At 39.1% G+C, this 144,179-nt stretch overlaps 7 protein-coding genes and 1 long non-coding RNA gene across 12 annotated transcripts; 4 read left to right on the top strand and 4 right to left on the bottom strand.

The window, feature by feature from the left end:
* Positions 1-26,009: 26,009 nt before the first annotated feature.
* Positions 26,010-28,249, bottom strand: LOC131474445 (uncharacterized). The gene is made up of 3 exons (XR_009242288.1): positions 27,914-28,249; positions 27,725-27,807; positions 26,010-26,984 (listed from the first exon to the last, which is right to left on the bottom strand). It is a non-coding gene; the product is annotated as an uncharacterized LOC131474445 (long non-coding RNA).
* Positions 28,250-39,401: 11,152 nt separating this feature from the next.
* Positions 39,402-59,759, top strand: mrps5 (mitochondrial ribosomal protein S5). Its single transcript, XM_058651916.1, has 12 exons — positions 39,402-39,463; positions 40,293-40,445; positions 42,258-42,383; positions 43,507-43,620; positions 44,771-44,890; positions 46,583-46,617; positions 54,390-54,480; positions 54,984-55,030; positions 56,636-56,693; positions 57,346-57,408; positions 57,491-57,627; positions 59,271-59,759. The coding sequence occupies exons 1-12, from the start codon at positions 39,415-39,417 to the stop codon at positions 59,493-59,495; spliced, it is 1,218 nt and encodes a 405-aa protein (XP_058507899.1). The 5' UTR covers positions 39,402-39,414; the 3' UTR covers positions 59,496-59,759.
* Positions 59,760-61,725: 1,966 nt separating this feature from the next.
* Positions 61,726-68,790, bottom strand: LOC131474168 (myelin and lymphocyte protein-like). The gene is made up of 4 exons (XM_058651917.1): positions 68,594-68,790; positions 63,206-63,373; positions 62,988-63,113; positions 61,726-61,906 (listed from the first exon to the last, which is right to left on the bottom strand). The coding sequence occupies exons 1-4, from the start codon at positions 68,678-68,680 to the stop codon at positions 61,832-61,834; spliced, it is 456 nt and encodes a 151-aa protein (XP_058507900.1). The 5' UTR covers positions 68,681-68,790; the 3' UTR covers positions 61,726-61,831.
* A 630-nt stretch (positions 68,791-69,420) lies between these two features.
* LOC131473543 (myelin and lymphocyte protein-like) lies at positions 69,421-77,829 on the bottom strand. Its single transcript, XM_058650810.1, has 4 exons — positions 77,687-77,829; positions 71,456-71,620; positions 71,079-71,225; positions 69,421-70,609 (listed from the first exon to the last, which is right to left on the bottom strand). The coding sequence occupies exons 1-4, from the start codon at positions 77,771-77,773 to the stop codon at positions 70,535-70,537; spliced, it is 474 nt and encodes a 157-aa protein (XP_058506793.1). The 5' UTR covers positions 77,774-77,829; the 3' UTR covers positions 69,421-70,534.
* A 9,171-nt stretch (positions 77,830-87,000) lies between these two features.
* On the bottom strand, positions 87,001-94,624 carry nphp1 (nephronophthisis 1). 2 transcript variants are annotated; one of them, XM_058650795.1, is made up of 20 exons: positions 94,343-94,624; positions 93,657-93,718; positions 93,467-93,527; positions 92,596-92,729; positions 92,204-92,408; positions 91,441-91,542; positions 90,987-91,141; positions 90,793-90,841; positions 90,620-90,707; positions 90,224-90,318; positions 90,014-90,142; positions 89,772-89,846; positions 89,161-89,271; positions 88,956-89,038; positions 88,755-88,831; positions 88,128-88,221; positions 87,918-88,030; positions 87,770-87,843; positions 87,542-87,586; positions 87,001-87,377 (listed from the first exon to the last, which is right to left on the bottom strand). In XM_058650795.1, the coding sequence occupies exons 1-20, from the start codon at positions 94,406-94,408 to the stop codon at positions 87,099-87,101; spliced, it is 2,097 nt and encodes a 698-aa protein (XP_058506778.1). In that variant the 5' UTR covers positions 94,409-94,624; the 3' UTR covers positions 87,001-87,098. The 2 variants fall into 2 exon arrangements, with proteins under 2 accessions (XP_058506778.1, XP_058506779.1); XM_058650796.1 differs by lacking the exons at positions 93,467-93,527; positions 93,657-93,718; positions 94,343-94,624 and adding an exon at positions 93,049-93,197.
* Positions 94,625-95,006: 382 nt separating this feature from the next.
* Positions 95,007-98,450, top strand: zgc:65997 (uncharacterized protein LOC794398 homolog). The gene is made up of 4 exons (XM_058651833.1): positions 95,007-95,369; positions 95,673-95,850; positions 95,998-96,092; positions 96,612-98,450. The coding sequence occupies exons 1-4, from the start codon at positions 95,043-95,045 to the stop codon at positions 96,801-96,803; spliced, it is 792 nt and encodes a 263-aa protein (XP_058507816.1). The 5' UTR covers positions 95,007-95,042; the 3' UTR covers positions 96,804-98,450.
* Positions 98,451-99,250: 800 nt separating this feature from the next.
* Positions 99,251-122,299, top strand: LOC131473900 (pantothenate kinase 1-like). Of its 2 annotated transcripts, none has more exons than XM_058651510.1 (8): positions 99,251-100,239; positions 109,932-110,078; positions 110,219-110,424; positions 111,118-111,371; positions 113,470-113,646; positions 114,377-114,500; positions 116,586-116,711; positions 116,833-122,299. In XM_058651510.1, exons 1-8 carry the CDS (start codon positions 99,936-99,938, stop codon positions 116,890-116,892), a joined length of 1,398 nt encoding a protein of 465 aa, XP_058507493.1. In that variant the 5' UTR covers positions 99,251-99,935; the 3' UTR covers positions 116,893-122,299. The 2 variants fall into 2 exon arrangements, with proteins under 2 accessions (XP_058507493.1, XP_058507494.1); XM_058651511.1 differs by lacking the exon at positions 99,251-100,239 and adding an exon at positions 100,753-100,931.
* A 1,998-nt stretch (positions 122,300-124,297) lies between these two features.
* Positions 124,298-135,330, top strand: LOC131474434 (monocarboxylate transporter 12-B-like). 3 transcript variants are annotated; one of them, XM_058652287.1, is made up of 10 exons: positions 124,298-124,447; positions 127,512-127,694; positions 129,792-129,895; positions 130,023-130,166; positions 131,074-131,169; positions 131,364-131,517; positions 132,711-132,895; positions 133,455-133,680; positions 133,754-134,013; positions 134,162-135,330. In XM_058652287.1, the coding sequence occupies exons 2-10, from the start codon at positions 127,558-127,560 to the stop codon at positions 134,347-134,349; spliced, it is 1,494 nt and encodes a 497-aa protein (XP_058508270.1). In that variant the 5' UTR covers positions 124,298-124,447; positions 127,512-127,557; the 3' UTR covers positions 134,350-135,330. The 3 variants fall into 3 exon arrangements, with proteins under 3 accessions (XP_058508270.1, XP_058508269.1, XP_058508271.1); XM_058652286.1 differs by having other exon boundaries at positions 127,343-127,694; XM_058652288.1 differs by lacking the exon at positions 131,074-131,169 and having other exon boundaries at positions 127,343-127,694.
* The last annotated feature ends 8,849 nt before the right edge of the window (positions 135,331-144,179 follow it).

Here is a 144,179-nt window from a genome sequence, read left to right as displayed (position 1 = left end):
GGGTGAAAGAGGCTGGTGAAGTAAAAGCCAAACCAATGACAGTTAGCCAACACAAGGCATCAAGAGGGCAGCAAAGAGAAGAAAATCAATATCTAATTTTGCAGGCAAACATCCGCACATGAACCTCGAAAGGTGATTTGTGTGTCTGCTTCTTTCTGCATTCTTAGGAAAACAATGTTTTGCCTCCTTAATCCATTAAAACTGTTTGATGGATAAATTATTCCTTACCTTGTTGCCTCTGTGACTGCTCTGCCTCAGCCTCCACTGTTAGTTGATTAGAAAAGATTAGTTGATTGATCTGTCAGTGGTAGGTTGCAATCAGAAAATATCAGTCAACAGGAATAAAAAAGAATAACAAGTATTCTTCCACTGCCAGTCTGAATGAATAAGAAATGAATTTATTATTGGATGGATGGATGGATTTGTGTCTAATGGATACAGTGAATTAAATAAATAAGTCTTTATGACATTAATACCATACATGAGCAACACTAATGCAACCAGATATTCTATTTCAAATTGTATAGCCCATTGACCTGATGAATAAAATGTAATGCTAAAACGAGTAGTGCCTTTTGAGCTCAGTTTTGTTCTCCATAATTATCCCCAGAATTATGCTCTTTGGCTGTTTAGCTAAGCTCTCGATTTCCATTTGTTGCACCTGCTAATTAATTGTACCTGATATCAGGAGACTGAGTTGGTCCAGATGAAATAACTGTGGAGGAATGGAGACGTCTAGGAGAGAAAGCAGCGGACTTTCTGATCAGATGGTTTAATACAATCTTGGAGACCGAGAAAATGCCTGAGGAATGGGGAATCAAGTGTGGCTGTACTGATTTTCAAGAACAAGGGGTGTGTGCAGGGCTGTAGTAATTACAGAGGCATACATTTGATCAGCCACACCATGAAGAAAGAGGAAAATAATTGTTGAAGCTTGTTTAAGGAAAGAAGAGTGCTACAGAAGCTAGTTTTGCTTTGAGGGTGCTGATGGAAAAGTATCGAGAAGGGAAGGAGTTGCATTGTGTCTTTGTGGATCCAGAGAAAGCTTACCATTGGGTGCCAAGAGTGGAACTGTGGTATTAAGGAAGTCAGGAGTGGCAGAGAAGTATGTTAGGGTGGTGCAGGACGTGTATGAGGACAGTGGTGAGGTGGATAGTTGGCGTGACGGTTGGGTTAAAGGTGAAAATGGAATTGCATCCTGTTTACTGCAATAGTGGTGGACAGGTTGACAGATGAGGTCGGACGGGAGTCTCCATGGACTTCATTGTTTGCAGATGATATTCTGCTTTTATAATCTGCAGTGAAAGTAGGGTAGAAGAAAAGTAGGTGGAAGAGAGCCTGGAGAATAGGAATGAAGGTCAGTAGGTGCAAGACGGAATACCTGTGTGTGAATGACAGGTGGTACACTGAAGATGAATGGAGTAGAGGTAGTGAAAGAGTGAGTTTAAATACATGGGCGTCAACCATCCAAAGCAATGGATGTTGCACAAGAGAGGTGAAGAAGGGAGTGCAGGCAGGGTGGAGTGGGTGGACACGAGTGTCAGGGGGTAATGTGTGACAAAAGGATAGCGAAAAAGGTGAAAGGGAAGGTCTACAAGACGGTAATGAGACTCGCTGTAGACGTATGGCTTGGAGACAGTGGCACTGAATAAACAACTGCAATTGGCAGAGCTGAAGATTTGCTGAGATTTTATTTGGGAGTGACCAGGATGAACGGGATTAGGTTTGGTCACGTGCAGAGGTGGAATTGTGATTATAATGGACAAAGAATGTTGAAGATGGAGCTGCCGTGCAGGAGGAAAAGAAGAAGACCACAAAGGAGGTCCATGGATGTTTTGAAGATGGACATGAGGACAGTTGGCATAACAAAAGAGGACACAAGGGATAGGACAAGATGGAGGCAGATGATCCACTAAAGGGAGAAGCCTCAAGAAGAAGATTTGTAAACTGAGAATTAAAATGTAGTGTTAATTTTACTATTCTGCTTGTTTGGTATTTCTGCTTGTTTGGTATTTTTGAACAGTATAATGCATCCTTCATCTAAAAATGGGCTCTGTCAAGACCTTACAGAGGGTCTTGCATGTGTGTGTATACAGCAGCAGTGCTGGAACGACAAGACATTTTTAAGCCTTCTTTGTGTTTTCAGTCAGACTCTGACCTGTTAGTTGCCATCTTGCTTTACTAGCACAATGTCCATCTGTCGCATGTAAAATCAATCTAACGTCTGCATTACAGGGATGTCACGAGGTAACAAAAGATCGAAACTCTACTATACTGAGAAACACAGAGAAAGTCATGTGACAATAAATGTAACAGGCATTTGTTTATAACAGTTTTAAGCCATACTAAATTATTGTACATGCTTATTTGTTTGGGAGGCCATGCTCCAAACATTCAATGACATCACTTTGGAAACAAGAGAGCCAAATAAATGCAATTCAATATCCTCCTGAAGTCTCTTTGCAGACTCAGTTGAGTGAAAGATTAGATTCTCTTTGTGGCAATAGCTTTAAGCCTCTGTGATGGCCCTGTGCACCGTTAAAATAAACTGGTAATATTCACTCTGTTTCACCACACTCAATAAAGATTATGGTCCTACACACACACACACACACACACACACAAACACACATTATCACAGGTTTCGTTATTGTCTTTCCAATGTCCATTTATAGAATTTTTTTTTATTGCTAATTTTGGCACTACACTGTATTCTACATGAAGCTTGCACATTTGGTTTGAAATGGTTTTGTCACTGTTTATTGCATGAATATTCTGTGTCTGCAGCAGTCCAAGTCCTCCTTACTGGTTTAGCCAAAAATATGTGACTGAGGGTGGACATTTGCACAGTCCAAGAGTCGATCAGAGCACAATCTGTGAAATTAGTCAAATCCAGTGAGATGACATTTGGGTTTAAGTAATGTTTTCACTGTTTTAATGTATGTCCGCATCTTTGTATGTGTTGTCGTTGCTTTTACTCATCTTTGATCTATATTTGTCTTAAGTTTTTCCCTCAACATCACCGTAAAAGCAGATCAACGTTGAATCTATGTGCGATCAGTGCCACATCAAAGAGAAGACAAACTCGGAGCACTAAATCTCCTCATTAATCCCTGTGATACAAGTAATACCGTATGTGAAGTGAAGGAGTTACCTTGTGTGTAGTGGTGTTGATGTTTTTGGCACTTGGAGTCAAAAGGCACATCTTTAGAAATAACAGATATATCTAGATGGAAACACCTGATGTTTTTATCCAGTCCTACAGTCTTTCACCAGGGTGTTCATCAAGAATTGAATCCACAACCTTAAAAACTTCAAGGTACCCCTCCAGCACCCTGTGCCCCAAAAGCTTTTCGTCAGACTTTTCTGATCTGTAAATCCTCTGAAATGCTGGACTTCAAATTTTAGTTTCTTAAATCCTAATAAATATTGAATCCACTGCTTCAAAACTTACAGACACTGCTTTAACCTCAGGCTGTAGCCTGCTGTGAGGAATCCCACAGCCATGAACTCTATGTCTGAGCCAGACGAACCCCAGTCAGACCCAATTGAGACATAAGGTATTAGTTACATTTGATTTGGTTTTTTTTGAGTACAATCGAACTCTTTATGCCTCAGATACAGCAAATTGGTTTCAACTACCTCAGAAGTGGTAGAACAGAATCTGATAACTGCAGCCTCTGAGGAAGCATCAACAGATTTAAAAGACCATGTCGTTTTCTTACAGACAACACAGGTTTAAAACTAATATTAAAGATCCATCTATTTCGAGTTGAATCACAGTGTCATCCAAATCCAGTTCCTCCCGAGGGCCCCCGAGGCATTCAAGCCAAATGAGATATATCTAATAGTCCCTACAGTCTACCTCAGGTCTATCCCAGTGCCTATAAACAATTGGTGGATGAGAAACTGATGACCAAGCAGCAATCCTGTGCTGTTTTTGGCAACATGGTCACCAATTAAGGAAGTTTGCAACTATGAAAACCCCAGATAATGACCATTTTTGGCATGTTGCATATATACAATTGAAATTACATACAGATTCTAATTTTGTCATCCTCACTTTAGGTATGTTTGAAAGGCAAATTTGTACTTTGTACAATGGTGACCCTAAGCATTTAAAAAGGTTACTTCAATCCCATTTCAAAACATCATACAGCCAAAGTTTCCAAAACATGGGAGGAGCAATCAATTAACATAATTAACTATTAACATTAAATAACATAAGCTTGTGTAATGTTTTAATTACAGTTGTCTTACTTTTAGATTTATTTCTCTGTCATAAATAAATGAATAAATATGTTTTTTTATTGTGAAGTATACACTGTTTGATAGCAAAACAAGCACTTTTACTTTGAAATTCTGTGTAATATCATTATAAATATCTTTATTGTGACATTATGATGGAATATTGTGTCATAATTTAAGATCATATTGCCCACCCACAACTTAACAGCTGTTATTTTTTTTCCTCTAGACCGGCCCCCTCTTAAGCAGACTAGACACTCACTGGCCCCAAGGTCATTTGAGTTCGACACCCCTGGATTAAAGTATTTGGATTTTGAACTGGACTTTTTTCTCTTTGTATTTGATTTCCCTGTCTCTTAGTGTACATTCCAGGTTGAGGCACTTTTTTTAGAGGGGTTGCACAGCTTTTAGGTTATGTAACGCTTGGCATTTCCAACCCATAGCTGTAGCTTGTTGTGTTTGAATAACTAATAATAAGATACATTACTTACATATAGGTTGGTCAACTGAACATCTTGGTTTATGTTAGAAAAATAAGTAATTTAAAATGCACTTCTGGGACATGATCTGATGTGACCTGCATGACATATTTCCAGCACTACCCGTGGGTGACCAGCTACCTCTTTTAGGGCCAGTTTGTCAAGGTTATTCACTTTCAAGACATCACACAGACAGACATCACAGTCACCCAACACTTTTTCTCAAGTCCATATTTTAACTGGAGTTGACATGTGAACCATCAAACTGTAATTATTTACTCAAACTGTGTGCATTTGTGTGTTTCGCCTTAATCTTAGTGTCAGTCACAAACAAGCAGTCAACAGGCAGGCACTCAATGCTATTCTCCTCCAACTTGAACATATTATACTTGATGTCATTAGACATATTTGGCTATGCAGGTATTAGCCACAGCTCTTTGTGGCTGAGCTGCCAAGACTTTGAATAAATGGCTGTGATAATGCTGAAAGGAAAAAAAAAATAAGGATAATCCAAAATCCCTGCACCCACAAACAACCAGGTATAGGTGATAGATGGATCTGTTTATTCTTCACGAGAAAAGCATCAGGGGTGGGAAAGAAGTAAAAGCAAAAAAGACGGTGAAGATGGTGAGATTATAAAACAGAAGGGGCAAGAACAGGAAGAGGTCCATAAACAAAGATGGAAGAAATGTAGTGAGATTACAATGGTAAGATGGGGAGAGGGGAAGAAATATGAAGTAAAAAAATGTGAATCAAGAGGTGATGGAGTGAAAATGAGGAGCATGGGGAATCCACAAAGTGGCAGAGGCAGAGAGAGATTGAGATAAAAATAAAACGGTCCCTGTGGGTAAGAAGAGAAAAATGAAGATGGATTGAGGTGAAAAAGTTGTGAGGGACACCCAGACGGAGGAAGACAAAATGAGAAGCGAGACGGAGAGAGTGCCAGCCTGTCATGGTGACGGATGCTTCAGTTTCATTTCAAGGAAAACTTAAAAAATGATTTTCAAAGGCAGAGTCATCATTCAGCGTGTGCATGAATGTGTGTGTGTGTGTGTGTTTGGTCATTAAAAAGCACCCGCCTGCTGCGCAGCGACTTCATTCCTCAATCACTGTCCACACACTATTGTGTGGTCACCAAGTTTTCACTGCACTCACAGACTCATCGTCGTCATTGGAGTTCAATTGACTTGCGACGACTAAAATGAGAGGAGCAGCGGTGAAATGGGAAAAAAAATAAATCCCCTTATAAATATGAGGCCTGTATTTCTGTCAGTACTAAATCATTCAATGGTAAATTATGAAAATCCTAAGAAAATAAAAGATACCAGAAGATGTTAGTGGTATTCACAACATGTGTCAGTGAATATAACTAAATATTAGTTAATAAATACTTAATACATATTATTCTAATTCTTTTTCCTTGGTTTCTCACTTTACAGCAAATCATCTGCGTGAAATTATATATGAAATAAATTCCAATGGTTTCTGAAAGCTGAGAAAGCTAACATGTGGTAATTACAGTAATGGGAGAGTTGGAAAAACGCATTTACATAGTTTCCATTTTTTTGCCTGTTTTTGGACATTGAGACAAAAACTCAAACTTTTAAATATGTGTTATATTGTTCAAATTTCAAATTGAACACACAAAATTGGGTATTTGTGTGCAACTACAGGGTTTTTTCTCAATAAAACATTACTATGGTGTATACAACAATACACCATTTTAGCATTCAGTACATTGACATTAACTGAAGACATTTTCTGGCCCTTTTATGGTTAAAATAAGTGGTTGCTTAGGTGTTAAAGGGTTAACATTAAATAAACACTACACTCTCACGAGAACGGGTGAACGCCACACAGTGAATAACGATTATCCTGGGCCAGAATAATGAATTGTCGGTATACAAATAAAAGTGCCGGTATTCAAAATAATAGTGCAGCATACTGGTTAGTTCCGGCCCTCTTCAAACACTGGACATGAGTAATAATAGTAATAATACAGACAAGCTATCAGATGAAAGACAAACAAAAATGTTTACTCTGTAATTATAGCCTGTAACTCGAATCTTTGCTCCTTCAGTTTAAACACATCATTAAAACTGGCACATTGATCACACCTGGGAATCTGCACTGTGCTGCATGCAGACTGTTTATTTTTTTTCTAAATATTTTATTTACACTTATTTGACCTTGGATCTTATAAAATAAACCTCTTTTTTTCCCTTTCTGACATAATGTTTCAGGGATTTACCCATGGGCAACAAATTCAAACTTAGTCACAAAATTAGTCAGTATTTACTGTTTCAGCTGATATTAGATATGAGTACTCACAAAAATGATTGGGATTATTCTGTACATTGAAATTCTATTTCATATAGCTTGGTACAAATGTGAATACTCAGATGTGGAACTTTAATAATATCCTTCACTGTCATTACTGTCATTATCAGTGTCCTGCTTTTTAATGTCCGCATCTCATATAATGACATTTATTTGATTTATAAACGTTATTTGTTGTATTTTCTGCTGAAGTGAAGTGAAGTGCTTTCTAAAAATCAATTCATGTTTCTCTAAGAGTAGCATTAATAGAATCTATTAAAAATAAGATCATTCATTACCTCCTTAAATCTGAATTAATGTAACACTGAATAAAGCATGGCTTTATCTTTTTGAAGGAAAATTAAACATAAAAGACCTATTGTGCACGGAGATGACAGAGTTTGTTAGTTTTAGTACATATGTTTGATTATTTTACATCATTAAATACTATTCTACAACTGTATTGTTTTTGCATGTTTGTTGCTTGTCTTCATTTCTGTTGTTTTTTCTTTATTAATTACTATGAAAAATGTTTTCTCACTCATCTGTCATTGACCTGGTTTCTCTTTGTTTTGCAGATGGAAATAATGAGACCTCGGAGCAATTATGCTGCTCTATCACCTTGTTCACTACAGCATGATAATGACAAGATGTTCCATAATATACCCTTATCAGATGAGTTGATATATATGTGTGTGTGTGGGTGTAGAAGTAGATGGATACATACAGTATTTTCAACAGTAGTGTAGTGAATGATAGATGATGTATTAAACATTGAGGTCACAAGAGGTTCGAGTGATGAAACTCACTTTCATTTAGAGGTTTCATGGTGAGCGATAAAAACCAGCAGCTGACATGTATCTCATTCCATTTATAACAGAACTGTATCTGTAAACTGTCAGCTGATCACTGAGATTTATTAACCATTACTTTAAAAAAAAAGATTCACTCAAAGCCTCTGCAAAGAGCAGACAGTTACATTTACACAAGTATAAGCAACAATTGTATATTAAAGCATGTGACAGATTCCAATCCTAATTACATTACACAGACACATGCGGTAATCATAGCCTCCTATTTGAGTTTTCACTGACATGATAATTTTTGAGCCAATAGCAATTTATGTAAATAGAGTAAAAGTAATGTCCCATTGAGAATAGGTCAATAGTTTGGATTATTGGTGTCAATATTAAAGCCTCTGTTGGTCGCTTCCTGTGTCCTGCCTTGGTTGTTTGTGTTTTACTTATAGGTTACCCCATCTGTATTATATCTGGTATAACATCCTATGTTTGCCCTGTTTTCTCCTTCAACACCTGCTCTTCATTTATCTTGTTAAACTATCTCTTTTCTTCCTGTCATTTCTCCTCCTCGTCCTCCTCGCCCAAGCATCTCCTCCCATCTCTGCACCTGCAGCTCATTCCCTTGGGTAGATTAGTTTGTACTGAAGTTCACTTCTTTGTAGGAACATTTTTGTTCTATTGTGTGTTCCTGCTTATCCTGGACCCCGGGGGCCTGTTGCAGGAAAACATTATAAGGGATTAAGCCGGGATTTAACAGCAGTCCTGGTTGAACTTAGTCTTGAGTCGGTTGCACAAAAGCAGTGGTACATAAGTTACTTCACTTTTAATGGATACAGATGGAGAAAAAGATGTTTTACCTGACATATTATCTGGTATACTGTATATGCTATATTTCAACTGTGGAGTTCTATGGGACAAATTCATGGTCTTTTAATAACAAATTAGGTTCTCCACACAGTAAAAGAACCACGTAAAAGAGTTAATATGAAAAGGCTGAAACAATGACACAAGGGTACAAGACAAAAAGGCACAAACAAAGGATGAGACAGACACTAAATAGACTAAGGAAGGGGGAGCTGATAAGATGCAGGTGTGATACATTAGGACACATTAGGGCAGGTGTAAGTAATCAAAGAGGCAGCAAACACAGGAGGTCAGGAAGTGAAGACACCTGGAATAAGAAAAGTTGGCCCCAAATCTGCAGCCCAACAAACTGAGCCAAGATAAACTCAGTCCTAATCTTCAGATCTTATCACCATGGCAATTGTGGGACACAGGTGTGAATCTTTGGAGTCAGAGAGCATATCAGCCCATCTTAATCTTTAAAACACTGATAAATACACAACATTTTTTACTAGAAGCTGTTTTATGAAGTAAGTTGATATCCACCAAGCCATTTTATGTTTTTGCTTAAACACACACACACACACACACACACACACACACACACACACACATATATCATATTACAATGCCCTTCACATGCTGATTGTGATCTTGTGTTTATGGTTGTTTTTGATTAATTAGAGTAGTGTTTGATCATAAACTGGCTTGGCTTTAACAAGGAGACGTGGGGCCAGTTTTTTTTTTTTTTTTTTTTTTTTAAAGGCCTCATCTTCCCCATTTCATGGATTAAATGCAATAAAATGGAGAACGGATCTGTGGAACAGTTGCGTTTGTGGTTCACTACTAATTTATCACTGCATTTTTCCCAATGAATTCAATATTTTGCCAATAGAACTCTATCTTCTATCGTGTTATATACAGTATGTGTAGTTAAATTGTTGTATGTTTAATCTCCTGTGAGGACAAAACTGTTCAGACAGGTGCACAATTGGAGAAAAAATATATAATGTGTTGTTGATGCATTATCCGTATTCAACAGGAGAGAGGGATTATTTATTGTTGACATACAAAAGTCAAAACTCATTTAAACAGACTGAGTCTGCTTTGAATAGCTGTATATGAGACATACTATGACTGTTCAGGCACTTGGCTGAAAAACTATGTGAACACAAAACTATATAAATGACGTTGCCAGTGGAAAAGTCAGGGGATCACAAAACTCAAAAGATCATTTTGTGGGAAGCACTGATATTTTCATCCAGTGTATGAAATTCTGATGGCAGCAGGTTAAATGGATATCCCTCTCTTCAGATGTTTTCCAGTTTTTCTTGAAGGATCCTGAGGTGTTCCCAGGCCAGATGAGATATTCAATCCACCTTTTGTGAGTTTTGGGCTCACTCTGGGTGTCAGTGTGTAAAATATTGGACCTGAATACAGGCTGGTTAGGTAACAGAATAGTTTTTTTCATAAAATAAACATAACACTAAAGGTAAAAGGAAAACAAATCCTTCAGCAGGAGGATGGTTTGAATTACAAAGGAAATAAGAAATGTATGAAAACTGGAAACTGGAACCAGAACGTAAGAGAACAGGTGATATATACACAGTACACATATATATATATGTATTTCTATATATATATATATATATATATATATATATATATATATATATATATATATATGTATATATACACTGCCAGGCCAAAAAAAAAGTTGCCATCTAAAAAAAGGGTCACATCGTTGGACCGCCTTTAGCTTTGATTACGGCACTCATTCACTGTGGCATTGTTTCCATAAGCTACTGCAATGTGACAAGATTTATTTCCGTCCAGTGTTGCATTGATTTTTCACCAAGATCTTGTATTGATGATGGGAGAGTCGGGCCACTGAGCAAAGCCTTCTCCAGCACATCCCAAAGATTGTCAATGGGGTTAAGGTCTGGACTCTGTGGTGGCCTATCCATGTGTGAAAATGATGTCTCATGCTCCCTGAACCACTCTTTCACAATTTGAGCCTGATGAATCCAGGCAATGACATCTTGGAATATGCCAATGTCATCAGGGAAGAAAAAAATGCATTGATGGAATAATCTGGTCATTCATTATATTCAGGTAGTCAGCTGACCTCATTGTTTGGGCACATAATTTTGCTGAACCTAGACCTGACCGACTGCAGCAACCCCTTACCTATTTGTTAAAATCCAGGTGGCGACTTTTTGTTTGGCAAGGCAGTGTGTATATATATATATATATACATATATACAATTTTACCTTGTAATTCCTGATCTCTAACAGCCATGTGACATAACCTTCATAATTTGATCAACCTGTTTTCCATTATTTCTCTTTCTATACCAAACATCTTACGGCGTGTTTCCACCTGCTCTACTCCTGGTACTGTGTAGGTACTAGTAGGTACTATGCATGACATCGCCAGACTGCAGTTAAAAATACTGTAGATCAGTTGAAAAAACAATCTTATAAACGTGGGTTAATCTCCAACAACTACCAGGGAAATGTCTAAAATCTCAATATTAATCAGAAGAGTCTGGTGTATTTAGCGACAGCACTGCTGATCGCGACCGGCATCACAAACCCTGCCGCTGTACTTCAGTCCAGTGACTGGGTCAGACGGAGTCTGTGCTCGGGTCATGGAGGAAGTACTGAACAAATCTTTTTAATTAACTGATTCTAGTGATTTGATTCAGTTACACTGAAAACAACTGCTTTACAAGTCACTAGTCACTCGTTTGTGTGTGTGCGAAAACGAAGTCAGTGAGGATTTTTGTAGTGGATTTTCAACCTAAACCTTGCCATGTCGTGCCGATGCGAGTCGACCATAATGGAAAAGTGCCATTACAGTTCATTACATGACACCTTTATCTGATGTTGACTTTTTGATACAAGACATTACATGTCACAAAAAATCTCTAATCTTAATCTTCAGAAAGATTAAGATTAGACTTTTAATCTTTAATTATTCCTACCACTGACTGTGACAGAGTTTTGAATTTTAAAATATTCTCTATACCCTTAGTCATTATTCCAGATCCCCTGCCAAGACTATTCTGTTTTATTAACAATTGTGCCTCTGATTTCCCAAGACTAATCTCTAAAATGTATTATCATTTCATTTTAGTAAGTTTGTCAGCCATCTCATTTCTTTTTGTTCCAAAATGCTTTGGTATCTAACAGAAATGAACACCCATTATAAACTATCATAAACTCAGGTTAACCTACATTAAAATATCTCGGTTAGGGTTAGGGTCCTGTTTTTACAATTTAAATTGCAGTTACACAACAAAGACACTGGGAACCACAGTGATTAAAAACACTAGGCGGGATAATTGAACACAGGTTGAGCTCATTAGACACAGGTAGATCACATCAGGGTGGGGCAGAAAACCAAACACAGGAAGTAAAACTAACCCTGGATTTCCACTGGACGCGGAACGGCCGCGGAACGGCCGCGGCGCGGTTCTGCTTCGTCCTCTCCCAAACGTCAATCCCCACCGGGCGCGTTACGGCAGCGGCGCGGAGCCTTGGGAGCCAGCGGTATTCACGGAAGATCGCGCGATAATCTCGAACGGACGCGAGATCCCGCGATAGACTGTGTGTATAAAGGAAACAACAACAACACAGCTTCTTTCATTTCTCCACTTCCATAATCAGTCTCTCGTCGTCCATTGTCTCCGAGACCCTCGGATCAAATGACTGTTGACCTGGGAGCACCGGTTATGACGTAACGTTGAGGTGAAGTTGTGACCTGCGTATTGTGTTTTATTTTGAAAGGGGGGCGGAAGTGTTTTACTTTGATACTGTGTCGGACTTCCTGTCTTGTGCGATCTGCTTCGTTGAAATTTACGAGGTTCAGCAGCGGCAACGGAAAAAATAGAACTGATTCCTATCGATAGCGCTGCGGCGCGGCGAGCCGCTTCTGGGCCGCTGCTGATCCGCGCCGCAGCGCGGCCGGTGGGAATGCTCACATTGATTAGAATGGAAGCGATTTGCAACGGCTGCCGTTCCGCGGCCGTTCCGCGGCCGTTCCGCGTCCAGTGGAAATCCAGGGTAAGTGTAAGAAGACACAAGCAAGGACACAACACAAAACAGAAAGTTAAGTCAACAAAACACAAAATAAGACAATATGTGCAAAACAGTAAGTCAAAGCTAATGGAGAAACCAAGGTGTCAAGTTCCAGCGGTCACAACACTAACACTCTGGAGGATCTTCTCTCTTTAATGGAAGGTGCACAGAAGGCGTCCGGACAAGAGGCCAAAACCCCTCAGCTGAGCCCATGTCTGGACTCATCACCCCATTAGTCAGACTGATCCTTAACACCCAAAGAAAATTAATTCTGGCTACTTGTATTCAAAATCTCAGTGTTTAACCCATCATATCCATAGGTCTGGGAAGGAACTGTAGTTTAATGGGTTAAATTAAAGTTAACAATTCAACATTTTACCACAATGGTCCACTACATCAGTGTTTCCCAACCCTGGTTGTTGCCCTGCTCCAACACACCTGATTGAAATAGTCAGCCCGTCACCAAGCTCTGCAGAAGCCTGATAACAAGCTGTTCATCTGAATCAGGTGTGTTGGAGCAGGGCAACATTTAAAACATGCAGCACAGTGTTCCCTAAGGACCAGGGTTGGGAAACACTGCACCACATCACTTGCATTACTGAAAATGGCGATCTACCTGTCCATATTTTCCTCATCTTTTCCTTACTTATACTTATACTTATACAACTTACAACCAGAACATTTCTTAAATCTGATGATGATGGTAGCAAAGTTACACAATCAGTGTTATTTGTTCAGTTTTAAACCAACTGACACAAGTACTATGACTAAAAAGAGTACACTCATCTTATGTTGTGTGTTTCTACCAATTAATACTATAATGTACAGTACATACTTTTTGAAATTACTATACAATTTGTCCCCACCAGTCGTCACAGCAGCTGGGTAATGGATGAGATTCCATGTAGTCGGTGTGAGCTCACATACACTTACATAGGTTAATTAGAACAAGAGTGAACAGAGGCACACTTAATTAAACAAAATGACAGCACTTTTTAATGTTTTTTTTAATCTGAAATGAGTAATTGCCTTTCAAAATGTCCTTGTACCAAATAAGAAGATGACATTGAAAAGGTGGAATATTGTCATATTGGTCATTCTGAGACCAGAATTAGGCAGACAGTTTCTGTCGCGCCAGAAATCCCTTATCACAATGAACGTTGAACAGTGGAGACATTATGATATTACTAGCCTGGCATAACAGATGTTTTTAAGCTAATTCAAACATATTATACATTTTTTGCAGGTTTTTAGAACCCTTAAAGCAGGACGTTTCAAATAAGATAATTGTCCACCACAGTGATCCAGAAACAACCTGTTTTATTCTACAGCGAGGGAGAGACATCAAGGCCAAGGCATGGGACGCTAATAGAAACCATAAAAACACATTGACTTTTTCCTATAGGGGAAGGGTGTTATATATGGAGACCAGTGTGGTTTGTATTCTTATGGAGAGAAATGGTTCACTGGATTGATGGCGGACATCTCATTCAAAGCCATGAAAAGATCAGACTTTAATAATACAATACTCAGAAACCTGATGCTTTGTCTCTACTCTAATAGTTCAGTATAAAAGCTACATATACTGTGCAGTGCTGCCCACAATCGCTCTACTTATCATTGAGGTGACAGGCACATAATAACATGGCTCTATGGCTAATGGCTCCCACACACTCGGCTTAAAATGTATTCCTCTCCGACTGTATAACTCCTGCCCTCCTCCTTCTCAAACACAATGGGATAACATGTCCAACAAAGGCGTAGCAACAATGCAAATGAACTTGTTCTTAGCCTTCAGCTAAATCTCAGATTTGGCGCATCCTTTTATTTTGTTTCTAATCTGGAGCTTTCTATAGCATGCGTAGCCTGTATATTCATCTTTTTAGACAAAGATGTTCGTAGTTAACACCACAACATTTCAATATGCAGTCTTCATGAATAGCAAATAACCCATTCACAAAAATGCAGGATACATAATATGATGTGACATCCTCTTTTAGCTTAGTGCATATGCATGGGAAATGCATTCAAAGCACAAAGAGTGTATTTGCAATTTAGGTTATTTTCACAAAAGTGTAAGAAAATAAAAATTTTATATAAAACCATATGTAACCATTTTCCCTGTTTAGTAAGAAAAAATGTTCTTACAAAGTAATTAAGTTGCATAAATCCTTAAATGTATGCAATCCACTGATAAAAGTGCAGGCATTACAATTACAGTATGAGGACATCCTTAGTAGATAAAGGAGAGATGAAAGCTTCTTTTTTTTAAAGTTTTTAAAATATGTTAAGGCTGAAAACATGAAGAACAAAATTGGTATTTGTTACATTCATGAGCATTCATGTGGAAACAACACTATAGGCAGCTGTTACTGAAAAAATGTGGAGAGAGAAATATAAATGGGGGCAGAGTCCATGTCACAGTATGTGTCCACGAGTGAAGAAGTGGTCATGGTAAAAAAAAAAAGAAAAAAAAGCTTTAAAGTAGCTGCACTTAACCCTGAACAGCTGAGTGGAGGACAATGGACTGGGATTAACAGGGAAACTAGCAATCAGGGTGATTATCAAATCCATTAATTGTTATTTTGTTGTACAGAAGGAGGATGTCTGGATATATCAGTATCATCATCATCTTCTCCTTTTCATTCTCAGTCCCTCCCTCTCCTGCCAAGCATCTCCACATAGCCCATATGTGCTTTTCTTTCTCATTTGTTTTCACTTCATTAATCTCTCCTCATCTGATAAGGGCTCCCCCCTCTCTCGATCTGTGTGTGTGTGTGTGTGAAGGAAATCTTGCCAGCATCATGCTGCTGAACTGTGGCAGAGCTGTAAAATAGCTCAAAGGTCTTCCATTTGAAATGGTGAAAAAAATGAAATGACACAAATGTGCGTCAATGCATGAGCCAATGTGTTTTATCACCTCAATGTTAATTTGAGCTGTTTTATGACACCAGTGGAGCCACAGCAGATGCATGGCACAACAGGCGCCGTCCTTGTTTACTGTCTTGTCATTTGAAATAGCTTCGACCAAAGAAATGACTAATGCTGATGGTTTCATTATCTGTGTGTGTGTGTGTGTGTGGGTGTGTGTGTGTGTACGTATATCTTTGTAAGGACCGTAAAATGTACAAACTATAGGAAGTGAGGACTCTTTTGCTGCTTTTCAACTACACAGTTACAGTGACACAAGAAACAAACCAAACAATGCCGAACTGTAGATCAGTTGATAAGACTCACAAATCCAGACGATGCTTTAATCGCGATGCGTTTATCTCCAACATTTAGCAAGGAAATGACTAAAATCTCAACATCTGCATCACAACGTTCCGCTGTGTTTCAGTCCAGTGACTGAGTCTGTGCAGGATGTACTAAACTAATCTTTTTAATTAACGGAGTCTAATAATGTAGTGGTTAGCACTCTTGCCTTTGCCTTGAGTTTGCATGTTCTTCCTCGTGTGTGCGTGGGTTTTGTCCGGCTTCTCCAGTTTCCTCCCACAGTCCAAAAACATGCAATATGGGGATAAGGTAAATTGGATACTCTAAATTGACCACAGGTGTGAGAGTGAGAGGGAATGGTTGTTTGTCTCTATGTGGTCCTACGATGGACTGGCGAACTGTACAGGGTGTACTCTGCCTATTGGCACGGCACCCCCCGTGACCCTCATGTGGAGGATAAAGTGGTAGAAAATGAAATAATGCATGGAGTCTAATGACTCAGTAGACTGAGTCACTTGTCGTATATGTGACTCACTGTCAGGGTTCGTACAACAGAGCATGGATCCAATAGGCACGAGATTCAGTCTCGACTGGGGTGGAGTGGCTCAGTGGTTAAGACCGGTACCCTGTTTGCAAATGATGTCATGGACATCATGGTCGCAAGTTCAACTCCACCCCTGGCTGATTGTACTCAATTCCCTTGTAAGTCGCTTTGGATAAAAGCGTCTGCTCTATGACATGTAATGTAATGTAATGAGTCAGATACGTAAAATCAAAAATGAGGCTTTATTGCTCTCTCAAAAACATGAACAAAAAAGAATACCTAAGGCAAGAGCAAAAACTTGAATGGTTTTAGGGTTGGGCATTTAAGGGGTTGTACTGCATTAGGAGTGTCCTCACTAAGATAGCTGTACAAGAATGTGTGTGTATTTGTATAGACATCCATGGATGGCTGTCTCGGACAGACTTACTTTCCAACCGGCTCTTGAGTATAATAGATAAAAAGATGTTTTTTCGAGTTTTCTACTGGAGCTGCTGCATTAGTCTGAATCTCCTTTCACCATCACCATGTTATGGCTGGATTTCTATGAGAGCTTTTTTATAAATGTGTCAAGTTGACACAAGCTTTACACTCTTTCCACAAAGCCGAGATTCAATACCTGACAGAGAGATGTTTTTTTTTTTGTTTTTTTTTTGCAACTGGGTTATGTAATGCAGTCTTAATTAAAAAGTTAAAGCCGGAAGACAGTGAATCTATTATTGAGGCGATGCCACAGGTTTGGGGCATTGGGTAATTATGATGAAAATGAAGATAATGGAGGAGGATTCAGCTGAGGAACAAATATTGTTTTAATTGGCAGTGGGATGACTATTCTTGAGGTAAAGTTGCTTAGAGTGAATAGTCTTTTTTTGCCTGGTGTTATTATAATATAACGCTTATGACTGGATTGAAGTAGGGGATACTTTATTTAGTTTTTAGGCCTTGAAGCACATGATGTGTTTGTACCACCAACCTCATCGTCAAGGGAGAAAGAAATAGTAAGAGAAATTATTTACTTGTATTATATTATATTTTGACTGCTGGAAGGGCATTAAATCCATCTCCAATCTATGTGTGGATGGCAAGTATGGATTATTTACACCACTCTCTCAATTACTTGACTTAAATTCTCATTTTTTCAGATACCTTCAGCTTAGACACTTTGTCCAGGAAAGTATGACCTTCTTTCCAGACCTTCCAGTAAACAATACAATCGATCACATTCTCTTATTCTATAAATCCCTCCTCACTCTCTGCAAGATGTTAGGAGACTATGGGAAAATGGCCTTGGAGAGGTAATGACAGATGATCAATGGGAAACATTGCTTAAGTTGATACACTCGTCTTCCCCTGTGTTCGACACAGTTTGATACAACTCAAGGTTGTCTTGAGAGCACATTTGACTCAGGTAAGACCAGCGAAGATTTTTCCTGATGTGGTCCCTTCATGTCCTCGCTGTAAAGGCCAGCCAGCAGATTATATATGCTCTGGTCCTGCCCTAAACGTGGCACTATTTGGGCCAACATCTTTAATGCCTACAGTCAAATATTTCAAAAGAATATCGCTCCCAATGCCATATGTTCATTATTTGGTTTCACCCCGGAAACTCAAAGGTAATGTAGTTATAGCTTTCACTTTTTCAAGATGGATTAGAGACACTATGTCGTTTTTGAAACTTGAGAAAATCAGATACACCCTTAAAGGCTCCCTTCAAAACTTTAAAAAGACTTAGACCCAATTTCTGGACTATTATAAGAGCTTACAAATGCCACTGGATGATGGTATTTGCCATTTTACTTTTTTCATTTTACTCAACACTCTGTGATGAGGCTTAATCTAATGACTGCGATGTCTGAGCCAGCGGATCATTTCATCAGGACAAGCCGAGGTAACGCTGCTCTGCCCCACGCACTGTACGCAGCGAGCGTCCGCTGAGGCGGGGCTGATCACCTCCGATACCTTCGCTGCCAAACTATAAATACGTCATATCTTAATACACAAACCACATTTTTGAATTCTAAATTACTAATTTCATGCCTCAAATGATCTTAAAACTGCGTTCGGGGACATCATGTGCGCATACAATACTTTCTGGTGCGCACCAGAAACGTTTAGTTTTTTGTTTTTTTCGATGTCCCTTTAGGGGCTCCGTAGAAATCAATAATAATCGTTGGTTAAAAAAAAAAAATCAGTCACTCATATCATCCAAGTAATATTGAGCTGAATATAAATGATATCAATTAATGCTTACACGTTGTTTTACTTGTTCTTTTACTTAAAGCTGGGCTCTGCACATTCTGAAAAGCTACCAATATAGCAGGAACCTTGTTCTGCTTTAGTTGCAATTGATATATCCTACAATTTATGGACTCAACCTCCCCAAGTATTTCCTTGAGCTGATAATATACTAGCAGCTGAGACACATCATCAACAACCAGATACACTGGAACCAATGTTGGTCAGATCCTTTCGGGTTCCTTCCACAAGGGGCACGACACAAAATTCAAACAACACCGAAGTACTGAATTTGCAGTCAGAACTGTAGCTTCATTGGAGGAAGATGTTTGTGGTTACTTCTGAGGTCATGGCAGAAAAAGCAATAATGGCTTCTATCATAGTTCATATTCGAGGCCCTTAAATCAGCAATGTAATAATAATGGTTCTACTGCATCTGTACTGCCCCCACTACTGCATCTTGCTAAAGTGCCATGTTCATTTTTGAAGACATGCATAACTGACACATCAAATAGATGCAGAATATCAAAGGCAAACCCTGTGTATGTGTAGTTAACGTTTACTACTGTAATCCAGAAAGAATATAAATCACTGACAACTCATTCCAGTTCTTCTGGAGCTTGTAATCCAATTATAGAGAGTTTGAATTTGAATTTCTCTTTCTGATCCCCTGCTGGACTTCTTGATCATTTGAACGAAACATTAAGGTCGAATCATTCAATCTTCAATTCTTGTTTTAATCATAGTCGATGAACCATAGGATTGTATCACATGATCTTCATCAGATGGACTTGAATACGATGTCTGAGGACTGTGACACAGCTGAACAGCTGCTAAATTGACCTTGAGGTGCAATTTTATGACAGCAGTTCATTTGATCTAATGGATTTCCTGTCATATGTGATTTGGAGAGAATGCCACACAGCGAAGACCTAAGTGTCTCCTCAGCAGTGGTCCCATTGTCCTGACCGAAATTGTGTCAATTAAAAGGTTAGCGTTGTTAAAACCTGCTGTGATGGGAGTCATCTGCACAAAACAACTGTCCTTGTGCCTGTAATGTTGTTGATACAACTGACTTTCACTTCCCCCATTACATGACACACCCCATCACGCTCTTTGAGCACAACCTGGAGTCTGTTTTAATGACAGTCTGTGAAGCATTAGCACTGAGGGCGTGAGTGTCAAAGTCCCACTCAGCTGCCTCCTTTTTGACATTTCACATGGATACACAGCATGACTGTAACTCTTAGCATTTATGGAGCAAATACCAGAAAGTGATATAGACTGAAAGAGAAAGCACGAGGAAGAACGCTGGGTTAATGCTTAAGCTGTACTCATTTTACAGAAATACTTACAGAAGTACATTTAAGTAATTAAGTAAAGTTTATTTATATAGCACCTTTCACAGATTAAAAAAATAAATGCTTTACAATGAAAAAAATACAATAAATAATGAAAGAGACAGACTAATATGGATGGAGAATGTCTAAACACATAGACACATTGATTCAAAGCCATAAAAACCCTTGTCTAACTAAAAGCCTGCTTGAATAAAAGAGCATTTTGCTGCTTTTTAAAAGAATCAACAGATTTTCTATTTAAGCAACTTCAAAAAAATTAAGAGGCAGCGCGCTCCAGAGTTCCGTAGTCTGAAAGACTCGATCCCCTCTGGTCCTAAAGCTTGAGTAGGGAACAACTAACAACCTCTGACCTGAAGACCTCAGCGTGCCGGCGGGTGTGTGAGGTAGAATGAGGTCAGAGAAGTAAGAGGGAACTTGTCCATAAAAAGCTTTAAAAGTAAGGACCGGGATTTTAAAAATGTACTCTCAAATGAGTGGGTAACAACTGAAGTGATGCTGAAACCGGTGTGATGTGGTCTCTCTTGTGTGTGTTGGTTAAAAGCCGTGCAGCAGCACTCTGAACTGCCTGGAGACGGTCACGCTCTCCCATATTATAACAAGTAAAAGGCCCGTTAGAGTAGTCTAAACGAGAGGAAATAAAAGCATGGATGATAATTTCAAGTTCAGCCTTTTAAAAATGCTTGACATCAATACCGTGCACACAATGGAAGCCGGTTTACGGTTGGGTTAACAATCCCAAAAAAATTGTTTTGAGAAATTCTATTTTAATGACTCATACCAATTCTTAGCATAGCTATGGACGTTGTCACGTGTGTAAACAACTTATTTAGTGAGTGAACAGTTTATGAAGTAGAAAATGAATCACAGTTAAAAGAGACCTCTTTTTTCCTCAGTCTGGGTCACATGTTTATAATTGTGGGTAAAAAAATCTATTGCTTGATCTACAACTATTGTCCTAAATTAAATGGCCCAAAATCTATGATGGATTCATTTGAAGGTCCACAGAATTTGAATCCTAATCGCTGTCGTTCAGTAATTTCTTTTGACTGGAATTGTACAGAAAATCATGCTTCTCTTCATAAAGGACACAAGGAGATAATCTGAGCAAGTAATAGTGTCATGTGACATCCACTGCCCAATGTGAATAAAGATTCACTTCCAGCCAAATCTAATTTTCTTCACTTTGCTCAACACCTCAACAACATGTGTAATTGACACTTTGCCCTGTCCTCCTTCTGTGAAAGTGCTGGTGTTCTGATGACATTTTATTGTCCCTGACCTCGAGTGGGTGAAACCAGAGCTTCCAGCCAGGCCAACAGACAGAGAGAGAGAGAGAAAAACAGGATTATTTTATGGTTGTTGGGGTTCAGTGATCTTAACTGCAGTGTACATGATGTGGCTCAAAGCTAAATATTTCTATGTCAAAGGGAATTAAAGTTACAGGAGTTCAATGCAACTTCAGTGTTTGTTGCGATGCCCTCAGCGCTGCACAGTTCCACTTTTATCAGCCTGCTGACTTTTCTCAGCTGAGTTCCCACTGCAGGCCACAGCTTATTGCACTGTTTACTATATGTGGGCAAAACATGACATTTTGAGAAATGGTTTCAGGTGCCGTTGAGCAATGCCCTGAACTCTCACCTGTTTTACTGCCAATGCTCAGCAGGCAAAATAAATGTGTAAATAATCAGAACAAGGAAAGATATACATCAATCTTACACTAAACAAATAAACAGCACAGTGCTTAAGCATTTATTAAACCCTAAATTACTAGCATTAGTAAAAATATTTTGTATGTTTTTGTAATGGTTAATACACCAGTAGCTCTTCAACCAAAATTACATTTTTAATGCTAAAATATTATAATTGAGAATTATTATTGTTATCCACAAATTTTCAAATGTACGGAAGCCGAGAACAGCCATGGATTTTACTTATTTGTATGCACTGTTATCTCGTGATAAGGACTTGCCATGTCATGATGGCCATGATAATGCCATGTTAATGGTCAGCAGAGAATGGTTAAACTGGTTTAAAATTACAGAGGCCCAAAAATTCACTCAGGATAGCCAAGACATGCAAAAGAGCACCTCTGGTCACACAACACACTGAATCTTGAAGCAGATAAGCTACAGCAGCAGAAGATGGTGCCACTTCTGCCACTTTATGCCCGGTGGTGAGGGTATAATAATACATTATATATCAAGGCTTTTTTTTGCTATAGTTTTACCACATAGCAAACTAAAGTGAATCTGCACTACTTTCAAAATTTCTGTGTTAGAAAAAGTGTATTTCTTCTCCTCCATGAGGCCCCACAGCTCACATTAGCCCTGCTTGGCCCTGAATAACCCTGTATGGTATTTTCATAATGGACGATCTTTTCCATTACAGTACATTACTTTTTTGACTCTATTATTCACTTTTTAACATCACACGTCACAATTTCCGTGCTCCCTTCATCGCCTTTCTTCTCCCAAAGCAGAAGCACAGTTATCTTGGGAATTATTGTACAACCTCTACATTTGGTTGAAAGGCTTTCATACTGGATAATTAAATTCCCCACACTATCCAATGACCCTGACACAGCAGTGTACAGTAAGGTCAAGGCTTTACACTTCCCCCGGCAAACCTTGATGTTGCTGCCAAGAAAAGGCTTTCAAAACCCTCCATCAGTAGACTTCATTAATTAGTGCATTTACAGTAAGAAAACTAACAGACTAGAAAAAAGGGAGAACCAAATATGTCGCAGTTATTGTCTGCAGAAGATTAGTGTTATCAAGTGTCAGGGAATCTTTGCATCTGTGTGGACTTATTGCCAACTCGTTTTTGGGGAAGAGAGAAGAATGTTCTTTATATGGCAGATTTTCTGCCCCTTGGATGGTTTTTACAGTATAGGCTGGGATAACTATCAGAGCTGAGTGTTGTGGAATTGCTTAAGGGTTAAGAGCAGTCAAGCTGCACAGGAGAGAAAAATGGAGGGAGGGTGTGGGAGTTTATGTAATGTGACATCGCAATTTGAACTTCCCTGTAAAGTCTGTGGCCCCAGTGGCGATGCCAGCACAGTGTGTGTGTGTGTGTGTGTGTGTGTGTGTGTTATCCCTGCTGACATGACAGGCCATTGAGGATCACTCTTCTGCTGCTGAGCAGGAAGATGGGATTGTCATACGAGACGTTAGTTCTGATCCTATCATTCAGGATGTTGACAGCTAAAGTAAAGTTGGTAGAGGGGAGTGACAGATTTGATGGCTGGTCTCTATGGTCCTACTGCAGTGATATTACCTGAAGAAATTGTTGTTATAATGTAGAATGAAGAAGTTTTCAGTTTTTACTAATCCGCGTTGTCCGAGAGTCTCTAACTATGACGGCAACTCTGACGCTTACTATTACAGTGGTATACAGTATCTTAACGGATATTCTTCACAAAACCAGATTCTATATTTATATTTTTCTCATATTTTTGTGTTTGTGTGAGCAGCTTTGGCTCAGAAGCAGGTCCTCTTCCCGCCAGAAGGTCACGATTTGATCCCAAGCTCCCCAGCAAGACATCAAACACCAAATTGCTTGGAGCAGCTGTGCTGGAATTGTGCGAATGGGTGTAAATGACGTGTGTAAATAGTGCCGCATAGAAGTGCTGTGTGAATGTATGCTAAATGGTCTGTGTATGGCATATTTCTAGCCGATGACAACACAAATTGCTTCACATACAATTTTGCCGTCAGCTCCACGCATCTTTATGTGGTGCTTTTTCTATCACATGTTTGTCATTTCCATTCACACACACTGCTAAATCAGCCATCAGGAGCAACTTAAGGTGCCCAGGGACACATCGGCATGTAGGAACCAGTAACTTAATGTCTCTGTTGGGAGGCAACTTGCTCTCCCCCAAGACACATCCACCACTGTGGAATGACACATCTAGTGTGCTGTAATGTAAAGTGGTTTGAATGGTTGTAGAAAAGCCGCATAAATAAATAAATTCACAGCATTTACCATTTGTTGGCATGTGCTAGTATTTACTAATTAACCCTTAAATGATACAGCAGATGCTGATGGTCATTTAAGTTAGCAGTTAATTAGTCACAAACCAAAGTATTGGACGGAAGCAAATAGTTTGTCGGGTGATTGCCAACCCGATTGCAATGTATCCTAAAGGGAACATTTCACCCAAGATAATTAACCAGTCATTAGACCTCATCACAAATGCAAATATAAGTTGTCTTGATATTTATCAAAAAACTGCAAATGTCAGTCTAATAATGCTGCTTGAGAAAATGTCAAGGAAATAAAAAAAAAAACAGGAGGTTTTCATCATCTGGGAACCATGAATGCCTCTACAGGATTTCAAAGTAATCCATCACATAGTTGCGATATTAGAGTTTGGATGAAAGTGGTGGACTGGCCAACAGCCACGTCATTAGTGTGGCTTAAAATAACTTCCACCATCAAGGGGGAAAAGTAAAATGTAAACTAAACATAAATTATTCCAACTTGAGCCTCTTACTTGCCTCTGAATGATCCAATCTTCCTTCCATCAGGAGAAAAATAGGGAGTAATTGAATCCATACTTGGAGATTACACTACACCAAGATTGCAATACATTTTCAACATCTAAGTGTTGGAGTAAAGATTGTAAACACTTTTTTACAAATGTGTCTGATGAAGATAATAATGAAATGAAACTGATCGGTGAATCTATGCTTGCAGTCCGCAGTGAAGATTGTTTGATTCTCATCAATGCAATCTCACACCAGGGTTATGTATCAGGTGATAAAGATGAAATGAAGATAAATAAAACTTCAGTACAAATGGGCTGTCCTGATTCAAGGGAAGGATAATGTTTTATCTGCAAAGATTTTACTGAGGACACAGGGTACAAAGCTCCAGATCTGTTGACTTGGAGAGTGTTTCAACTGAAGGGAAATGATGATGGCTGTAAAATATTCTCCCCTATAGCCCAGTAGCCATTAAATGTTGGATTTAAGCCATGCATCACAAACAGGACGTTTGAGGAGACTGCTGGTCAAAGCTGCACCAGTCGTTCTGGATTCAGGGAGAAATATAATGGGTCCTCACTTTGTTCAGTATTGATCCCGTTTGACCATGACAAGATTAAAAATATTATTTGGATGCCATGCTTCTGTGTTTGAGTGAGGGGGGTCATTTATGTCAGTGTCCACTTGTGTGCAATGTAAGCAATAACTGCTGGTGATGGGTTTTTCTGCAGCTGCCTCATGTTTTCACTGCAGACTGGGATGTTCAGTGGTTATTATCTGTGAACCTATCACAGAATAGAGCAGTGGTCACCAACACAGTACCCTTCTAAAAACAAAAAAAAGCAACCCTTATAACCCTTTGGAAATATCTGGTTTTCTGCAGGAATTAAATAAACGGTGATCTGATCTTCATCTCACAGGTCACAGGTACTGATACACAATGAGCTTAAGCCAATAACACAAAAAAAATCTACTCTTTCATGTCTTAATTGTATGTTCACAGTGGTAGTGGTAAAAGTAAGTGAACCTTTGGATGTAATAACTGATTGACCTTCATTCTGGCAGCAATGACCTCAACTAGAAGCTTCCTGTAACTGCAGATCAGACCTGCGCATCATGTGGGGAATTTTAGCCCATTCTTCCCTGCAGAACTGCCTTAACACTTCCATATTCTTTGGTATCTCTTCAAGTCATTCCACAGCATCTCAAACTCTCTCCAAAAAGGCAGATTTTGTTCTTCTGAAACCATTGTCCTGTGTATTTGCTGCGATGCTCGCGCTCCTTATTCTGCTGCATGACTCAGCCTCTTCTGAGCTTCAGTTGATGGACAGACACCCTCACAATGTCCTGGAGAATTTGTTGATAAACTTGGGAATTCATTTTCCTCTCAATGATGGCAAGACATTTTCAATTCAGAGACACAATCTACAATGGGAGACCACGTGTCCGTGACTATGTGCGGATTTTTTTATGGAGATTCTGGAGACCAAAGCCATGCAAACAGCAACGGACCACAAACCCACCCTTTGTAAACGGAATCAAATAACCAAGATAGACACAACAACTCACGGATCACTTAAACAGGAAACATCAAATTCACGCACAAAGAGGAAACGGAAAATACAATAGCATTTCTGGACTTAAAAATATACTATACAGAGGAAGGCAATGTTCCCAAATTTCACGAACATTCCATTGCACAGAAACGTTCAGTTATCAGAACACTATATGACCGCAGAAACAGCATAAACATAAACAACGGAAAATAACAAACAGAAAAGGATAAACACAAGCAAAACAAACCGGGGTTTCGTCACACTGCCATACGTTAAAAGGTATCACAGAACGCATCCAACAAGCCATGAAAAAAATACCACATCAACCCAAATCTCTGACAGCGACTAGTACACCACACGGACAAGGTACAACCAGACAATAAATGCAATATCATCTATGAAATCCCTTGGTGTTCTTGCAATAATGTTGACATCGGTGAAACAGAAAGATGTTTCAACACTCGCAAAAAAGAATTTCAGAAAGAATGCAAAAAAAGAAAGAGAAAAGAGGCATATAAGAAAAAGAAAAAAGCATACCAGGAAAACTTAAAATCCCATAATGAATTGGGAAGAGGCCAGAGTGACTCGCGCAGTAGAAAACTGATACCAACGATGGATCATGGAGGCAGTGGAAATAGGGAAACGTGCATATGAAAATTAACCGGGATGAAGGAGCGTACATACTGTTACACACCTGGAGCGTCGTCCTGGGGGAGTGACCTGACAGCAGGAGGCGTGGTTGACACGTAAAATGTGACAGGAAGATCACAGCTGATAAGGCACGTCACCATCAGACATCAGGTGACAGATCTGAGGAAGGCGGAAGAGACATGCCGAAACTGGTTGACAAGGTAAAGGAAAGCTTCCTGTTGTCTTAAAAAAACAAAGCAAAAAACTAAAGACACTGTGTTTGTTCATTATTGTGACTTAAATGAAAATACAACCATGTTTTATATGGGATTTAGGCAGAATTATTTTTATTTTGACTTTATGTGAATGAAATCCAATAAAGATGCTGCTTAGAATATACACCTGCCTTGTTAATGACAGTTAATTATTGTGATCACTGGACATGTTTGAAGTTTAGTCTCATGCATTAGCATGAAGGCTTGTGTTTCCCGGCAGAGCGTGAGACATGCACACCTCTCTCTCTCTCAGACTTTGCAAAAAGGTCTGAAATATAATCATCACAATCAGTGTTGTGCTAGTTACTGAAACATAGTAACTGGTTACAGTCACTAGTTACTTTGTAAAAAAAATATCTAAGTTACTTAAAACAAAAACTAATGCGTTAGTGGGAAAGTAACGTTTTTCCAATGCTCCCATTAAATAAAGGTATATTTGAGTTCTCCTCTAGCCGTCATTTCAGTTCTGTACTGATGCTGAATAATACAAAGAGGCACTGTAAACAATGACGGTTGCCCTAGCAACACGTATGTTTTGCTTGCATGCAGGTTCCATTTTATTATTAGTATTATTATTATTAGTAGTAGTATTATTATTAGTATTATTATTATTGTTATTATTATTATTATTATTATTATTATTACCTGTGCACAGCACCATGCTGATGATCTGTCTGAAAGCAGGGTCCTCCACTGTGGAGATGGGTAGCATGTTTTCCACTACATATCTGAGGGGGAAAAACACGTGATTTTATCTGTACAATTTTACCATTGGACTCTTGGAATAATAGCCTGACATTGCTAAAAGAGATCAAAATAAACAATTAAACATACCGTGCTATTGTCAAGTTGTTCCTGGCTATGGGTCCCTATTTCGAACTCCAACTGCTGCTGCTTGGGTGGAGTGGGCGTGTGTGCTTGCCGCCGTGACGCTCGGTCTCGGATGCTGCTGCGTTAGCCACCTTAGCTGCTAACTGTCGCTTCTCCAGGTGCTTCAGCAGATTGCTGTTGCTGTTGTTCGCCGTAGAAAGTATTTTTGAACCGGAACACAGTCTACAAGTTACCGAAATGATGTTTTTCCCTCTGCTCTCCAGTTGAAAATACCTGTGAATACCTCCACGAGGAGAAACTTATCTTCCCCTTCTCGCTCGCCGTCACTCCGTGCCCTGACCTGTCCAGTCCTCTTCATGGCGCGTGTTTGACTACGTGTGGGACGCTAGAGGGCGACAAGTGCTTTGTTTTTCAATTCAATTAAACTTTATTCATCGCTAAAATGTTATGGAAACTGTATGCCGTTGTTAAACCTCACCAAAAGGAACGGAGTAACGCAGCGTTTGGTAGCGGAAACGGAGTTACTGAATTAAAAAAAACAACGCGTTAGATTATTAGTATTTTTATTAGTTATTATTTATTAGTTATTAGTTAGATTATTAGTTCCTGAAGAAGTTATAATGTTTTGTTTTTTTACAGTGACTGTACATTTTCTCATATCACACAAACACAAAAATACTCTAAATTATGAACGTTTGACAAGAAGTTGAGTAATGCATCTGTAATGTGTATTTGTTGGTCTGATCACTTGCTGATAAAGGTCAAAAAAGGCAATTTGTTGTTACATCATGGACTGTAACAGATGCAGAAATTAGGAACTGGTCTTTTCTCTGTGTTGTGGAACGAGGTAGTGTCTTGATTTTTCGCTTTTCAAAATGTGATTAACTGTCGAGTTGAATATAATAAAATAAGCAACCAGACAAGGATGTAACTATAGACAAAGACCTTTTCGTATGAGCCAGCATCTTATTGTGTCATTGCAGAGTGAGTAATGGCGAATTATCCTGATCATGACTGGCTCATCATCACTGTGGGGGAAAATGCAGTGCTGTCATTTTGATAGTTGGCCTCACTCCCTGTACCACTTGGAAAGATGACACTGGATGTCTGACATTAAGATAAGTCAGCAGATAGAGACAAATAGTGGATAATGAACACATGCCCTGAAGAAGGATAGTGGTGTGAGGTTCAGATGAGGTTACATTTACTTTAGACTTTTGCCACATTCCCTCGAGTCAGGGTGGGGAATATTTTAAGACCAAACATTTGCGTTCCCTCACAACACTTTGGCATTTCCTCGCAGTAACTTTTGCGTTACCTCACAATAGTTGTCCCCTCCTAATAGATAAAACAAATAAATGGTTGCAATAAATGGAGCACATGGGCTGCCTGAGGCACAGGGAGAGCCAGGGAGGGAATATAAAAGTTATTCAGTTTATTTGTTGCTCCACCGTTTAGTGGAGCCGTGGAGCTCCGGCTTAAGTATGAGTGCTGGCCTGGGGCAGTAGGGGACCTTCTAGGGGAGTTCTCGCCAGGCGAGTGCCATGCACGGGGCAGGCAAGGGCCACCTTAGGCACAGAGAGAGCTGGGGAGCGTTGGGTAAAACAATAGCAATGGAACGGAAAAATTATTGTGAGGGTACACAAAAATATCGCGAGGGAATGCAAAAATATTGCAGGAGAACGCAGAACGCAAAAATATTTCCCACCACAACCCTACTCGGGCTTTGTACAAACATACATTGGCTCTGGCATCACTTGGATAAGCTTATGCAATGAGGGTGAGTTGTGCCACTGCATTAAGTCTTCTCCAGCACATCTAACATACTCTGTGGGGTTGAGGTCTTTTTCAATAATGAATCCTGGCATTGTCATCTTGGAATATGTCCCCAAAAAACCCTGGTCATTCGGAAAAGTTTAGATGACCTACTTTTTTTGGGCACATATCTTTGCCGAACCTTGACCTGACCAACTCATGCAACCCCAATTAAAACACAGGCTTGTATGGTAAGCAGTAGGCACAATATTATAATATGTGACTTTTGTGACCATGCAGTGTATGTAGTGGGGAGCTAATGAGTAGATGAGTGGCAGGTGAGAAGGTGAGGGAGTTAATTGCATGCAGGGCAGCAACTGAAATGACAGGAGAGTTAGTGAAAAGACATGAGAACAAAACCAGTGGTAAACAAAAATGAGCTGTTACAACTTTAGACTGTAACTGTATCATCTAAGTTGCAGATTTCGTTGTCCACAAAATAACGACAATAAAGGCTATTCTGATTCTGATTCTGAGATGACTGGATGGCCAGCGTTGGATATATTAAAATGTCAGGCTATGCAATCTCTTTAAAATGTTTATGCAGGATGCTGCAGACTCCACTGATAAGATGATGATAATGGTGCCAGGCCAACTAAATAAATTGGTATTTCAAATCCATTAACGGCCTGGTTCTGTGTGCACAGTCACTGTGTACATGACATAAGGAAGCTGCCGTATGAATGTGACGGAGGAAATGTGTCGTCCTGTAGTTTAACTTTAACAGTCACATTTTTAAACCTCAGGTGTTTGAGAAGGAACCACATTGTTGACTGAAGACTGTATAAAGAGGAGAGGAAGCAGAGGGTGTCATTTCCATGTTGACATTGTGGAGACAACAAACTGGTACATTAAGTGCTTGTGCTGCTGTCAATAAAGCAAACATGTCTAGACAAGTAGATGGAAAAATACAAGTCTCCCTTACCCAAGGACAGTGGCTCTCTTTGCACCTGGCATTAAAATGTGTTTTTATGTGACCGGAGTGCAGTCGGATAGCGCCTGACCTTTTGTAAGCACAGGTGTAAATACACCAGATGACCGATTATTGTTCGATCTGCCAAACCACTTCAGGAGGTGGTTGGAGACTCATTGTGACCACATTGAACAGAAGTGTAAATGCGATGCTTCTCCGCTCCGCCCACAACTATTGACATGGCGAGGTCCCAAGTGAGCTGGCGTGATCTCGCCAGACTGGCGGCTACTGATTGGTCAGAGTGCCGTCAGAGGAAGAGACGTCCGACACTAGAATCAAGCCGAGCAATGCCGAACTGTAGGGAAATGTCTAAAATCTCAATATTTAGCAGAGGTATTTCAGTTCAGGGACTGTGTCAGACAGAGTCTGTGCTTCGGTCATGGAGGAAGTACTGAGCAAATAGTTTCAATTAACTGATTCTAATGATTCAGATACACTGAATACTATTGCTTTACAAGTCACTAGTCAAATGCGTGCGTAAGATGAAGTCACAGGAGTTTCACGCACCTGTGCAGTGATGACTCCGCCCATTCCGTACTATTTTTGTTGGGGAAAACCAATCTAAACCGTGCCGTGCCGTGGTGAAGTGAGGCAAGGCGAGCTGGGACCATAGTGGAAAAGGGCCATACAGTATGTGAGTGGAAAACATTGGCGGCTCCACAGTGCCACGGATTGTCAGAGGAGTCCATACAATAACATGACTCCACGTGCTGCTAACATTGTTTATGCTGTTGTTATTGATATGGCAGGGAAAATCTTTGCAGAAGAAGAGGGGGATGACCGTGTTAGTAAATACGTGTGTTGAAGCGCTAGCCAATTGTATCTGATCACAGAAAATGCATTGTAATCCTTTACTGTCATTACTGTCATCTTGCTCTGTTAAAGTTGAGTCCGACCACATTCATCACTTGGACCAGAAGTGACGCCAAAGTGTTGATATAATCAAATCAGCACTGCCTAAATAATGAATAAGCCTGGTATAATGACTTCAATAATGGTCTAATTCTCCATTTCCTCACACTGTGCTAATATGAAAAATATCCTGCGAGTGATGTCATGTGAAGCCATTCTTCACTCTGCTAAGGTCATGCAATACCTGCACAACTAATTAGAAGCCAATCTCATCCGTCAAGCATGTCTTATAGCATCGAATAACAAATGAGGGATTTATGACTTATACTGCAGTCAGCCACCAGGGGGCATTCAAGATGCTTTGGTTTCAGAGCTGCCACGTCCCCCATCATTTATACAGTAGTAATTAGTCTATTTCTAATCGACCACACAACAAACTGGAGGCTGGTTCCTCATCAGACACCAACTTTAAACTACGATGAAGCAAACTCTGTGTCTGTCTTGGATTTGAAAACAATTGTTCTAGAATACAGATTAATCCATGGTGTTGTCACTTCTTTAATTTCCCTTCTGTTTCCCCACTAATCAGTCTTTTTTTTAAATGCTGTTATTCTGGTGATGTCTATTCTCTGAAGGCGTTCTTCCTCTCTCTTCCCCATGTCTCATCTCATGTGTTTTATGTTTTTTTTCTTACACACACACACACACACACACACACACACACACACACACACACACACACACATTCATTTCTTGGAGACTTACTCTAACCTTAACCACAATTACTACTGGCCTAATCCTAATCCTAACCCTAACCCTAACCCTAACCTCAACCTAACCATGAAACATATCTTCACCTTAAAATGTAGTAATTTACGTTATGGGGACTTGTTTTTTGTCCCCACAAGGAGGACAAGTCCCCATAATGTGACTGTGTAAACAGGTTTTGGTCCCCACAACATTAGTAATACCTGGTACACACATACACACACACACACACACACACACACTTGCTCCTTCTGGTTTTCTGCTTCTCTGCATTCTGCCACTTCTCTGAGTCGGTTCTTTATAGATCCATTTAATCGATACTCAATCACTCTCTGAGGTTGAATACAATTACTGCCAGTTATCATCAGCTCAGGCTTTACAGGTGACAATTTACTTCTGTGTATATTTAATGCTTTTTCTCTCTCTTCTCCATCAACTACACTCTAAAATTGCTCACCCCCATTGTCTCCTGTTTTCTTTTGCCCTCTTGTCCCTTGTCGCAAATCAAAAAGGGTGACCAAATAAGACACATGTAGGCCAATGGGCATTACCTGGCTTTATCTTTTTTTTCTCTCTTTCATTGTTGAACCTTTTCAGTCTCCTCTGCAGTGCACCCTTTTTTTCTACCTTCCTCTCTGCGTCCTCCATCAGGCTAAATGTACAATACCCTGCCTCCCGACTGCCTCTTAAATATTGTATGAGACAGCCAGTCAAACCTGTCATTACCACAGTGCAATATTATATTTGCTTAAAGAGAAAAAGTCTTCCTTTCAGTCATCTCATATTGTCATTGGAATGGTATTGAGATGAAATATAACATTTACTCGTGAGCTAATGGTCTCCCTCTCTTTTTTTTTTTTTATTAGTTAATGACTGCCTTTGTATTGCAAATTGCTCTTTGGTATCTGACATGAGAACAGCTTGGCTGCACTGAATGGAAACATTGATGACACACAGATTAACGAAGCAAAGATTTATAGCTGCTGGAGATATTTACCTGTGATCCAAATGTGGGCAGATTGACAAGGAAAGTGCTCTGGTTTGAAAACTCATCATATGCTATGTTATATGAGAGACATCTTTACTTTGTATAAGCCAATTTAAATAATGTAATAGGTAATTCAAGAAAGTCATGGGCAGAGATCTGCAAGAGTATGTAATCAGACATTGCTGGTTGACTCACTCATTGTCTACCGCTTTATCCTCCACCTGAGCTGGAGCTGGAACCAATCCTAGCGGGTGAAAAGCGGGATACACCCAGGACAGGTCACCAGTCCATTGCAAGGTCATTGTCAAGAGATGAACAACCATTCACCCTCACATTCAATTTAGAGCAGTGTTTCCCAACCGTGGTCCTCAGGGAACACTGCCCTGCCCACTTAGATGTTGCCCAGCCCTGTTAACAGCTCATTAACGAGCTATTGGCATCATATTTGTAACTTGTTCCCGCCCACTCTTTGCAAACTTTAAAATTGAAATTGTACATTTTCTTTTTGATGATGATGAAAAAGGCAGTATATTTTGGCTCTGGCCCCTTTAACCCTGCGTTAGGTTTTAAATGTGACTTCTCACTGTGAAGTGGCCCACAGTCAAAGCAAGCTTTAATACACGTAGAGGTGTAAAATCCTCCTACAGAAGGCAGTGTGCTGTCATTCTCTTTAATTGTAGTTATTAGTGTTAGGTTCCCAGTCTGTCTTCAAAGCCGTCCTTTGAGGCAGCACATCACTAGATGAAGTGTATGTCTCATTATCCTCTTCCTCTGTAACCTGTTTACACCATTGATTGCATCATAGTTCAGGTCAGTCCTCAGAAAGAAGCTATGTCAGGACAGTTTTTAACATGTAGAACATGCTGAAGGTGGGGACCAAGTCAAGTGGGACACCACCACTATTCTGTTCGTTAATCTTTTTCTTTTTATTCATTTATCTCACCTCACGTTTCTTGTTATATTCAAATATCCTCTTTTCTATCCTTAATTTTCCTCCCCTCTCCTTCTTATTTTTTTTATTTTATTCTTATGTTACTCAAACTATTCTCTCTACCTGTCTTTTCACGGAAAATGCTCAAGTCCCCCCTTTGCTCTGCGACTTCCACAGCGATGAATATTACATGACATCTCACATGGTAAATTTCTTATCTGGCGGCTGCATAAATCACAATCTGTGTGAGAAGTGTTGAACCGTTTCTTTATCTTATAACATAAAGACACAGTGTGAGAATGAGGGCATTTGTAAATTTTTTGTATAAATACAATCAAAAGTGTCCTGTAAAGCAGTGACAACGGCAAGTGACAATAAAAGTCTATCTCTTCAGAGCCAATGTTCTCTCGCTGTTGCTGAAAATTGACCTCTGTGAGAAGTCACAGAAATTGTCACCACTTTACACAAATGAAATGCAATTCCTATTACAAGCTCAATGGTGTCAGGGTGACTCACTGGTTTTATAATAAAATACAATTTCTTATCCAAACGGGTTTTCATAACAGATTTTTTGTTCGCTAACTTTGTCTGCGTGTATAATAGCATGCACAACTTGAGCTTTTCCATTGCCAACATTATTCTACTGCAGTATTAAAACTGATCCTTGCGTGTACATGTACATTTTTGAGGTGTTTTAAGAAAATGGAACCATCAAGCATAATTCTTTATGAATTCACTACAGGTATCCCTTTATTCAAAACATATTTCTTTCCTACTGACTAAATCACCTTTGAGATCTAAAAGTATAACTGTACAAATGACACAGCTGCAGTAATTCACATGTCAAAGCTCTGAAATGTAATTTGATATCAAAGTGTAAGTGGGCGAAGATTAAATCTGTGCTCAACTTTCTCGATTACCACCCCTGAAGTTCTCAGCTTTGTGAGAAATATGCAATTTAATGTTTGATGACTGATGATATTCAGTGACTTTAGTGTGGATCAATTACCAAGACTAAGGCGACTTTAAACTCAGCTTTATCGCTGATATTCAGCAAAGAAACTTTTAAAATGTCAGAGATTGATGTGTTTATCACAGCGACAGCACCTGTGGTTCAGGAGAGTGTGTCTGGAATCATGAGGAATATATAATTCAGTTTTGTGAGTGGGACTACACAGCTTCACCTTAAAGATTCATTTGGTTTTATTTTCTGTACAAGAAAACAGCTCAGTCACTTGCAATCTGAGGTCACCAGATTCATCAACCACTGTGGGGGCACTGTTGCTCAGCAAAGGTGTCACAGTGTTGCTGTAATTCATCACCACTGCTCCAGTGGAGCCGCTCACTTGCAGAAAAGATGAGATGGTTGTTCTGAGCAACTTCCAAATGTCTTTGTTTTTTTTTTAATTGCAGACACAGTAATCGCAGTTAACTAAGAATAAATCTCATCATCAAGTCACTACTGTTTCCACTTGATTTGAGATCTGCTTACATTTCCATATGAGTCACATCTTTTTCATATGAATTATTCTGCACAGTTACTCATCTGTGCAGTTGAATGCTACTGGGAAAAATCTCGGCTGTTGCCCTAAACTATCTGCAGAAACAATGAGATTTTGAAACAAATCCGGGACGTAATTGCTGACGGCTGTTGTTCCCTGCAGTTAAAGTCAGGTGCGGTGGTGTCACCTCATGTGGCTTCCTGTCCCGTCCTGTCTGTGTGAGGAGGGAAGGAGAAGAGGATGTGTCAGAGAACGGACAGCATGGGACTCACAGTATCGATCCACGTCAGCTTAAGTTGACCTTAAGTCGAATGCATGGGGAGAATCCTTCATCCCCCTCTAACTGTCTGAGTCTCTCTTTGTAGTTTCGGCTGGTTTGTGCTTTTGCCCATGCTGCTATGTCTCTACCTACTTTCAGTTAAATTTGAAGAGTTTTGAAAATGATAAAAGCACTGCAGGTTTAGTTTTGACAATGTATTAAGGATGAAATTGGAGACGTTAATTAAAAATAATTTAAATACATTTTTATCTTTAAATATAAAAGAGGAGGGTTTTTTTTATTTAAGAAACCTATAATAAATGGCTGCATCTGTATAAAAGCTATGTGCCTTTCTAATCTGTTGATGATTAAATCCTCTTGCTGCAAAGGCAAGAGTGCTAACCACTACGCCAACCGTGTGGCCCCAGCAGTTTATCTGGATTTATATCTGAAAATGTCGTGGGCTCTACTTTGTGATTCGAACCTGTTTGCAGCCGCCTCGCATGCACAATATTGTTGATGCCTCCAAAATCAATCATTATCTGTGTGCAGTGTTTGAATGTCACAGGGTGACACAAGATCCAAATACCACAATACTGAGAAACAGCTCATAGACTTCAGCATCATCACTGTGTGAACTAATTTGACAATAATTTAAATGTAAATGTGACATATCTTAATATCCCTTTGTTGACAGTTTACAGAGACACTGAAGAAAATAAATAAATAAATGTAATACTTTGTTATTTAATATTTGACAATTTAGGGACTGCACTGTTGACTCAGAAAGGGATTCTATAGTTGTATCTAGTGTATTTGCTGAGCCTGATGGGACACAGTTCTTTGTTTGCAATTAAATTTAAGAGGTAATCTTGGTGCTGGTAATCTTAAAGTAATGACTTGACTCACTTCCTTTTAGACCATATATGGTCTGTTTGAAATCAGTCCTGTGGTCCAATGATGACATTAACATACTGTAGATAAATCACATCAAAGTGAAAGTACTGTGTAAGAAGGAAAAATGATATTAGATTTGTAAACACAACATTATATCATTGTAATATCGGGTAAACACATTCAGAAGACATGGAATCACATTATGTACTGGTTTCTGGCTCCACTCCTCTTTAAGTGTTGTTTCGGTCTCTGACTGTGCATACTGCATACTCACCTGTCCTATACCCACCAACCCGCTTTTGTTTTACTGATAGTGGAAATGAGCTGCGGGATCACTGCAGAATATGAAACAAAATTAAAATGAAGAAATTAATGTCTTTGTCCTCTTTTCATTGCTATCATTCTACCTATTGTTTCCATTCTCCCACACTCACCATTACTGTCTGCTGAAGAACAGCTGCTAAAGGTTGTGCAGGCTCAAGGCTCAAAACAAAGCTGTGCTTTTACAGTTTTTGCTCCAGCTGCCTCCTCCTCAGGGTCAGCTGAGTCAATACTTCCCTTTAAAAAAATCCTTAGTGGAACAGTCTGCCATATTTGCAATGTGTTGCTTTGTGCTGCTTTTTGTGATTTGTGATTAAATTAGCTTTGCTGTCTCTGTGCGCTCCTCTTTCTTTTTTTGTTTCTCACACAATAATTACTATTAAAACACACACAGTGGAACTCCTGCCTCATTGGCCAAAGACTAAGAGAGCAGAGACTGAGTGATGGTTTCATTTTGGATTTTGCTTTTTTGGGGGACAGTGCTATTGATGGTGAAACGCATTTAAAATATGATATTTATTGTTGCTAAATGCTGCATTTACAACAAAATAAATGCTTTGAGTCTACCCACTCTTTTCATGTAAGTTTGTTGGTGATATAGTTTTAAGGTGTTATTACAGTAAGCCCAATGTAGCCCTGCAGCACAAGTCGAGAGTTGCCATGTAAACAAGAGAACAGAAAAGACAAAACAAATAAACAATCCAAATAGCTGCCACACAAACATGGTAAAATGGATCTGTTCCTGCTGCGTCTCGTCCAAGTGTTGAAGCTCCTGTCAGTGTTTGAGCCCAGAGCTATCAACCAAATATCAGCCACTAAAAAGAAACCTTAGTGTTACTGTGACACCAGTTTATGCTTTAAGTTGTCACTTATAACATTAAGCATGTACAACATTTACATCTGCACACTTTATTCTGTATATATTTATTTAATTCTATTATATTTGTTAACTCTTTCATTCTCTTGTCGTTGTCTAATTTTGGGTGAATTCACTGTAAGGCTTTTGCTCATTATTCAGTTTGCTGGGCTCCCACTGGCACACTGCATATCACTCTAAAATGAAAAAATGCATCCAGGATTCTGGATGTGGAATAACATTGCCAACTGTAAATATCTAGTGCATGTAATATGTTTATAACAGCCAATCCCCCCCGGACAAATACAGTAGTTGACCCTTCTGGCTTGAAACAGCCCATGCACTGAGATAGTTCACAATCTAAACGCCATCAATTCTTTGAACATATTTCCAAGACAAACCTCACTTGCTTCGACTTGAACTACACTAGACTCCAGCAGCACTGTGTTTATCCTCAATACATAAATAAATAAATAAATAAATATATAAATAAATAACTTGTTACTCCTCTGCTTGCTGCAGTACTGAGCCAGGAAAAGTGACTCACTCCTTTACATAAACCTCTGAATAAAGTTGTTATTACTGCACATTTTTAAAAGTAAAGTTATGATAGAAAAGGGCATTCGTTCTTTCCCCAGCAACTCCTGCATCTCACAACTGGACACGCTGTCCTTCCTCAAGCAACTCCTTATTTAAACCTCTGCACTGTACTAGGATAAGGAAATCATCTTGAGTAGGGTGAAACTGAGACACAGTGGGTAACTACCAGTCATGTTCAAAAGCTAGAGGTGCTGATTGGTGGCCAGTACATGCTGAGATACACCTGTGTGTGTGTATGTGTGTGTGTGTGTGTGTGTGTGTGTCTTAAATTTCAGAGTTTTGAGGTTTATTGCTCCCCATTTTTTTCATGTAGGCATAGATTATTTTTATACATTTGTTAATTTCAATCCAGTTCAATAAAAAGGAATAAAAAATATATTCCCTGCAAAAATGTGAGATAACTAGTTCAGTCATTCTGAATTTGAAAGTAAATGTAAATTACATTGTGAGTGACAGGGTATTATTTGATATTTGAAGATCATCAATAATTTATATCCAATATTCCACTCCATAACATTCACAGGATTCAAAAGGTTGACATTGAGAAGTAAAATAACAACTTTTGTTTTTACAAAATAAATCATTTTATTATATTCTTTAATCATTTTTCTATAAAATGTATGCGTGGATATGCAATTTCATTTTACGCGGGACTAAAAAAAAATATATCAGTATTTCCCCATTTTTCATCAGGCGCCGTTTCAACGCCTTGTAGTCATCAGAAGGACCCCTCACATCCAACATGGCGGCGACCGTACGGATGTGTAGTGCCCTCCGCATCACATTCGGAGGTGAATTCTTCTTGTTTTTCACGTCTTGCAGCTTAATATAAACATTAACAGACTATATATCGCTTTGTTTTAACATTATCCATGTTTTCTGTGTGTGACTGGTCGTGGACAGTCGGTTAGTTGAGCCGTGCCAGCCTGTCATTGCTGCACGGTTGCCTGCTGCCTGGAAGATGACTTGAAATGTGATTAGTCACAAACGATGTTTTTGACAAAGTTAATAAGATTAAACTCTCATGTCGTCATATTTTTTTAGAGTTTTTACAGCTAAATTGATGATACTCAACGACATTTTATCTCTTGTACAGGTCTTATGAACCTCACGTGTCAACATTGCACTTAAATGTTTATCTCAATATATTTTATAATATGTTACCGTTTAATATTATATTTTACAGCCAGGTGACTTAAGCGGTGGTTTTTAATTCTTTGCTCTTGGTTGTAATAATTGAAATTGTGTATGCAAATGACCAACCAAATTCTATTAAAAATGTATTGAATTTCAATGTCACTCTGCTAATCTGCTAATTTAAGACGAATTATATGATGGTTTATGACTGTACTTTAGTCGGTATACCTTGTTAAATACAATAATATTTTATTTTAGTGTAAAATCAACCTTTATCAATTTAAATATCAAATTAAAGTTTTACTTTACTTATTATTGTTTTCAGAGTTTAGATATCTGTCCTTCCACCAACACATTATATTTTATGCAACATTTATGGAAATTACACATGTATTAATTGTTGTCATTGTATCATTAATGCTGTGCAGCTCCTGCAGTTTTGATACAACTTTCTGTCCTCTGGTGTCTGTCCCTGTCTTTCAGGTGTAGCACCTCTCCGTACCATCGTACCAGCAGCTCAGGTATCCCAGTTTGTGAGTCGAGCCTCAGGTGCCTCTCTCCAAGGGAACCCTGCACTTCCACAGTCCCCTGCCACAGCATGGCAGCAAACTCGCCATGGTAGCTTCTTCAATAAGTGTAAGTCCATGAGAACAGCAGCAGTAATTCATATGGGTATAATGTACAGGTGTCTGAATACTTGTGGCCATGTAATGTACAGAACCAGTCAGATCAATCAGACATTCAATCACACTTTATTTATATACGCTTTATTTATATACCTCCTTTCATACAAACCAATGCAAATCAAATGCCGCTTCTCCACTACATGGTCCCAGCACACCTTGGCTTGGCACAGATCAACTCTACAGGGTTTGGTTGATTTTCCATTACAATATAGTACCTCCTTAATGTGGGTTGGGTCATCACTTTACAGCTGCTTGAAACTGCTGTGACGTTTTATACGGGACACACAAACTGGTGACTAGTGACTTGTAAGGCAGTTGTTTTCTGTGTACTGAATCATTAGAATTGGTTAATTAAAAAGATTTGTTCAGTACTTCCTCCATGACCGGAGCACAGACTCAGTCAGACACAGTCACTAAAATGAAATACAGCGGCAGGGTCAAGTCACGCTAGGACCATATAGTGGAAAAGCGCCAAAAGTGCTTCACATCTTAAAACACAGAAAGGAACAATCCCCCACCACACCTACCCATCAGCCCACCCATCACTCAGCAACCATCCCAACAACACATTACATTCAAAGATATTAATATGAGTTTTTCCCCCATTATTTCTTTTGGCATTCTCTCAGTCACCTGAAATGGTTTTCAACAGTCTTGAAGAAGTTCCCAGGTTTGGTAAACACTTGGTTTCAGGCCAGGTGACTGTGGAGACTAGGTCATCTGACACTCTCCTTTTTGGTAAGATAGCCCTTAGATAGCCTGGAATGTTTAGGGTAATGTTCCTGTGAAAAACAAGTGATGGTCCCTGGCACTCTGTGTTGTAGCTGATTTTCCTATTAACAAATGCAGATACATTTTAAATGTAAAATGGATATGTTGCCGTCAAAATCTCTCTCCTCTGTTCCATCTCTTTCTGCCTCACTCACTGTTTGGCTCTCTCATAATTAAATGTCACAGGAATATCCTCACTGTCAAACCACATTTTAAAAACCCTTAAAAAGTATTTTAATGTTTAACTGTCACTGTCTTTGTGCTCCATACTTGCTCCATGAGGCCTCTTTAAATTTTTACTTTCACCAAGATTATAGTGGAGTTTATTTCATTGTCCAGTTTTACATTGTGCTATCAGATGGGTCTTAATCTGTGGATATAGTGCAGGCCCTAAACTGGACCTGTGGTGCTGTTCATCTACATTAGGTCCTGGTCTTTACAAACATTAAGAGTGTTTTTGTATTTTAATTACAGCCCTTAGGCAATCACATGTCAGTTGTTTTCTGGCAGACAGTTTTATTCCTGGCTTAATGGGACAGCTTAGTAATTTTTTCTAAAATGAATTTACAGTTTTGAAATTCAGCTATAAAACAGTATAAAGTTCATATAGAGAGACTGGACACATTCATTTTCAGAGAGAGAGAGATCAAGTTAAATTAAGGGTTTTGATTATTAATGAATTATAAAGATAAACATAACAAAGTTATTAGATTTTTGTGTTTTTGTTGTATAAAATTATCACTTTTTGCTGTGCACTAATGAGAACAGTAATATAGCAGTTTATGTTTTGAAATTAAAAGCTTCATAAATAATTTTCATCTGTAGTTTCTAGGCACTGGAACAGTGTTTTGAATCTTGGTTTGTTTATTTTGGTTTGTGGCCTACTGTTTCCCTACTATTATGTTTGCTTTAATTTCTTGTACAGCTAAGAGGTGATTGAGTGGTTGTATTTATGTGTTTATGTGATGTGATTTTGTGATTTTGCTCACAGTGACAGCTGATGAGCTTTGGAGAGGTGTTTTGGCAGAGACGGGTTCTGGAGGGAGAAAGGGCAGAGGGAAGAGAACCAAGCGTAAAATGAAGACAGACTTGAACCGAGGACAAGTCCTTGGAGAAGGTGAGACATTACCTGTTTGTCTCTCTCTCTCTCATTCTCTCTCTGTGTCGGACTCTTTTTCATACTTTTCAAAAATGAAAATGTCTTTGTTTTTCATAATTGTAATAATCTGCATGTTAAAATGTGTCCTTTGCTGTTCATTTGACATTCCCAGTTCATCATAGTGTTTAATGCAAACAAGCTCCTAATGGACACAACACACTGGAATATCTATTTTTTTAGTTCGGATTATTTATCACACCACTCTTCTAGAGAGGAATTCTCGTCATTCTGACTGCCTGTCTCCTGTTTTAATATCTCCAGTCTTCATTCTGCCTCAATCTCTCTGTCTCCTCTCCTCTTTGCTTTCACTTGAAATAAATGTCTCGTTCATTGTTCTGAATTCATTATTCACTTAAGGATTGTATACTGCAACTTTTGGCAGAAAATACTGTGAACGTGAGACTCATCTCTATTTGTGCAGGCAAAAAGTAATTTCACACATCTGTAGTAGATAACACATCAGATTATTTTCTTAATTGCTACTCTTGTTGTTCTATGTACCCCTGCAAGACTGAGAAGAATCTGGGAAATTGTCATGAATTTTCCTTAAAATAATTTGATGATAAATTGTTTTATCGGAAAGTAATGTCTGAGCTAATGAACATAAAAAATAATAATGTGTAACGAAGTAAAACTATCGGCCAATATGTATATACAATGTTAATTTTTATGAATTGCAGTCTACTCTGGAACACTGATCTTAATGAAACATGGCCCACAATAGTGATAATATCATATCAAAGCATCACATTAAGATTCATCACCAAACTTAACTGAACTGAAGAATACAAATTGACCCTGGAAAATTGAAAGTGAAGGATTTTGTGGAGTTACATTCTTTTCTCAGGTCAATTGACCTCTGTTCTTGCTTTCATCATTCGTGTGATGAGTGACATGCGTGAGTCAGATAGATGTGGAAATCTGTCTACACTGCCATAGTTAAATTGACATTAATATTTATTTCCAGGAAATGCTATATTCAAAAGCACCTCCTTCTACATGTACAAAATAGAACTGTTGCAATGTTCTCCTGCCCCTCTCAAAGTTGTCCGTTTTCTTTTTTTGTGTCTTTGTCCTAAAGGTCAAGGTGGTTTTCTGTGGCCTGGTCTGAACACACCTGTGGTGAAGGATGGCAATCTGCAGAGCATGGGCCGAAGAGACGAGGCTGAGCAGCAGGAGGTGCAAGCGGAGATGGGTACAGAAATGGCATGCACTGAATAACACACATACAGAATTAGCATAAGTGATGAATAGCATACGAGTATTGTGCCTCCTTTAAATGCACAGGTATGCACAGAGAGGGTCTCTCTCACCTTCTCAAAACAATAACAAAAAAACCTAGTTTGATGATGTCAGAGAGAAGCGTTCAGCTCTCTTCCGTCTCAGTCTTGTTTTCTTGTTTCTTTGTTTATCTGAGTGGTCATTTGATCCATAAAATGTCAGACAATGTGTTTTTTTTAAACCTTTGAAGTGATGATGTTTTCAAACGTCTTGTGTTATCAAACAAAAATTATTCAGTTCTGATGATTTCTTTGTGATGGAGCAAAGAAACCTGAAATATCATAAAAGCTGTTTTAATGCCTTAAGGAACTCTCAAACCAATTAATTGATTATCAAAATAGTCGATGATTAATTTAGTAATCGAGGAATTGTTTTAGCCCTACTTGCTGCTGACGAGCATGATTAGACGCCTCACTGTAGCTGCTAAATCTCAGTGTTGCCAATCAGCTGTCAACGTCCTGTTCACATTTCAAATTAAAATCATTCTAGCGTTTCTTATTCCCTGAATCTTCTTTTTTCCATCAAGGCTTTTATTGTGAAAACTTTACCTGACCAGCAGTTGGGCAGCTTCACACTATCCAGACATTTTATTAAATTCGTAGGAGGATTTAGAGCATTTAAAATGTATAATTTTCAACACAGATGACATCATTAAAAGACAACTAATGGTACAGTCTGTTACCTTGAATAAAATAACAGATTTCTGTGGATTTAAAAGTTGTTGAAATTATTCTGTCTGATGTCAGCGCAGTACTCAATAATCTATATTTACATTATTTTTGCTTTTAGATATTTTAATGCATAAATATTACATATTATATCTTGCCATAAAGTGGGGGCATCTGTAAAAACAGTGATGATACTGAAAGTCTTTTTTCAAAAGCCTGGTTACTGAGGAGCAAAAGCATCAGCAGGGCTGTCACTTATCTTCTCTCTCATCCAATTTGTTAACAATAATTACACAGTTAATTTGACAATGACCGATAGCACCGTGGATGTTTATCACGTTGTGATGTGGCCTCCCGGCTCCACTGCTAAATATGATGCTCGGTTCTTACCTGCAGTTCGTCAGAGGGATGAGTGGGATAAGAGGAAGAAGACGAAGCAGAAGAGGGAGAGAGGATGGACAGGAAACTCCATGGGAGGCACCAGCCTGGGACCCCCTGACCGTGGACCCAATGGAGGTAAACTTCACACAGACCTGCTCCTTAAAAAAACCAATGTAACCTTTTTATTTATCCAAGAAAGAATGACTGAGATAAAAAACTAAATTTCTAACACACTAAACAAAATATACTACAAACTAAACAGATACATGATGATCTTAATCAATAACCATATTTAAAATATTTAAAACACATTTTTTTTAAAAACAACTAAAGCAATGACATAAGAGTACATTAATGGATCATATATTATATGGCCATGAAAAGCAGCGACTAACATTTTTTGTTGTCACTAATATTACAATGAATGCTTTTAATATAGTTGATTTAATTTGAATGTTCAGTCCTAGTTTCTTAAACTCAAGGGTGATGTCTTAAAATATCTTGTTTAACCACATTCAGCTGTTTTTCATTGCAAATGTCAATTGTATTTAGGCTTTGTGGCCATAGGACCCTGATTTGCAGAAGCATTTGTTCTCAGGCTCAAATTAGTTCAACTGTCTGCACATACAAATGCACACACCGAGACAGACTGGTAGCCTATTATCACTGATGAAGTTGAGGATTCGACCAAAGTGTCAAGTGGGACAATGTCCTCATTTAGAAAGACATCTTTTCTCTCTCCTCTCTGGTTTTTCCATGTCACATTTTTTGTCTTCAGATCTCTCTTTCTCTCTCACACACATTTCGTTCTCTCTTTCTTTTTCTGTTCATCTTTCTTTCTGCTTTTGTTTCCGTCCTCCTGCCTTTTCCACTCCCATCTTTTCTGTAGTTAGTATAAATTATTTGTCGTGTCTCCAATGTCAATGTTGTCATTCTTGTCAGTATGTGGAACTGGGGCACTGGGAGTACTATCCCTTTATGACTTTAACATTTCAAGGTGTCAAGAAATCCAAGCTTTGTGTAACAGGAGGGTTTGCATTAGCACTGAAGTCCATAAAGGTCCATAAAGATTCATCCCCTGTCTAGTCAACTGCTCATTACAAAGTGAAGAAAGCTGCTGCTTCATTCCAGCGGCTCCACTGATGGAGCGTCCAGCCTCCTGTTCCCAGCGTACCACATATTCAGATTTTGGTCTATCTGACAGACTTTGACCTCCAAATGCTGATAGATGATAGGCTCTGTAGTGCATCCCTTGCTTCCTTCACATTCTCCTTAGTTTCCTTCTCTCTTGATTTTTCCTCTCTCTTGTCGTCCGTGCTTATGCACTGTCTCTAACACTGTGAAATACACAACAACGCTCGTCCCCAAACATCTTCAAACACTTTTTCACCACAGACACATCATCTGTCACTCACATACACACAGGGCCCACTGAATGTAACGTGCGGAGAACTGAAACTGCATTGCATGTCACTCATCGGGTTGAGTTTCTTTCAGATGGTGGGCTTATGTCCCATCTGGCTTGTGTGTATGTGCCCGTGTGTGCGTGCATGTTTCCTCCTCTGAGCCTTTGAGTCAGCTCTCCTTTGTTTGTTGTTAATTGCTTTGAGGTGAACAGGCTTGTGTCGGGGAAATAAAATCCTTCCGAGGTCATTGACGGTGAGAAGTGCCAATGCTAATACAAGGGCTTCTGGGTATTGTTACACTAGCAGGAGCCAGATTTAGTCTGTTTACAATATTGTAAGTACATGTGTGCCTGAGCCCAAATGTCTTTGTGAGTATAAGATTGTTTTACTCACTTCTGTCCATGATTTTTTTTCTCCTCAGAAACCTACGAGGATTTTGATTCACGTGTCATTGAGGTAAGTGTTCACGGACACACGTGACTCCCATTTATTCCCAAAGGTGTTTGAAGATGCCCGTTCTAGCGCTGTCAAAATTGCTCCAAAATTACGTTCAAATTTTCCCTCTAAAAACCCATATTTTCGAACCATTCGAATATATATATATATATATATGTATATAGATCTATATAATCTATATTTGCGCATTATGTCAAAAACAATACAAGGAGACATAACTATTTGTATAGGTATTTTTATTTCAGGTTTAACATTCCTAAAACATAACTACACATTACAAAACAAGTAAATGACCTAATGGCCTATACCGTAACACTTGTAAGACCGTAAACCTCCCCCTCCCCCTCTATGCGCAACGCTCCCTCACCAGGGGCTTGTCGGTGGGACCCGGGGGACGGGGTCCCTCTGCCCCCGGCGCGACTGTCGATCGGAGCGGACTGTCCTCAGTGCGCCTCAACCACGTTGCGTCGCCAGGGCGGGGAGCAGCCTGCGTAAATCAGGCGCTAGGGTCTGCGGCGATGTGGGCAACCCACTCGACCTGTCTTGAAACACGGACCAAGGAGTCTAACGTGCGCACAAGTTAGAGGGCGTGCCTGAACTATGCCTGGGCAGGGCGAAGCCAGAGGAAACTTTGGGGGTGGGGACAAAATTGTTGATCATTAATAGTGCTGGGGACATGTCCCAGGCATATCTGACGCCTATGCTTGGAGTCCAAACCATTCTCTCTATTTCTGAGTTGGGCTCTGACCTTTCTGCCATTTGGATTTCTCTCTGCTGCTACTGAGCATGTGCGACTCCTGTGACCTGTCCCTGACCCGTCATGTAGTGCGTCCACTCGCAAAGCAGCCGCCGATGTTTTGTTTTTTCCCTGCAATCGAATATTAATTTTCACAATCGGATCTCCGTTTTTATTAAATATTCAAATATATATTTGAATTTAGAATATTCATTGACAGACCTAGCCTCTACACCTGGGGACAGTCATTGTCAGCTGTGTTTTTGAGTCTGTCTCATTCTTGTAAACACAATATCAACACATCAACAATAGACCTGTCTGTCATAGTCATACTAGCCATTGTGAGCCCCGTCTTGTGGCCTGTGGAGCCTGTTAAGATCCATATAGATATAAAAGTCACAGTTACACAGACGGTAGGAGTGAGTCAGGATAATTGGTTTTCACCGCTTTCCTCTGGATAAATTAGACTATACTGAGTAATTATGCTAAAAGCCTTCAAGGGGGGAACTGTTTTCAAGAAACTCAAAATGGTGGAAAATGCAGCATGGCGTGTACACATTGATGGTGATTGAGGCAAATGTGCTGAGCAAGGATTGCTTCTGTCGAGAACTAAATTTCAGTTGCTGCAGGCCAAATGTGTCGTTTTAAAAAGGTCAGAGTTGCATGAGTGTTTATAGCATCAGCCCAGAGCTTGTTAAACCTGAAAGAAAATTAGCATGGATAATAAGATTTTACCTTTTGGAATTAGTGATGGTAAGTTCTGTTTTGAAGGACAGAGAACTCATCTGCCAAGAAGTTGAACCAGGAACTGCTGTGTATATGTATGTGCTTTGTGGTTCATTTTCATTCTTTCTGTCATGGTGTATTTGACCTTATTTCAATTACCTTAGTAATGAACTCTACCTAACATGGGAATAATGCTGTAATACACACACAGTTTTGAGCAGCTATTCTTCTTCGGACACTTCATTGACTTCCATTCATTCAGACAGCCTAGCCAGTGCCTTATTCCCAACCTTAACCATAACCAGTTAATGCCTAACACTAACCTAACCACAATTCAAATCTTAACTCTAAACTTAATTAGTTCCACAGAAATTAGCTTCTGCCTCATTAGAACTCTTCATTTGCATCATACATCTGTGTATGTAAAACTATATGTTTTACATACACATGTGTTCCACATCCATATACATCAATAGATAGTATATTTGTGTCACATTGATGGTATACCCAGCCCTAACAATGGTGTCACTGGTATTAGGCTCTCCATCAACACTGGATAATGCTTTTTTTTGTGCTGTTTCCCTCTATAAATATACCCTGTTTGTGCGCGCGTGTGTGTGTGTGTGGTTATCTGGGTGTGAATGTGTGTCTGTGTAGGCGATCTTGTGTGTTTAACTGCGTGTGTGTTTGCCTCTATAAATTCAGGCCTAATGAAATGAAAAAGGCTTACTGGAATAAAAAGGCTCGTCTCCCAAGGACAATGATGCAGACACACCATTAGTGAACACATCCAATAGAGGCAGGGGTGTGTGATGAGAGTGAGTGAGAGAGGTGGAGGATAAGTTTTTAGAGTGAGTGAGAGAGGTGGAGGATAAGTTTTTAGAGTGAGTCAGGAATCATATAAATCAGTGAACAACTGTGTATAATGTATGTGCTACTGGAGTATTTTGTGTATTTTCTCAAAAGAATCGATACCCATATTTTAGCGTCATTACTTATTTTGAGCCGTTTGCTTTATTATGGGCCGACACTATTAAAATGTTCTCTAAACTCAGGCTGTGGTAATGGGCCTTTTGCACAGCAACCATCATGGTTAAGCAGTTTAATAATGCTAATCACACTAAGAATGGCTCTGCCGTGTTCACTTCACTCAAGTCAGGAGAGTGCGACAGTTAATCAGCATGCACCTGGAAACTGAAGAAGCTAAATGGAGAAATGGCTGTTGTTGAAAGTGGCCATTACCAATAATAAACTAATTATTTAAATCATTTGGCTTGACTGACTCATCCATCAGTACCAACAAGCTACAAGCTGAAGTAATGGCAGTAGCAAATTGTCAAACTGTTGAAATATAGAAACCAGAATTCAGAGATGTAGGTCAGTATTTCAGACTCGGAGCAGAGTTTTGTTGGTGGTTGTATAAAGCAGACATGCTATTAAATAAACACTTTTATATGAACAATCAAATCAAATAAACCTTACAGAGAAAAGAAAAACCCACCAGTTCATAAAATGAGTAAGCACGTAGTGTCAGTGGAGAGAACAATGAATTCCCTTTATCGCACAAAGAAATCTCTGGCACAACCAGACTCAGAGCTGTGTAGCCACCTGCTGGTTTGGGTGAATGGGTTTAATGGCTGTGTGTTGAAGTAAATCACAAATAAATGTCCTCCTTCGGCCTAGTCTCGTCACTTTCATCAGGGTCATCTCTGCAATCTGGGAGCTGATAAGCTCTGACCCTGCTTGCACACTGCCTGCCCAGCAGTGACCAACTTGTTAATATCGTGGAGAGTCGAGTCACTTATTAATCTGATCAGGATTTTGTTGCCGTAAAAATAGAGCTAATTAGAAAGTGAATATTGAACTTGCATTGTCACAAGAGATAATGACAGTGAAGATAATGGGTTTGGGTAGAATTGCGTATATGCATTCTTGAAGTACAGAACAATTAAACACATACACATTGATGTTAAATGTAATCCAGTGTAGTGTAGTGCCTAACTTCCATCGAGTAAAATCCCATGTCTATGGAACGGTCGCTGAACGATGTGCAGTCACTTGGACCTTAAAGATAAACACGCGAGTGAGGGATGGCGGAGAGTTGAGGTAACGGCCGGGGAAAAGAAAAAGAAGTTAGGGCGACAGAGGGAAAAGTGATGTTCACGGCCTCTCACTCAGTACAGCTGTCCCTCCCTGAGCCCAACAACCTTGAAAAGTTTGCTAAGCGTAGACGGTCTCTGGGCCGGATGACAGCAACTTTGCAAGAACTTAAAATTGGATTAAAGGTTGAGGTTGAGGTGGAGCTTTCTACCACCTAATAGCAGGTGACATTCTCATATAGAGGATTAAAGCTTAGATCTCTCGTTTAGAAAAAATGCAACCCATAACAGTCCGTTGATAATTGTCACTCAACAAAACTTAACGAGTCGTGTGACACTTTTTTACTTTTGCTACAGTGAAAGCTAATTTTCTTTGTTTTGATAATGGATCGAGTTGATGAAGCTGAGTTAATTGAGAAGACAATTTGTCAGCGTGTCGGCTGTAACAATTAGGGGGGTAACAGGGTGGGACAACGATATGTTTTAGTCCAGCAGGTGAAGATGAAACATACATGGAAATGGTCACTACAAAACACATAGTAACAAAATAGGACCGCAACACAAGACATTTCTACAGGTAGACGTGAGAGGAAAGTCTCCGGTATAAATCAAGCTCAACTCCAAATGACGTCACCAGTGCAAAATGGCCACATCAACTACAAATCCAAGTGATAATGTGAAGTCAGAGAAGTGTTTAGTGTTGGCAGCGGTCTGTGACTTGGAAACTCCTCTGCGCTGCAGTGTATAGACATACACAGATAGGACGACCAGCAGCAACAGATCGGACTCAAATAAAAGATAAAATGCAAGTGAAATGGAGCTAGAAGGTTCCTCCCAAAATCAAGGCCCATCTGCTCTGCTGCTAATGCTGTGCCAAAACTAAGGAAACGCAAAGCCAGAAGACTGGCATCATTAACACGCACCTCTAATGGAAACTTTGCAACATGATGATCCCTGCAGAGGCAAAGTGTAAAAACTACACACACTCACCCATGATTGACTTCATTTACAACCACATCCTCCTCCTGTATACTCCCATATTTATGTATGTATATATGTATATATATATACATATATATATGTATATATGTGTATATATAGATATGTATATATATATGTATATATAGATATGTTGAGTTTCGATGTTTGTTGTTACTCTGACCCTAATCCTAGTGCAGTGGCCCCTGCAGATAAATTTTAAACTCTTTATTGAAGTGTGTGTTGCATAAGAGAGACGCTCAAGGCGGATCTTGACTTTGAAGTTCCCTGAGCTGAAACTCTCAACACTGCTCTGCCGCTCTCTGGCGTGGGATGAAAGCATCGAGGTGAGACTGCTGGTGGTCCTCGAAGCCACCTCTTTAAAAACAGGGTGATAGCTGTGAACAGAGCTGGGACATGGCTGGCACTCGTGCATCCATTTCCTGAGGAGTTGTCCTTTTTGTTGACAGAATGAGACGTTTTTGGTGTTTTGACTACTTGTTTTGGGGTTTTTGCGGAAAGTCTGTGGCCCAAGTTTCATGCATTTTCCTTAACAGTTTGTTGAAAGAGTTACTCAATGATAGTCGATTAACTGTTAACAATAAACTATAAAATCTTGTTGGTTTCAATTTTAAACATTGTATATAATCAGCTAAATTCTTACTGACAATACATTTGCTTACACTTACTCATTATGATTCCTAGTTCTGGTTTAATCAGAAAGAGTATAGTTCCTTTGCTCCATATAGCGTTAACCATACCTGTTGTTATTATTAAAGAGTGGATATATAAGGAAGAGATATAGCTGGAAACTGGATGTGGATCTAGTCCAGGGATACTTCTCATCTTTTTGATTATTTATTCTTCTAATTGTGTCACCAGAATGTGAAAAGCCTTGCTCTATTTTCAGTTTCTCTCATGTTCACACTTAAGTCATTTCTGTTTCTCTCTCACACTTTCGCTTTGCTTTTCTCAGCTTTTTTCCCCCCAGCTTTTCTTTTGTTTGTCCTAGTTACTTGTCTTTCTTTGCCACGCACATAAATAATGTAACATCTCCAAACTAATTAAAACCATATTTACTTTTAAAAATAATTTTGAGGATGTTTGATGGTGAATGAATTGTTACATTTTCATCTCGTCACCTTATTAAGTCACAGCAAACCTTTCTTTTGCAAAGTTACTTTTGGGAGGAGTTTCTTCACCTTATCAAGGCACCACATACAGTCCCTTGGGCTCGTATTCTGTCCAGTACAACACAGTGTCCATTCTTCATCATATATTTACTCTCTTTCTCTCTCACACACACACACACACACACACACACACACACACACACACACAGACACAGTTTTTTCTGTGTCTTCTCTATCCACCAGCATCACCATGCTTCTCATATTTAATGCAAAAAGAAACAAATAACACTCTTTATCTTCCCTGTCTTCTCCTCCTCTACCTCTCCCAGCTACGCTTATTTTCATTCACCCTTCAATCCTCTTCCCCACCATCCCTTAATTCACCTTCTCTCTTCTTTACATAACTCTCTACATCTCTCATCTCTGACCCGCCCTCTTCTTCTTCTTGACATCTGCTTCTGTATCTCTGCACCTTCATGTTTTTTTTCTCTCCTTTCTTTGGGGTTTTTACCTCCTCGCACCCTCCCTTTCTTCTGCTCTCCTCTCTGTAGTGTATCAATGCTGCCCCCTAGTGTTTTGAAAATGATATTGCTCGTAGATCACTTCAGACGAGATGCCAAATGTGTGATATATGACCGTTTTACTCTCGGATCAATGGGAGTTGATCTCCACTCTGAGATACACACCAAGATAGGCCTTAACAACTCAATGTAGTGTTTACAAACACATTATCAGCTGTGTTCACAAACCCAGCATTTTCAGCATGCTGTGGACTTCTGCTCCCAAGTGACCAAAACGGTGTAATAATACAGAATAATGACCCTTTTCTACTATGGTCCTTGGACTCGCCGCGGCACGGCATGCTTTAGGTTGGTTTTCCACTACAAAAATAGTACCTACTCAACGTGGGTGTTGCATGAAACTGCCGTTACTTTGTTTTCAGTGTAACTGAATCATTAGAATCAGTTAATTAAAAAGGTTTGTTCAGGGTTTGTGACGCCGCTTGCGATCAGCAGTGCTGTCGCTAAATACACCAGACTTCTTTGTTAAATATTGAGATTTTAGACATTCCCCTGATAATTGTTGAGATGAACCTACGTTTCTAGGATTGTTGAGTCTTTTTAAGTGATCTACAGTTTGGCATTGTTCAGCTTGATTCTTATGTCGGACGTCTCTTCCTGTGATGGCACTCCGACCAATCAGTGGCCGGCAGTCTGGCGACGTCACGCATTGTATCGCCTCAGCTTGCATGAAACCTTGCCAGAGCAGGTACTTTTTTAGTACCTGATAAAAGTATCAGGTACTATGCTAGTGGAAACGCAACTTTGACGTGCCGAGGCGAGGCGAGCCGGTAGAAACACACCATTAGTCAGTTTACGTGCTTTAAACTATTGTAACATTTAAAAAAAAACAACACACTTAATGTGTTGGTCAAATAATCCAATATTAATACATATAACCTCATTCATTTTTTTTTCTGTCAAATGGCACCACTGTTTAGAAAGTAAACAGTAAAATAAACATAACAATACATTTAGTTTTACATTGTAAACTACTTCTGAATTAAAAAAGAAAATCCATTACATTAGTTTTGAAAGTTTCTTCTATTAGAGACATCTTATGGTGAGACTTTAGATTGTAACCAATGAAAGTGGACACCACTCCCATTTCCAAGTACGTCAGGGAAGTATGGTGGCCTTCACATACAAGAGTGCAATAAATGAAAGAATTTTCCTGTGTGAGGCAGATTCATTCATTCACACAAAATGCACACTCTAGCTGGGGTGTCATTACAGCAGTGTTTACCCCAGGGCAGTGTTCCCTGCGGACCAGGGTTGGGAAACACTGCATTACATTTATAAATTAAAAAAAAAAGGTGTCACAGCCATTATCCACTTATGCACATATGTGTGTATGTTACATTTCTGTCTATAAACCCTCTTAAAAGTTGCAGATTAAAACCTGAAGTTTCAGCTGTACATGTCTTGGTTGAATTCACCTGTCTTTATTTAAAACAACAACAACCTCACAACAGTATCTTAAATATTCATATTGATGTTTGGGCTGTGTTCAAGTGTTGTTTAATGTGATGTTTTGTAGGTGAAGGCTGTGTTTAACATGACGGCCAAAGAGGGAAGAAAGAGGTCGATTAGCTGTCTGGTTGCAGTGGGAAATGGCAAAGGAGCTGCAGGTTTGAATCCCCTTGAAAATGTATCATAAATCACAACTTACACGCTATGACCCATCTTCAAAAATCACATATGACAAAAATCAAGTTATTTATACATTTTTAAGATTAAAAAAGTTTGCATATGTAAAACTAGTCTAGAAAATGTATTTTAATCTATTGTTTTTCAACACTGAACAAAAGTCACAAAACTATGTTTTTTACTTTTGTAAAAAGCTGAAAACTCACTTTATTTTCTGTTGATTCAGGGGAGTGAAGTGGTTTTGACACATTGACATTTTTCAGGAGTGAGCAGCAAAATAAAAGAATCTGCTCAGGAAATCTTTACATATTCCTGAGGTGCACCTGCCTCAGTGTGTCTCATTACAGAATCTGTCAATGCTTCTTTATTTAAAATGTGGTCAGTGACACCAATGTATCATTAAAATCTATTGATTGTTTTATTTCTAACAACAACTGTGCTCTGCTGACTTGCTGTTTTAAACTTCTTTTCTCCTTCTCACCAGGCTATGCTTTGGGTAAAGCAGGAGATCGAAATGCAGCTATGAGGAAGGTAAGACTTTTTTCTTGTTACTCCGAGCGAACATTTACTCCAAACTCTCACTATTATAGTATTAAGGATCATTTATGTATTTATTAACTTCCCAAATGTTAACCTGAGTTTGATTCTGTCCAGGGAAATCACATAATAAAGCTGATAAATGATTCCATGGTAACTTTTTTAGCATAATGTAAATGTAGCGACCTGAGTCCTCTGGATTTTGGAGAAATCTGGACAGTTACCGGAGATTTTAGCCAAACACGGGACAGTTCAGAGAAAAGAGGAGCAGTCCTGTTGGCTGTTCTAAATAGCAGATGCATAGACATGTCTCTTATGTGGCAAAGTTTTTACTCAAACAACTGTCTACACTGCAATGCAACCTAAAGGAAACGCAGTCTAAAAGAGAGTGAGACAAAAATGCAATAAAGCACATGTCAATATGGGCGGAGCATTTCAGAGATGGAGAGGTTGCCTCTGGTCTTCTGTGGTATATGAAAGGTCTGTGTCAGTCTGAGAAATAGAGATCCTGTCACCCAAAACGTCAGCACTTGTACTTTCCACTTCTGAGTGTCCACAGGGGTCAGTGGGATGTCCATTTTGTCATCCGTCCACTTCCGTGGTGGTCCATGTGGACGCATGTGACATATATCACATGCTTCACTATGCACAGACTGTAAAAATGTAAATAAAAATCAGCAAAAACATTTTAGCCGAGTCATGTTTGAGCTGTGGACTGTATCTCATCAGTATCGGGATTGGACACAAAAAAGTGGTATCACCCCATGCCTAATGTGGACGAACACAAGCAGTCTTCAAGGTTGGTAACCATGAACACTTGCTTGATGGGAAATTAAAAGAAAGTATGACCAAGTCCTTAGACCATGGATCATCAACTAGTTCTCTCAGTGCGCCGCTTACAGCCAGTGAGGGACATGCATGCAGAATGACTTTGTTGGTTTTATTCATTCATTCATTTATGGAAAATACCCTTTTAAATAAATGTTAAACTTGTGAATACTGCCATCGGATAGTGAAGTAACAAAGTAACAAACAAGGTTGATTTTTCTTTGTTTATATTCAAAAACGAGGACAAACTTGCCTCATTTGCACTCCTTTAACATGTATTGTCTTATTTTCACATATCCGTGCTTCACAATTGTTTTTATTTCAATGTCTCAAAAACAAGCTTCAAACCAACAAACATCTGAGTAAAAAAAATGGAGAAAATGCCTTAAATTTTGTAAGAAAATTACAATATCAAGACCAAAATGTACTTTTTGATTACATTTTATTTGAATGTCCGGCCCTCAAAGTGTCTGTCAAAAAAAGTCTTAGACTTTATTAAATAGTTTTCTTGGGATTCTGCTTACTACACATTTAACTTAGGGCCCCTGACTCTCTTTCATTGTAACTAAAATCAGTGGTTTGATCACAGAGCAGCAGACTCCCAAAGCTCCTTTTCTGTAGTAATAGCAATGTGTGTCAATTAATCAAATGTTTTTTAATTTGTCAACAGCTACAGAAACCACTTACTCTAATAACAGTGTTAACTCTCAGTCCTCTCTTATCTTTCTCTCTCTCTCTGTCTGTCTGTGTGCATCTTTCATGTCACTGCAGGCCAAGAACAGAGCAATCCACTACTTATACTATATAGATCGATACCAGGACCACACCAGTAAGTATATTGTGTGAGTCTTCTTCTTTAATGATCATTCCCACTTTCTTGTCTTATAGAGGAACAGCAGATATTTATTGAAGATAATCAGTAACTTGTTGTAAAATAATCGGTGAGAAAAAGAAAATGCAGCATTATACAGTACACGGTTCGAGTTGAGCCTGAATCTCCTGCAGCCTTGGCAATTGTTCCTCTCCCTCTGTGTGTTGGAGTTTTTCTGAATTTGTGTATAACATTTAGTTTTGCATTTTAAACTTCCTCACCCAGCAGGAGGTTTGCTCCAAGCACTAAATTCCCCACCTCCATCTCCTTATGTAACTTCTTTTGTTGCAGCAGAATGGCACATTTAAATATTCAGTGTTTTTCAGTGGAGACTGGCTGTTGAGAGGGAGCGGGGACAGCACTCAGCGAGATGTGACAGCAGAACAAAATTATAACCTGAAGGATTTTAGTAGCACCTTGCTCCCACTCACAGACCGTGTGCATCTGAATGAATAATTAGCCCCAGCGGCTGCAGTGAGCAGGATATGCTGCTGTGTGCGTGTGTGTGTGTGTGTGTGTAGAGGGACACCTGGTGGTCAGGTTTTGTTCCTTCTTTTTTTCCTCCTCCACATTCATTGAGTGTAATCGAAGTTGTTTTTCTTTCCAACAGTTTATCATGACATTGAGTCCAAGTACATGAAGACAACGCTGCGCATGAAGAAGCAAAGCGAAGGTGCGTCGTCATCTTTGTCCACCCTTAATGTCCAGCCATGATGATTACATCAGTGTGTGTGTGTGTGTCTGCCTCTCTGCAGGTTATGGTCTGCGCTGCCACAGAGCCGTCATCACTCTGTGCAAGCTGATCGGCATCAAGGACATGTACTGCAAAGTAGAGGGATCGATCAATTACCTCAGCATCACCAGGGCTCTCTTCAGTGGATTGGCCAAACAGGTGAGACAGGGATGCACTAAAAACAAGGAGGCCGTGAATCTCCACTCACATCAACAACACGGTGTAATGCCAGGTTTACAGGAGTACAGCGTCTTATTCTTGTATTTATGGGAAATCCATGCAATGTTGTCAGTTGGGGTTGTAGTAACCATTTAAAATGCAAAAGGTCACTGTTGTACATATTTTATATATCTATATACGTCACATTTAAGATGGAGTGACTCATTAATCTGTGACAATGCTGACTATTTTTAGTGGTTCAGCTTTTCTAGCCTTTACGGCATCAGGGGTCCAGGATATATATAGAGCTGATAAGTGTCAAGTGAATACCACTCAGCCACTTGTATCAGGGATTGAGACTGAGACGGTCACTGCAGGGAGAGACGAAGGAAGGAAGGAAGGGAGGAAGAAAGGAAGAATAAACTGAGAATCGGAGAAATTATTTCACATTGTGTGATCTGAAAATTTACACCGGTTTTTGTTGGGTTTTTTTTAAAAAAGAAAGAAAACTAGAAGAAAAGGGTCACCGTCATGTAATGAATTTGATTTACAAACTTATTTTCCCTTTTTTATTTCATAAAATTGAGCACTGTAGTTGAAGATTCAATTTGCATGCATCTAAAGAGCTTCCTCTTTAAATGTCAATGTGAGCCATTACATGAGAAAAAATACACTTTAATAACAGTGTATATTTGTAATTTTTCAATTCAATGTTGTTAGAATATTATTTCTATTAATGGTGCTTGATATGTTTACAAGCAGCCACAAAGCCAAACTGGAGACTGCCTAATACTAACAAACTGAAAGAGGGTGTATCGCCTCCTCGTAGGGCTGAACGAATTTGAATAACTATCGAATTGTGATTATTGTGACTCAAATTGCTATTGTGATACGATTCACAGTATAAGAGAGAACGGTACATTTAACATGATTATTCTCAAAATATGATATATGTGTGATATTTTTGCAGATCTTGTGGGAAACAAAGATGTTTTCTTCACTGTAGAATATGACGTGTACAGGCCAGGACAATATTTAATCTGAGGTCGTTTTCACACCTAATAGTCCGACAATAGTGCAACATTCAGTGAAAGAAACCGAACCTTTTTGAATAGCGTATTCCCCTCCTCGCCTGAGGAGGTGCTGCATAAAGAGATCTGTTGGTTAATGCAGGAATTTGCTCCAGCAAATCCTATCGTTTTATGCAAACATACGACACACATACTGGGCAACAATGGGCTCAGCCATTTCTCCCAGCTATCGTTTTTCATGAGCATGTTTTGGTTGTGTTTACCCACAATGCCCTGCATTGGTTCACATGAAGCGAACCGAGACCTACATTTTTAGGCGTCCAGAGTTTGAACCGGACTTTCCGAGCAAACAAACCGGGGTTGAATTATGAAGGGCTGCTGTAAATGCACCTTAAAATTCAAGAAATACTGCACCTCCATATTGCAATTTTGATAAAATTCCGATGAATTGTTCAGCTCTACCTCCTCGTGTAGCAGAGGCAGACATATTTGTGTAGTCGAGCTACAACCGCATCATGGAAACTCACTGAGCGACCTGGCTCTTCTTCCTCTTCTTCTCATTACTTTTCCTTTCCTTTTCCGACCTCGACCACTTCCTCTGCCGTCTTATAGGTAACACACCAGACTCTGGCTGACAAGAAGAAGCTCCACGTCGTTGAGTATCAGTCACAGCGAGGCCCCCTCCCCATACTCGTAGCGAGTCCTAAAGATGGGGCACGACCCGACCCGGAGCCAGAGGACGAGATTCCCGACACTCCGCTGCACTGGGATGACGTTCGAGCCGCGCAGGGAACCAAACGCTCCGTCTGGGCGGGAGTCAAACGCACCGTCTGGTAGGACAGGAGTGTGCTGCTGATGACTGATCAGACAACACTGGACAGAGAAAGGCCAGAGGAGTCTGATAGAAGGTCTATTTTGGCATCATGGACTCAAGTTGCATCTTTTTCTTACTCATTAAAAAAAACATAATTTATCCGGCACACCTCACAAAGGTAATATTAAGACTCGTTCAAGTATGAAAGTCCTAGATATCAGTGTTTCCTTTATAAACGTGGTAATTGTTCGAGTTCAATATGAATAAAATATAAACCTTTAAAAACATTTTACCTTTCTGTTACCATAGCGTTGGATAATCGTGTTATATCTTAGAAGTCTGACAGGAGACGGGCCTCGTGTTACTGTCACAACAGAGGGGACAAGTTAACACGGCTAAATTATTTAACAAGCACAGTGTCTGCTTGAAAAGTGGCACGAGAGTCAGAAGAACACAATTCATCTTCTGGGAAACACAAATGTCTGTGATTAAATACGTTTTATTTGTATATCCCAAATTCACAAATCCCTGTAAATCACCTGAAGGTTGATGGTGAAGAATTTGTAAAAACTGTCTTTATCATTATCTGTCATTATATGTAGCAACATCCTGTGTAAGAAAGGACTCGAGAAAGAAATCTAACGTACATATTCACACGTTCTGAACTGAAAACTGAAAGATGGCCAAAAGATTTATACACGCATCATATTCAGCCTATTGAGGCAAATACATGATACTTGATTTCTTGAGTTTCCCTTTGGAATATCAGAGACAAATGCTTGCTTTGAATCATTTCAAAGTGGTTTGAGCCTCACTCAGTCATTTTCTTATTTTCTGGAGGTCGTACATCGTGGCATAACATAAGCGCAGTAATAGTCAGAGGCAGCGTTCACTGTAAAAGTCTCTGTATCATTAAAAATGAATCTGAAAGTGTTATTTTAAAGGTCCACTATTGATTGTTTTATTGGAAAAAGGTGAACATACTAGCCACACGTATGTTTGTATAAGCGTATCATCACTTCATAGCTTTACAATATGTTCTTAATGTGCAAGGGCCTTGCTTTACAGTGGCCGCCATCTTGTGCAGCCAGAACGGACATGCATTTTGAAAAGGACGCAAATGATGGCGAATGGCTCCGCCTCCAAGGATGTCCATAACTCTAAAGGCCCTGGTAAGTCAACGTGCATCATAGGTGCAGTATTAAGCAGAAAAAAACATTTATACAACAGAAGAAGTCAAGGATAGTCATCCGTGCCTCGAGCTGGCGACCCTCAGCTGATGAGCTACTCGAACCAGGCGTGTCCGAGGGAGATGAAGTCCAGACCAAATTGTACGACTAATCACTCAAATACAATCCCAAAACCTCATTGAGGATGTAGTGGCAAAAAAAGAGCACAATTGTGCCATTGTCATTTATTTTGTGTCGATTAATAAAACCGATTTCACTTACCTTTGAGTTAAACCTCCTCACTATTATTTTTTTAATAAGGTTCTGCTCCTGATAAAAGCTCAGCTCATATTTCCGTGACTCTCGTCCTCTCTATCGACTAAAATATTGAATTAATGAGGTAAATATTTGCAGTTCTATGAGTCTGTGAGGGTCATGTTTAGCTTCTATTAAAAACTACAAATCAAAAGAAGCAAATCAGTAAATTACTCGACGTGAAGGAAAAATATGGAGAAAATAAATCAGGGACACAGCAAGTTTTACATATACTTTGTTTTAATATTGAAAAAAAAACCTGTGTTTTAAACTTAACACCCTGATTGACTGTAGTTTGTTCTACAGGGGAAAATCATTTGTTCAAATCTAGATCAGTCACAGTTGAAAGTATTTTTATTTTTACTAAATCTGAATAGTCATCGCAGACAAACAAAGCTCTGTTAGTAAAGTTGAGGTTGAAATGTGGTGTAAACAGGGGCTCTAGTGGAATCTATAAGTTGTGTAATAAAGGTAAACAAAATTCAGTCCAATATTTTATATATGAATAATTTTGCCTGTAACCGTCATAATAATAGCATTCACACCAAATTGTTTGGATCTCTAGAAGTCAAATTAGTATCTGGTAAAAAGAAAGTAAAGAGTAATACACTGAGCTGTTGGCTCACACAAATAACTTTAAATCATACATTTTGTTTAATTTCTTTTTAAAAGAAACCACATTTAGTTTTCACTTTTTCCCCATCATGCTTGTTCGCCTGCTCTGTCCTCACCAAATATCCTTAAAGGTCCCAAAAAGGGGCTTAAATCCTTCATTGTGAACTGAAGCAGGAGGATGTTACACTCACACACTCACTCACACACACACAGAAGAGGTGCAGCACTTCTTGGACTGTGCTGGTTTGTTCCTCGGCTCTTCAGAAGTGTTTCCATCGGATGGCGGAGAAGATGGCGTGGAGGAAGTAGAGGAGCGTGGCCAAGAAGGCGAACACCTGGCGCACACACACACACACACACACACACACACAAATTCATTTCTGTTATAATAATCTGGTACATTAATTACTGGTATAGTTCGTATTTAGCCAGAAAGATCTTCACCGCCTCCAGGTTGTACAGAATCCTGCTTCTAGACTTTTAACCCACACCAGTAAAAGAGCACACATCACATCAGTTTTAGCAGAATTGTATTGACTCCCAGTTAATCCCAGGATTCGTTTTAAAATATTTAAACTCTCTAAAAGTGAGAAATAGTTCTCACTTTTAGAGAGTTAAATGGTCAAGCCCCGGTCACATTTCTGATCTGCTGCGAGTGTATAATCCTGCACATTCTCTCAGCCTTTCAAGCTGTGAGTTGCTCATTGTATCTTATGTCTGTGCTTGTAGCTGTGAGTGCTGTGTATTATGTACCTATTTCTGATATATATTTTTTTACTGTTTTTACTTTGTGAATTATTTCTGTGAAAAAGGCTATATAAATAAACTTCACTTAATTAATCTTTGATATTTTCAAAAGATATCATTGGTCACGCCCACAGTCATGTTAAAAGCTGTGGTATGTAACCTGTGTTTTGTCATCATATCGGTGGTTAGGCGTTGTGTTGCCAGGCAACGTCCCCCAATGCTACAATACAGGAAGTGATTCATTTAATGTCGAGTCACAAAGAGGCAACATCGCGCGATTAAAGAAAGATGGCCGCAAGAGTCTGACTGAAAAAACCTGCAAAGTTTAAGAATGAAATTCTGGTCATTCAGCTGTTTTGATTGGATAAATGCGTCTTGTCCCCGCCCGCCCCTGCGCTGCTGCTGTATACCGACAAACACTCCCTCAGTCCGATGTGATTAAGCCAGTTTTCGCATGAAAAACGCAGCATACAATTAATGTTTTATTAATACTGTTGTGTTATATTCACTGCAACATGAGCATTCATATCTTGTCTAAGTCTTGGCATGACGTGATGACATATGCAATATCTTTTTTTTTTTTCAGGACATGTTGCCAGACATCAAAACTGTTAATCAGTAATTACTTATTATAATAAACAGTCATTGACAGAAACAAAAAACTCTCACCACTGCAGAAATGTAGGTCCGATAGATTTTAACTAAGCCAGTGCTTTTAATTACTATGGTGATGTAAGCCAGGATCACTCCAGCACTGAGGTAGAAGAACGCTGCCAGGCCGTGGTAAGCAAAGTCCTGCACACAGAAAACACACCAGACAGAAATGTCACAACATGGACACGTACCAGCACTCTTTTTAAATGAATAAATAAATCTATTGCTCTTACAGCTGCAGCCCAGCGAGAGCTGTTCCTGTGACACCCAGCCATGAAGATGATCAACCAGAGGAAGGTCATGACGAAGCAGAAGACTGAAACGAACATCACCCAGCCCAGAGGGTTCTGCGGTTCCACGTGTATCGATGCCACCAGGATCCACACCAGACCACCAAACACCTGCAGAGAGCGAGGACAAGGTGTGAGATGTTTTATTTTAGGTTAAACTTCTAATTGTGCTTCTACTGACATATTTTGCCGTTATAATCAAAATACTAATTCATCTAAGAGATGAATTGTTTCAAACATTTATGATTTGCCAACTGCATCATTTCAAATTGTGACATAGATTTTAAAGTGATTCACTAAAGTTCACACAGTGACTTTGAACCAAGTTTATAATAATTGAGGATTTTTCATTATAAAAAATGTGCTTTTAAAGAAGGTTTGATAGTTTTTATTGTTTTATGTTTTTGTTTGTTTGTAATACGGATATTTGCCAGGTACTAGATTCAAGTATTGTGTCATAAAAACTCAACAAACGATGCCATTTTAACCCTTAGTGCTCACACAGCACAGATCCGTGCCGTAGGTGCACCCTTGGTTAAATGGCCGTGATAATAATACACAACTCGTTATATTATAAAAAATAAATACACTTCATGTGAACCCAAACATGAATTCTCATTCTCGTATCGGTGGAAAACAAACGCATTGTTGTACAAAACCAAACCACCAGCAGTAAAACTTTTGTACCCAGTTTGCTTGTACAAGGCGAGAACGGTGAGAACACGCCCTCCATTGAAGAAATCCTAATAAACTGTAGGTTAAACAGGTGGAGCTGAATGTTTTGTTTTATAAGAGTCATATAGAAACTGAACATGAGATAATCATCTGCGGCTTTGTGACTGAACAGTGTTATCGTGGGATTGTGACATACGGTGTACGGCCAGTTCAATCTTTAATCTTTAATCTGAAAAGCTCTAAAATGTGCATTTCTATGTTGAAAAGGAGAAGAATTTAAAAGAAACTTGTAAATGACACCATGATTTTTTTCTTTTTAAGTTGCTGATTGTACGTTGTACATTCCAAACCACACCCGTCTGCTTTAACTGTCATTAACCCACGTTTTTTGTATTTGACAATAACAGATGTGGAAAGATGCAGCAAGAACTAGTCAAAATGATCAATGATGTGATTTTTGGATGAAAACATGATTCAAACTGGTGACAAAAAAAAAAAGAAAAAAAGTCCCTGTGCAGGTTAGGCTTCCTTCATAGACCATTATTTAGACTCGGACAGAGCAGGGGCGTGACAGGTCACCTGTGATGTTGATTAAACACTGCATGGATGCAGGCAGTGTTATGTAGCTACACACGCATTAAACAAACACTATTTGTTCAAAAGTTTAAAAGCTTCAGTTTGACTGTGGCCAGAAAAACTGTGTATTAAAAACTGAAAATGAACGTAAATGAGTCATGTTGACTCCTGCGCATGAACTTTCCCGCTTTAATTTGTGTTTCCTGTCGTAAACGCTGAGCTCAGGTCGGGTGGTGTTTCGTTTGCCAGGTTATCAATGCAGAGTCGGAACTCTGTGGAGTGTTTACCCGAGTCACAGCAAACTGAGCAAATGAAGTGACCTGATTCAACACTGATCTGTGCAAAGTTGAAAAACAATAGATTCCTCATAGAATTTGTGCTGTTTCAGTTCCTGGCTTTCGTGTTCGGGTCCTAATATTTGCTTATTATGTTACGCAAATGCCTTGAGGGCTGCGATATAACATAAAAGATAAATAATGCTGTCATCGCTGTTTGATTGTGCTGGAATATGTGATATAGTAAGTCCTTCGATAATGATTATGGGAAATGGAATCTGGTCTCTTCAAAAGTGAATCCGTTGGCTTAGCTGATGTAAAGGTAATCTCCAAGTGACAAAATCTGCAAATCATTTTTTTCTTCATTTGAAATTGTTAATGCACTATTTTAACATGCAGTAAACTGTAAATAACTCCCAGATATTAGAAAAATGGGCAAAACAGTGATTTTTCTGTCCCTTTTATGGTTAAAATAAGCCAAATCAAAAGTATGTGTAGCGATAAAGGGTTAACTCGAATCGACACTTGTTTTTGACGTTTTCATTACAGTGAAATGATTGTGTCACACAAAAAAGAAACCACAGTAAAATTCCACAGTCAGAATCACTTTTACTGTATTTACTGCTGCACCCTCAGATCAGAAGAATGTCCCGTAAAACTTGCTGCTGCAGAGGATTAATCACCCACTATCTCACCAGGGATCATTATTGTCATTTAATAATCTACTTTATATACTTTATGAAATCCCGAGCAGATTACGGTCATGATTTATATGAAACGCATCACGTGTGTCAACCTGACTTAAAACGAAACTTCAGTGAGTCACTCAGAGAGTCAGTGAGGGCGTATGTGAGTTAGCTGATAGAGATAAAGAGATGTGACTGTTACATTTGGACCATAAACCGTTAGAGGGCAAACGAAAGGATAAATAAGTGAACTTCAATGACACAGTTTAATAATGTGAATAAAAATGAAACTGAACTAACTTTTGTTTTCTTTTTTAAACATGATTGTAAATGCCTCTGATGGCTCAAAATAAAATCTATTCTCTCAGAGACTTGATTGACGATATATCTACAGCATATGTGTGTGCACATAATCACACACACGTCTGTATATTCAACTGTTTTCAAGTAAAATGTGTTATTTTCAGCATTTTCCCCAAAGATTCAGGGTTAAGTATCAGATGCAATCACTTCTTTTATGAGATCAGATTCCAGGCTTATTTCCCCCTCTTTGAGCCAGTTGGAGCTTGGGCTGACATCCATTTTCCGATTTGGTGTTAATTTTGCTGATCTATATTTTTATGCTGTAGATTAAGATTAGTTAGTTTAGTTGCTGTTAATTGCTATTCGAATATGATGATAAACCCAGCTCTGTCCTCTCTCCTTCCTCCTGCCAGAGCACTCATTTAATATTGTACATTCTACACTGACTGCCTGTGTCCTTAATTGACTTGGTTACATGAAGAAATTGTTCATAAATGACTGTTGTTCTCTGTCCAGTGGCATCAAACGAACCTGTTCCATTCCTCCTTAATTCATTTCCTGGGGTGAAACTTGCAAACTCATCCCGGTCACAATGGGTGCATTGAGTGCAGCTGGACACTGAAGTGTCACTGTAGTGTGTGGTAAACCAGTTTTATCCCATAGACATTAATAAATCCTCTCCTAAATGAGTCAGTTTGTCTAAATAAAGCTTTTATAGTGTGTTGAAGATACATTTGTGCTCACACAAATATCTGAAACATCCAAAATGATCTCCTTTACGTTTCATCTGAACCATTTTACACTTTTCAGTGAAAAAGAACCATTTCTCTAAAATATACTTGTTTCCTTTTAGCCTATTTAGTCTATTTAGCTCTGAAAGCATTCAGTGCACAGATGAGGCAGATTACAGATCCCCATATTATTCATAACCCGTCCTGCAGTGTAAATAAAAAGTAATCAACCACAAGTGATCGGCCTGAGTAGCTGTGTGTTGCCAGCGATAACGGGGCCACTTTCTTTTGTCATCATTCCCAAAAGAAGAGACTTGGCCGCATTCTTCCGTAGATTAGCAGCACACATACAATATGAGTGAAATGTGAGCTGTGAAAAGATGCACGGGCTCCTCCCATATAAGAAATGTGTTTTCTGTCAACTCCCATTTCACCATCATTTTGTAAATCACTTTCAAACCCAGTCCTTAACTAGACATTCTGGATTTAGAGGTTTGCAAAAAATAAAACTGGTATTTTCTGTATTTAATCTGATACCTAGTTTAAACTGTAGCAGGGCATATATGTATATATATATATATACATATGGGCATATATGTATATATATATATATATATATATATATATATATATATACATATATGCCCTGCTACAGTTTAAACTAGGTATCACCTATATCACCCTATGTCAGATGAGATTGGCACAGCACCCTTCGTGACCCTCATGTGGAGGATAAAGTGGTAGAAAATGGATGGATGGACGTACATATACATATGTTCTTTTATATCAACAATGAAATAAATCATCTGTTCTTACAAACTGATGCATTTATGATGAAAGTGAGTGAGTGTTAAGAGTGAGTGTTAAGACTATTATAGTTAACAGATCAACTTAAATGTGTAATATGTATATATATATATATATATATATACATATTACACATTTAAGTTGATATATATATATATATATATATATATATATATATATATATACATATTACACATTTAAGTTGATCTGTTAACTATAATAGTCTTAACACTCACTCTTAACACTCACTCACTTTCATCATAAATGCATCAGTTTGTAAGAACAGATGATTTATTTCATTGTTGATATAAAAGAACATATGTATATGTACGTCCATCCATCCATTTTCTACCACTTTATCCTCCACATGAGGGTCACGAAGGGTGCTGTGCCAATCTCATCTGACATAGGGTGATATAGGCGGGGTCACACCGTGGACAGTTTTCCAGTCCATGACAGGGACACACATAGAGACAAACAACCATCCACTCTCACCTATGGTCAATTTAGAGTGCCCAATTTACCTAATCCCCATATTGCATGTTTTTGGATTGTAGGAGTAAGCTGGAGAACCCGCGGGGACCCACGGGGAGAACATGCATATATATATATATATATATGTGTGTGTGTGTGTGTACAGTGCTTATACATGTATAAACCACCATCTAAAGCCACAGCTGCCTTAAATTAACGGAATTGGTAATTATCAAAATAATTTTTTATGTTTCTGTAACAGATAATGCACTAGTATGTAGAAAACCCTTTCACCAAAATGATATTGCCAGTGCTAAAAGATAATTATTATTGTTATCAAATTTACTGTTTTACAAAAAAAATAGTAAAGTGCATGATTATTATTATTTCTTGATTAAGATGTCAAATTATAGTTATTTACTTGCATTCCTGAACAGAAACATTTATTTTAGTCCTTGAAGCCCAGTGAGCCGAGGCAAATTTGGGTATAAAAAGGTGAATTCAGTTTGTTATTTGCCAAATCAATAAATAAAGTTTTTGAAAGATTTTTAAAATGATTATATATATATATATATATATATATATATATATATATATATATATATATATATACATATATATATATATATATATATATATATATATATATATACATATATATGTATATATATAAACATATATATATACATATATATATATATATATATATATGAATGTTGTATATAGAAATCAATATCTGTATCTGAATTACAAATAAATACTAATGAAGCATCCCATCCTGAACGACTGTGATTGTCCACTCACCAGTTCAGGCAGGTAAAATATGTCCGGCACTGTGGTGCAGATGCCCCCGCCGCTGGGCAGAGTCCCCATGGATTGAGTTGCAGCCATGTCTGTGTGTTCCTTCACCCGGTGTGAACGAGCGTCTGTCTGCTGTGAACTAACGGAGCAGCAGCAGGTGTCTCTGATCCTTATAGCAAGGCCAAACCTGTTCTGCCACACTGTGGTAAGAGATACCTTTATACCTCTGCACAAACCAGACACACCCTGTGAAACTTACTCACCTGAGGCCACCTACTGTTTCACGTGAGTATGTGACCTATGAAAGCATTTTCACACGAGGAATTTTGTGGCCATGGGCTACAGTAAAACCTGTGCGTCTGTGTTTCTTTGTTGTGGCTGTTGAGAAAAGAAAGAGTTTTGGGGTTAAACTCAACTTCATGGCCCTCACTTTGTGTGAGCAGAGGCTCTTTGCTTGCATTGCACGCACAAGCACCTGCAACAGAAGGCTCCTTCAAAGTAAAGGTCATGATAAATCCGCAGTTGTGGAGACTCCGCCTCTTCAGTGTACAGTAACTAAATAACTATTTTCACTCGAAAGAAACATGTTTAAAATGATGACTAGACTACGATGTGTATAGATCGAGACAATAATTGATCTCAAATGATATTTTGACACACATTAAAGCTGTAGTAAAAAGGTCAAATGTGAATGGACCATTATTGCTCACAGAGAGAACCTAAAAGGACATCCTCCAACTTAAGGTGTCGGTATACTTCCACGCACAGCGCATGACGTGAATTGACGTGAAAAGGTTGTTCATACTTAAAAACAAATACAAAACAAAGACTCAATTTTCCATGCTTCTGAAGTTTATTGCAAAACCACTGTATGACTTTTCACTTCCAGATAACAGGATAATACATAATATAAAATGAAGGTACACTTGTGTGACTGGACAGATTCCAGTAGCATTATATGTACAAGTATCATAGAAAAAGTGTGTGTATTACAAGGGATTGGATTGTTGTTGCATGTTTGTTTATTGTTGTTTTTTTAAAGAATAAAGAGGCGAACTAACACCTTTTAAGGGACTAATAATAAGCAACAGGTAAATATGACAGACATATATCATTTGTTTTTGAAATGGTATAGAAAAGTCATGCTCGTATCAACGTGTCGAGCATCTTCCCTCAGCTGAACAGTAATTCTGTCACTGTATGAAAGTGAAATCATGGAAAATATTGCGAGTCATGTGGAAACATACTTCCATATGTTACATGAACACCAAGCCCTTAAAAAAAACAGAAAATAACAATCATTAAAAAACACATGGTCAAAGTGGGGGGAATTGTTATTATTGTCATTGTACTTTTGGCTTTGGTTCAGCGTAAACATGGAGGACACACGCGGGAAGTGAAGAGCCTTCAGATGTTTCTGATATTCGATGTTTCTGCTTTTTTGTTTCCGTCAAAACCCACGTATGCCTTTTCTACACTACTGCAAGACCTTTCTGGCACGGGAACAGATGATGAAGGTGGAGCAACCACATAAAATATCCACATAAGTGTAGACGCAGTATTAAAGGAATGTCCCTTTCATTTATTTGTCTTCTAGCCGGAGCCAAACATGAAATAATTATGACAATATGTTGATATAAAAATGTGAAAAGTTTTGGGGTCATTGTACATTTATTATTTTTGACATTAGTGATCATTCGAGCATTTATATGATTAAGATGAGAGTAAATTGTTGCAACTTGTCAACGTCTGCACCGCTGACCAGACCAAGGAACATCAGCAACCTGCTCGATTTCCATTCATTTATTTGATATTCTACCACACTAGTAAAAAAAAAAAACATGTTTTTTTATCATTGAGCTGACATCCAAATAAAAAAGTGTTTGGTCCAGTGACTCCTTAGCTGGTTACTCGGTGCCTTCTCGGTCAGGCTGGCGTGTCGTTTTAGGATCTCTTCCATCGGATGGCAGAGAAAATGGCGTGGAGGAAGTAGAGGAGTGTGGCCAAGTAAGACATCACCTGAGAACACACAAACACAAAAAGGACGATTGTCACCTTGAGGTATACAGGTCAAAAGAGTTGTCACCAAGTGGCGTTAGAATCTGAACGTCCTGAATCAGGATTTTATCAACACTATGTTGACATTTTGCAAATTAATACAATTATTACTTTCATACAATCTGGTGACTTGTAATATAATTGTTTTTTATCTTTAATTTATGCCAAATGAAATTAATTTCACCTTCATTTTACACACTTGAACTTCACCTTAGCTATAAAGCTATTTTAGTTTTTAATATCCTCATTTCAGCCTGTTTTCAAAGATGTCCGCTAGTTTCATGCAGATTCTCTGTAAAGTTAGAATGGAAAATTATTTTCCAGAGAGAAAATCAAAAAGGAAAATGCCAGGTCTGTACAATTATTGAGAATTAAAAAAAACAAGTTTCATTTTTAAATCTTAAATCTGTGTGTGTGTTGTACATCATACCACTGCAGCGATATCCAGCCGATAGAATTTAAGATTTTCATCCACAGGTGGTAAAATCGTGATCGCCGCTTTCCCAAGGGTGACCATCGCCAAAGCCACCGAAGCTCCGAGGTAGAAGACCGCAGCCACAAAATGATAACCTGTATCCTGCAGAGGGAGGTAAAGAGGGAGGGGCTTATTAACAAGTTATTCACTTTAATAAAAAGAGACCAGTGTCTTCCTACAAGAGTGGAGAAGTCAATTTGGTTGAGAATGACAAAAGCATTGATCAAATACAATAAGTACATTTAGGTATCTCTATTGTGGCAATGTGTTCCTATAACTACTGTTAACCATTAGTTGTATTAGCCAATCAGCAGTTGGTGGGTGTGTCTTACCAGGGCGGGCCAGATGCTGCTCTGATTTGCTCCACAGAGGAAGATGAAGAACCACAGCGTTGTCATGACGAAGCAGAAGATGGACACGAACATCACCCAGCCCTGAGGATTCTCCGGCAAGACGTAAGTCGATGCCACCAAGATCCACACCAAACCTCCAAACACCTGCGGGGGGGGGGGAATGGTGCTTTTGTTAGTTAGAGTCCGTTTTTATCATACACATCATATACATCTAGTTTCTATGGTAACGTGACTGCAGAGTCAGTAGTGCACTGAAGTTCCATAGGGTCATTTGCATGAAACAAATTTAACTTAAAGTTGCTGTAAATGTAAAGCTTCTGATGATACTTCCGACGTTTTCAGTGATTTGGTAAAAGGTTTGTTTATAAACGCTTTTCTAGTCTTGACGACCACCTTCCACATCCCCAATTCGTTTTGTTCTCCAGGCGACAGGAATAGATTCTTTTTGTGTGTAGTGCTGAAAACATTAAGAATAAAGTTGTTCACTGGTGCGCTGCTTGTGCACGTGTGTAACTATGTTTCTCCTACAATACTGTACATAGGAGGGTGGACTAACATTCAAATGTGATTATGGTTAGAGGTTAGAGGTTGTGTTTGGGGTTAACAGCGATGGTTAATCCCCACTATATGCTCCACAGTTCAGATCGTTCCAAAACAATCAATCTGTACCTTCCCACTTTTTTGGCACTCTACAGCACAGTAGTGTGGGCCCTAAAGGGAGGAGCTAGACACACTGCAGTCTGTTAATTGGTTGACCGAGAATCATCACTTCTGTGCATCAATGGGAAAAGAATGGGGGGAAAACTAATATAACATGCAAACAAAGCTTGTCTTCTTCTTGTGATAAACGGCCACATGCCAAGAAGAAAGAACACACCGGGGCTGGAAGCACTCCACATCGTTTCTCCTTTGTTTGCCGTGTCACATTCTTCTTTTTCATTGACTGTACTGGTGGTCTGCACTGTCTATGATGTCATGTATTTAGGTCTACACACCCAAATGTGGAAACACAAGCCAGATCAGGGTTTACCTTTTCAACTGAGACTGTAGCTAGATGAATTGCACTAGCTCTGTGCTTGGTGGAAACATAACTTTCAGTGCCTCTATTTTTATCCTCATAAGCCGTGTTTGGTTTGGTTCCGTACGCACGGTATAGGTTTTTTGCGTCTACCAAAATAACTGGCCCCAACCGTTCCATTTTTTGGCACCCTTCCCCTGGGGTACCAGAGTAAAATGGTATGGTGAGGGTGGAGCTAAACTGGCTCAAACCACGACAGTCAGCCGATTAGGCTTCAGATAAACGTCGCTCCCTTGCAATCGGTGTAAACATCCCATGGTAGTCAAGACAAAGCTTTGACGTCTCATAGAAACGGCCACAAATCGGGCAGGAAAAAAATGCATGTTCGCCATTGTTTGTCTGTTGTGTCACGTTCACTGTCATCTTTTGTTGTCGTCGCACCGGTATAACCTCACGCTACTTGACTTTCAGGGACACAGCCCACACCTCGCCCACTAAATCCAGGTAGTGTTCTCAGGTGAAACGCAAGCCTGAGCCAGAGCTTTACCATTCCCAACCATACCGTACTGTACTGAACTGAACCGTACCATGATGAAAACACAGCAACACGTACATACAGTGTCCCAGTATGACTGTCCCAGGCAACAGAAATGGGAATCTACTGCGTCTACAAGTGCAGCTCTTTCTTATACTTTGGAAATTGTTGGCAGGGTCAAATGACAAGTGCACACACACACACACACACACACACACACAATGCTGTCACTCATGTAGTTTCAGTCTTCCTCCTCCTTTGGCAAACAATCTGCTTCAAAGAGTCTTTGGCATTTTAATAGACCATTGTTCACTGATAAGAATGTGAAATCCTTTAACCATAAACACTGTGTAATAAGGTTTCCTTTTGACGTTCTCTTTACATTGTTATTACACAATACAACTTTCGGTTTTTATATGACAAAAGACACTGGCGTCAATACTACAAGAATATTCCAGCCGAATTCCATTCCATTGTCTGTGTCAATAGCGACACATGTGCTTTCCTCTGCTGTGACATGTTAAAGTGTTTGCTGTCACACAGGCCTTTTGTGCATTGATTCATGCAGGTGTTTCGGGTGTTTTGTCTCAGCCAATCAGCTCTCAGCTCTCAGGTATAAGGTGTTGCAGGAGCAGCGCTTTAACAAACTCTTGCAGAGCCTTATTCAGACTGAAGGCAGCTCTGTTTGTCAGAGAGGAAATTTCCTTTGGTGACAACGACACATAAATCCCTCTGCTTCTTACATCGGGGACCATCAATACCCATACTCCACTGAATAATAATTAGTAAAGCTTAATTTAGTCAGAACTGATCTCAGTGAGGGAGGTTAAGTCAATTTTGAAGGATTGAGAGGATAAATCCCTTGACTGATGTGACTACTGAAGTGTGAATTCGTTTTAGAAAGTGCACGTGTACCATCATTGGTTCTGTCCTTGATCCTGTATCACATAATGTTTGGATACGGTGCTTTTACCCATTTGTTGTGTGAAACGTTCGCTCTGACCACATGCCAAAGAATGTGCCACGCCCTGTATTAACCGTCTTCTTTCCATTACTGTGTTAAAACGTGCAGCATAAAAATGTGCACTATAGAGTGTTTTATGTCCTTTTTTTCAGCCTAACCTAGACAATCTCACCAACTATATAAACACACCTGAGCAAAAAAGTATGTTACAGTTCAAAGTTCACTTCACAAAAAGGAAAAGGAAGAACAATCAATTTTTGTGACTTCTGCACAACTATTGCTGCCTTACATCACTACTAAAAATGCGATATCAAACGAATCGTAACTTTGACTCAACAACACATAAGAAGAACGAAGAAAAAACTACGCTTTTTTAAAGCCTGAATATGTGACCTATAAACACACACCCTCATGATGTTGTGTATTTTTCTTCACAATGTGCTGCGTGAGCACGAACGGTTAAATAATACACCTGCAGTTATTTTGAACCTCAAAATCAACGTGTTGGAGTTGACAACATTTACTAATTCTTATATTATTATGTAAAACATATTTATACTACTATCGTGAAAAGAACATTTAAGCAGCGTGTATCGTCTTTCATCTGTTAGTCATCGAAACCTTAGTCAAGCGGCTGTTTGTCTTAACAGACACCTTAAAAAAAGCGAATAAGAAACAGAGCAAAGTAAACACCTGAGGCAACTGTTCATTTCAGTGACAACACGTGTGCTTTAGTTTATTCAAATATTATTCTAAACTGTCACATGCTGTGGGTTCAGCAAACAGTACATATACTGTACATCTTATCTCGACTGATCCATATCAGGCTGACATGGTCTACATTCATATCATAGCAACATTATCCCGTGTGTGTAGACATCAATTGCAGCTAAAAGGGAACTGGAGTTTTTTTGAAGTATTCAATACTTTTTGCCAGAAGGCTGTGAAGTGCTCGCAGCTTATTGGTTCAACCACAAGTGTTTTTTTTTTTTACTGATTTTGAAACCTTAAGGGACCTAAGACAGGTTTACCAACTTCTTTTTCTTTCTTTTTTTTTTTTTTAAAGTCAAAGTCAAAGTTTCTTTACTTGTCTTGGACAAGAGGACCATGCAGCAGTGCAATAAAAGACATACAAACATAATAAATAGGTGGACATAAACATAAATACAGCAGCAGGAGAAAAGCAAAAACATGACTACCAGCGAGGACATCGAGTGGACACTATCTTAAAGGTGACATCGAATGCTTGTATCACACATACAGTATATGTTAGTTATGGAGGTCTACTTACATATATTAACTTGTTTTCACGGTTAAAAACCTCCTAATCGCTGCAAACGAGCCAATCAAAATATCTCCTCACTGACCAAAACCACACCCCCAGAATGTGGACTGTGTTGTGATTGGCCAGCCAACGAGAGCTTTCTCACTGTCCTGTGATTGGCCAGGTACCTGGAAGTGACGTAATAGATAGGCCAGCTCTCAGATACACAGCTCCCCCTCTGGCACGGTGGATGCTCTGCATCTCAGCAGCTACAATGAGAGTAGTTCTTCTTCTTCTGCAGTTGAATGTACGCAACCGGATGTGCCCGGACTAGTGCCCGCACCAGGAGGCGCTACGGTGGTGAGAGGAGTGGTGAGGATTTCTGATGACGACATCAGATTAAGGAAGTGCCGATCCGCTTCGCAGAGCCCAGGAAAACAATACAACACTATTTTCTCAGCAGTGGCTGAACTGTTTGTTCTGAAACTTTAGGGTTTCATAAACGAGGTAATGACGCAGATACACACACAAACACAGCGTTAATTGGAGCTTCCGGTCTATGTGGGCTTTAAGAATATATTCGCAAGTTTATTTTGCCATTATACAATCATTTCTGAAGAAGAACTGGAGTTATAGTCTCACTTTGTAAACTGTTCACTCTCCTGCACCAAAGTCCATAGAGAAAATCACAGATTTTGTAGTGAATGAACGGGAGATGAGCTTGAGGCGCACGGGTCGTTTGAAGATGATCACACGAAAACTCTACGACAAGTTTGTTCAAATACCATTGGTGCGAATTTGACAAAATCAACCCAAGATGGTGGACTTCCTGTTGGGTTTGGATCATGGTCAAAATGTAATTTTTTCTTCATCCCAGTGTGTAGCAATCTTCGTGCACGTACCATAATCGTGCTGTTCAGGGTGAATTTGGACAGGGGGCGGTGCACTTATTGGCCCCTCCCGCATCCAATTTTCGACGTACATTCCCCAGAACCTTTTTCAGACGTACATTTTCACCAGGTCTGACACGGTCGCAAAAATCTGTGAGTTTTTGGTCATGGGAAAGGCCTCAAATTATTATTTCAAGGAAAAATAAGAAGAAAAATAATTCCTTGCATTCATTGCGTTACCATCATCCAGTTTTGGAGCTTACTTTAAGACCAACACAGTTATTGTTTTACAGTCACGGGTTAGATTTTCACTGGACTATTCCTTTATTGTGCAGCCTATAGTGTGAGAGGCCTATAGCTTGAAGTGTCTGTGTAAAATCATGACCAACTCAAATAGCACTCCATTTTGGCTCATGGTTTGCAGCTTTCAGTGCTGCTTTTATGAAGAGCGCCGAAGCGTGTCGGAGTCACTTCCATTCAAAACAGGGACAGCATGTGGTTTCCATGTTTGGTATCATTTTATCTGTTGAACCGATGGGTTTGAAATAGTAAACGCACATTTCCTCTTGTTGTCCTCCGGTAATTTCCATTGGAGGAAAATGACACTGAACAATTGGCTATAAAAAAAAACCTGCCAAGCCTGTCCCTGGGCATATCCTCTCTGCCCTTTATGTTTATTATTCTCTTAATATATTTGTGATGGTTTAGATTTACAGTGCAAACTCCAAACACTGTCATTTCCACTTCCATGCCTGAGCCTGAAGATGTTTTTTTGCCAGCAGGCAAAAAAAAGACCCGAGCCAGCAGTGCCCGTGCCTGGTTTAGATTTACACTTCCCTCTGCAACTAAAGCTGTTTTTCCACCTGTGTCACTCAGATTTAATCTTCACAGTCCCTTGTATGGAAACGTAAATAGTCTGCTCTCGTTCCGGAGTGGTTTGTTTAAGCGTTAGAGTGTTTGCTGTTGTTATTACAGTTTAGATTATCTTTTTTTATTGTAGTAGTTTAAGGATCACATATGAAGGGTGCTATCACTAATGTCTGTACATTTTCAAGGATCCACCTTTCATAGTGACATATTTAAAGCTCCACTGTGATGTATTTTTAACAGGGATAAATGTTTCTTAATTTACCAATAAGATGAAAGAATAAGCACAACATCTTATTGCCAACATCTCAGGTCGCTGTTTCCTGTTGCTATGGAAACGTATGCGTTCTGTTAGTATAAGAAGGGTTGCATAGAATTCCTAACAACAAGAATTAGTACTACAAAGAATAAAAGAAAAAAAAAGAATAGTAGCTACAGAATGAGACGTTTTCGCTGAAAACTTTTAGTTTTGGGAGCTGAGATCAAACCCAACTTATCAACTCCACTATTAATTGTGGTTGGTCCTTCTGCTCCATGCTGGCTCCCTCAACAAACACTGGCAGATCCCTGTCTAAACTAAGAATTTTACCTTAGTGAGGTAATGAGGAGGTGGTAGCTATACGAGGCATATTAAAAAAAAAGAACAATTAAATTAACAAATGAGGAACTCACAAACTCGGGGATGAAGAACAGGTCAGGAATGGAAGTGAAGATCCTGCCACCTGTGGGCAGAACATCACCGGAGGTGGTGGAAGCCATAGTCCAAAATACTGTGTGTGCACAAATGTGTGATGTCCTGCAGAATGAGACGCATAACCTGTTTTAATCTGCTTTTTAAAGGCTGTCTTCCTCCTTCCCCCCCCCCCTCCTTCCATTCTGCACCTCCCTCCTCTGCTGCACCTACTCATCCATCCCTCTGGTTGAAAGTACCAGTTTGACGAGTGGTTTTGGCTTTGTTTGTGCAGCAAGATGACGTTCCTGTGCCCTCCATGTGTGTGTGTGTGTGTGTGTGTGTCTGTGTGTGTGTGTGTGTGCGCATGCCCTCATATGTTCACAGTGTTTGTGTGCGGGTCTATACATGACAACAACCTGGTTTACATACACACAAAAAAAGTGATTGTGAGGCATTGAAATAGTGTTTGAGATGATGGCAATACTGACGAGTAGGAAATACCCTGAAAAATACACTGGCCATTGTTTCCACACAGCAGGGAAGTTGTTTGCTTTATGGTGAAGACTGTGGTGTTTGCCCATTATGTTCCCATGTACTTTGAGTGACCTGTGTATACACTCACGAGCCACTTCTTTAGGTGTTATAAAAATAAAATAAAAAATAATAAAATACCTTATAGAGTGTCAGCTGAGCATGGTCTACTGCTGCGGCACATCTGCGTCGACGTTTGACCAGTGGGGCGTTCAGAGTCTTCTGCAAACATCTGTTGAAACGAGGCTTTATTTCCTTTTCTATCAACAGGGTATTTTTGCCCAGAGAACTGCCAGTGAATATTTTCTATTTTTCCTCACCGTACTCTGTCAACCGTGAAGATGGTCATGCATGATAAATCCCAGTAGATCAGCAGTTTCTGTAATACTCCAACAAGCCAGTGTGACAACAACAACAAGCCTACCACATTTGCATGGTGTGTGATGTATTTGAACAGGTAAATATGTGGCTGGTGAGTGAAAGTCAGGTTTGTTAGTGTGAGAACGACAACAAACCGTTTTCCAGTTGTTGTGTGTGTGAGTCTGGTGATGGGACAGCAAGTCGAAATTTGAGCTCGCTCATGACTGTCCAGTCTTGGAGGACTTCTAGAGCAGGGGTGTCAAACATACAGCCTGTGGGCCAGAACCGGCCCGCCGGAGGGTCCAATCCGGCCCACAGGATGAATTTGTGAATCCAATCATACAATTTTTTTCAGTTCCAGATACCCGTGACAAAATGTGAAAAATGTTCCTTTGTAGATCCACTGTGATCTGTAAGTTGCAATGCACATGTGCAAATAAACTTAGGCATACTATTGTTGAAATTAAACTTATTTTGCATCTTATTTCCAGTTGTTCATCATATGTTTTGTAAAAAGATGCTTCATTACATTTGGAAACATTTGGAGTTCTTGTTGTTTATAGGTTATTATACTATTATTTTAGTGGTCTGTGGCCCCTGAACTAAAATGAGTTTGACACTCCTGATGAGGAGAGCAAGAGGATGGCTACATCAGAGACACATGTAAAAAGAAATGTAAGGAAATTGTTGGTCACACACTGCTGTGGAATGTCATCTCATTCTTTAACCAGCATTTGACGCAAGTCAGCCAGTGTGGTTGGGTTGGTCACTCCGGCATGAACAGCACGCCCAAGCTGATCCCGCAAGTCTTCAGTGGGGTTGACATCATCAGGAACAGGTTTACTGTGTGTTTCCCAGAAGCAGAACCAAACAAAGTGAAGCAGCATTCAGTCATTCTGTTCCTCACCTGTGGAACAAACTTCCCGAGCACCTGAGCAATTCATTCTTGTCTTTTAAATGCACTTTGTGTTCAACTTTAATGCTGATTTTAATGTAGTATTAATGTCTTTTTTTTTGTTTGGATTCATGTCATTTTAACGTCTTGCTTTTATTGCCTTGCCTTGCCTTGCCTTGCCTTGCCTTGCCTTGCCTTGCCTTGCCTTGCCTCGCCTCACCTCGCCTATACCTCCAAACAGGCTGTTGTGGCTGTGTGAGTTATTTCCACATGCTACTGAGCCCCCTGTTTGTTAAATGAATCAATTGATAAATTGCCAATATGCCTTGTTTCTTCAGACTTCAATCATCAAATCCAATAAATGACACCAAACAAGAGTCATTGAGGCATTGACAGAGAAGATTTGGCAAGTGTTTCATGGGCGTAACCTACAAGTGCATTTTCCTTACAAACATGGCACCATGTAAAAGGGAAATAAACCTGCTCTGCAACGGTATAAGATTTATTTCAGAGGACCATTGTTACAACAAAGAAAATAATCCACCAAACACAAATATTCTCGGTTTAGATGAAATAGTTTAGAGTGAAACGAGAGAGCAAACAGGGGAGAATGACAGAGGTTGGGAGTGGCTTCCATTTATTTTGTTTTTAAAAATGGGTATTTATCCACAAGCTTACCATGAGCTGGTAGATGAAACAGGCTTTTTGCTATTATTTAGGAACCAGACATAAGGACAAATATCAGTCAGGACCCAATGATGGGCATTTTTTTTTTACATAATATTTTTTTTCCAGCCATTGACTTCATATTCCAGTGTATATGTTTTAAATAACAAAATATGTAAACATGTAAAACCAATGCAAACTCATGCAAAGGAAAACGTTTTTCCTATGAGGCATTAATGGAACCCACTGCCCCACCGTGCAGCTCATGACATGCCTAAATCAACAGAACATCAGTGAAAAGTGAATAAATAACCATGTCAGACTAATCCTTTAAGAAGAATCTTACATTACATTCTGTTTATTGTTTACGAGAAATGCCTGATGCCAGGTCAGTTACGTTCGAGAATAAATGAGTAGGATTGTGCTTTTGTCTGTGAGAGTGTCGCCCTGGCCGAAACTGACAAACACAGCGTGATGGTCTCTAGGCTGAGGGATTAAAACATGCAAAACACAATCTACAAAACCTATTGTGTGGGACCATTTAAGAGTTTTCATTTCTCACTCAGTCCAACATTAATCACTCTGTTGTGCCGTCACAAAATAAATAACAACACGCTCGCACACATGATTAATTGATTAAATGATTTGAACAGACAACAGTAAAATGTATTCATTTATTTATTAATTTATTATTATTTTATTTTACTATTACTGTTTGGCTTTTGACCCAGTATGAGACGTCAATTATGTGCGGAATAGTATTAGGGCCACATGTAAAAAAATAAAAATAAATTAAAAGAAAGAAAAAATAAATAAAACAGCAGGAATTCTGAGATTTCAAGTCACAATTCTGAGAAAAAAAATCACACAATTCAGAGATTAAAGTCCTAATTCTGAGATTAAAGTCCTAATTCTGAGATTAAAGTCACAATTCTGACTTTAATGTTTTATTTGTGTTGTTTTCATATTTTCTACAGCTTCTTTTTGTTTTATTGTTTGTTTTTAGGTGTTTTAGGTGTTATGTTTCTATATTTTATTTATTTCTATTTATCTCTGATGTCTAGCACTTTGTGTCAGCTATTGTTGTCTATGTATATGAGATAATTCAGGTTTTGTTTAGAAATGACAGAAACAAAGCATCGACAGGTTTCAAATTACACGTTCACTTAAAAGCAATAAGAGTCGATGATGTTTTGTTTATTACACTATAACGGTTTGTGTGTTTTGGTTTGTAATCTGCCAGTTATCGAGACAAAGGTAGATGTTTCATCAGACAACTGACCAACATGTATCACTGAGTTCTAACATTGTGCAGTGACTCATTCTGTGGGAAGGGAGCTTTTTTATGTTTGTCCTAATGGGATGTCTCTTTCCAAGGGAGAAACTTGCTTTGTTCTACTGATGCTAACACACCCTCGGTCAACCTGTTAGCCTCCGCTGGAGTCACTAATGTGTGTTTGGAGATACTACAAAGTGACAGAGTAACGTCTGAGCAGAGCGAGGGTGTTTCCCTCTAATGATGAAGTCCAGTTAAACTGACATGACTGCGGCCAGAGATGCTTCCACGGCCTCCTGCACATTATAGCTGCTGTGTCAAACACGTCAGTATGAAAGGGTGTTGCCTTCTCTACAGCAAACAGGCCTTTGTCAGAAGTAAAATCGTCCAGCTCTGAGGTTTAATTCATTTGGTTTCTTTTTATTTTGAAGCACAACCAAGCTTTAGTTTAATGGGCAGACCCATCACCCATCACTATCACCTTAAGGGATTTATTTAATGTACTCTGGTATTATATAGTAGTATATAGTATAGTAATATACACAAACACCACTTTCACCAGTTCTAAAGCATGAATATGTGTGAAATACAGTAAATGGTATCAAACGTCACATGTTCCTCCATCACCACCATCCCACTTCTAGACAACATTTATCTATTTATCTACAAAGACTTTAAAGATGTAAGATATAATACTACAATCAGCTGGTTGTAGAAAACAAAGTGTTCATTTTATACAACTTTACAATGAAAACTTGTTGCATGCATCTGATAGTTAGTGGAGGATATGTTTTTGTGCAGCTGTACATTTGTGTTTTTGTAATTATGAACTTTCATACACTTCAGTCGGTTTAACTGTTGATATTTTTCAGCTTTGATAGACAACTTTTCAAAAATACTATTCCTATTCTAGTAAGATACAAAGCTAAATCTAAATCGGTGAAGTATTCCTTTAAGGTAATGTTCACTCACATTAAAAATGAAGAGCTTGTTTTATTTACATATCCAATAAAATAGAGTTCTTTATGGAACCAGTGGAGTCACCATGTTTGATGTTTATTATTTAACAATTTGTCAGCATTTCTTTCAAACAATCCTTATCACAGTAAATTGCAGTCATTTCAACTTTGTTTTGGTCAAAACACACACTCAAAGAAATGGGCAACAAGATGTGTTTGGTCAGTGTTGAGAGAGAAACACTTAAGACTGGCTCCATCGTTACGGATCTAGCGACAAGAACACACACACACACACGCACAGATATTTCCATAGGAACACATGCCACCGCTATCACAATACAATAGCCATGATCAGTGTCTAGTTTTTAATACACCAAAGACTGATTAAGAAAGCATTGTAATGTGTAACCTGAGTAAGAAAACCAATCTACTTTCATTCATAAAAACCAAAAAGGTATCGTCTGTCCTCGGTAAGTGAATGCACGACTGAATCACTGCAAGCTCCAGGAGATCGGATGACTCTGACCTTTAACCTCCCCAGGTAAACACTAAAAATCCTACATGACTGAAGATAATCCCAAGGGTTTAACAAACTGCAGCTGAATGTCATGTAGAAATAGAAACACCATCAAAGTATAGTGCCGGTGCCGGTTCCACTAAGAAAATAAAACGTGTCAGAGCTAAAAGTCTGGCACGAGTGCAACTCCACCCAATGGCTGGTCCAGAAATTGGTGCCACAGATTATTTGCCATTTTGAAAAATCTGTAAAAGCAGCCACAATGAGATACTTAGTTTCCACAACTTTTAAATGCAAGATGCGATTAAAGGTTAATTGAATTAAAGGTTAAAGTGATAGTGACACATATTCATCATCAACTGCCTGCACCGCCACTTCTGAGAACCACAAGCCTTATTAAGAGCTCATTAAAGGATAATCTCGTAAAATATAAATCAGCATAAATCCACAATAATAAATATTAAAAAAAATATAAACCTCTCCCTCGAAAGAAATTCTGTCTTTAGAACTCAGGGACACACAAGCTGTTAGTCTGTGGTTTAAGTGTGTGACACAAAGAGTACAAACTGAGGATTTCCATGCATTTGAACTGAGGTAGAGGAGGGTGAACAGCTCCTGTGTGCCATGATGTAGAATTGCTCAATGCTCAAGTGGTTTACAAAATAAAACAAACTTCGATTTCCAGTCGTAAAAAGGCTGTCCAATGGCAAGATAAGGTAGCAAGCATGTTATTATAGACTTAAGTGGACTTAGATTTTATCAGGTAAGTATTTTGTTAAGGGCCTCAATGTCTACTGTATATCAGGTAAACACAGAGCACAGTCACTGCTGATGTATTGTTAACACCTCACTACAAACCCTGATCTAGCCCTTTAATTTGTGTATATTTAAAAAAAAAAAAAAAAAGTAAAGCAGTTATGTTCTGTCAGCTATTATTTCCATACGTAATGAGTACTTCCACTCCTTCTTCCTCATCCTCTGATACATTCATGACAAACCGTTTGTGTGTGGGCGACACTGTAAGTCAAATGCTTGTTTACTCATCGAAACAAAGAGAAGTACAACGTGACTCCTGGATTATCGTTTGAGCTTGAGCCCAACAATTCCCAGGAAAACTCCCAGTTTTCCTGCTCAACTGGTCTTCACCTGCTCGTGGGCCTCCTCGTCATCTCCTTCTTCCTCTTCCTCCTCCTCCTCCTCGTTAGATATTGAACTCCACCCGGGGCACAATGGTAACTGGGTGAGAACGTCTCAACATTTCCAGGTGATAATAGCGGTCACGTCTACAATGACGTCTCCTGTATGTGGTCAAGTATCTTTCCACTGCACACAAGAATCGGTCAGTATTCAGTGATGAGCAGAGAGGTCGTAGAGTAGTGACTCTACTGTACTGCATTTAATTACAGTGAAGCTATATGGTGTCATATACTGTGACCTAACAGTTAAGTTTTAAGAGTGTAAGTTATGTTTTCATACTCTCATACATCTGAGACTGTTTCCCAGTGCGTCTAATTTACAGTAAATACATTTTAAGTGAATATGCACTTGAAAAGCGTTCGATCTGTCAAATAAATGTCATTAATGAGAGATTTATCGAGAAAGAAACTGGGAGTTACAACTTCTTAAATTGCCTTTTTGATTAATTAAGCTATTTCTGAGGCACTTATTACATATAACAGTTACAAATGAACAACTAAAAAGTGATTAGTCAATGATCATAATAATGTGAAAAACTCATAATATTCTTACACAATAACATCTAAGATGACAGATTATTAATGACTTTGGTGAAACAAACTATATCATTAATAAAACTCAGAAATGACACACCCAAGGGTGCTCTGAGTTTTATTCCCATTAGTTCATTTGTTGCCTTTTAGTTTTCATTTTTCATTTTCAGCTCAGTGCTTAACAACGCTTTCTTGTCACTACGGGTACTGTAACCATGCCAACACCAAAGGAATGTGGAAATACAGGATATGCAATATTATTCATCAGCAAACACAGCACCAAAAGAAAGCCAGTAAGTAGGTGTGTGTGTTTTTTACTTATTTTATTTCTCACCTCTTTAGGAACTTTTCTTCTCAACTTTTCTTTCTTTTCTTTTCATGGAGAACCAAAACCTGGTTCCAATGAGGCAGAACCTCATTTCTGAGGAAAGTTTACAGCTGGGATTTGAATTGTAGTTAGGTCAGAATAGGGTTAGGCATTAACTGGTTATGGGTAGGGTCAGGTCAGAAGGTCAGAGGTGAAGTTGTGGGTTATATCTGTGTTGGTTTTAGAGTTGAGGTAAAAGCACTGCCCTGTAATGTTGTTGCTGAAGGATTCTTAGTGTAGTAGTATACAAACATGATGGGTGTGACCCGTTGGTCTACACTTGCAAAGGAACTGTTTCACATTTTAGGAAAGCTCTGTGCGGGTTTACACTGAATAGACAGCTTTTGTTCCCACTGACATTCACAACTGAATAAAATGATATGAGACATGAGCGTAAGCCTTTTTTTAAGACTGCAGTAATTTCAAGTGTCAATGTCAACTGAATGACATCCAATCCAATCCAAATTTAAAAACAACAATAGCTGAAACAAAGTGCTGTACATCAGAGATAAATAAAACAATAAGACCTAATAGACCAAAAAACAAACAATAAAACGTACAAAAAAAAACAATAAAATACTGTAGAAAGCATAAAAACAACACAAATTGAAAATATTACAATGCTGTTAACAATCTACGACACTACTGGACATTCATTTTCATGGCAGCTGTAGATTAACATCAAGCTTTTGTGATGTTTTTAGGACATTATTATGTATATGTATGCAGGATGAGTATGCACAGTGTATGTGTGGGTATAATTACGTCTTTCATTTTTAACACGCACCAGTCATAAGGACGTTTTCCATTTTAAAATGCAAATTCTGATTTTATTTGGTTCTAAGCGTGAATATAAATGAAAACAACTTAACTCTTTAGAGGGAAAAGCAATTTAATCCAGAAACATGAATTGGGATCATGACTTCAGTGCTCGGTTCATGAACTTTAAACTCACCTTTTCCGTCTTCTATATTGCGGCCTTGACTTATTTTGAATGACGAAACCTGTGAGCTTTCCAACTGTGACTGAGATCTGTATCAAAATTGTTAATGAACAGACTGAACCATGATGAATCATTGTAATGATCGTGAAAGTTACTCAGTGTGAAACTGCAAGCACAGTCCACAGTCTCTGGGCCCAGACTGATTCAACCTCTCACTGCTCTTGGGCTTTTATAGCAGACTATAAAAAGACGGCAGCAGACTAATTATTAACTGTCAATGCTGCTCCAATGCCCTGTAACTCTATACTACACACACACACACACACACATACCTGCCCAGTGTTGAACAAATGGGTGGAGACCTGAATAACAGTAAACAACCTGATGCAGTTCAAGAACGAGTTGTGAACAAAAATCATACAAAACTAAACTATCTACAATAAATGACATTATCAGGACATCCTTATCATTTTTCTTTTGCTTATAGAGTTACGCAAAGGTCTCTCAGTGTCTTTCCTCCCCTTTTTCTGCTGAATAAAGACACATCTTTGTTGACAATTGCAATCAGGGACTTGAATCATGACAATATATACAGAGATGACTGTTTGTGTTGGATTGTAATTACACTACATCTTGTAATTGTGCTTGCATTTCGCAAAACTGGTGCCACTTTATTTTATCCATCCATATTCTGCCACTTTATCCTCCACATGAGAATGCTCTGCCAGTCTCAGCTGACATAGGGTGATAGGCGGGGTACACCCTGCACAGTTCGTCAAACAACCATTCTCTCACATCTGCGGTCAATTTAGAGTGTCCGATTTGCCTCATCCTCTTATTGCATGTTTTTGGACTGTGGGAGGAAGCTAGAGAACCCGGAGAAAACCCACACAGACACAGAAAGAACCCGGGTCTTCTTGCTTAAAAGGCAAGAGTGCTAACCACTACACCAACCGTGTGGCCCTCAACTTTATTCAGATGAAAAAAAAAATGGGACAAAAACACAAATTTATTGCCAGAAACAGCTTCAGTAGAGTTTACACATTTCCAGAAAGGAATTTATGACACATTTATGGGTTTTATTCTTCTTTATTTGGCCAAACTGATGCCTCGTACAAAATAATTTAAACACAACAATCAACCCATCATTGGTATGATGAATTATCACTACTGTGCTACATGGGGGAGGTCAAATGTCAACTCTGTGATATCAAAGGCGAGGTGCTGGTGCATGGGGTCAAGGAAGACTTCTGGACTTCCTGTTTGGCCGTTGACCTGCTGGGTGTGTTTTAGAGCATCCAGGGTGGTGTAGATGACTTTGGCTCGCTGCTCCTCTGAGGGCGGGTCGGCCCAGCGATGACAGGCCAGAGAGGGAGAGTGAAGGAGGAAATACACGGACGACATGTAGACTTTAACAAACTCCTTTTTGAAAAAAGACAAATCTCTCTGCAAACACAAAGAGGAGACATTATTCTTTACAACACTCCTCATCAGCAGCCTGCAGGCATTGTACAGTACGCAGTGAAGATCTGTGGGCGAGAGAAGGCACTGTAATGGCACTGCCCTCTACAGGTCTGAACTGGTATTACATTACACACACAGAGTCTCACCTTCTGTCCTCTGCTCATACTGATCTCAGCCTCCAGCCAGGCAGCCTGAAGCAAAAACACCAAATGATTTTAATGGATGAGCCAGTCTGCTTAAAGGAGACTTTCAATGACAATTTTAAAGAATTCTCAAGTTTGCCAATCAAGTGAAGATAAGGAATGTTTTTTAATTATACTGCTCACAATGCTATAATTATGCTATATCCCCATATGATTTCCCACCCAACTGACCCTGAGAGCATCCAGCAGGTCTGGTTGGTCCAACAGCAAAGGAAATGTGGAAAGTACAGGGCTGCATATCAGATCTGAAACAGAAATGTTCCCTAAATGTTGGAAAATCTGCAGTCTGGATCAGAGGCATGGAGGAAGTGAGTGTTACCTGCATTCTGCATGGTAGGCCTGTCCATCAGCAGTGTGTCAGCTAACAGCTGTCTGTGCAGAGCCAGCAGATGGACACAGCTCAAACAGTGCAGCAGAGTGTCTGGGAGGAGACTGAAAGGGAAAATACATTACAGTAGTTCTTCACACACATGTGATTTAAATGATACAATTAACAGCCGATATAGTTTTTCCTCGCTGACTTTCCCACCTAAGCTGCATTCTGGTCCGACTGTTGGTAGATTTCAACTTAATGATCAGTCGGGGCTGTCGCTTGGCCTGAAGCATCTGTTGGAAAACACCAGCTGGAGAGGAGAGGAGAGGAGAGGAGAGGAGAGGGTGGTCGAGTGAAGATACTTTCCGACTGAACTTGTGTTGAGCTCACTGAATGTATATAAAAATGGATGTAATTGAGTTTTGAAAGTGAAGCCTGGACAGTAGGACAGAAGAAGCACTTTCAATAGAAATCTACTTCTTACTTGATTTATAATATCAGTGAACATTTTCCTGAGGGGAATAATGGACTCAATCACTAGTTCCGGCTCTTCTTCAATAGCAAATGATGTAAATGTTACCATTTAGAGGAAAACAGTCAATAATTCTTTATTGACCATTATGAGTAGACAGACAGGATGTCTGTAAATTTCTACTTACATAAAATATTATAATAATCGCGCCAGTCAAATTGTGAATTTTGAGGACTCTCGTGATTCCCTATTTTTCTTTACAGCCTTAAAGCTGAACCAGAGTCAGTATATAAACATGTGTATAAAGAAATATATATATATATATATATATATATACATATAAAATATATAGAAAATGCCCGGTATCTTACTTCCTTTGATGACTGAAGCCTCCAGTGCCACGTTCTTCTCATATGGAGTTCCACCATTCACTTGCAGTTCATAGGTTCTATACACAGATGAGTATTTTCAGTTTCATATGTTTGTGGCTCTCTTCTCTATTAACAGTGTATGATTGAGTGTATTCATTTAAGTGTATTCTGTGTATGGACAGCGTGTATGTGTAAATGTACTTGTTGGGGAGCGGATTCCCTGCATCATCGGTCATTTTGAGGAAAGCCCAGCCGCAGCTCAGTTCTCCTCGCTCGCCTGTCGACTGAAACAGAAATAAGTCATTTTTAGAGAGTGGTCTCAGTTCTGCAATGGCTGAATTACCTCACAATCACTTGTTTATGTGTATGTGTGTGTGTGTGTGTGTGTGTGTGTGTGTGTTCTTACATTCCGTATAAAGGTGACTCCCAGTTCAAAGAGGACACCGAGGTCAGGAGATGTAGAGCTGCAGCGTAGGAAACATTCTCCATCAAGGAGGCTGGGTAGGATACCTGCCATCTGGAGCAAACACAGAAATACAACATCAATATTATTTTTAACCTTAGTAAAAAAAAAATATATATATATATATATATATATATATATATATATATATATATATAAATGGTCTATTTAAAAGATTGAGGATTTGACCGGCGCAGCCAGAAAATCACAGACGGCACCAACAACCAGGCACCTACTGGACAATAGCAGCTGTCATTCACACTGGTGTCCACTGGTGTAATGATGGTTTACAAAACTGGCATCATGTTCTTTTGAAGAAGATCTGAAACTAGTTACTAAGACCATTAAGTCCTCAGGAAAATGTTTACTGATGTTATCAATCATCAGGGGTAATTTTTCTATAGACTTCTATAGAAACTGACAAACTACTTCCCCTTTTATATACGGCCATGGTAAAAAAAAAAAAAATAGCATACATCTTGTGCCAGAAAATGTTTAAGTAGAGTTTACATCACCAGAGTTTTACAATAGAGGGAAACCACAGTACAACATACCCTTGGAGAGAAGCTCCACGTCTTTGGGCTCTTGGAGTTGTAGGTTGCCCTGACTGTGTGGATGTTACTCAACACCTGAAACACAAGCAGAGTTCATTAAATAAAAATCCCTGAAAAGCCCAGTGAGACGTGAGATGAATCACTATGATTTTATTCATAAATAAAAAAATAAATAGTATTTGTTAAACAACTCCCACTTGACAGAGGCAATACAGCACATACTAGAGAGATAACTCTGATACCTGAGTTCCATCAAAGGCACAGAGGCGGACGTGTCTGCTGAGGACCTGAACCCCAACCCCTGGGGTAGGAATCATCCTGCAGTTCCACAAAGTAAAACAAACACAGGTGCGGACCTGTCGAGTCCGGACCTACATGACCAGAGAATGACAAGTAAATTCAGAAGTCTGAAGTGTTGATCACACAATCTAACAGAAGAGAGACCATCTCACCCTGCCAGTCTCCACGTCCAGAAAGAGGTCCTTAAAGGAGAGCTGTGATTGGCTGAGAGCAGGCTGAATATAGTGACTTCCTCTGTATGTTACACCTACACAGACACATAAACTGCTATTACTTTGCCTTTTTATCATATACAGTACCCCTCGACTACTCCGTTCATCAAAGGATTGTTGTCTGGTGGTGCCAACACCACGTACAAGACAATCCAGTACAGTAGTAATTACAGAAATGTTGTCCACTTTCACTGTGCGTGTAATATCGTACACACAATATGCATAAAGTGTAAATTACTAACAGCTCATTAAAAGAAACACACATTGGGTTTAAGAAATTACGGCTGAAATGATGTTTATAAATGAATAAATGAAATGAAATTAATGTTAGTTGACCTTCCTCCACCAGCAGTTTGTTGAGAGTTGACGGTCTGAATCCCGAAGGTATAGCACCCATTGCAGAGAGCACATCTGTAGCATCAATCTGTTACACACAAAGAGTACAACATACAGTGTTTGCTGACGGGTAAACAACGGTATCATCAGCTGTAGAGTAAGTGCAGTTTTACCTCAGTCAGAGCCTTTCTCACAGTGGACCAGTTGGAATGTAAATCCTTGCTGTCAAACAACACAATAGTTTCAAACCAATACTCCAATGATATCTGCTGACAGTGGATCATGTAAACAGTTTTCAACTGGTTAAACGTCCATATGAGAGAAGCAAATTGTCATTCAATTTCGAGATTAGATGAAAATGTCAAACCTCTGTTTGTCTTGGTCATTAGCCAACTCTTCACCCTCTTCCTCCTCCTCATCCTCTAGTGACTCCTCATCATTTTCATCATCGTCGTCATCTTCTTCATCATCATCCTTCTCATCATCATCATCATCATCTTTGTTGTCAATACCAGAGCTTATCTGAACATTGGGTGATTTGAATAGTTTCATAGTAACATGTCAGTTACATTATTTAAAAAATAACAACACATGAATGTTATTGAGTGTTATATGATATATGTTATATGTTATACGAGTGTGTGGAGACAACACATGCCACAGTAACTATATTTACAGTTTTGTTACTGGTGGCTGGTGTAAATATGGAAAAACAACCTTAATTATGTTGTTATACATAGAAATGATCCTTTGCTAAATGGCTGTTTACAGTAAATGAATGCTAGCGATTACATTGTTGGACACTGTGTGGTGTTTCCTACCATCAGGTATGTTTTTGGAACCACTCCCCTGTTGCCCTTAGAGTCCTGAGCCAGCCACCATCCATCTGTTGTCTTTCTGATGACCTTCAATGCCTCCCCTTTCTTAAAAACAACATGGAATTTAGTCACAAAGTCAGTGAATTCACACACGCTAACTGCAAGACCACAACCACAGTACTTTATTTTTGTGGCTAGAGCGCCCCCTCTGTTTTAAGTAAATATGACACAATGCAATTTTCGGGACATACTGAAAAGCAGGATAATCTGTTATCACACTCACATGTAATCTAGTTTATGGATTTGGAGAGAAGGTATACCATGACACTGATTTGTAGCTTGTAGGCTTCAAAGACCTCACTCTGGACCATTATTAATACAGTATGTCTTGATACTATTTTTGTAATTTCATATATTTTCCATGGTTTGTCCATATAAATACACACATTATTACAACTAACATTAGGACTAGTTTGTAGTTTTGGTTGCTGATCAGTACATGGCATGAGGACATTTCGATAGAGGTGGGGGAACTGTGAAACAGATCAAATGGAATACGCTAATCTAAAAAATGTAGTCATTTGTTAATTTCGTGAATTGTTTGTGGAAGAGTTCCAGAGACGGGACAATGTACGTGTATTACAGTGTAACTTGCTGAGATTACATCTCCAGCAGATCATTTAGAGCAGGTCTTCAGACCCTGCATGTTGCTGACACCTATCCTGTCTGTGTATGTTCTCAGTCTCTGGAACAGGAAGTGCCTCACCTGAACGGACAGATCTCCAACCTGCTCTCCTTGGAAGTCACTGAGGACTTTGTAGATGTGCGTGTCTGACTGAGATGGTGGTTTCATAGCTCGCTTCTCATCCTCATCCTCATCCTCCTCCTCGTCTTCATCATCATCATCGTCATCATTACTGTCTTCATCATCGTCATCATCATCATCTTCACTATCTGTCTTGGAAACATTGCTTGAGGACGAAAACAATGTAGCGTGAAAACACATATTTTTTTTAAATATAAACTTTGTTGTCAAACTTATATTTTGTCCTTTTCTTCTATGTTCAAAAAACTATGTTGCATTTCAGTTGATGTCATGAAATGTATGTTTCTCTGCAACAACTTTAGGAAGAAAAAACAAGCATGTGTGTCACTGACCTTGCGACACTGCTTGGTCCTGGAGGCGAAAGCTCCAGAGAAAGTGTGTTCAAATGCTCAAGGATGTTCTGCAGTCGTTTCTCCTCTTCCTTTTTCCTTTGATCATAGTTTCCCACTGGAGCAAGCTCATCTGCCTAGAAGCAAATGGAGCAACACATCATGACATTAAAACAAAGAACTGTCCAGGGCCTATCACCCTGTGTCAGCTGAGATTTAGCCTGATGTAGGGATGGCTACACCACTTTTTCATGTCTGCTATCACAGCCTTGAGTATCTACTGATACCAATATTATTGGATTTTTTCCCCCTTTTGTATCTTGAAATATGTCCACATAGCTCACATGATCAATGCAGTGTGGGAGACATGAGAAGTATCACACGATGATCACGATATAACTTGGTAGTCCAGGTCTGTAGAGTTTCACCTCTGCACTGTACATGATGCTCACTCACCAAGTTGCTGCTCTGAGAACTAGTACTTCCTGTTTCATCATGTGATTCTGCATGCTGAAAATCTCGCCTCTGTTGCCACTGGTGTTTTGCAGACTGTAACCTTTTACTTTTATTTGGCATGATTGTTCAATTCTGGGGTGGTATGTGCAATAGCTCTTTCCTGAATGAATATTCATGCCACTGTCATTGTCTTTGATCTATGTGTATCTACCCAGTCTGCCTTAGATCTGCCCTCACAATTAATTTCCAATAAGAAAAGGGTTTCAGTATAGTACAAAAATATGAATACAATTTAAATAGTATTCAGAATGATCTAAATGTTATAAAGTATGATATAATGTAATTGTTGAAAGTGGCTGAAAAATGCAGAAGGAGATAGTGACTGCGAATTAGACTCTGGCTTAAGTGAAGTACTCACCTTTGTTAGTTTCTTTAGTGTCCTTAGTGTGTTCTCAGCTGACATCTGCAGTTCTTGACATCTTGGTGAAATATAGAAATGTAATACATGAGAAAAATATTCAGAATAAATATCTGAATAAAAGCAGTGTTCAATTGCTGGTGGGTTACAAATTAGGAAACACTGCTGTGATTGTGGGAGAGTGGTTTACTTCCGAAATGCCTCTTCAGTGGATCTAGCCTGACTCCGCACATCCTTCACCAGGTTGTCAACCTGAAATTAAAGAACCGTGAGAAAAAACTATAGTAAATACAGTTTAGAATTGAGTTTATTCATTTCTGTTACATGTGTCAAATGAGCTTGTGTGATCTATACATGTGATTTATTGTCATATATTTATGTAAGTCAGAAATGTGCACAAATCTTGTACCAATGCAAGTGTTCATTCATGTTTATTGACCAGGCTAAGCCTTCATTTGGTCAATTTGGAATCCTAATGATTCCTTGCTTTTTGACAATGCTCTTCATTGTATAAGACAAATAGCACTTTGTTTTTATGTATTCTACAAGATTTGGCATCATTTTCATCCACTAAAACGCAACAATTATGGAGAAACGATCGGCTTTTCCCTCTGTTTACATTGTATATATGTAATTTAAGAGGCACAAAAGAAACAGAGCTTGTGTTTTAAGAATAAATGCTAAGATATATCCCACATTAATGGAGCTGCTGCAGCTCCAACATTAGATCGATTTCATGTGAGGAGCGGTTTGTGTTGTTGGTACCGCTGCAACAACAATGTCCATTCATTATGACTGTGTAACATGCAAGTTTCAAACTGTTACAGTTAAAATTTTGCTGAAAAAATGCACAAACAGACGCCATTTAAAACAAACCTGCTTTTCCTTTTCGTCCACTTCTCTCTGTATAAGTTGCAATGCTCCTTTTCTTTTGGGTGGCATTTACTCGCAGGTTACGCTCTATGTGTTCGCCATATGTGTTAGTTAGCACATCGCCTAGCTACTAGCTAGCTAACTGACGCTAGACTTCCACTAGTCGCTAGGCAACCGAGTCCTTTTCTGCACTGGCTCTGGTTTTCAAGTTAAAGCTACTGCCACCTACTGGACTGGAGAGTTGAAATATAGAAACCTCATTATTAATTTGACAAATGTGTTTGTTCCTTGGTGGTTCTTTTTCCCATACTGTGGTGAGTATTGTACAACACTGTGTAAAGTCGATCGAATGACCACAAGAGACACATGTACATGCTTTTGTAAGAGTTTTGTAAGCACGTGACCTCGTACTTGTTGTGAAACATGCTGCGTTTGTGTTCTCCTCGGTGGCTTCTCTTACTCAGGTTAAACGCCGGGAATGTGACTTTAAAAAAAAAAAAAATAATACGTTTCTGTTGTGCTTTAGGTACAATGTGAAGTAACCAAAATAAACGAAGGTACACATACATATTCAAATGTCTTGTAAAAAATATAGCAATATATTGCTATTGGAAATGTGAAATAACGACGTTTCTAGTCGTACCCGAACGCGTCAAACTATACATCCATCCAATCACTGCCGGCGTTACGTGATTCCCCTGTCATGGCTGCGCCTGTCGCTCTCATTCAGGGCGCTAGCAGAGGTCTGGGGCTTGCATTTTGCAAGCATATCCTGGAAAATAAACCTCCCGCTGCCGTCATAGCAACATGCCGAAACCCGGACGGGGCTGCCGCACTGCGGGACCTAGCTGGAGACCACCCAGGTAGGCTCACTGTCCTCCAGCTGGATGTGAATCGGGAGGATGACATCCGCGGAGCGGCTGCTCGTGTCAAGGAGAGTTTCAGTCGGCTGGATTTGATCGTCAACTCTTCGGCGATGCTTCACCCCACCGGGAAAGGCGAGACCAGTCTGAGGGATGTTACTGCTCAGGTAAACATCTACATTTTTCTGCAATATATCCTAGGTATGGTTGATAATTTTTCGATTAAAACGTGCAAATATGAGACTTATAATTAGAAATAAATGTCCTGAACACAACCTAGTTAGTCGTGTCCAGAACTTTTGGAAAATATAGATTTTATTGCATCTGAAATTTGATAATTTTTCACTTAAAAAGTGCGAATATGGTACTTTTATTTTAAAATGTATGTAGAACTGCACAGTAAAAAAAAGTGTCCTCCTTCCATTAACAGATTCAACCTCTCGTCTACACTTAATTTATTTTTCTTGTAGGGCATCATTTCCACCTTGACGACAAACACAGTGGGTCCTCTGGTTATGGCAAAGTATTTTGCCCCCCTCCTTCAGAAGGGTGGTGGTGGTTTCGGTCAACAGGCCACAGAGAAGGCCAAGCAGCATAGTGGCATCATTGTCAACATCTCTGCCAAAGTGGGATCAATTGGCGATAATGGTACGTTAACACCTTCTGGAAATTACACTAATGCTCTCACTTTAACCTAAAGTTGTTTTATTTAAATTTGGCATGATGAACAAAAATATGTAGTTGCTCTTGCCGCCTAATCTAACTTCCTCTCTCCACCTCACCTTCTTCATTCAGCTCTTGGAGGTTGGTATAGCTACAGGATGTCTAAAGCCGCTCTCAACATGGCCACCAGGAATCTGTCCATAGAGTTGGGCCGCAGTCGGCCCAAGGTAGGTCTGAGTGTTTTTTAGAGGTGCTTTTACATCTACAGAGTTCATACAATCATGACACATCTGGAAAAAAGTCTGCAAAAAAACCTGCAGATTTGCAGGCCTGTAAATAAAAAAAGGTAAATCTGATTTACAACTGCTGCTGCTTCAGGGTGAGAGAGAGACCACCATTTATTTGGCCGACATTAACAACAGAAGTTGACAGCTTAATCTGGGGCAGAATTGTTATAGCCTTATATCATATTCACTGAGTTCGATTGGCATAACTGATCATATCTTAATACAGTTTTAGTTAAAACATAGTGTGGTCAAGGTCATTGTAAAGTCATGGCAGCACAGTGAAAAAAAATGTGTATGAACCGTGTATCTAACCAAATAGATTATACTATTATACTGTAAACTTTTTGTAGCTTTTGTCTCTGCTTCAGTACCAGCAGAGAAAAAAAAACATATTTGGAAATTGATGCAAAGTATAAAACAAATAAAGGGCTAATGAGTTGTTTCTCATTTTTCCACCAGGTGGTGTGCGTGTCCTTACATCCAGGGACAGTGAACACAGACCTCTCCCGACCATATCACAGGAATGTGCCACAAAACAAGTTGTTCAGTACTGAACTCTCTGTAAACTGTCTGATGAGCATCATAGACACACTCAATATGGAAAAGACTGGCAAGGCATACAGCTGGGACGGGACTGAGCTTCCGTGGTAAAATCGATTGGAGCGAGAGGAATTCTCATTTGATGTCAGTTTTCTCAACACCGCCTTAAACTGTGCAATAAATCTCACACTGAAGTATTAAAATAATTAAAAAGAAAATTGTGCAGGATGTTCCTGATGGCTTCACAGTCAAAGTCTAACCAGCTGAAAACTCTTCTACTCCCTCACAACCAGCTAATTTGCTTTACTCACCTGCAGTGCTTACAACTGACAATTGAAACCCAGGTCTTCTTGCTGCAAAGGCAGAGTGCTAACCACTACTCCAGCCATGTGCCCCCCCTCCCCCCCTTTGATTCTTACTCAACAATAATAAAGTTGGAATCATTAGGGACATGAAACTTGTCTTAAATGTTTTGTTTAATACAATCACTTGTAGGCCTCAACCTGCTATAAGACTTATTATGACAATAGAAATAGAATAATATCTCCCTAATATATATATATGGGTATTTTATTGATACAGTGTGTACAATTTAGCAACCTTTATTGGTGAAGTTGCATATTAGAACTGATTATCCCTCGCCTCACCCTTCCCTTCCAAGTGTGTTCTAGAATCTATGAAGCCTTCAGTAGCTATTGTAAAAACATGGTGGTCCAAAATATAAAGCTCCTTAGAGCTGATCCATCTTTTGATATAAATCTAAATCTTACACACTGGACCTTTAATGTTAATTGGGGCCATACTGTATATTTTCTTTCACTGTTATTTGGATAACGATGGACACAACAGAACCAAGAGCCTTGGTCTAAAAGCTGGGTAAACACTATCCTGGCTTTGACCAAAAAAAGAAAAATCAACTGACAGAAGCACAAATTAACAGATTTATCTGTACAAATTTATAATTTGTGGTTTTAAAATATACATCTCTGAATTTTCAACAGATAAGCAAATAAATGCATATTTTTATTGTAAAACTATTGCTGTAGGTACTACGAGTACTATTTCAACTCTTCTCTTTCACACCTGATTGTTGAATACATGAAATGTGTATCATAACTTTTAACAAATAATTTAAACCTCTTAACTAATGTTTTCCTTTTTTGTTATGCTATGAAGTTTTGTTTTCATACAGCTATGAAAACAAATCATTTTTACACTATTGAATTAGGGGACTGTGATAAAAAGGCAGGTGTGTGCACAGTGAGTGCCCCTGAGGCTACATCCTCCCTAATTTGAACAAGAGTTCTTAACCACCATGGTCTGACAAGTTATACTGTGCTTTTTTCCCATCAGACCTTGCAGAGTTATACATTATGATGAAGAAGCAGTTGTATGGGTTTCGGGTAAATCACAGTGACACCAACGTTCTTGACCTGTTGCACTTTCCAACATGAAGCTTGTCGTCAAATGGGTTTCATTCTTACATTCATGTTCACACAGGAAAAACAATCAAGGAATCCTTGGTTGTAGTAAACAAGTGATTGTCTGTGTTTACATATGAAGAGGAGACACTAGACTCAGGCTTTACTGGGCTGTAACTAATTGGCTGGGTAATGACTGAACTCAATCCTGTTAAGGGATTTTTACTTGACAGTGACCTGATTATTAGCAAATGGAGGTTATATGTTGTTGTTTTTTTTATTGGACTGTTATTACCACATTTAACCAAAAGTTTGAATAAACATCCCATTTTATGAAGAGGACTTTTATTTTACTACTCATTTGTGGCATTCATTCTGTATGAGAGTTAGTATGAGAGTGAATTGTTTGTCTATGTGTTGGCCCTGTGATGGACTGATGACCTGTCCAGTGTGTACCCCGCCTTTTGCCCTATGTCAGCGATACTGATTACAAACTCATATCCCCCTTAACCACAGACAACATGATTATTCATGTTGAACCAGAAGAGGGCAGGGTTTGGAGACTCCATTACTCTAGACTGAGATAGGCTTAACCACAATCTCCACATTTATGGCTTTCTCCTCAGTGAGTTGTCATCTTCTGTAATCTCATGACCCTAACTACCCTCCAGTTTTTGACCGTTAGATGGTGGTATACATGGTACTACAACATGATTCTGTCAGTGACCGAGATAATGTCTGAACACTACTTTATATTTCATGGTACTGGTGTATTGTATAGATGTATGTAATGTATTATTCTTCATGGCATTTCCTAATCTTAATGGTATTTCTTGTGGTTTTTATAAAACCACAAATGCAGTTTCAACAGTGGTGTTTACTTTCTCACTTTGTGGGATTACGTGAATCTGAGCAGTCTGAGCAAAATTTGTCTTTACATCAATCATTTGTAGAGTTGTGGAGAAGAAAGAAAGGCTGATTGAATTCTTTATCAAGCAGAGACTGTTGTAGTTTGACCTTTGATTACTGCAACACAAAACTAACTGCATGCTATTGTATCACACAGCTAAGGCACAAAGATCTGTGAAGGGAGACCTACAAAACAGCAACAGTATTTTTTTTCAGAGCCAAATGATGAAAGAAATACATTTGCATAATTGGCTGCATCTTTTTATAGTGACATGTTGACTGGTGGCTTTGTGCCTGAGGAGGACTGCATGGAATGAGGATGACAGCTAGCAGCGACGCTCAGAAATAAAACGCACACAGCTGCACGGTCGGACCCGCGCGCGCGCGCGAATGTGAACGCGTTGGCGTTAATTTAATATTTGTTTTGCGAGTGCTGCTTCTGGAGTGTAGCGTTACCGTGTCGTTTGCGCCAGCAGCAGGAGAGAAAACCGGTCGGAGGAGGTGAACGAGTTCGCTCCTCGGTTGGAGGAGCTGGTGTGACGTAGCACCACATACACACACATACACGCCGGCTACTGCGTCGCCTGCCAGGATCTCAATGTGGGGAAATGACCGCAAGTGACCTCAAAGAAAACACTGTATTGTAGCGCTGCTCGGATTTTTATTTTGCACAACATTAAAACGAGAATGCGTCCTTAATTTTAGCTAGATATTCTTACGGTAAATCGCGCTATATCGCGGGGAAAAGTGCGCTCTGTGTCGTTAGCCAATCGCCCGAGTGTCTCACTAGCTTGCAAGAGGCTAACATTAGCTAGCTACGCTAAGCTAAGAGCAGCCCAGTGCTACGGCCGGCGCTTCTTGTATTCCACTTCCCGCAGATGCTAAGCTAATTTAGACGGGGCTAGCTGCTGCCATGGATAAAGCAAAGTCATTGGCAGACAAGAAAGGAGCGCCGGGACCTTTTCATGTCAACAACGGACAGAGCCAGAGGGGGCTTAATGGCCACGTCGCTGTGGCCGCAAATGGTGGCTGCTGCGGCGGCAGCGCGTTCGCCTCGAGCGCCGGACCTGGCTGCAGCAGCGGCGGTGGCTGCAGCAGCACCACTTTTGACAGCATGCATCACCTGCACCGCGGTGACGATGCCGAGTGCAACGGGTCCCCGGCCAAGAGGTGCCGGATGCGGAGGAGGACTGAGTCGGTGAGACGGAATAGACCCCGTAAGTGTCACCCAGCCTGCAGGAAAGCACGTTTTTTTCCTGCAGCTGTCATTGATTTTGAGTGTGTGTGTAAGTGAGACTGACTGTATTTATGAAAATGTTGTGAAACAGTGTAAAAACGATCGAACGGGGTTTGCACAACCATGCTGTTTAGTAACGACAGGGCAACATCACCATCTGACACCCAGTGGGACTCGTTACACTGCCTTTTTATAAGCCGATCCTCTGGTTTCGTGGTTAATTTGAGTTTTCGATCATCGAGAGCAGAGCGTTTCTTCGTCTCTGTCCAATCTGTTCGGCTTTCGTCGTCGTCAGGGAGACCCCCTTTTGTTTTTATGAGCCCACGGTTGTGTTGGTGCGCTCTGATTGGCCGGTTCTCGGTGGTGAAAAAGCTCCTGATTAGTGGGCTTGGCTTGACTCAGCCAATCAACGCCCGTCTCCTGTCTTCAGAAGGCAGACTGACCACGCCCCTATGTACAGGTCCTTTTAGAATGATGAGAGTAAAGATCATCCAGGGAAACTTAGCAGAATGTAGTAAAGTATCGCTTTCTTCGTTGGCTGACACTGGTTTGCTTCACTTCTCCTTTTTCCGGAGTCATTGCTTAGTCCTTTTTTGAGTTACATATTTTTGTTTTGTGTTTCTAAGCTGATATTTTACCTCATTATGAAGCTTTTAGGGGAAAAGAAGCCTGGTAAGTGTCAGTTGGTTTGTTTTTAATTGAATTGAGAAGTCCTTTGTATATCAAGACAACTTCAAACTAAAAACTTTTGACTTTTTACACATTTTCTTCAAGTCTCTCTTTAAAAATGGACTTCAGCATATGTAAACAAGCAATGTATGTGTTATATTTCCCAAGTTAATAATCTGTATATGGATAGATGAATGTTTGATGGGAATGGAGATGAATAGGAAAAGTGTGTGCACTTTGACTTTGACTGTCAGTCTCTTTACTTTTTTAAGTCATGCTTTATATGCATAATAATTGAGCAAGTATAAGTCTAGTCCAATCTCAAAGTATGTCTATCTCTTAAATGAGTTTTTAAAGATTTAAAAGAGTTAAATGTCTGATATTTAGTTGAATAATTGTATTGCTTAATCAGGTAGTCCTATAAATCAGTGACTGTGGGGTGGTGGTGGTCTTCACTGTCACCTGTGAAACCTGCCCTCTGAGCATCAACTGGAGGCCGGGCTGTATAATATTTCAATGTTGTTAAACTTGCTGTCTGATCTTAAAACAAGATTTGTGGGCCATTATTCTCAGAACCGGAATCACAAATTCATAAAAGAAATAGGGTCAATTCAATTTTAAAGACAACAGAGTCGACATAAAGATTTTTTCAGAAAAAGATCTACAATAAGAAACCCTTTGGGGATGAGCATTCAGTTTGACATTCGACCTGCAGCATCATTATTTTGATGATACAGTGCTTTACCTTTTCTACACTGTAGTCGTTAGCATTTGTGCTAATTTGTTTTTTCGCCAACTGAGTCCCTCCAGGCTGTATGTTCTATAATATTTATTTAGGATTGTTTACTTTAGACTACATCCTTTTATAGTTTGACAAACACTCCCCAACTTCATTATGGGTTCCAATGCACTGAAGCTCTGAAATCTTAAACCCGTTTAAGAGTTAATTCCAGCTTTTGCTTGTAGTTTCAATTAACCAGTGTTGACTCTAGTTTGTTGACCTTAGTTTTTTTTTGTTTGTTTTTTACCATAATGTTGAGTTTTATGTTGTTTCACAGCAGCTGCACATCCTGCACTTCCCTTTCTGTTCTTGATCCCTTGATTGAAATTCCTATAACGCGACCTTGAAACCTTCAAGAATGTTCAGGGATTTTGGTGGCAAAATGAATATATAAAGTTTAGGGTTTTGACAAATTATTATTTTATCATTGATTAATCTGTTGATTATTTCCCTAGTTTAGTTGTTTGGCATATAAAATTTCAAAACAAACTTTGGTATTCTTTGGTATGTTAACTTCTTGGTGTCTCTCAACCCTCAAAATTTTAATGCCCTTAAGCTGAAATCAGATTACTTTGATGTTTTTTTTATATATATATATATGTAAACAAACAGTAATTATTGGCAACTAGTTTAGTGGTTAAATACTACTTGGATTATGTATCTGTGAGTGAGATGATATTTAATTTTCAAGTTGCACTGAAATTAAAAGTTAAAGAACCCAGTCATAAACCAGGAATATCATAATCGAAATCTCAACTATACACAGACTTGACATTCTGTTCTGCTTGCATAATATAGTGGTGTGATTATTGATAGATTACTTATAAAGTACTGTAGAAGAGGGTTGTTACCTTAAACTCACCACTGACAATGTGGTGTGGTTTTCTTGTCATATGTTATTGATAAGATTATGTAATCAAGGTGCAGTAAATTTTGAAATGTCCAGTCAGAGATTTTGTGCTTCATGACTGAGTTGTCTTTCGATAGACACCAGCCGTTATGATAAACCTAGATAGCACTCTAAGCTTTTGCTCACCAAGGGCCAACCCTGGAATGTATTATTCCCCTTGGGGTGTGATTTTTCACTTTTGTCCGCAGACTCTTCTGTATTTGGGGCAGAGGAGCACTGTTATTTTTGGTAACATTTCGACTGGTTCCTCTTTGTTCACACCAGAAGCAACTTGGGAGAAAGTTCATCAAAATTGCCTTGAAACTTTAACCTCCAGTTTAACCCGCTCTCGTGTGTAACCGAGCAGATATTTTCTTTTTATACCTTAGGTCTTTTTAAATGTGTGTATATGGAAGTTTGGGGGACATTACGCATTTTTCACACAAAAAAATTACGAAAGCAAGAAGAACAGACAGGGAGGGTTGTTGGCAATTACATTTTTAAAATTGATTCTCCAAAAGGTCTAATACCGATGTCAAAGTTTAAAATTAAAATTGGCCCATATATATGTATATATATATATATATATATATGATATTGATGCTTAATTTCTTTTAATTATGATGTTCTTGTAGCAGAGACACACAAAAATCTGCATAATAGAAATGACTGTTATAAAGTATTTCAATCCTTAACACTGTAACTTTAACCTTTAATACTACCTTTGATCAGAAAAATAAACAATCTTAATCAACTGTTTATTCAATTGGAAGATATTTTTAGTTTATTGCCCAGATAAATCATTTTTAAAGTTTGGTACATGACCAGATGTCATGGATGGATTAAATCAATTTTGCACACATACATTTTAGCATGTACTGTTGAATTCAGTCTGTGTTATCCAATGGATGTGGTTAGTTGTGACCAAAGAGGTGAAAGAGTAATCAAGGTGAGATCAGCAGCTCAGTTCAAGGAAGTCAAATAACAGCGGGAGAAAGAGGAAGGAACCTATGGCGTATTTCCACTGGCTCTACTCGCCTTGCCTCGCCTCGGCACGGCACAAGGCGAAAGTTTTTCAACTTTAAGTAAGCATCATTATTTAATAATCGGCACGATTAGGTTGCATCTCCACTACAAAAAAAGTACCTACTTAATGTGGGCGGAGTCATCACTGCACGTGTGAGTGAAACTGTGGTCACTTGGTTTTATACGAGATACACACAAGTGACTAGTGACTTTACACCAGACTTCTGTAGTTGTTGGAGATTAACCCACGTTTTTAGGATTGTTTAGTAGTTTGTAGTAAGTGATCTACGATTCGGCCCCATTCGTCTTGATTTGTGTGTGGGACGTCTCTTCCTGTGACGGCACTCTGGCCAGTCAGTGGCCTGCAGTCTGACCAATCATTGCATAGTACCTACTCGGCACGCTTTTGGAACCTCGCCTGAGCAGGTACTAAAAATAGTACCTGGTACCAAGTACTATGCTAGTGAAAGCGCTACTTAAACCGTGGCGTGGCGTGGCGAGGCGAGTAGAGCCGGTGGAAATGCGCCGTTACTCACTGACTGAATGCTGCTTTCATATGTAAATGAGACACGTTGCTTTGATGGATGTGTTGCACCATCTAATCTGCTGTGTGAGGCCGCTTTGGAGTAAAAACCGATAGCTCAGCAGTATTCAGTATGGTATCTTGTTATCAGTCTACAGTATCTAGAGGGCTTCCTAAAGAGACGCAGAGAAACATCACCAGAGGTGATATGATAAAGCTTTTATCATACTGGAAGAACACTGTTGTTGTGTTTTTCTTCTATTGTAATTCACATGATAAATCTGCTGAGGAGTTGAGCATTAGCAGCAGTGTATGATTTTCCATGTTGTGCAAAACCAAGGCACGGGGTCTGCCATGTTTGGTCTCAGTGTTTGAGGTATTTTTGACACAGGTAATATTGTGTGTCTGTGTTTTGACTGAGTCACAGAGAAATTAAGATTTTGTCACAGATAACATGGTGATGTGATGTAGGACATTATGGGAAAGACATATATTACTGTGCAAACACCAGTTTTTACCAGTAACAATATTTAGGGTTCCATTCCAGCTTTAAGAAAGCCAGGGTTGTGCTATTGTTCAAGTGTTAGTGTTGGTCACCCTAAATACTTGACACTTTATCCTGTGAAATCTGTTTTCTGAAAAAAAAAAGGTGCTTGTTTCCCATATTTTTGTATAGTGTTCCAACAAAGTGACTGAGAAATAATTAGACTGTATGGTCTTTATAGCATTGCTAAAACAACACGTTGGCCACCATTAGATGCACAACAACAAGAGACTATAGCTTTTAGCTGTTTGTACTGAAAGGTCATACAAGTTGTGCCGTGTTTACAACCCATTTATATAACTCCCCTTTAAGTGGTACATGTTTGTAAGAAGGTTCTGCCAAGGGCAACTTGCAGATGTATCCTGAAGACATTGTGCTAACAGGTTTCAGTTATGGTGTGGGGGTAATTTTTAGGTAAGCAACAAGGGTAATGTAACATGTAAATCAAGATGAGTGGAACTGCATGGCACACCCGAAAACCAATTCAACTACCTTTTGTCACTGTGCACACACCTACAGGAATACTTAGCCCTTTGGGAAAATGTGTGGCGTTGCAGCAGCCCCAATAAAGCAACAGTAGGTGAGATCAACTAGAAATATAGTTTTAATTGTTGAGTTTCATCTGCAGGACAGTGAAATTTATATAAAAGATGAATCATTAAAATGCTTATGTCCTGTCACACCTATGTGTGTCGTGGTAAACTTTGTTCTTATTTCAGGTCACAGTAGAAGTCAGGAGACCAGTAAGAGTAGAAATATTTTCCAGCAAACAAGAAGACACTATTTAATACAATGGGATAAAAATCAATTTGACCTTTCATTTTTTTCAACTTTAAGTAAGCATCATTATTTTATAAGAAGCATTTTATTGGGCAATGGTGATGTTTTTTCCTCCGCTTTCCCTCCAGGCTAAAGGATTTGTAACATTGTTTACTTTTTAGGAATTGTCTGCTTGCGACAACATTCTTTATACTTTATATAAGAATAAAGAACGTTATACTTTCAAGACTTTGTTTAGGTTTGTGATAAATGTTTGGTCTAACAGGTCGTACCTGTGTAACTTGCTGTCATATAGTGCAGTGTTGGCAGAAATTCACCTCCAATGTAATGCTGTATTATGTTTCACAGCTGCTGCTCTTGAAGTAGCTCTCTGTTCTTAACTCCTCTCAACAAATGAGTACAGATCCAATCCCAATGCCATCAATCCTGCCTACCTTTAAACCATAACATTAAGGGGCATAACAATACATTTAAAGGTGACATTTTATCAAAAAATAACTGTGTGGATCCAAGTGAGTGTGAAAAATGAATAGATTTAAACCTGCACCCGTGTTTATTGTAGTGACATGTACTTGTTTTCTAAACAGTACTGCAGTAATGGTAGAAATTGTGTGTTTCGTAGCAGTAGTACATCAGTGGACTATTTGCACCAAGTGTATGATTTTGTCAAAAGGAGTAGTTAGGTAGAGCTGCAGCCAATGATTATCTCCAGTGAATCATTTGCTCTATACACATAAATCCTCTGAAAGCACTTCCAAAAAAGGTTTCCAAAGGTCTACACTGACCTTTTTTATGTTTGTTTTATCACATAAACGAAAAAAAAATAAAGCTGAAACAATGATTCAATTAAGTGAATACAACTGTTAAAATAGTATAGATAGATACAGATTTATGTTTTTTAATAATATTATATAATTATTAATAAAGCAGGCCAAACCTTGCCCACATGCTAGACAATCATTTTTATATTGGTGTGTCCTTTGTGTATAAACACGTCCTTTTCTTCTTATCACGCTAACATACTGTACAAGTTTTGTTCTTGTCTTTTGTTCTATGCTGTCCACACCAAGCCTCTGTGAAACCTGAGATTGTCCTTTAAATAACGAGAAACTTCATAGAAATGGTTGTCCCTGGTAATCTCCGAGGTCATGGATGGAAAGCTTAAACAGTTAACAGCATGCTTGTGCTGGAAATGATATTATAGACAGAGGAGAGTCAGGACCAATACCTTTCACCTACAAAGGACACAAATCACTCCTTAACCCTCCTAACTGCTCTTTGTCACACTGATCTTTGAGTGAACGCTCTGTGCGCATGTGCTTTTTAAATAGAACATATTTGAAAAGCTTTTACAATTCACAGGTTAAGCAATCAGTGTTTCAGCCTTTCCCGGTGATGCTTTACTGTCGGGCAGTAACACCTGATGGCCCGGTCAAGGAAGTGTTGGTGGGAATCACTGAACAGTTGTAATTACCTTGTTTGTGTTAAGTTAACCATGGGGCTTAAGTGAACATATGAGAGAAGGAATGTAGGTCGGGCTTTTAGTCAGTGTTTTAAAATGTTACTGACAGCCAGCTACTGTAATAGAAGCAGCAATGTTTCCCCCTGGCATTGTGTATTATTTCTGTTTGTTGTTTTTCCACTGCACGTGGGGACGATCGTGTGAGATCACTGACAATAGAATCTGATGAGGACACATTTCATTCTGTAGGGTTGGATCATATGGCCAAAGGTTATTACAATAAATATTTTCAAATCAGTCAGTATCAATAATTATCATGATAAATTGTGTGGTCAAATGTATTGACCACAAAATCCTGTCTCTTTTAAGCGTATCACTCAGTGTTTGATTGCTTTAACCACAGAACAGCCGAGATTTATCTAACAGGCTGTAAAACGTATGTGTGTGTGTGTGTGTGTCCACAAGACATAAGCCAGGTTAAATTTAAAAAGAAACAATGGAGGATAATTATGTAGAAGATGAAAATTTTCCTGGATGATTGAGATCAGTGTTGTCATAAGTGGAAAATAACAGATAGCCTAGTAGAACACATTCACACACATTTCGTTAAACAATTAGCAAAATCAAGCAAGTGGATTTTGTAGAGCAGAATCTTTGCTTTCAGAGCAGGTCAGTAGGTGAGAGGGAACAATAACAAAACATCAAGTAAACAGTAGTAGAGGAGCTAGATTTGTCCCCCCCCCACCCCTAGCATAAAAGGTAAACGGACACCAACCACTGTGGTGGAACAGGAGCAGTTGTGGAGGGTAATACAGCAGGTAACAGGAGCAGCAGTAATGTTGGAGGTGATGGTAGTGCACCGCCGACAGTCACCCTGATGGTATCAGTTTATAGTCGGCACGAGAGGCTTCAGGAAAACAAGTGCACTCCAGGCCAGTGATGCTGTTTAATGGAGTTCAATACAACATAGGTCCATTTTGCTGTCGCTCCTTTTTTTATTCACACTGTTTAAAGAGCGTCACATCTGTTGTCAAGTTTTATATTGTCACTCTCTTAGTCAGGTAATAAAATCAAGACTGTTTATCTCTATTTGGAGAGCAGATGTTGCATCATATGGATATAATTATTAACACCATGAGAGGTTAACTAATGTATAAAACACATTTGCAGGTGGTTCACTCTTAACACTCTTGTCTCCAATCTCAAAGTGGACTTTGCATAATTATGATGGACATAATTAACTGTGTAGTGAAATAGTCAAATTTCTGTATTGTCATCATGACAGAGCTGCGTGGAGGACCAGGGTGACATAAGAGTGCAGAGTTTTTGTTTTGCTGGTAAATGTAGTTAAGGCAAGAACTTAACTCACTTTTTTAACTCTTAATTTACCTTTAGTGGAAACATATCTCCAGGATTTTTGTCCTCCTTCTTTTGTCTAATAAACTTAGTAATTAGTTCATAAGTTTCCATCTCACAATAACGACATATACTTAGTTATTGGTTTTATAAGAGCAGTTTCTCTATATCAGTGTCAGTTTGTTTGTATGGTTGTGTCTTGGTGAATGTGGGTCGGCCTGTTATCATGCGCCAAATATTTGCCTTCGACACATTCTTTTGTTGAATGCTGCTGTTTTTCACGGCCACGTTTCAGTGGCCACACTTTATCTGTAACAGGGTTGTCATTGTTGTAAACCGGAGTCGCACTGATTGGTCAGAGTGACACCCTCCGTATCGAGTGTCTCGTGTAACAAATAAAAAACATGAATGTTTCATTGACTAAATGAGCGAATGACGAGTCTCCCTCTCCCTCTCTGACATGAACTGCAGTAACCCTTGTTGTCTGACTGAGACTGAGTTATTGGTCAAAAGAGCACACAGTCCTCACTGAGTGTTCACCTGGAACAAGGAGTTAGTCAGACGAAAGGCCATTAAAGAAGCACAGCTAATGTTGTTTTGCTTGTTTACTTTTGACAGTCTATCATATCTGATAAAAAAAAAATGAATTGGATCTTTACTTTTGAGAAGCTGAGACATGATTTTCTTAAAAGTTGCATGTTGCTTCTATCTTGATTGAATTATGGAGTAATAGTTGGAACATGTTTTAGTTTCTGCACCCATTGTGGAAAAAAATTTTCTCACCTTGACCTGTGGGAGGATGCAGGAGTTTGACGCTCTTAATCTCATTTTTCCTACATGGTAACTCAATATTTTGAACAGCATTAAATGGAGTTTTTCATAATATCATAAATTTTTTATTATTCTCTTATTCGGTTCATCTGCCCTGTTCTGTTTATCTATTATATTCATAATTGACAATGTAAAATATTCCTTTTACAATGTTGTAAAACTAGCAGAAACCCAATTTTTAACCACTCGAGTTTCCATTCAACTGAATCCTGGTGAATCTACAACAGACTAATGTACCTCCCAATTAAAATGCTGCAGTTGTTTTGTGGTGCACTGCAAATGTCTTGCTGTCCTTTTCTGTCCATGCCATCGCGCTGGAATGGAATTAAACTGATTGAGAAGGCAGCAAACATTTGAAAGACAGGAGCAGAAGAGAAGGAGACGGTTTAAAGGAAATAGCCAAAACAAAAATTAAAAATCAAACCGGAGAGAGATGCCAGTGTTGGAGTCAGAGGAAGAAAAACAAAGATAGATGGTGTGTGTGTGTGTGAAAACGGGATAGAAGCTAAGGGAAAGAGAAAATAGGAGGCTGAAGTGTGTGTGACACACAGAGACAGATGGGGGGGGTCTGTTACCATGGAAACTGTGGCTCTTACTGAGCTGTGGTGGTTTTCCTTTTTCTTAGCCTCTTGTGCAGGAAGATTTTTTTTTGCACTGACCATATTGCCCTTAGTCTGCAGCAGTTTTATTCAGCTCACTAATATCATACTGCTTTTGTGAAACCATAATCAGATTACTCAGGCTTAAGATCTGCTGCTGTTTGATTGTTGTTCTACAATATTCTTTACACCTCTGTCTCCCTCCTCCTCAGCTTTCCCCTGGTTTGGTATGGACATCGGTGGCACCTTGGTGAAGCTGGTGTACTTTGAGCCTGTTGATATAACGGCAGAGGAAGAACAGGAAGAAGTGGAAAACCTCAAGTCTATCCGTCGCTACCTCACCTCAAATGTGGCCTATGGTTTGTCTACGCACACACTGTTAATCTCATAAAGACCTCAAGTTCAGTAGTATATTTTTTAAAAATGGAAGCGTGTTTGTTGCACATTTGGCCAGAATCTATATTGGAAAAATAAAGGTTCTTCTTCTTTCGTCTCTCAGGTAAAACAGGCGTCCGTGACGTCCACCTGGAACTGAGGAACCTGACCATGTGCGGCAGGACGGGGAACCTGCACTTCATCCGCTTCCCGACACAGGCCATGCCCCGTTTCATCCAGATGGGACGTGACAAGAACTTCTCCAGCCTACACACAACACTCTGTGCCACCGGCGGCGGCGCTTATAAGTTTGAGAATGACTTCCGATCGGTGAGTGAATAGTCTTATGAAGAGATAGGATAGAGAAGTTGTTGAAATAACTTTATACCAGTTTGAATATCTTTTGAGTTTTTCAAATAAAATAAAAAAACAGCCATTTTTCACTGTGAAAATAAATTGTTGGTTGATTGATAAGTTAAGTTACTGATCAAGAGCTTCTTAATTAGCGTCGTACTACCTTATACCAATCTCTGAAGGACTTCAAGAACACAACTGATGCAATTTGAAACAGTCAAATGCTATTTATCCCTTACCTGCCCCGATACAAACCTATCCCTAGGTTCATGAAGACGGCATAACAAGTTGAGGTTGTTTGTTTGACTGAAAGTGGAGATGTTGTTTGCTTTCCTAAAACACAAACAACTCATTTGCATAACAGCATCGGAAGGAAAACACATGGCAAACACTGCACACCACAATTCTGCTCCCTCATTAGTTCAGCAGAGAGAGGAGATCACACTTCCAAGTTTATGTTGCATTACCTTGTTATATGGGACATTATTTTATCACTGACTTTGAATTAAAATATCCAAATGCCCAGTTACAGATGAAATACTATACCCTACTATATATAGAGTATATGTACTGTATTTACTGTACACTCTGTGTAGTGCACGGGTCTTGGTCATGACTTGGTTGTGGTGAGATTTATATATTTGTCTTCGTCCTTCATTTGTGCTGCAGATGGCAGACTTGGAGCTGCTGAAGCTTGATGAGCTGGACTGCCTGATCCGTGGCCTGCTGTTTGTCGACCGGATGGGCTTTAACGGACACCCAGAATGCTACTACTTTCAGAACCCGTCAGACACCCAGAGCTGCGTGAAGAAACCCTGCACCCTGGACAACCCTTTCCCCATGCTGCTGGTCAACATTGGCTCCGGGGTCTCCATACTGGCCGTGTACTCCGAGAACGACTACAAGCGTGTGACTGGAACCAGGTGAGAAGGAGAGACGACTGTGTTCACACTGTTGACTTTTTGGCTGATCAGTCAAGTTTCTGTTCTGTGCAGCAGCGAAACGGAGTGACAAGCAGGAGATAATTATCACATGATGGGAGGAGAGCTGAATTATGAATGTTTTGACAGTCCACCAACAGACAACAACATATCTGAGAGAGAAAAAGGACAAAATGAGCAACAGCTGTGCCAAGATGCTGCACATAGGTCAACAATAAAACAATGGCATTTAACACAAAGTTGGATGACAGTGCACTCATTGTCAGTTCAAGAGTGAGGCTGCTCACAGAAATCTAACTTCCATGCTCTGAGTCAGAGCTCTGTTGATACTGATCTGACACACTCATATTTTCTTCTTAAATGTCCATTGTAATTGGTAAAACTGAGCTTTCACAAGTTATTTACCTAGTGGTAACATTTGCAAGTTACAAAATAATAACACCCACACACTTACAGAGGATGTTCCAGCAAAGCTAAAAAAGCAAAGGGCTCATCAGGTGATCATGTGTTATCATCTGATTTAATCAAACATTATATTTCAGAGCAAAGTGTCTACATTCAGCACCTATCGACAATAATCTAAACTCTTGTTTATAACGGAGAGATAGTGAAACAAATGCTAATGCTAACCAAATAGACTAGGAACATGTGCTGAAATAAATAATAGCCCTTTGGGCTTTATTAACTATTGACTTTAAGCCCTAAATCAATACGTTTGGATCATTAGGTTGATTTTGCATAAGAGAAAATGTGCAAAAGGTGAAGGATTATAGCTTTTTATAGCTTCAGTGAATCTGCCAGGTCAGACAGAATCAGTTCTTTGCCGTCCTTCATCTATTATCATTAACTGTACCTTCTTGTTATGATGTAACCTACTGGAAGATATATGGTGATTAGAAAGTGAACTCTTGAATATGTTAAAAACAAGACCCTGCTTGCATTGCTTTTGGCTGATACCCAACATTGGTACAGGTCGGAAACTGTTCAAAGAAAACTTTAAATAATAATTTTAACTAAATCATAATGTTGACTGTTTCTTTTGTAGGAGTAAAATATTGATTGAAATGCATGAAATAAATTAATTGAATTTGTTGAAGTGGGTCACCACAGCGAATCATCAGCATGAATGTATTATTGGCAGCTTAGTTGATTGGATGGAAATCTTCAAATGCAACCACTAACATACGTCTGCTGTAGTTAAATTGTTTTCTAGTTAGATTATTTTTGTCCAGAATATCAGCTGTAACCTCTCGCCATCCCAGTTCACACATATGTAATGTTAGGTACATGGTGACGACATGATGGGAGCAGCTTGTTTATCTGGGAGGTGAGGTGAGGCAAAGTTGTCTGTTTCCAAGCATCAGGATTTTCTCTGCAGTAGTTTGCTTTGCTGAACCACTTGATCAATTTGCATGCCATCAACAGCAAAGAAAACACAGCAAAGAACTCTAAAGGCTAAAATGACATGAATAACACTTGTTTAAACTGTGACACATATCACTTAACTGTGTTTGAGTTGGGGATGCTTCAGCTGCCTTTGGGACAATTGAAACAACATTAATATTTATAAGTAGAATTTTCTATTTATAATATTTTATCTAAAGTTGTCAGTAGTGCTTGTTATGTATTTTGGGATAGATGTTTTTTTTTTATGAATTACTTTAATTGTTTGCCTCCTCGTCTCCATGAACATAATTTCACTCTAATCATTACTGGGATCATTTGAAGATAATGTATCCATCCAATCACAACAATGTTTCACACACACAAAGACCTCTTTATCTGAGAGAGTGCAAAACAACAGTGTGTAACACATTTTATAAATTAAATTAAGACTAATGAAGTGTTTATACAGTTTAGAGACACTACACTGTAATAAGGTGATTGGTATCGGCAATTTGTAAACGGTCCTTGCGCACTCGTGTTTTGCATTTTAAACTTGTTTTGTGAAACGTATTTCAGTTCTGATCTGTCATGAGTCAGATCAGCTGGTGATCTGAACGTAGCCTCATTCACGTCCTTTATCTCCCTCACATTACCTTATCCATCCTTAGTTATCCTATTACTCTCTTTTTTTCAGTCTGGGAGGTGGCACATTCCTGGGCCTTTGCTGTCTGCTGACAGGCTGTGAGACGTTCGAGGAGGCGTTGGAAATGGCCAGCAAAGGCGACTCTACCAATGTGGACAAACTGGTGAAAGATATCTATGGAGGAGACTACGAGCGCTTTGGCCTGCAGGGTTCTGCTGTCGCATCCAGGTGAGTGTGATGAAGGTTTGTGACCTGAAGGTCAGCAAGATACTAGGTGCTCACAGTTGTAAATACATAAATGGTTGTTGATTTGCTTGACTAAAAAGTCGATCTACTTCTTTCCCATTGTTGGGAGAGGTGCCATTTATTTCCATTGGTCATAAAGTGGCCTAAACCAACCAGCCAAAGTTAGAAACACACTTCTAAAGTATTTATCCCTATCAGTGTTTATATTATTTTTGTATCCTCATCAACTCTCCTTTATTCCCAACATTTGAACACTCCAGAATCACATCTAGGAGTATTTATTCCTTCATAATGCTTGTTTAACCATCATGCTTTATTAATGCTTTTAATGGCAAACTAAAAAAAAAAAAAAAAAAAAATTGCACATTCACACACTTAACTCGAAACACACTCAAAACATTGTTTTGTTAATCTGGCCTTGGCATGTGCACAGTAAACCCTCAGCCGTTTGACTAAAGGTCGATTCATAAAACCAAAGACAACAGCAGATTATAATCTCTGTTTATTGTTATGGTCCCACATTCTGTCATTAACTGAAGCAAAACACACTCATGTTGACAAATGATTCTGTGCCTGTTTTGGTCTTTTATTCGTTAAGAGTTCATCAGGCTTGTAATGCACAATTATATAATAATATCTAGGAAGAAACTGTGTCTCCATTTGTCTCTGTTTATTAACATGTGTAATGTGTTTTGTTTTTGTTTTTTTACAGTTTTGGTCACATGATGTGCAAAGAAAAGCGAGACAGCATTAGTAAGGAAGACTTGGCCCGGGCCACGCTGGTCACCATCACTAATAATATAGGATCCATAGCACGGATGTGTGCTGTCAATGAGGTACACACACACACACACACACACACACACACACACACCTTTAACGTAACCAGTTAATTGACCAAACCAGAATTCAAATCTTAGCCCTAAACTTAAAGGAATACTTCACTGATTTGTATTTAGCTTTGTCTTACTAGAACAGGGGTAGTAAAATTGTGCTTCCCAACCTCAGTTTCCCCTGAGTTGAGAAATATCTTCATTCTTTTCTATGTTACGTGCCCACCAGTGACACTTGGTCCTGTTAGCGTAACTGTTAGCAAAGATGGCAGACACTGTTCTGGGAATGAGGTCCCACCCCCCTAACAAAAAAAAGAATGAAGATATACTCGACTCAGGGGAAACTGAGGTTTGGAACAACAACTTTTAATATATTATAAAAAGATACATATAAAAATATTACCCCTATTTTAGTAATACAAAGCTAAATGCAAGTCGGTGAAGTATTTGTAGTTCCTCAGAAAAGAGTTTCTGCCTCATTAGGACTAGGTTTTGGTCTCCATGAGGACTACTGGGCCTAACGAGTTCAGTGGTTATGCCAGAAAAAGGTCCCTAAGAGGTGTCAAATTAAAAGTAGACACACTGACACACTGGACTTACATAAAGAAAACATAAATGCACATTCTCAGTGTACATATTATAGAATATTTAATTTCTAACCTTCACAAGCAATAAAGAAATTACTTTTTTTTTAAAGCATAATTTTCAAACTGTTTTGCATAGTTTTAAGAAACTACAAAATCCAAACTTGAACATTTTTATTGACTTTGTTGTATTGTCACCTTTTTTGCATATCAGTGGGCTTCAGTATTTTTTTTTTTCATAGTTTAGAAATACATAACATAAATAAATGAAGATAAAGATTTTAGAATTTGATTATTCAAGTTTCCCCATGGCAGCAGTGTTGTTGTGTAAGGAGTCAGGGATGAGCCTGGAGTCTTTCTGTGTGCTGTGAGCTTCTTTACAGTGTTGCCTTGTGGCATGGCGATCAAGCAGCATTGTACAGGGCTATCACTGCACACAGACGTGCAGCAAGGACACACACACACATACTCACCAGTGTGTTTTTGATTTCAACTTATTTTAGATGTTGGCTTTCTTTTGCCTTGAAATAGTTTTATGGGGAAATGGCAAACATTTATAGAACATTTGCAATAAGAGATAATTACGTCATAAGAAGTTAAAGTGAGCAGTACAATAAAAATAAGTCAATGAACTACAAACAATATTGACCTTTCCTCTTACCATGGACGCAACGTTTTAGTCTCAATCCTCTAAACACTTGCCCTGTCTGACTTGAAATCAGAGTACAATGTACCACGTTTTATCAGAATTTAATGGCAGCGGTTTTATTTTTCTTGCTTCATTGTTCTCTTTAAATATTAGTCGGTGTTTGATTGATGGACTACAGTATGTTATTATGACAATGAGTCAGGAGATTTACTGGAGTCTCGTTTTTATGTTCCCTGGCACCACCATGTGGTTTGGAAGAGGTGTTGCAGTTTTATCACAGTCTACACCTTATTTTACATAAATAAGTAATTTATTAGATGATCCATGACCTGAATTTTGGTGTTGTCAGTAGGTGGAAAACTTTAAGTCACTGTCTTGCATCTGTAAATAATATTGTGGTGCTGTCCAAAGTGGAATTTAATAACTAAGATATCGACTTTCACAAATGTAAGGCCCAGTTGATAAGTTGATGTGTAAGAAATTTTATTTTTTGCCATTGTCTTACTTCAACTTCTCAAATGCATATTTACAGTATGTAGGTACTGTATAAGTCAGTTATGTATTTAGGTTTTGGACTGGATGAAACTTATTATTCTGTGGTTTTTCAGCTTCATAAATACAAATATTTTCTGGTTTCTTTGCTCCATATAAGAAAGCAATCATTAAAGCTAAATCATTTTGGTTTGTAGAAAAAACAAGATATTTTGGAAACACATCAAGGTTTTTCAACATTTTCTGACATTTGACAATTGATTAATCAAGAAAATAATCTTTAGATGCAGCCCTAGTGTTATTGTGACACAGTCTAGTGACAATCTTTTTTTAACGGCTCTCTCTTTTCTTAACGCCTGTCAGAAAATCGAGCGTGTTGTGTTTGTGGGTAACTTCCTTCGTATCAACACTGTGTCGACGAAACTGCTGGCCTATGCCATGGACTTCTGGTCCAAAGGACAACTAAGAGCTCTCTTCCTGGAACACGAGGTGGGCACTTGACACTGTAACTCCAGTTTTCACATAAATCAAAGACACAATCCCACCTTAGTGAAGTGCTCTTAGGTCTGTGTGTGTGTGTGTGTGTAAACGGGGCAACGTTGTGTTTCAGGGTTACTTCGGAGCGGTGGGGGCGCTGATGGAGCTGCTCAAGACAACAGAGGACCCGTGAAGGAAACCGCACGACATCACCAATCCTCAACAAGGTGATGTCGTCCACCCCTGGAAGATGTGATGTCATCAACTGTTGATGCTGTGACGTCAGCCACTATTCGACGCTGCTGAAAGGTCCACTTCCCAGAGGCCACTAAAGGAACACTAAGAGAGAAAAACTGAGAAAAGCCATTTTAATAATTTAACAGCTGTAAATAGTGATAACCTCTAACATTTATTGTCTAAATTTCCCAAATAGACCCCCCCCATCAAAGAGGTTTTAATATTGTAATTTTTAATTTATGGTTTCCTATAATTGGCTCTGCTGATTCCTGTCGTCACAGAGACGTATATTATTTTAGCGTGTTCTGTTTTGTTACTGTGTGTGAGTTTGTGTGAACAGCTACTGTAGCGTTATGCCCTAGAGACTGTGGTGAGCCGAGCGGCTGTTTGTGCAACTGTTTTTTGTTTGTTGTTCTTAAGATACAGTGTTTGCACAGAAATTAAGTTACTCTTGAATGTTTTTGGGCATTTTTTTTTTATTATTATTATTATTACTATTATTATTATTATTATTAATATTATTATCACCAGGGACTCACAGAAACACAACTCCTCCCACCCTCATGTCAGAGCGCACATGTGCACCTGCACTCAGACAGTTTGGTAATGCTAACTTCTGGTTGTTACTGATGCTATAAAGACTGCAGCTGTGCAGGTTATCAACGGTTCAGGACAGCAGGCATTTTGTTGTCGCCTCTTTGTTGCACAAACAGTCGCTCCCGCACACTTCGGTCCTCTTAGGAGTGCACTGAAGCCAAAACCTATTGAGATTTGTACGAAACAGTCTTTAATTCTCACTGTTGTTCCATTACGCATGGCCTTTGCTCCGTCGTTGGTCTCCCCTCCGTCTCCCGACAGTATGTGCAAAACAGCACCAACAACATGGTATTGCCACACATGCATTGTGCTCCTTCTCCTGCTCGGTTAAGTGTTAGACAGTGGGACCAAGACATTGTCTTCCAGTAGATCTGCATTGTTGAGTTCTGTTGAGTGGCACCACTTGTCCAGCTCAGCAGCCTGGGTTTGACTTTTCTGAAATACTATGGGTTGTTTATTTTATGGGTTTGTTTTTTTTTGTTCTTTTGTGTGTCCTTTCTGTCTCTCTTTACTCACACTGTCTGATTGTCTTGTTTCTCGGACACTTGAGCATGGTTGAGCCCTGAGTGCTCCTCGTCCTCTAGCTTCTCTGCCACCCCACTGCCTTGATTGGGTGTTACATTTTGATGTAATGAAGCATTCAGGCTGAGCTAATGTAATGCTAATGCCTAAAGTCAACCCTGGGATTTAAAAAAAAACAAAACAACAACAACTTGACAATGGGGACCAAGATGCTTTTCGATTGGTCGCCCCCTCGTGTAAAATCCACTGATGTAGGAACAGAATCCGTTCATCCTCCGTAGATTTGTCTTTACTGTTTAATCGTGGTGATGTTGTGCATGACGGTTGCTGAATTGTCTGTCATGCCGCATCACACCCAGTATTTTATGCTTATTTCTTATCAGCCATGAAACCGTTGATCAGGATGATCCACACTAATGCAAAAGTAAAACTCTAAGACTTGAGCTCTATGATGCTCAGTTTGGATGCTTCTGTCCAAGAACATTCATAGCCACACGATGTCGTGTTTCAATGCATCTGCTACTGTGTCTCTGTCGTATTTTAATCAACCGGTGACAAGGAAAAATCAAGGAAGTAACTTTTATTGAAATGTCTGTAACAATATCAAGAGTGGACAAAGGCATCTTACCGTAGCTGTAAATGAAATAGTCATTGTAAAGCAGCTGCCATCATCATCAGTTATGAGACACTAACAGTGAATTCTGGATTATTTATATTTGTTTTAAAAGAAATGTGGACCACAGGTGTCCAGCTTCCTGGTTGGTAGTGGTGTCCATTACTGCCTTCTTCTGGATTACTGTCATGATAACGACCTTTCACCCTTAACTTCTACCGCCTTTCATCTCCGCTAATAATCCGAGCAGCTGAACTGCTCTTAAACAGCTGGACCGTCCAGTCTCCACTGTGCTTTTTCTTGTTGCCACCATCTTCATGCCTTTTTTTCCCTCCACACTGAGAAACCAAGCTTTTTCCCCTTAACTGGAGTCAGTCCTGTCTCTCAGTTATTGAATTATTAAGTAGTGATCCGCCCAAGCTATCACTGCTAACACATTATAGTTTGATGTTCCTCAGTGTTACTGAGCTGGACATTTAAGTGTTAGTCCAGCACTGCAGATTCTCTTCACAGGACCTTGTGATCTGTTCATTTTACCTGTTGTATAATATTATGGTGAAATCCTCTTCATCTGTCTAAACATTATGCAGGAACTCTGTGTTATTGGTGAAATGCACAAACCTTGTATTCATCTATCATATACATGCACTACACTTGGACATCAGTAAATAACCTGTTTGCTGCTATAACAGTTCTGTTTGGATTTGAGGGTTTTTGGTTCATTAGTAGAATAATCACATTTACACAGTAAAATCCTCTGTATCTAAAAGTAGTTGTTTACCCTGTGAAAAGAAAGAAAATCGATTTCTTTCTATATCCTGCTCATTTTCAGCCACATTTTCCTTTTTTCCGTTGTTTTTCTTGCCTTGTCGGACGATGTTAGTGGCCTCGACCTGTCGGGTTCCACTCAGCTTTAAAACCAGGCTGGTGTTGGTTATTTTGTGCCACCTTTCTTTTATTCTGAAAACCCCCTGCAATCTGTTGCCTTCACCCTCTGTTATCCTGGCTACATCACACATGTGCCCTTCACTTTTACGTGGGAATGCATTTGAGTTTCTTACATCCTGAATTTAATCTAAGTGTGTTTTTCTTGTCTGGGATGCAGATGTATTTTGTGTGTCTGCTTTCACTCTTTTTTTTGATGTTTTGTTGTGTTTTGCCATTGTTATTGTTTTTATGTTGTTTTTTTGTTTTTCCTAAAGCCACTTTAGATAATGCAGATCATCTCTAACAAGTACTGAAATTTGACTCCTTTCCATCATTTCTTTTAAATGTTTTGCAGTTTGTTTTGGGAGCAATTTTTTTTTGTAAGAAATGTTATTTTATGTCCTATTTTAATCCTGTTCGTAATAATCAATGTGAGTCAATCTGCTTTTCCCCGTGTTCTTTTTAAATATTGTTGTACTTAAATTGTCTTTGGTTGGCACAAAAAGAACCAGTGTGACTGTTGTCAGAAATGTAAATCCCTGCCATTATGCTCTGTCAGTGTTCAGACTTGGTATTGACATCTGATCATGTGTAGGTCCCCGATCTGTCTCGGATGTGTCTTGGAAACAGACGTGACCTCATGTGGTCACCGGGACCGTGGAGTTCAAATACAATAAGATCGCAATGGACATCTGTCAATACCAGGTCTGAAAGGGACCCAAGACATGTTGTGATATGCAGCACTTAGTGATAATAGTGATCAGAGTCTCGGTACGCGTTTTAAACACTATATCCTTGCTTTTTTTTATCATTTTATAGTCGTGTGATTTGGGCCTGGTTTCAATGCTGTCTCTGATTGGGGAAGATAAAGGTGTGTACACAGGAGACATTTTAAGATGACACACAATCTCTACACAGAATATAGATGTGTTTTAAAATTGTCCTTGTGCCTGTTTGCTAAAATGTGTCTGGAAAACAAATCTGTGACATTTTCCAGTTCCTAAATTTAATATGCTCTGTATTAATGCTCAGCAGTATCAAATCCTGCGCTGTATCTGATATTTTTTCTGAACACTGTTTTAAATATGTTCTGTTGACTACATGATGGATTGAAGTCATGTTGCTAAATTGGCTTTTTTTGGTTCTGTTATCAGAAGTCAACAGTGGATGTTTGTTTGCTTTGGTAACTCAGTGAGTGAGGTGTGATTTTTTTGCCTTTCAGTAACCCTTTATTTTCTGGCATTCACTTCCCAATGGGACCACGTGCAGACCAGTATGAATTTCTCTGCTCTGTTTGGAGCTTGAAGCAACAGCGTGCAAAACGTTATGTCATCCATTGAGAAAATGAAACTAAAGGCTATGCAGCAACACCTCCATCAATCCCTTTGTCCCTGGCCGTTCCTCTGAGCCTGTCTCGTTTTAATTTAACTTGTTTGTCTACATATGCAATCCTGTGAGCCCCCCCCCCCCCCCCCCCTCTCGTAGACATCCTGTTTGAATCTTGATGAAAAGTGTTTCTCCTCCAGGGGTTTTCTATCCTGCTGATTTAGTTGTTAACACTATTAAAGGTGGATGTTTGCAACAGGGTGTTATAGAGGAAAGTATTCAGTCTTTTATTTTAATAGATTTATTGAGGCAGCCTAAGTCTCATTAGTGTGTAAATGTGGTAGCTGAAATAGTCTTGTTTTTATCTTTTATGGAAGATACCAAATTGTAAGCACCTTGTCTCTGTCAAACCTTGTGTCACATACTGGTCAACAGTGACAGAGTGCTCCTTTTGCTTGTTCTTATATATTTCATCGAGTTTCTTTATCTGGTGAAAACATCCTGTTGCATGAACACATCCAGCCTTTGAACTGTCGTCTGGAATGCTTGACTGGCAGGACACGACCTTTTCACCCTTGTGTATTTAATTGTACAGAGATTTTTTTGTAAATAATAGTATGATATATTCTACACCAGCAATCTGTCTGTTGATTTAACAAAACAACAACAACTTTTCAACTGCTCAGAGCCAGGTTTCCCAAACAGGACTTGACACTTCCATGTAAAGCAGACAGAAGATGCATCGAGACAAAACCACTTTGATCTGCAGCTTCATCCACAGCTGAACTCGAGCTCTATTAAATAATAGCTAATACTTGTAGGCCTGTGTTTTATTTAGCTTCTAGTATGCAGTTGATAGGACTTTTAGGTCTATATGTGTGTATGATTGTTTATGGTAGCAGTTAGGAAGCTGTTGTGCTCAATGAATTAATCCTATAATGTCAGTTTATTGTCACTTTATCACAATTGTTTCCAGGTCAAGTTGACTTTGATTTGTTAACAAAGACTTCGTTAATACCGAACGGTGGTTGAGAACATAATTAGTGATTGTTTTTAAAGAGGAAATTGTTGTTTTAAATTGCAATCCTCTTGGTTGGCGTTCATCTCAGTGGCTGCAGTCTGTCTGTCTGTCTGCTGGATTTCAGTGTTGGTGGTTCGCATTGGCTTTTCTGTGATTTAGATGTGAAGGTTTTGGGAAGCCTAGTCCTGGTTGTTGGCGTCAGTTCCGCTGCTGCTTTTAACTTGGGTTTGAAGAATAAAAAAAAAAAATATATATACAATTTTAAACAGGCTTCCTGCCTTGTGCAATGTGTATGTACTGAAGTGAAACGATTTTGTTTTTCTAAAAAGGAATTAAACTAAAACTGGATGAGGTCTATGTTTTTGTATGTTTCTTTATTCCTCTGTGTGTGGAATTAAACAAAGGACGTAGATAAACAAATGAAAAAAATATAAAAGACACATTCATCACACCATCCAATTAAGGCTATACCATTTACCCCCCTGTAAAAATATATAATTGCCTGTATGTGGCGCTGTAACACTGTCACAGAAATAGACAACAACAGTGAAGATGTGGAACATGCATATAAAGTTGTGCGCTCTGTAAACTCAATAAGAAGCAGACAACAATAATAAAGATGGCATCAGTGACTGCAAGAGTAAGACAGACGTGGGGCTATGAAATCATCCTTTTTTACTAAGTTAAAAAATCAAAGGGTGGATTTTGGAGATTTCCCTTTTCACTCTGGGACCAGATTTCCAAAAAAAATGCTGTTTCTGGGATAAAAACCTTATATAAGACAGGCCCTCAGTCAGGGCTGATAGTACAGTATTGCTTGGCAGATAAGAGACACTGCATACAAATAAAGTTCAAGGATGGTTTGGGTTCAGGGGGCCCTGAAACCCAAGCCTCTGAGCTACTATGTTTTTGCCACTAAGTTATTCATCCCAGTATTTTAATGGAACACTGGGGCCACATAACAGTGATTATATCATGTGGAGTATCTTGATAGGTTCCATTGTTTTTTTGTTTGTTTTATTTTACAAACAAGCAAATATAAAAATATTTTTCTGCACCTTCATTGTGTAGTCGGTGATTAATTAATGGGAAACTTTTCTCTGCTAAATTACGGTCTTTGTTATATTGAGTGTATAATTGCATTCTAAAAACAAACATGAATTTGTAGCATTAAAAATGTGTGCATGCTGTGTGTGGGTGTGCGTGTCTTTCATGTCCATGAGTCTTTTCTCTTAGATGGCCACACTAATAATGAATAATAATAACAATGATGGAGTAGCCGCTCAGCACTTTAAAGACACTAAAGCAGTGTGAACTAAAAGTCATATTAGTTATATGGTATAGTCATATTATACCACTGCTCACCCTATCATCACTGTAAGTGAAGGTGGAAAACCATTAGGTAGGGTAATGAAGAGACGTGCAAAGTAATGAATTACATTAAATCGCGTTTCTGTAATTGAGTAGTTTTTTTTTTAATTTGTAATTTTACTTAAGTATGTTTTTTGTGGAAGTATTGTAAATCGCTACATTTTAAATCACATCCGTTACTGATTTAAAAAATATTTGCCTGAATCAAAACAAATATAGAAATCAATCACGCACCAGAATGTGTTTACATGTTTTATTTGTAAAAGGTTTGCAAATTAATGTGATTTGTGGCCCCTTGTCCTTTTTGCACGGCACAAGAAAGAACCTGGTTTAAAAAAGTAACTTATATTCAGTCAATTTTAAACAAGCTACTTTTTACTTTACCTTGAGTACAAATTTAGACCAGTACTTTTACTTGTACTTAAGTCAAATGTTATCAAAAATAGAGGTACTTTTACTTGAGTAGAATAGTCCAGTACCACTAGTAGTAGTAGATTTCCACTGCGGTAGCATTTTTTAACAGAGCAGCGAAATCTGACAGAACACCGGCTTTTCCTGTCTGTGCCAATAAATCGATATTTTATTTTGTTTGAAAATACTGACAAAACTAATTCCATACAGTAATAACATCATGTTGCGTACTGCCGCTTTAAGTACGCAACAGAAGCGGCTCTTGCTCAGTTTTTGCGTCAGTTCGCCTTTGTTGAAGTTGCATTAGCGCCATCTACAGGACAGCACGTGGAAAGACGACGTGCTGAAAACACGAACAAGTACATTTGTTTCTTACTGAGTACTTAATGTTGTAATCTGAGCGGTTAAGTCAGAAGCTTTCTGTGAGGTCTTTTTTAAATGCACATGTGTTTGTGGAAAAACTTCCCACCACACTGTTGTTTTTCACACCTCCCCTCTCGCCCCTCTCTCCCCTCCCCCTCTCTCCCCTGAGCAGCAGTAGATTTGGTTCATATTCATGACAGATCACCTCAGCAGCTCAGAGCAGCAGCAGCAGCAGCAGCAGGCGCAGGGAAGCCTCACGTGTCTTCCTGTTTCTGCTTCTGCTTCTTTTTTGTTATCACCGGTCTTTATCGACCATTCGAGCCATGGAGCGGTGACAGAGCAGTGCAGACGAAAGTTGATGTAAGTTCACTTGTTTTTCTCTATGTATTCTCTTTCCAATTTGCTCTATTCTCTAGTGGATAATGGACTTTTTTTTGCGTGTTTACCGTAAAACATAAAAATCCACAGAAATATAAACAGAGATCACGTGTTTGCAGACGTCCAATGTAAAGTCTTGTATCTTCTTTTATTTAACATAAAGATATTTGTGTAAAACCAAGTCATATAACAACACAAGTACATGGAGAACATGAAAGCAAAAGTCAAAAGTGAAAATACAGTACATTTTTGTTTGTTCAAACTTTTCATTTTGCAAATTGAGTAAAAATGAAGTGATGATTCAGTAAATTCAGCCAGATAATGTAAACATATTATTTACACATTATAAATGTGTCATTAACTACTAAACTACCATTAAGACTTGCAGTGTAGATTTGTTTCAATAAAATACTAATATATATTTTTATATTTTTAATTTTTATTTAACCCGGAAGAAAACGAACTGAGATTAAAAATCTCTCTTTCAAGTGTGTTACACCAAACACAGGTCAACGAGGTTACAGACAGTCAATCCCATAAACATACTATAAAAACAACGTTTTCAAATCTTTCTGTAAAATGGACAAAGACCATCATAGCAAAAGAACTCTGCAATAAAGTAGTTGTAAATGCAAAAAAGTAAAAAAGTGTTGCTTCATTTCACATGTATACACATTAAGTAAACAATATGACCTAACAATAATCCTACATAGGAATTATAATAATAGACATATTAGTCAAATACTGAACATACTTATTACATATCTTACATCCTGCACAGTCACATTTTAAACAAGAATTTGTATAAACATGTACAACATTGTAACGTTCTTGACAACAAGTCTGCGCACAGTCTTTGCTCATTGTTCATTAGTGCAATCATAGAAAGTGGCAAGCATTGTGTACAACACAGTTCCCCATGCAACCCTCTCCTAGTGGAAGTGCATAGTAACTCACAGTTTTTATTTAGACTTGCTCAGTGTCAGTTTACTCGGCAGCAAAGGGAGTATTTTCTGTTGTTGTACACAGGCTGTTAATCAACAAGTGCACATAAAGCACGAGATAATCTCAAAATGCAGCGGCTGTCAAAGCAAAAGCAGAAGTAAAGAAACCTTTGATCAGGTGCATAAGAGCACATTCAGCAGGACAGATACAACTGGACTTGATATTTATTGTTAATCTCTAGGTTTTCTGTTTTTTTTAAAAATGTTGTTTCTCTTTTTGTTGGACGTTAGCTGTCATGTGACGAAGGTCTCTGCCCTCTCTGACCTCTCTATCTCATTCAAACACACACACACACACACACACACACACACACGGCTTGTTTGACTGCCTTTATCCATGAATTACAGGTACTCCAGCTTGAATTCTGAAAACAGCTTGTGCTCATTTCAAATTGAAAGGCATACCTTTTGCTTTGCTTTGCTACAAGTGAAGTGTCAACGAGCTGTTTTAGCATCACATTAAAGGGACATTCCAACAGGGCAGAGCTTCACCCCAGGGTGCCATTTTCAAATGCAAATAACGAGAAACGAACCGCTGCCTTTACATGTCAACCACGAAACGGCTTCCAGGGAAAAGGTGTCTGACCTCTGATTTGTTGTTGCATATGTGTTAACTCAAACGACCCGGGAGGCCATGGAGTGTCTAGTTTGGTCAGTAGGGGGCCGGTCGAGGGAAGAAAAAGTCCAACTTTTTGATAGAAAGACACCAAACTAATAATGTTTCTGATGATATTTCACATACTTTCAAAATAAAAGTCTTTGTTTTGATATGGAACGACAAATAGTTCACATTCTAAACGCATTTATGATGCAAAATGAATCTATTAATAAAAAAAAAAGACCATACAGAAATAACTCATTACAACTTGATATTAAGTTGATTGAGGCGCAAGAAGTTTGAGAACTCTGGTTTAGACATTTGCAGTTTCAGCCATGCTGTGAATCACAAATTGTTACACCTTTATCTGTCTGGAATACTGGGGAAAAAATGACCACACCACAATGAGGGAAGAAGCAAAGGCTGCTGGAGAGTTTCCCCCTCCTCATGGCATTGTCACTAAATCAGCATGTGTATAAAAGGTGTTGGTATGACTGTGGCAACGCACACGCAAAACACATGTTAAAGCTCGTAATGCATCGTAAAATGCACAACAAACTGTTACTCCCTTTTCAAGGGGAGTAACTGAAACGACAGTTACTCCCCTTGATGTCGGAAAATCTGGCGCGGATGCCGGATTTTCCGACATACGGAGATAAGAAGCTGTTACACCAGGCTCATGTTCAAAAACACACCCTATGTATGCGATAAAGGTGTGTCTGCTCCGGAGCAGCAGCAGACAATTGTCACGCGATGAGAGGAGACGACAAGGCGACAATAACAGACTGTAAAACATTGTTATTTTATACACCTACGACATTTATGCGAGAGAAGGAGTGGGGGAGCACAAGCCAACCTAGACTAAAGTTCCCTGTGTTTGCTTCTCCGTCCAGGAGAAAAGCATCTGCACCAACATGTCCGTTCACTTTTCAGAGGGGTTGTGAGGCTTTTTAGTCAGTCTTGTATAAAGTACCTTAAAGGGATACTTGAGTAAAAGTATCTTACCAGAAACTGACTTTGGTAGATGTTGAAGTCCCTTTTTATCATATTACTTAAGTAAATGTCTTAAAGTATATGAGATTTACTGTACTTAAGTATCAACAGTAATGTTTTGGCACCCAAACCAAAATATTTGCAGCCCACTAATGAAAAGTTATTTTGTGAATATACTGGTAAAACGTCATCTTTATTCAAAGCAGGGCTTTTCATATAATCAGGAGCACAAATGAATGGACAGGAAATTATATTTATGGTGGGATATTTGTGTTTTCTCAGTGATGGAGGAAGAGGAGACGAATAAAGGAGCCAAAGGAGGATGGTTGTTTTAGGTTTCTGAAGATTGCCAAGTGAATGGCTGAGAAAACCAGGCCAAAAGAAGAACATGCTGTGCATTTAGAGACAAAGGGAGAGCAAGAGTTATAACCCCCAGCTTCCCTTGTGTCAGAGGGACAGAACGCGGATGCCAGTTTGCCTTGTGATCGGCTGGAACGATGGCAGTCACCAAGGAGGAGAAGCTCAGTGAGAGCAGAAGCACGTCTGAGGACTCGGCCCCACCGGACGGCGGCTGGGGTTGGATGATCGTTGCTGGCTGTTTCCTCTCCACCATTTGCATCAGGGCGGTGACCAGGTGATTTTTTCCCTTTTTCCTTTTTTCTTGTCCACATCATAGTCTGCATTTAAAAATGTCTCCCATTTGAAAAAGTGAAAACTAGAACATAGGATAGAAGTAGCAGTTAGCTCAGTTTTCGGTAATGTGGATTGCTGCCTTACCTGGAGCACCCTAAATTGAAATTACATTTTCTCTAATACCATTTCAGCAAAAGCTCAACTTAGTTTTTCGGCATTGCACAAACACATCTCACTACTACGACTGTTTACTTCGTTTCTGAGAAATCAACTTTCACCCCGGAGCAAAAATCTATCTTCGATGATCGTACGTTTATCACGATAATCATGGACAGTAACTGTTTAAAACAATGTTATCACTATAACTATCTATCTGAACAAAAACCCTATCTTATTTTTTTTGCAACCATGCACCATAAAGAGGAGGACGATATCACACCCGGGACAGCATAGTTACATAATGTGCACCTTACACCACTAATCCATCGAGACAAACACATCATAGAGTGATATTGATCAATTTTATGCAAGTGGACTTTCCTGTAGCAGATCAGCACATTAGATCCAAGATTCTTCAAGGATGCAAGAATGTTTCCTGTGATATACATACATGCTATTTTAATGTACTCTTTAATAAAGTGTACTGAGCAGGTTTCCGGCCTCTGGATTAGCAGCACCGCACTACAGTTTATTACTTGGCAAGACTCTATACCCATTAAGATCAAACCTTTAAGCTGCTGATGCAAAGTCAGCAGCTACATTGTCTTTTTTCCACTGAGACTAATAAAACTCCTACTGATGTTTCCATATTTCCAAGGTTTGCACAGTCAGCACATTGTCCCTCAACCGATACCTTACAACAGTTGACTTTAGAGCTGCAGTGAACAGAGACAGTGTAATTAGAGCTGTAACCAACTTTTTTTTTTTACATGAACCTTTCATTTGTCGTCTAGTTTCTGGATTAATCGAGTACTTGTTTGGTCCACAAAATGTCAGCAAATGTTGATCAGTGTTTCCCAAACATTAGAATGATGTCCACAAACCGAGGTTATTCAGTTTTAAAGGTTTCTTTGTTTTATGGAGCAAAGAACCCAGAAATTATTCACATTTAAGGAGCTGAAAATTCAGTTACAAACACTTATAACACAATAGTTGATGATTAGTTTAGTAATCATTGCAGGTTTTGAGCAGTAGAATTCACTATTTGTTGGTGTCTGTTTTTGTTGTCATACTCCAAACTGTTTGCAGCCCCAATTGCTTTACTAGCGCAATGTCACCATGTCGTCCATCTATCTTGACATAAAACGCATCACTTCCTGTGTGCAGTGCAGGGATGTGACTCACTGACACGAGATCTAAGGAATATTGAGGAACACACTGATAGTCACGTGGCGCTGAAAGGCTCAGTCATCATTGTGTGAACTCATGTGACAGTGGTTTAAATGTTCCCTACATTTGTTTATGGTAATGTTATGAAATGCAGTTTGAATTCAGCTCTAGATTTTTGATATAGTATTTTCATGTTAGAAAAAAAACTGTTGCAGTCTCTGTGTACAATTTACTTTACAACATTTGACATTCTTTCCTGTGCTGTTGAAATTAATTTATGTCTGCAGTAATTCATTTTCACTTTTTCACAATTTAATCTTATTAATGTGATGAGCGACTTTACTGTGTGGTCACAGCTTTGTCCTGATGAGACATAGGATTGTCCTCTGACTTTATATAATAGACAATGAGAGTCATAAAAAAGGGGTCAGGAGTACACAGCCCTCAGATTGTTACGAATGACAGCCATAAACTGAGAAACACCTCACTCACCTCGACTTTATCAACATAGGGTTGACACCTAATGTGACCATAATCCTTTAATAATTATCTCGTCAGACGCCAACTCAGCATCATGACAAATCATTAAAGCAGTTCCCTTTTCCTTTTCCTTGATGTAATCTAATGCTGTTAATCCCAAGCAAACTGGGTTAAGTGTCATGGTCTGTGTCACTGAAGGTTTCCACTTAATAGAAATACATTTGATGTGACATTTCTTCTGTTAAAATGCACTAAATTCTAACCCCCCCCCCCCTCTCTTTTTATCCAGATGTATTTCCATGTTCTTTATGGAGTTTCAGCTTCACTTTGATACAGATTATTCCACCACCGCCTGGATCCACAGTCTGATTGACTGCACCACCATGTTATGCGGTAAAATCATCCACTCCTTGTATTTATTTGTATATGCAGGTAATCTCCCTGCCCTGGAAGTTGTAGTTGCAGCGTAAATAGTTTTTTTTTAAAAGTAATTTAGTAATTTAGACAAATGTGTTTGCAGCTCCTCTAGGCGGATTCCTCGGGAGTCGTCTCTCCTGCAGAGCAACAGTGATTCTGGGAGGTCTGCTGGCTTCTGTCGGGATGGTCATCAGTGCCTTTGCCTCCAGTCTGGAATATCTCTACATTTCGATGGGTATCTTCACAGGTACGCAAGCACATGAGCATTTAATCAATATAAGTCTGTCTGTCTGTACTTTATTCATCCAACATGAAGCTGTCTATAACGTTATTCTCCACCACATGATTCCACAACAAGTCAGTCATTAAGGGTTAAGTAAGAAGTATTTCTCACACTCTACACAAATAATGATAATAAAAGATTTAAACCGGTTCAGAAATACATGGGCTGTAATATCAAATTCTGCATTTAGTCCCTACTTTGGTTTAACAATAATTTATGACAGGACACATGAGCACATATTTTAATGACATGTGATTCTCCGGATGAAACCATTGTCTTATAATATTGTCATAAAGTTTAATTTTATTTTAAATTTCAAAGGCTCAATGACAGTTATGACCTGCCTGGATTGTCCTTCTTTTTATACCTTCAATTCAGATCAGTGATTTGGGCTCATACTCTGCTCTACTCTCCTCTCACCCATTATATACTTTGGCTTAGCCTTGAACCTCCTATTCTGGTCTTGTATCAAGCATCTACTGTATAATGAGCTGGTCTCACAAAATGCCAAAGTCCTGGGAGTGACTGGGACCTGGAGGAACATGACCTTGCACTGTCCTGAGAAAATATTTGGGCTAACATAGTTTCAAAGAAATAAAAGAATGTATCAGACTTGTATCCTTTTGTAGAAAGTCAAGGTTGTGATATGTGATTAAGTGCGTCACAGTTTTTCATTTCTTAAATAAAAACAGCCTGCACCTCTGTGCTACAGAATGAGCTGTAGCTGTTTGTTTGGGGGAGGTGCGTTTAAAAGTCTGGATGATGTTTTGTTTTTCCTGTCTTTTTGACAGTGAAATAGTTTCTGCTCCAATTCGGCATCGATTGGCAGGTTTCTGCCAGTTTCCAAACCCCTGTTATTCATCTTCTACAGGTCTTGGCTTTGCTCTTAGCTACACACCAGCCATAGCGATGGTTGGGAGGTACTTCTGTGAGAGGAAAGCCCTGGCATATGGCATTGCCTTATCTGGTAGTAACATCTTTGCTTTTCCGTTGCTTTCTATTCTTGTCATTTATACATTACTTTCCCATCTCCTCCAATCTCCTTTATTATCATTTGCCTCTGTGCCTCTTTTCTCTAGTCTGCTTGTCATGTTCCTCTCTTCTTTTTCACTCTTTTTTTGTTGTTTCACCCCATCAAATCCATTGTCACCTTATCTTCAGGTAGCGGCATTGGGACCTTCATCCTGGCTCCGGTGGTCCATCTGCTTATAGAGTATTACACTTGGAGAGGAGCTCTGCTCATCCTGGGAGGATTTGTTTCCAACCTGTGTGTCTGCGGTGCTCTGATGAAGCCACTGAAAGGAAGAGTTGAAGGGTAAGTCCTCAGATTCTTTCTTTTCCTCTTCCTTTCATTTTGACAGATTGCAATTCACACCCCTAAAAACTATGTTGATAAAAGAGGTGAAAAAAGAGGGATAGATGCAGATGAAGGACAAACTCAGCCCTTGGCCTCAGCGGAGCGAGGAAGCGGCAGTAAGGAGGTTAGGCGAGTTCAGTGGGAGAGTTCTCCTGGCTGAGGAGGGCGGATAGAAAAATGTTGTGCGACAAAATAAAGATTCCCATCGGAGAATCTGAGCATAGTTTCTGACCTGGACACCGTACTCAAAGCATCTCGCTATCCTTGTAGTGCTGACAGCGTGTTAAAGAGCTATGGACAGGAGGCTTTGGAGCACGTCTGTGAAAAACGAAAAAGTCTAGCGCAACCTCTGGTTAATATATAAAAAAATCCGGTAACACTTTATATTAAGGTACACATACTCACCATTAACTAGGTGCTTACTAACATGCATATACGTAGCATAATAGCCCTTTATTAGTAATTATTTTGCACATATTAACACCTTATTCTACCTCTATTACGGCATGAATTAAGATTTTCCTGCACTTAACTCCTAATTATCACTTATTGACTGTAAATGAATGCATCGTCGTAATAGTGGTAGAATAAGGTTATGTAGAGTTTTGTAGTTTTGGTTTGTGTCGCGTATAAAACAACGCCACTGCATTTTCGTACAGCTGTGGCATGCCGACTCCGCCCACGTTGGGGAGGTACTATCGTAATGGAAAGTTAACTGTGTGGAGTCGAGCCGTGCGACAACTGTAGAGTGGAAAAGCACCATTAGATATATCAACGAGTCTGGGTTTCTCCAGTCTCTTCAGTCTTTTAACTATTAACTTAACTAAAACTGAGGACTTTAAATATGCCCTTCACATGTTCACATAGCACATTTCAAGATTACTTGCTCAACAGCTCTCTTCTTCTTACCGTCAACCAATTTTTGTGAATATAAAACTGACTCAGTTCATGTTAATCTGCCTGACAAATATGAAAGTGCAGCCAGCATTTGATTAGCTTTCCGTATTAAATGTATGCATGACCACAACTTTGTTGTTTTTACAGTGTATGCTTTTGGACTGATGGAAAAAACTGAGCTAGAACTTCCTCTGTAGTCTTTGCTTGACCTATTTCAAAGGATTTTAATCTACTTTGTTTTCCTCCATCTAAAGGCAGTTAAAGGAAAAAGTGACTAACAAAGAACAGGGTTGCATGACAGCAGTCCCCGAACAAATACCTGCTAATTCCGGCCCAGTGGAGCCAAATCAGCCAGAAATAAACAAATTAAAGGACACCCAGCAGCTACTCATAACCAACAAAATGCTCGAACACATTGGACTTGGCAAGGACAAACTAGGTGAGTGGAACAAAAGACGACATTTAAGCCTCTTTCGCACAGAAATTAGCACTTATACCTGGAACCTGTGAATCCAAGTGAACCTGTAATTAAAACCAATCCCATTGCCAGTGGTTGGTCTCCCTGTAGTTTTTTGTTTCACCCCTGCATTAACTGCGATGTCAAAAACTGCCTGGCAACAAAACAAGTCTTAGAAGGTGGTGGCTGTGGCTCAAAGTGGTGATAAGTGGTAGAGCAGGTTGCCTTTCGTTGACAGGATGGGGGTTCGATCCCTGGCTCCACTACTCTACATGCCAATGTGTCTAACTCCAAGTTGCTCCTGATGGCTGTACCAGCATAAAATTGAAAAAACAGGAACACCATGGAGCTCAGTGTTAATGTTATGTTTGCACATGTTGCATTTTATTTAGAAACAAGACAACAGAGATTGTGCTCAGAGAGAGATGCTCAGCGACTCAGAAAGTAGCACATGTTTTTTAAGGACATGAGATGTGTGGGGGGAAAATACAAGAGAAATAAAATAAGAGACTAAAAATGAACTGAAATCTTGTAATCGCAGAGACTTCAACCAGCAAGGAGTTTGGATTTCTTCTGATGCCCGACTTCTTGATTCTGTCGGTGTCCATCCTGTTTTTGGCGTACGGCTGCAGCGCTCCTGTAGTTTACCTGGTCCCATACGCACTAAGCGTGGGAGTGGATCACCAGCACGCTGCCCTCCTCATGTCCATATTTGGAGTCAGTGGGATTGTGGGGAACATCACCTTTGGGTGGCTCACTGACAGGAAGTAAGTAGGGGCCTGTTGTTGTGTTCCGTGTGTGCTAAAATGGCAAAAATACTGATACATTTCCTTCATGCAGGTGTTTGAAGAGGTTTCGCTTACTGAGCTACATGATGGCGATTGGCTTGGAGGGCCTCTGCTGTATGTTCGTCCCCCTCCTTCAGTCCTTCTCCCTCCTCGTTCCCTTTTCCGTTCTCTATGGATACTTTGACGGAGCTTATGTGGCGCTCATCCCAGTGGTGACGTCCGACGTCATGGGCTCCACCTACCTCACCTCTGGTCTGGGTGTGGTCTACTTCCTGCATGCCATCCCCTACCTCATCAGTCCACCGATAGGAGGTTAGTGTCTGTGCAGATTACTGTTCAATTTATTTTCATTTCACACTAACTGTTATTTAAATATGAAAAAGTTTAACTGAGGAAAATAAGGAAAGCAGTTCATTTTTAATCCCACCTGTCTCTCTCTCTCTCTCTCTCTCTCTCGCAGGTTGGTTAGTAGACAGGACGGGCGACTACTCTGCAACTTACTTCCTCAGCGGTGTTTGCTTCATGTGCAGCTCCGTCGTCCTGGTAGTTATGATATTATTCAGACACTACAGGAAGTCAAAGTGTAAATCATCTGCACATTTTAGTCCCAGTCAGGTGGATGCTGCAGCACAGCAGGGGATCATATGACGCCAGTGCTGATGTGCACCTCACTGGACTGTGGCTTTACACAGAATATACTGTAGAAGAGCTTAAAGCTCACGACACTCACCTGAGGAATTCTGGGAAAATACCAAAACACTGCCTGAGCCACTACATCACATACTAGGGATGGGACGACATTACAGACTGGAGTATCAACGGTTTACAAATGTATAAGTTTTACTTTGATTTGGCCACTTTGAAACCAGTCCAGTTCCCCCTGGTGGATATTTAGTATATTTTCACTTCTGTGTGTCGTGTCTTCATACAAATCGGACGACAACAAATGATAACAATTTCTACTGTATACCTGAAACTGCACTTCCTGTATTTCCTGCTCTCCAAGCATAAATATTTGATAAATATGCTATTGATTTGAAATGAGTCGTGATGTATGGGATTACTTTGAGGAGTTAACTTTAGGTATTTCATTTAATGGATTTATTTTATGATTTGAATGCTCACCTCGCCTGTAGTGGTGTGCTTTACGTCTCCATATGATGATGTAAACTGTAACACCTATAAAAACATATGATGCATTTCAAGCACTACAAACTCAACTGTAACGCACAACAATTTACTGTATATTACTTCTTCTTTTTGACTTTCTTTTTTTTTTACAAACCTTTTGTGCAATACCTGAACTTAATTAAGACCTGCATTTCATCCAGTATGAACCGTTTGTGATTGCTTCATTGTAACCAGTCACATTTGTACCATGTAGCAATAACTGCTTTGAAGCTCGTATGTAGCCGTTTCTGCTCAACGTATTAGAAGAGTCTGACTTTTGGTGAATTTTGAATTAATGTGGAGATTCTTAGGGAATAAATAGCCTATGAACTGTGACCAGTAATGATTATTTGATTTTAAATTGACAATGTACATCTTATTCATACTGTGTTTTTATGGCGGCTGTCTGGTAAACAAATCATACCTGTTGAACATTGTAAATAAAGTTTTTATGCAAGAGTGTATGTGACACTTTTGTTGAGTAAAACAAATGTATGGTGTGGCTCTTTAATGTCTTATATTATGCCACTATATTGACTCCATGAATTTTTATTTCCCTTTAGCTAATTAGACTTAAGGCAGTGGTTTTGGTTATTGATGAACATGTTGGAGAAAATCAAGCTAATAATAATGACACTCTTATAAATGCACTCTGTTTTGTATTGTCTCACAATGTTTGTGTGTCACTGTTGAGTCTGCTCTAACAAGTGTTTGTGTGCTACAGTAAGATTTCAGTAGTTTGCTCTACACTAAGTATTACAGTAGAGGTTGTAAATGAACGCCACACCAAGAAGAAGAGATAGGCGTAGAGCAGCATGCTGCCTGCACGCATGAAAGAGATCCCGCCTGAAGTTTATGGCATTGTTAAAGTGACTAAATACCTAATGTCATAAAACTATAAATTATGGGATAAATTGGAAATCACCCAAACGGTCTGACATGATAATTTGGAGATCACTTACAAAGAAAGGTGAAAAGTCCCAAAGCATCTTACACAAAAACAATGTAACCAATCAGAGAAAAAGGGTGTAAACCCTTCCCTTACAGGTTTTTTAAAAAAAAGGAAAGACAAGACAGCTAGAAACGATTAGTACAGTTTGACCAAAGCTAATAGTGGAAAACACCTAATTTAACAATAAAAATAAGGGTCATGGAAGGGGGGCAGCTCCTTTCCCCGAGGATAAATAGAGATGCTCCATGTGTAGTTCAGTACTCTCACCTTGGTGTTTGATTTTTGGATCCAGAATCAAATACTTTTTGATCTGAAGGACAACGGCCTCAACTCTTCATTATATTTGCTCGACAATAGCTGATGTACTGTATCAATATAGAAAACCTCTCAGAAACCCCACCACGACAAACACATCAACTGAACTTTTCATGTAAGTCTGTCCTTTACTTTTGAGTGTTGTTACCCAAAACCAGTGGAAAGGGAGAAATACTTTTTGTGGCCTTCCAGTTCTCATAGTCTGTTTAGCTCATGATAAGGTCATACTATTCACCTGCTTTCAGTCTAAGTTGGACTTTCCACGACTCGAACAATCTGCATGTAAAAGCAGCAGAATATCCTTTTAAATCTGACATTTTCTTGATGTTTATCATTTGGAATCATCTGTTTTCATGGTTCGTCCTCCCTCTGTCCAATAGGTGGCAGTGTTGTCTAGTGTTGCAGTGGGTCAGATGATATTGTCTACTTTGATTATTATGTCATGCTTTCATATCAATGAGGTGTGAGTGTGAGGAGTTGCTGCCTGTAAAATGTAAAAATGCATGCCTCAGGAATATTTGTGTATTTGTCACTATTTCCTAATATTTGGTACTTCTGTCAGTCAGGTTATCAGCAAATTCAAAATAGTACATTTCTTCTTTGGGTGTTTTGCTTTGTTGTGTGATTCATGTATATATGTATACATATATACAGTATATATTTGTTTATAAAATAGCTTTAAAATGTTACGATTTGTTCTGTCAGTAAAGTCCTGTGTTATGGAATAATAAGAAATGATCCCTCAAATAAATGTAATGCTACCATTTCCCCAAAGTACAACCAATATGGCTGCCAGAGGATGTGTTATGTCATCTGAAACACTACCATAGCGGCATCTCTCTCTCTCTCTCTCTCTCTCTCTCTCGCTCTCACTCTGTGTGTGTGTGTGTGTGTGTGTGTGTGTGTGCGCGCACGCACATGCACACCTGTGTTTCGGGGATGCCAACCTCAGAGGAAACCCCTCCTCTCTCTGCCTCCTACGCTTCCACCTACAGAGTGGAAACTTCTGTCTGGAACTAACTCATGCACACTCACACACACACACACACACACACACACACACACAGATATCACAGATTCCATACTGCTCTATTCATTCAAAACAATTTATTCCGTATTCTTGCATATATAAAAGTTGCTGATCCACGCGATGGAGGCAAAGACAGTGTGAATATAAACATGGCCACCATGCGTTAGCACATGCTCTTATACTTGTTCCAGCAGTGCCGCTGTTTCCTTATTGTTTCATCTTCTCTATCGTTGTCATTTGTCTCAGACAGTAAATCCTCTTCAGTTTGCATGTTTGTCAAAGGTCCCCCAGTGCTAGTGTCTGTTAATGCCTTTATGTCTTATCCTGTCTGATAAGAATATACAGTGTCTCTTAGTACAGGAGCTTTGATGTCTTTCAAGTGGCCAATTTATCAGTGATTCATCTGTTGGGGTCAGGACTCGAAATTGATCATAGATGTGATTGGGATTTTGGTTTGCGATTTGGACAACAGAACAGTACGGCTGCTGTCTCGCACAAAAACACAAACAGATTTGCACAGCGATTCTTCTTAAAACAACATCATTTATCCATTCATTCATTCATTCAATCATTCGTTCATCATAACCATCTAATATAACCCTTAACATAACCACTATGCAAATCGTAGCCCCAAACTTAACCAGTTCCTCAGCCTTATTCGGACCAGGTTTTGGTCTCCATGAGGACTACTGGTGCTGCAGGTCATAAAGAGGTAACACATACAAGTACACACACACACACATACATACACAACACCTGCATTGTTGGTTTACACTAGATTTGCTCGCTGATAAACATGCTGCAGGTGCATAAAGCAACTACTGTGTCTCTGTGTGTGTGTGTGTGTGTGTGTGTGTGTGTCACCACATCACTCACACACTGTTCTCTGTGGGCAGACAAACACATTACAAAACACAAGAAACTCCTGAGGAAGCAGTGACGACAGGGACATATGTAGACACGTTCAAAAAAAAGATTTCCTGTTCATTTGTCAGATTGCCATTTTAATCGTTTTACAAAATCGTATTCTACATTTCCTTCTCCAGTGTTGGTGCAGGACAATGACACCGTGGCAACGTCTCTGTTCACCTGTTTGGAGAACTATAAATGCTTTGGTCTGCTGGGTGTAAACAGTCACATTATATGACTAAACCTGCAAACTCTGACTGTAGCTCAGGTCCATTCATCCTCATTGTATCAATATATAAGAGGGCAAGTGACATTAGCTTAGATCAGCCATTTTCCTGTTAAATGTTCACTATAGCTAATGTATAACGTGCATGCTGTTTCTAAGCTGCACTCATGTTGGGAAGAACTTGAAGATCTTGAAAACCACTTCCACTAAATTGTAAATCTTACTTTTATGTCTATGAAGCTTGTTTTAGAGTACATACTATGTGTCCTGTGATGCTTCAAATGCACATCATGCACAGTAGAAAACATGCCTGCTAGGAGGCAGATGAAGAAAAACAGAATTGAATTGTCACTTATCATGAGGTTCACCTAGAAAGATCTACACCTGCTCAAGTGTATGTGTTAGATGTTTTATCTCACTGTTAAACCAGCAAACATTATGCTTAAGATATTATAGACTTAAGCAGGTGTAGATTTTATAGGTGAGCCTATCGTTAAGAGGATAAAAACTATTTTTCCCTGAGTCACTACAGGCAGCCTTGTTATCAGTAACCTTGGATGTGTACGCATGCGGTGGAGGTGTATGGAGGTGTATGGATCCAGGTGGGGGTTCTGTAGCTTCGAGTTGTGTGCGGCAGAAGTTGAGAAGTGTTGAGAAGAGTCAGACACTGCACAGCTGAAACTGAGCTCCACAAAGTGTACCCAACAACGTACCCACATTTAACTTGTCATACCAAAATGAAACAATCACTCTCATCACAACTGTCTGACGTCACTCTCAGTGCAGTCCAACGATTGTGGTTTAATTATGCCACACAAACACCCGCCAAAGCTTATCATTGCAGCTTATTTTATTTATATCCAAGACAGGTCATTATAATTCTCCTCAGGGGGCCCCCTGGTGGCTTGGGGGCCCCTTTGCATTTGCATAGTCCGCATATAGCAAGAGACGCTTATGGCAAATGTCCAACAGCAGTGCGTGGCAGCAGCAGCACACGTGTCTTAGTCAGTGTTGATAATGCGTCAATAACTCTTACAACCATGCTTCGAAATCCCTGAAATACTATCCCTTTAAGTAGTAGGGGGTGTTTTTCACCCTGCAGCTCAGAAGCAAGCCCTTTACAAAAAAATAATTTCCATATTCCCTGTAGACAAAGCTTGGATTACTCAGCCTGTCAGCCATTGTTTGAGCAGCTGACCTGGACTGAACTTTTCTGAACTGAATCAGAATCCGAATACTTTATAAATCCCCAGCGGGGAGTTGGGTAAATAGTGTTCTGTCCCTGTTTGAACCCTGTGTGGAGTCATCCTCATGTCATGCAATGTTTACCTACTCATGAATTCTGTTCATCATAATGATCTCTTAAAGGAAAAGACCCTCTCCATCATGTAATTAAAAGTCATGGGTTACGAATCAGCATCAGAATGGCAGCACAAAGAGGATCACACACCGATATCTGCGGCTGATTCACCATCAGCAAAGTTAGTGAGTCAAATGTTAATTCAATTACCGTTAAATATAAAAAGAAAATGTAAAACTGATCATGAGCAACAGCTAAAGCAAAATAATTCCAACTGTAATGAGGTTACTGAGTTAATATTTAGTCACCAAAAGTACACTGCTATGTTGTTATCCCTTGAAGCTTGGAAAGGGCCGTATCCTTTGCACTGACGCCAAGTCACCATGGTACAGTCGGCGCTTGTTTCTCTTCACGGAGGACTTGCTGTGAAAAGATACAGTTTATTGTGATTAGATTTGGCTCCCGTTGCCTCAACCACACAAGAAAAACTAACATTATACAGACTGTACATGCTGATGGTCTCCTTAAACCAACCATCAGCACGGCATTATAAAGAAAGGAGCTACAACTGTGAGAGGGAGCGATCTCACAGTCCTCGTTCAATCACAGCTCGGCTCCTAAATATTTTTCTCACGCCGGCGACGGGGGGGGGGGGGGGGGGGGGGTTCTGTTGGCCGCAAGCGTAATAATGGCAACATAATGTTGTAATGAGGTTAACTTTTCACTTATCTCAATTAAAACAGTCATGAGAGGCAAACTAAATCACATTTTAGGCCCAGTGAGGGCACCAACATGCATGTCCACACACATTTGTTGAGTCCCAGTTACCAATGTTGATCAACCATATGCCTGAACTGGGGCTGAAGCATTTAAGACATTTTTATTAGACCACTCAATTACTAATCACTGGTTTTGATTGAATGTTGTTTCTTTTTGTGGTGTGAGGAATAAAACAAGACATTTAAGTCATTTTGAAGTTTGGAACAATTTTCATTTTTCATTAATTATTTTCACATTTTATGAAACAAACGATCAGTAGATTAATTCCGTGCTTGTCTTGCTGTCGTTGTATGGACACTCTTAATGCATTTCCTAATCTTTTACCCAAACTTTAACTATAACCTAAACATAATTCACAACATTAATTTGACCCAGTGCTCCAGGAATGAAAATCTGCTTTATTGAGCCCAGGCTTTGGTCCCCATGAGGACTAGTGTTCACCACAGGTCAGTGTTTAAATGTAATAAAACATATTTCACTACAAGTGTAGACTGACCTACTTGCCACTAATGTGCTTGAATAATTTGTGCACAAAGGACAGTCTGATAAAGGACTGATGCAGCATTCATCTGTTAAAAATCCCAGTGTGACACAGAACCGCCTCACGCGCATTACATCATTATCCCATTATCACACATTCGCTCATAACAGATCATATAGATTTCTCCTGTGTGTGTGTGTGTGTGCGTGTGCAGATTGTGAGTGCTTATTTTTCTGCAGCTTTGTGTTTGCATGGGCCTGCACGTGAGCAGTCGTACATGTGCTCATGTGTTCATTATGTTGCTCTACGTTGTCAAGGGAGTAAAGTTAAAGAAAACCACACATGACTGTCACACCTGTAAGAACGTAACCTTTCCATCCTTTCTTCTCCACCCACACACACACACACACACACATTTGCAGAGAGTTGCTTTAGAAGAGGCAATAAAAGGAAGAGGAATATCAAAACAAGACACATTTTTTTAGATTTTAGAGATGAGGTGACAGAAAGGAAGAGAGATTTATCAATGTTTATTCTTTGAAAAAGTTATAGAGGGGATTTTATGTTTAGATATTCAAACCACAGCAAGTCAGAAACAACACAGATGAAAAGCAGCACCAAAAGTTGTTCTGCTTTGTTGTGGCACATTTCTTGTCTTTCAGACAAAAAAACAGAATTATTCTGTTTTTTTCTTAATAAAATACAGGGTTTCACTTGGGGTCAAGGTGCTTGGTATTGAGATAAAAACAGAAAAATACAGGCAAAGACGTTGTCATGATCGCACTGCGATTAGGGTCTGGTTTGTCGGCTCATCCCTTGCAGCTTCCTGCAATCAGCGTCAGATGGTTTGCCTGCAACAGTAGTTCACTGATCAGACTGTTTAGTTCTTTGAACAGTTTTTTTCCTTATGGTCCTAAATCTGCCTGCAACTAATTATCTTCTCTGTCTGCTTCAGTGTGAACCCTCTGGTGAATTGTGTCAGTGGGCCACTGAACCCACTGCCACGTCAGCGTTTACCAACGCACCAGCCGCACCGCTGCCCCTGGACTCATTTGAGTCACTCACATTTCACTAAACCCTCTTGAATAAGCCGGTAAAAATATTTATGCCAATAAAAACATGTTTTTCCCATTAGGTTTTTGCAGAAATTGAATTCTTATGTTAGTCTGTGTCATATTCACACTAAAAAGACAATTACTGTAAAGTTGTTGACTGTGTGTGAGGGAGCAGTTTGGATGTTACACGTGTGTACATCTCAGTGTATTTGTGGTGAGGTGTGATCATGTACTTGCTGCTGCGCTTTGTATGCTTCATTTTTATTTTGAGTAGTATTTGTATGTGTGTGTGTGTGTGTGTGTAAAACCAGTTTTCCACTTGCCTTCTGTCAGTCAGGCAGGTAAGAGGAAACCCCAAAGTTCTCATTTTGAGTCAGTCACTGTTCTCGATGGAAACTTCTCTTGACACTTGACAAAACATGGTGTTACTATGAATATATACACTTCAGTCAAAAAAACAAAAACTCTATCATATTGAATATTGAAAAAAAAAAAAAAAGCATCCTGTAGCGTGAATGTTAGAAGTTCAGTTTTGAGAAGAATAGCAATGATTAAATATTAAAACTGCTAATAAATGAATACAACAGCAGTTTTGGTAACTTGAATTGAAATAAAAGTTGAACTCTTCATATGCTCTTGTTTATCCTGGACAGCTTCAGGAAGAGGAGAGGAGCAGATTATCGCTGATTATGAGAGATAAAGAGAAACAGACAAATAACTCCTGACAGCACGACGATTGAACTTAAACTCTATAAATACAATTCACAATTTAGCTTTAATTGTAACCAGAGCCCCGGGAATTAGAACCAGGTTTTGGTCTCCATGAGGACGACTGGTCCTGACAATGTCAGTGTTTATCTCAGTAAAGGTCCTCAAATACACAAATACACATTCTTCTGACACTGACTGTAATAACATCTGTCTCATATAACGTAGGGTAAATTTGCTTTCCATAAAGCTGTCACATTTTGTATCAATGTTTAAAATGATATTCAATATATGTATTTAAAATATATCTAAATGTTTGTGATATTTTTTCTTTTACACTTCGCAGTAGTGCAATCTGATGGATGACATTAGCGTTATGCCTTAAGTCACATGGAGAGGAATTAGACTTGGATTTAAAATGTGCTTTGGGTTGAGAGCATGAAGACACGTGGCCTGTTTTGGACTTAAATAATTGTACTAGTATCAGCTGTATAATCTGTACGTGCCATTATAGGTTCCTTTTTAAAGAACATGTGACTGGTGGCAACACAATTTGTCTTCTCTATATCAGTTTCTGAAGTCAAGAAGAAATAAAGACTATAATACCAGAAACGACGGTGTTATATGATCAAAAGCCTCCGACCAGCGACTAAACATTGAGATTGTAAACCAGCATCGTATATCCTATTTGTTGCCTTGACAGTTGTAACTCATTTTTGTGTATTATGTCAAGTCTCTTTTGAAATCTTTTGCCAGTGAAATGGGATGATGACAGATTTCAGGGAGATATCAAACAAAATGGTTATTGTCATTAACGGCACAAATGCAAATCTTTAATAATGACAGTGTGTATGTTGGGGGGGACACTTGTCATTATGGGGACTTGTCTTCCTTGTTCGGACATAAAGCAGCAAGTCCCCATAACATAACGTAGATGACAACATTTTAAGGTGAAGATATGTTTTAAGGTTAGGTTGAGGTCAGTAGTAATTATGTTTAAGTTTAGAGTAAGTCTCCAGGAAATGAATGTAGGTCAACGCAATGTCCCCTCAAGTCATGCATGTCGAACGTGTGTGTGTGTGTGTGTGTGTGTGTGTGTGTCACTACTGTTTGATCACAGCAAAGTGAGGACAACTGTGCTACCAGACTGCTGGAACTTATCAACAATGTGACTGCGTGCACACACACACACACACACACACACACACACGCATTCACACTAATGCACCAGTGTGTTTTAGTCACAGTGAAACATCGTGTTTCACACTAGAAAACTTCAGGACACTACACATATGCATTAAAGTTGTAAGATAAGATAATACAGAGGGCGTTAAGGGGGGAAAAGCAGGACACAGACAAAGACGAGTAGGTAATCACAGGTATTAGTCGGGCGTTCATTGCAAATTTTGTGCCATACTTTCAAATAATGCTTCATTCATTTCTGTGAAGCGGGCTTGCTGCCAGTTCTGCAAACAAAGCGTGATGCAAAAATTGTTGGCCTTTTAAATATGTTGTGGATTAAAGATCCCTGACACACAGCAACGACTTGTAA

The sequence above is a fragment of the Solea solea genome, chromosome 15 (assembly GCF_958295425.1).
Source record: "Solea solea chromosome 15, fSolSol10.1, whole genome shotgun sequence".
Classification (NCBI taxonomy): domain Eukaryota; kingdom Metazoa; phylum Chordata; class Actinopteri; order Pleuronectiformes; family Soleidae; genus Solea; species Solea solea.
The sequence above is the reverse complement of the archived record's forward strand: the minus strand, read 5'-3'. Positions and strand labels throughout refer to the sequence as shown.

Coding starts and splice junctions, on each gene's coding strand:
- mrps5 (XM_058651916.1), top strand. CDS start 39,415: ATGGCGGCGACCGTACGGATGTGTAGTGCCCTCCGCATCACATTCGGA. Junction 44,891..46,582: donor TGACCGTGGACCCAATGGAG/GTAAACTTCACA, acceptor TTTTCTCCTCAG/AAACCTACGAGGATTTTGAT. Junction 46,618..54,389: donor TTGATTCACGTGTCATTGAG/GTAAGTGTTCAC, acceptor GATGTTTTGTAG/GTGAAGGCTGTGTTTAACAT.
- LOC131474168 (XM_058651917.1), bottom strand. CDS start 68,680: ATGGCTGCAACTCAATCCATGGGGACTCTGCCCAGCGGCGGGGGCATC. Junction 63,374..68,593: donor TATTTTACCTGCCTGAACTG/GTGAGTGGACAA, acceptor CGCTCTCTGCAG/GTGTTTGGTGGTCTGGTGTG. Junction 63,114..63,205: donor GCTCTCGCTGGGCTGCAGCT/GTAAGAGCAATA, acceptor TTCTGTGTGCAG/GACTTTGCTTACCACGGCCT.
- LOC131473543 (XM_058650810.1), bottom strand. CDS start 77,773: ATGGCTTCCACCACCTCCGGTGATGTTCTGCCCACAGGTGGCAGGATC. Junction 71,621..77,686: donor TGTTCTTCATCCCCGAGTTT/GTGAGTTCCTCA, acceptor CCCCCCCCGCAG/GTGTTTGGAGGTTTGGTGTG. Junction 71,226..71,455: donor GCAGCATCTGGCCCGCCCTG/GTAAGACACACC, acceptor CTCCCTCTGCAG/GATACAGGTTATCATTTTGT.
- nphp1 (XM_058650795.1), bottom strand. CDS start 94,408: ATGCCACCCAAAAGAAAAGGAGCATTGCAACTTATACAGAGAGAAGTG. Junction 92,409..92,595: donor GGACCAAGCAGTGTCGCAAG/GTCAGTGACACA, acceptor TTCGTCCTCAAG/CAATGTTTCCAAGACAGATA. Junction 88,222..88,754: donor GGCTTCAGTCATCAAAGGAA/GTAAGATACCGG, acceptor TCTCCTCTCCAG/CTGGTGTTTTCCAACAGATG.
- zgc:65997 (XM_058651833.1), top strand. CDS start 95,043: ATGGCTGCGCCTGTCGCTCTCATTCAGGGCGCTAGCAGAGGTCTGGGG. Junction 95,370..95,672: donor TGAGGGATGTTACTGCTCAG/GTAAACATCTAC, acceptor TTTTTCTTGTAG/GGCATCATTTCCACCTTGAC. Junction 96,093..96,611: donor TGGGCCGCAGTCGGCCCAAG/GTAGGTCTGAGT, acceptor TTTTTCCACCAG/GTGGTGTGCGTGTCCTTACA.
- LOC131473900 (XM_058651510.1), top strand. CDS start 99,936: ATGGATAAAGCAAAGTCATTGGCAGACAAGAAAGGAGCGCCGGGACCT. Junction 111,372..113,469: donor AAGCGTGTGACTGGAACCAG/GTGAGAAGGAGA, acceptor TCTTTTTTTCAG/TCTGGGAGGTGGCACATTCC. Junction 116,712..116,832: donor CTCTCTTCCTGGAACACGAG/GTGGGCACTTGA, acceptor GTTGTGTTTCAG/GGTTACTTCGGAGCGGTGGG.
- LOC131474434 (XM_058652287.1), top strand. CDS start 127,558: ATGGCAGTCACCAAGGAGGAGAAGCTCAGTGAGAGCAGAAGCACGTCT. Junction 130,167..131,073: donor TTCGATGGGTATCTTCACAG/GTACGCAAGCAC, acceptor CATCTTCTACAG/GTCTTGGCTTTGCTCTTAGC. Junction 131,170..131,363: donor ATATGGCATTGCCTTATCTG/GTAGTAACATCT, acceptor CCTTATCTTCAG/GTAGCGGCATTGGGACCTTC.